The following is a 144,179-nucleotide window of genomic DNA, read 5'->3' as shown; positions in this document are numbered from 1 at the left end:
AGAATACCGTTTTCTATTGGCAAATTAATGCACAAGTGACAAATCTCTAGTTTTTATCTCCTCGCGGCGTGCTTTCTGTGCAGCAAAGGTAAGTTATGTATGACATCATCTAGAGTCTAGATCAATGCTGTCTAGTATTTTTTGACTTCACGTGAATAGCTAGATTACGTGGTAATGGTATAATATTTTATATTCAATGTAAAAAAAAATTAGGCCATTCATTTAGGGGGCCCTCAAGTGGGGGACCGAGGGGACTTTCGAATTTGGACCGCCCCTTTCCCCACCCTAGCTACGCCGCTGCTTAAATTTCTAATGTATTTTTTAAAGAATAAAAGCATAGTTGTGGGTTATTATAAAAAAAATATTAACCTTAAGAAGTATATTGGCGCAGAACTTCATTCTGGTTTCATCAGCTTTAGTTGCATTTTCCCCCAAAAACGTCTCAGAGGTCAGCAACTCTCATAAACTAGCCAGTCCGGACATTATGTGAACCTTTTGGGACTAAAAGATACTTTGATGTGATGGTGAGATTATCTCAATAGCCTGGTCCTGACAAGAGGTAATGAACAGACTCGTATAAGATAAGCCTATGACATAATCACAAAACGAATCAATATTTCGACGCCAAAAATGTTTTTTTTTGTTTTGTCTTTATCTAAATTGTGTAACTAAACTCTCAAACTAGAAATACATAAACAGCAAGATGAATCTACAAAAGCATATTACTTTTTACACTGACTTTATTCTACCCTCTTAGATTAAAGAACAATAAACAATTCCTATTCCGCTAAGGGAGGTAACTCACGAAAGCCTTACGTTGCATCTATTCAATCAGCGGTTAGTATCCGGTGCTATATAAAGCTCAGTAAGCACATTTTCACTTTCTGTGATCTGGATACTATGAACGGACATAAAGAGGACATTGAAAAATATTTTTTGATTTCATGTGGATGGTTGGCAACCATTACTCTATGGAGTTTATTTCAACGGAACCTCTTATTATCAAGAAATTAAAGGTGCCCTTAGGAAAGAAATAAAAAGGACATATGCATTTGCATGCATCATAATAAAATGTTTATTATATACTAGATGTCTAGTCTAGTTGTACTGATGACACTTTCACCTGTAACAGTAGTATCTGCAATGGAATACCTTTTGAAAATGTACTAATACATTTAAGATGACTCGATTAGGCACACTCTGTCCTCGAAAATGGGACATATCCTCTTATTCTTTAACTCTATCCCACGAGTAGTTTGCCACGCTGCTGGCATTAATATCAACTCAATATTTATAATAATTAAATTACCGTCTTCTGTTTTCTTTTAAAAGATGAGTGGTAGGCCTAGTTAGTCACTTTAATTAAAAATTCAGTCTCCAAATGGGTATTGACCCCGAATCTATCAGTTCACCAGCCAAGAATTTTACCTCTCGGCCACATTATTTTACTTCCATTGCGCCATAGTTATTTCTGGCCTTATTGGGGTATATTTAAACCAAAACAAACTAACAAATAATTTGAGACTTAACATTTTAATAATCAATTTGGATAAAACACATTCAGAAATGTGAATGGCTAAATACACTGTACTTCTTGTATTCTTATTTCGTGTAGAAACAGACATCACTGTCTTTCCCATTTCCCAGAAATCCCATTGAATTAGATAGTCAACACTTTGCCGGTGCTTTTTCAGAAACGCTAAATCGGCTGAAAACCGTGCAGGATTTTCGTGTCTTCAGCGTTAAGAATCTATCTTCTTCTGAGTGTTAGATGGCGTTGAATTATTCAAGAGTGAATCTGACGTCACGAACGATGTGTGTTTGTGGGTGCTGTGAGAGTGCGTGTTTTTTTATTATTGTTTTTTCTTAATGTCACGTGATCGGGAGTTTAAGGGACACTTCAAACCAAAGCAAGAAATGGGATTTCTGGAGGAAGTCAACGCTTTTACCGTTAAAGTTGTCACTTCTTTTGGTGTATTTCTAGAACTTGGAACTTTTTTTTTATGCTTCACTTGCTGATGTTCTTCCAGGTGGTGTGTTTGGGAGGTTCGAAGTCAACGGATTAACTCTCTTTGTTTCACAGGCTGCAGTGTTTGGGTTAAATCTTAGTGGTGGCTTTGTCTCCTTGTTATCATGTTACGATATCATGTCGTTTGTAAAGAGTAAAATGTGATTAGAATTTCGGATTATATGCGGATTTCTGGATTTCTCAGTGATTATAAATAGTTTCGGATTTCATTTTTTTTGCGGGGGGGGGGGGGAGTTCATATATTGATGACTTTAGAAAAAATGGCGTTGACTGTTGGGTGATATCTTCTGAAATTTACAATCTTGTTGTGATATTACAAAAATTACGATAAAAATAAATTTTCCTGCTTTTTTAGAGACTTATTATTGTATGTATGTGTCGTCTCTTAATCATTGACTCACTGAATTTGATTCTTTCTGGCTTCTTGTCTTTCACTGAATTTCTCTCTCGTTCATATAGAACTAGAAACTTGCCCTTTACAATGTTCTATCCTCAATTTTCACCATTTACCATATTCACCATTGAACGATATTAATTTTCGATCTTATTCTGACCTATTATTATACGCCTAAATCGTGGAGTACGCCTCTAGGTTGCCACAGAAGTTTGTAAATGAGATAGCATATTTTGTTCACACATTGGCTTCTAGTAGCTTGGACTTTCTACATTAAAAAGTAAGTAATGGAGGGGAGATAATTAAAAATGAAAAATTACTCAGTTCCGCTACTAGAACTTATGGGCTGAAAATGTATAAATAGCAGAGACAAGTTTATACCAGAGTCCATTCAGTCCATAAGTTTCATGTTTTAAAGTCTCTACTTTTGTGAATCTTTTATTGAATTTGAATCATAAAGTGTATTATGCATTGATATATAGATCTAGTGTGTGAGCAATCGTTTCTTGATTCACTCTTGGAGGATTAAATTATTTCCATTTTGAATGCAGGATTTTTATGATATGTCTTCACTTCAACACTGATCTTTGAGGGAAGAGCGCAGAATATATTTGGCTTCACTATCAGTAGCTTCTCGAGCAGCCTTCCATCAGCTGAAGAACACCTGTGGATCTAGGGAAATAAGCTTGACCACCAAGATCAGGCTCTTTCACACCATTGTGAATCCAATACAACTTTATGGAGCAGAGACCTGGAGAACAAAGCAGCAGCCCATTGAAGTAGATATATTATCTTACATATTACAGACGCTGGAGATGGATAGGTCACACGTTTCGCAACCCTGCATCCAACAGAACATTGCAAGTTATAACCTGGAACCCCCACGGAAAGAGCATAAGGGGACGGCCCAGGAATACATGGCACCACGATTTGGAAGCAGATGCCATGTAGATGGGCAAGAAGTGTGGACCGTTTTAGAGACTCGCCCAGAACCGAGACCCCTGGAGGAAGCTATTTACCAGAATTTATTTTGGAAATATATTTGTAATGACGACAAAGAGCGACGAGGAAACTACTACCAACCCTAAAAAAATTGCTTACTTGTTCTGTTAGTTCTAAATACTAAACGTCAATTTGAATAGAAAATTGTGTAAGTTCCCCTACAGTCTAGAAAAATCATTGCTCGCATCGTTCTACGCGTGATATAAAGACGTAGGGGCGAAGAGATTGAAAACGAGGGTAGACCTAAAGGCAATAGTGATCAGTAACAATGTGTTTTAGTTTGAATCAGTCAGTTGTTTGAATGTGTCTTTCGTTTGAATGTTTCTTTCGTTTGAATGTGTCTTTCGTTTGAATGTTTCATTTGTTTGAATGTGTCTTTCATTTGAATGTTTCATTTGTTTGAATGTGTCTTTCGTTTGAATGTGTCTTTCGTTTGAATGTTTCATTTGTTTGAATGTGTCTTTCGTTTGAATGTGTCTTTCGTTTAAATGTTTCATTTGTTTGAATGTGTCTTTCGTTTGAATATTTCATTTGTTTAAATGTGTCTTTCGTTTGAATGTTTCATTTGTTTGAATGTGTCTTTCGTTTGAATGTGTCTTTCGTTTGAATGTTTCTTTCGTTTGAATGTGTCTTTCGTTTGAATGTGTCTTTCGTTTGAATGTTTCATTTGTTTGAATGTGTCTTTCGTTTGAATGTTTCATGTGTTTGAATGTGTCTTTCGTTTGAATGTTTCATTTGTTTGAATGTGTCTTTCGTTTGAATGTTTCTTTCGTTTGAATGTGTCTTTCGTTTGAATGTTTCATTTGTTTGAATGTGTCTTTCGTTTGAATGTGTCTTTCGTTTGAATGTTTCATTTGTTTGAATGTGTCTTTCATTTGAATGTTTCATTTGTTTGAATGTGTCTTTCGTTTGAATGTTTGTTTCGTTTGAATGTGTCTTTCGTTTGAATGTTTCATTTGTTTGAATGTGTCTTTCGTTTGAATGTTTCATTTGTTTGAATGTGTCTTTCGTTTGAATGTTTCATTTGTTTGAATGTGTCTTTCGTTTGAATGTTTCATTTGTTTGAATGTGTCTTTCGTTTGAATGTGTCTTTCGTTTGAATGTTTCATTTGTTTGAATGTGTCTTTCGTTTGAATGTTTCATTTGTTTGAATGTGTCTTTCGTTTGAATGTTTCATTTGTTTGAATGTGTCTTTCGTTTGAATGTTTCTTTCGTTTGAATGTGTCTTTCGTTTGAATGTTTCATTTGTTTGAATGTGTCTTTCGTTTGAATGTTTCTTTCGTTTGAATGTTTCATTTGTTTGAATGTGTCTTTCGTTTGAATGTTTCATGTGTTTGAATGTGTCTTTCGTTTGAATGTTTCATTTGTTTGAATGTGTCTTTCGTTTGAATGTTTCTTTCGTTTGAATGTGTCTTTCGTTTGAATGTTTCATTTGTTTGAATGTGTCTTTCGTTTGAATGTGTCTTTCGTTTGAATGTTTCATTTGTTTGAATGTGTCTTTCATTTGAATGTTTCATTTGTTTGAATGTGTCTTTCGTTTGAATGTTTGTTTCGTTTGAATGTGTCTTTCGTTTGAATGTTTCATTTGTTTGAATGTGTCTTTCGTTTGAATGTTTCATGTGTTTGAATGTGTCTTTCGTTTGAATGTTTCATTTGTTTGAATGTGTCTTTCGTTTGAATGTTTCTTTCGTTTGAATGTGTCTTTCGTTTGAATGTTTCATTTGTTTGAATGTGTCTTTCGTTTGAATGTGTCTTTCGTTTGAATGTTTCATTTGTTTGAATGTGTCTTTCATTTGAATGTTTCATTTGTTTGAATGTGTCTTTCGTTTGAATGTTTGTTTCGTTTGAATGTGTCTTTCGTTTGAATGTTTCATTTGTTTGAATGTGTCTTTCGTTTGAATGTTTCATTTGTTTGAATTTGTCTTTCGTTTGAATGTTTCATTTGTTTGAATGTGTCTTTCGTTTGAATGTTTCATTTGTTTGAATGTGTCTTTCGTTTGAATGTGTCTTTCGTTTGAATGTTTCATTTGTTTGAATGTGTCTTTCGTTTGAATGTTTCATTTGTTTGAATGTGTCTTTCGTTTGAATGTTTCATTTGTTTGAATGTGTCTTTCGTTTGAATGTTTCATTTGTTTGAATGTGTCTTTCGTTTGAATGTTTCTTTCGTTTGAATGTGTCTTTCGTTTGAATGTTTCATTTGTTTGAATGTGTCTTTCGTTTGAATGTGTCTTTCGTTTGAATGTGTCTTTCGTTTGAATGTGTCTTTCGTTTGAATGTTTCATTTGTTTGAATGTGTCTTTCGTTTGAATGTTTCATTTGTTTGAATGTGTCTTTCGTTTGAATGTTTCTTTCGTTTGAATGTGTCTTTCGTTTGAATGTTTCATTTGTTTGAATGTGTCTTTCGTTTGAATGTTTCATTTGTTTGAATGTGTCTTTTGTTGGAGGGTGTCATTTTTTTAAAATGTGTCTTTTGTTTGAATGTGCCATTTTTTAAATTATGCTATCGAATGAAAGTTAGATACCTACTTAACTAAAGCGACATCTTGTAACAAATCGTAATGAACTGAAAGAAAATCTAGTTCTTCAAAAGTCGGGCAGAGGTGTATACAAAACAAAGATAATTAGTAGCAATGCGACATCAAAAGATTGAACAAAAAAAAGCGCACACGATTGCGGAGAGTTTGATTCTGTCAGCGGCTTTAAAAATATGTGATTTGGGCAGACAAATCAGGCTGTGTCGGGGGTCCGCTAATATCGTATGGCTTGTAAACGGTCCATAAACGGAAAAAGTTTGAGAACCTCTGCTGTATTTTTATGCTCTTAAAACGTAAACTGTAATCTTTAAAACTGAACAAAGAGGAGACTACTGTGGTTACAATTTTATCGGGAAAATATTATTAAAGGTAAAATGGAAAAAAAAATATAAATAAATTTTCTAGGCTATATATTAGTTTTGACCTTTATAGTTTCTACCACCAAAAGCTTAAAAAAAAAAAAAAAAAAAAAAAAAAATGCACGTAGAAAGTATGCTTTTTCCCCGGATATTTTGAGGATCCCTGTCCATTGCCGGTCTTTCCGTCTCATTAAATAGATCTCAAATTACTTTCGAGTCACTAAGTCTGTCTTAGAATGCCTCAAATCAACTGGCTGAAATGACTTGTTCTCTTTAAAAGCTACATCATCTCTGCATTGACCACATCTCCATAGTTGGCTGCTCCTGGGTTATGAAATAAAAATAAATAAATCCAAAGACTACATCTCTGTTTTCTCAATGTTACTCTACACGACCCATCCCCCTCCTCCTCGGTCCTATACTTCTTTCACAAAAATACAAACAGGAGTTACCCCAAGACATACAAGCAAGTGGTCTCCCCTTTAAAAAAAAAAAATCCCACTTCCCACACCATAGGGAGGTGAAAAAAATTCAATCGGAATCCAGGGGAGGGAAATCACTTGGTGAAGATACTTCTTGTGTTATTGGCATTCTGGGAATTATTATCCATCGTCCGATACCGTGATTGGTGAACATAAATTTCAATATTGAGATCGTAGTCGGTCATTCTTTTTCTAGGACGGAATCGATACTGAGACTTGTTCATTTCCGTCGGCTGATACTTTGTTTAAACAGCATTTTCTATGTGTACGCGTGTGTCCAGAAAGAAAAAACACAGATTAGACAAACAGAAATAAAAGATGTATAAATTTGAAGTTTATTGAGTGCAGCCGATGGTATATAAGACACGCCTATAAATCGTTCTATTAGTAATTCTCACGATTTATTTTAAAGAGGTTACGTTATTGATTTTTAAGATCCAGTTCAGATTATTCTAGCAATAAAAGACAGCAACATAGACAAAAGAAAACATTAAAAATACGTTATGAGACTTATAGAGTGATTGTTTTTTCTCTTGAAAATTAATGAATGTTATATTTTAAAAAAAAACATGGAATATTTTTACCACCTCCCTTTCTCCTAGAGAAAAAATCCTGGTTAAGCGAATGTATAGATCTAGTTCACTTTATAATATTCCACTGATATTTTGGTCTAGACTTAGAAGACGATGCGCAAAATTTACCGGAATATTAATTTATGAAACTCTTCAGTCAGAAAAGCCTTGCATTCGGAAATTCCCAAAAGCGATACTCATTTCAAGAAAGTTATAGTCCTTACAAAACCAATGTGGGATAAAGACCTAGATATACATCTTTAGCCAAATTTAAATTTATTTCATTTTTTTACTTGAAAAATGATTAGAGTCAAACTAGAGTTCTCCTTTGTAGCCAACAAGATAATTCTTTTCTCAACTTTTAAATTTCTAGAAGCGTTCTAAACGTTAGAGCCGTTTTTAAGATTAGCGTCCAGGCCCCCCTCCATAAAGTTATGACTTGACTAGAGGTAATCTTAAAAAAAAAGAAGTAAAAGCGCTATGGAGAAAGGTGGATGAGCTGTAAGGGATCCTTTAAAAAAAACTTAAGAAAGTAAAAAGAGGAAGATTGGGAGAGAATTTCAAATAAATAATTTAACTAAACAATGTCAAGGACGCTTTGTTAAAAGATCAGTGTTGCCAACTAAATAATCCAAATTACTTTATGCTACAAGCAACAACAAAAAATTTGAAATTTAATTTTCTTGTACTCAGGAAATTCACACAAAAAATTTAAATACATAGTTTACCCACGTTTCCTATATTTTGTACTCTAGAAACACCAAAACAGCTAGCTTTTTATCATCTGCGATCTGTAGAAGTTGTATATAGTTCATATAGTTAATATAGTTCACAGCGAGATCACTCTTATCTCTTAGGTATTTCTGTATCTCTAGATTTCCCTCCCTCCATCTCTCTTTGTCTATTTCTAACTTTGTCTTTCTCTCTCTCTAAATATATATATTGAATAATTTTATATTCGGTTAAAATTTAAACTTAAAAATGAAGACGCACACAAGCAGACACATACTAAATGATAAATAAATATCAGACATTTGAAAGAAATCAATACAATTATTGTTCTATCAGTGATGCTCTACCTTCTTCAGCCCACGGGCCAATTCAATAATTCTACACATTCTTATCACGTGACACATCATTGCAAAAGTAGAAATGAAATACAGCAGACACCATTTTGATAAGGAACGCGTTTTATCCACCATTTCTTCGTAAGTAGTTAGTCAGGTTTGGATGTTTTAAGTTGTTTTCATGAAACCAACTAAATGTCCGTCTGCGTCCCAAATTCTCTATGCCGGAACTTGGAATCGAGAAGTTCATATGTGTAAGGTCTACCTATGGCCTTTATATCGCAAGGTCTGTAAGGGGTACTATTATTTTATGACAGGTTTCGCCAGTTTTATAACTTAAAACGATTATTGGTTCATATAAACATCGGATCCCAAGGAGATTTATTAAGTTTCTGAAGGCAACACAGCGTAAAAACTAATTGCCTGCATTGCTCAAAATTTGTCAAAATGAAATTCTGCTTTTGAAAGTTAATCAGTTTAAGGTCTGTCGGTGCACTTGACTCATCAACTGCAAATGGAATATTTCAAGTTCAATTTTCAAATTAAAAAAAAATCTTTCATCGAAACATTTTAGACCCCCAGAATTGAAATTCTTCTTGCTTTAAGAAGAGTTATTTAGAATATCAAAGTATGAAATCTGTCAAAGAAAGGGGTTATAACTCTATTTATTTTTACAAATCTTGTATTAACTCCCTCTGTCTAATTATTTTTATAAAGAAAAAGGAAAATAATTCGTACAGTATTTAGATATACGACTGTAAATGCGGAGTGATTCCCCTTTTTTAGCATTTGTTACATTTTAAAATTAAAATTTGTATCAGACAGACAAAGTGAGTTGATACAAAATTTGTAAAAAAAAAAAATAATAATAATTAGCGTCTGAGTGAAAAAAAATTGTTACATGATTTCGGGGCTGCTGAGAGTTAGTATGTGTGACTATTTAGCAAAGAACAGGGAGCGTGATTGGTCGCTCCTGGTAACAGGCAATCATGAAGCTGTTTTTCAGTTTGCTTTCTTAGATCAAAGAAAGATTTCCTTGCACTAAGAAAAGAAAATGATAGAAAGACTTTGAGCCCCTTCAAGTTGTCTGCAGTCATTTGTATAAAACAGTTGTGTTTTTTTTTGTTACTTTATATGCTCTTTAGGAGGTGCGGTGGTTGAGCGGCATAGCGCTTGGCTTCTGAACCGGGGTCCGGGGCTCCAATCCTGGGATTTCTTATTTCGGCGCCTCTGAGTCCACCCAGCTCTAATGGGTACCTGACATTTGATGAGGAAAAGTAAAGGTGGTTGGTCGTTGTGCCACAGAAATAGATGACTTTTACATCATCTGCCCTATAGTCAATAAACTGAAAGGGGAACTTTACTTTAGATGTTTCTTTAGAATGGAAGATTATTAACTCCTAGCTTCAACTCCCCGCAGGCGTGACGTCCGTGACCCCTTTATGTCGAAGGTCCCGCCGCAGGACGGCTTGAGGATGGCGGGAAGGTTTCGAATCCAGGATCATGGAGACGAAAGGCCAGAGCACATGCTACACGAACATGTGGCATGTGAAAGTCATCCAGTTCTAGTGTATGAAAAAGGATTTGGGTAATTGACTTAGTATAAATTAGAGAACTGAAGTTATACGTCTTGGAAATATCAAAATGACATTAATGTGACAACAACAATAAAAATAATTGACAAAAGAGTAAACTTATGACAGGGAACAAAAATGAAATATAATTTTCTGACACTCTGAAGATTTTTAATTGTAGGATAGCATCTAGCGCTGACGACACCGCTAACCTTTCAGTTCAAAGGCTAAATAATCATTGCTCTATTCCTACGACAGATTTTCATAAAACCAAATTGAAGTTTTCTATTTCTACGACTGATTTTCATAAAACCATATTGAAGTTTTCTATTTCTACGACTGATTTTCATAAAACCATATTGAAGTTTTCTATTTCTACGACAGATTTTCATAAAACCAAATTGAAGTTTTCTATTTCTACGACTGATTTTCATAAAACCATATTGAAGTTTTCTATTTCTACGACAGATTTTCATAAAACCAAATTGAAGTTTTCTATTTCTACGACTGATTTTCATAAAACCATATTGAAGTTTTCTATTTCTACGACTGATTTTCATAAAACCATATTGAAGTTTTCTATTTCTACGACTGATTTTCATAAAACCATATTGAAGTTTTCTATTTCTACGACTGATTTTCATAAAACCATATTGAAGTTTTCTATTTCTACGACTGATTTTCATAAAACCATATTGAAGTTTTCTATTTCTACGACTGATTTTCATAAAACCATATTGAAGTTTTCTATTTCTACGACTGATTTTCATAAAACCATATTGAAGTTTTCTATTTCTACGACTGATTTTCATAAAACCATATTGAAGTTTTCTATTTCTACGACTGATTTTCATAAAACCATATTGAAGTTTTCTATTTCTACGACTGATTTTCATAAAACCATATTGAAGTTTTCTATTTCTACGACTGATTTTCATAAAACCATATTGAAGTTTTCTATTTCTACGACTGATTTTCATAAAACCATATTGAAGTTTTCTATTTCTACGACTGATTTTCATAAAACCATATTGAAGTTTTCTATTTCTACGACTGATTTTCATAAAACCATATTGAAGTTTTCTATTTCTACGACTGATTTTCATAAAACCATATTGAAGTTTTCTATTTCTATGACTGATTTTCATAAAACCATATTGAAGTTTTCTATTTCTACGACTGATTTTCATAAAACCATATTGAAGTTTTCTATTTCTATGACTGATTTTCATAAAACCATATTGAAGTTTTCTATTTCTACGACTGATTTTCATAAAACCATATTGAAGTTTTCTATTTCTACGACTGATTTTCATAAAACCATATTGAAGTTTTCTATTTCTACGACTGATTTTCATAAAACCATATTGAAGTTTTCTATTTCTACGACTGATTTTCATAAAACCAAATTGAAGTTTTAAATTTACTTTCTCTTAACTTTAAACCATCACAAACTTATATAAACATCCATAAAGTTTACACATTCAAGATCGTTGGACTTCAGCCTATTGACCTTTAGTCCATTGAACTTTAATCCATTGACCTTATCTGATAATTGGAGACGTCTAAGAAACATGGCTTGAACGGGATCGTGACGTCAGAAGTCAAATCCTGTCTGGCGCTATTCTTAAGTATGTTTCCTATATGAAAGTTCATATGATTCCTAAGTAAATGCAAGAAAAAATTACTCCAGCAGACGTGGCAGACTTTTCCAGAAGGATTCCAAGCGTGCGATTTCTTCCTTACAAATCAAAGAATATTTCAGCAACATTTCAGTTTTACCTTTACGCCTGATTGGATAGAAAAACCTCTTGGCCTAAATAATGTGTGTGTCAACTAAGTCATCGAGACTTTTAAGTTAACAAAAAATACTTTCACAAAGATTTTACTTGCAATACTTAAGTAGAAGAAATAACTCTTCGACGAGCAGAGAGTTTGTGCATTAGAGCATGACTCGATGGTCATCAAGTTATTTAACAACGTCTTGCGAAATATTTGAATTTTTTTTACCTTCTTTGTTATGACTATGTTCAACAGAAAACAACAACAAAAAAAATCCAAAAAAAAAACAGCCACAAACTTTTGTTTCTTTTTCATTACTAAATATTTCGCCCACTGAATAAATAGCTTAAAAAGAAAACCAGAAAACTCAAGAAGTTATTTACGTGTGTCTTTATTTCCAATCACTGTTTCCAAAATCGACATTAAGAACTAATTTTTAAAAAATACAACTATCTCAGAAGGTTGAGTAAGTAAGTTTAGTTTTTTCTGATGCCCTTTTTGTCAGAACTCTTTTAGTTGTCATGGTTACTTTCAAATTCAATTTTTTTTCCACATTTTAAATGTATTCGATTATGTGACCCCTCCCCCTTTTCTCTATCTTCTCCCTAGTCCTCCCCCCTGTCTCCATGTTCACAAGTAATCACGCAATGATAGATTCGACTACGGTAAAATCTGAAAATGATATGGCTTCCCCGTAAATGGTAGCGACAGAACATTGCCGTAATGGACAAACTATTGCCCGGTCTGGTCGCAAGTGTTTCGGACAATGTCATCCGCTAGAGGGCAGGAAAAGACCAAACAGAAACAACAACAAAAGATGGTTTTGACACTCTGGAGATAATCGTTAGGACTGATCGTGTGCGTGTTGATCAATGTTATTCTTGGGATTTACTGGACCAGTGTACTGTGTTTCTTTTTTTCAATTAGCGGTCATTGATAATAGTTGTGTTTACACTTCCGGTCAGATTTGATTGGACAGTTTTACCTCGTTGTGTTTCTTGAACTGTTTACTAATGAATGTAACTGAATGTAAGGAGAAAGCAATGTTACTCGCTGTCAGGGTGACAAGAAAAAAATGCACATGAGAAGGAGATTTTTTTTAAAAGCCATTATAGAATAGAGCCTACGACATTCGCGTTATTTGTGCGATGCTTTATCAACTTTGCGAAATTTCAGCTTGAAATAAATGATTCGATTTTCTAAAACACTATTTCATGTCTAGATAGAAATCTATATGGTGCCGATGATAGAATCTATATATTCTATTCTTACATACATTTTAATATGTTAAGGTTTTATTTTTTTGTTTTTTTTTTATTTTCAACAATCTATGTTTATTTTTTTTTTATTCACCAACTTCCGGCTTCTCTTTGAACTACTTTTAAAGTATTTCAATAAAACCATCCAAATGTTCACTAGTGTTGCATGTCAACAAAACTTGGCTGGGTAGTTTGGTGAAACTTCCATTTTCATTGTCCAGCTTTTGACCAACATTTTTATTCCATGATGAAAGTGTAAGCTAATATCTATCTATCTATCTATCTATCTCTCTATCTATCTATCTATCTCTCTATCTATCTATCTATCTATCTATCTATCTATCTATCTATCTATCTATCTATCTATATATCTATCTATCTATCTATCTATCTATCTATCTATCTATCTATATATCTATCTATCTATCTATCTATCTATCTATCTATCTATCTATCTATCTATCTATCTATATATCTATCTATCTATCTATCTATCTATCTATCTTTCTAACTATCTATCTATCCGTCTGTCTGTCTGTTTGCTGTATCTATCAATTTATATATCGATTCTATACATCTGTCCATCTATCGCCAATGGCTTTCTCTGACATGAACTGTTCGAATTTGATTCGAGAGTGAATCATTCCAAGTCTTAAGTTTTTATTTATCTTCACTTCTTGATAATTTTGTGTATTCTTTTTTTTTTAAATCATACACTTTACTCTTCTATCTACTGAGGTCCGTCAACATAAACCACTACACATTAATACAAATAAAAAAGCATTGTGTTTTTTAATTGTTCATTGGATCTGGTGTTCATCTCTGCAAAGCTGAGTGTTTGTTATTGTTTGTTGACTTTGTATGTGATGACTATTATTATTAAAAAAAAACATGTTCTGTAGATTTTGGAATGGATGTTAATAAATGCCAAAAATTATCTTTACCTTTAGACAATCCATTGATATTCATCATAATAAATATGTATACATGTATTTAGTATCAAATTAAATTTTACAACTATAGCATTTTGTAAGATTAAAAGATAATTTTACATTTCATGGGAGGCAATTATTATGTTGCCGAGAGCTAGGTTTGTAAATGTAACCATTGTTTCCGCTGCGACTACTTACCGGTGCACTGATGCGTGTCCAATGTATTTATGTGATAATGACCGAAAGATCTAGTGAATGGCAATGTTTTAAGTTTAACTAATCATCCATTAGAAAATATTTACTAGCGATAGAAGCTGAATGAACAGACGCATTTTAAGTTTCTCTAATGTATAAAGATTGTGTTTCTTTTCCCATTCGTCATGTGGAAGAAGGGCGCAACATATTTTAACGCGGCAAAAAATGATAAACACATGGCCTGTTGGATCAATACTCCAAGAGTTGGGTTTAAAACCTTAGCACGTGTTTGACACATTCAAATAGCCGAACTTCTTAAACACCATGTCGTTACTGCTGAGGACGTTGGCCACAGTGGACGTGGAGCGAGCTGTGTTCAGCTATGTGAAGTCTTGCCTTTTCAAAGTCAGCTGCTTTCTCGGGATCTTGTTTTTCTTGGGGATCAATAACACTATGATACAGTGTGTCCAGTTCAATGGAGACTCCAGCCAGAAACAGAAGACGATATCAGGCTCATTTGTGTACCCACCAGGTAGGTCATCAAGTTACTCTTTAGCTATCAATAAGTAGGTCGTCAAGTTACTCTTTAGCTACCACCAGGTAGGTCATCAAGTTACTCTTTAGCTATCAATAAGTAGGTCATCAAGTTACTCTTTAGCTATCAATAAGTAGGTCGTCAAGTTACTCTTTAGCTACCACCAGGTAGGTCATCAAGTTACTCTTTAGCTATCAATAAGTAGGTCGTCAAGTTACTCTTTAGCTACCACCAAGTAGGTCGTCAAGTTACTCTTTAGCTACCACCAGGTAGGTCGTCAAGTTACTCTTTAGCTACCACCAGGTAGGTCGTCAAGTTACTCTTTAGCTACCACCAAATAGGTCGTCAAGTTACTCTTTAGCTATCAATAAGTAGGTCGTCAAGTTACTCTTTATCTACCACCAAGTAGGTCGTCAAGTTACTCTTTAGCTATCACCAGGTAGGTCGTCAAGTTACTCTTTAGCTACCACCAGGTAGGTCGTCAAGTTACTCTTTAGCTATCACCAGGTAGGTCGTCAAGTTACTCTTTAGCTACCACCAGGTAGGTCGTCAAGTTACTCTTTAGCTACCACTAAGTAGGTCGTCAAGTTACTCTTTAGCTACCACCAAGTAGGTCGTCAAGTTACTCTTTAGCTACCACTAAGTAGGTCGTCAAGTTACTCTTTAGCTACCACCAGGTAGGTCGTCAAGTTACTCTTTAGCTACCACCAAGTAGGTCGTCAAGTTACTCTTTAGCTACCACTAAGTAGGTCGTCAAGTTACTCTTTAGCTACCACCAGGTAGGTCGTCAAGTTACTCTTTAGCTACCACCAAGTAGGTCGTCAAGTTACTCTTTAGCTACCACCAAATAGGTCGTCAAGTTACTCTTTAGCTACCACCAAATAGGTCGTCAAGTTACTCTTCAGCTACCACCAAGTAGGTCGTCAAGTTACTCTTTAGCTACCACCAAATAGGTCGTCAAGTTACTCTTCAGCTACCACTAAGTAGGTCGTCAAGTTACTCTTTATCTACCACCAAGTAGGTCGTCAAGTTACTCTTCAGCTACAACTAAGTAGGTCGTCAAGTTACTCTTTAGCTACCACCAAGTAGGTCGTCAAGTTACTCTTTAGCTACCACCAAGTAGGTCGTCAAGTTACTCTTTAGCTACCACCAAATAGGTCGTCAAGTTACTCTTTAGCTATCACCAGGTAGGTCGTCAAGTTACTCTTTAGCTACCATAAAGTAGGTCGTCAAGTTACTCTTTAGCTACCACCAGGTAGGTCGTCAAGTTAGTCTTTAGCTACCATAAAGTAGGTCGTCAAGTTACTCTTTAGCTATCACCAGGTAGGTCGTCAAGTTACTCTTTAGCTACCATAAAGTAGGTCGTCAAGTTACTCTTTAGCTACCATAAAGTAGGTCGTCAAGTTACTCTTTAACTATCAATAAGTAGGTCGTCAAGTTACTCTTTAGCTACCACCAAGTAGGTCATCAAGTTACTCTTTAGCTACCATAAAGTAGGTCGTCAAGTTACTCTTTAACTATCAATAAGTAGGTCGTCAAGTTACTCTTTAGCTACCACCAAGTAGGTCATCAAGTTACTCTTTAGCTATCAATAAGTAGGTCGTCAAGTTACTCTTTAGCTACCACCAAGTAGGTCATCAAGTTACTCTTTAGCTACCACCAAGTAGGTCATCAAGTTACTCTTTAGCTATCAATAAGTAGGTCGTCAAGTTACTCTTTAGCTATCAATAAGTAGGTCGTCAAGTTACTCTTTAGCTATCAATAAGTAGGTCGTCAAGTTACTCTTTAGCTACCACCAAGTAGGTCGTCAAGTTACTCTTTAGCTACCACCAAATAGGTCGTCAAGTTACTCTTTAGCTATCACTAAGTAGGTCGACAATTTACTCTTTAGCTACAACCAAATAGGTCGTCAATTTACTCTTTAGCTACCACTAAGTAGGTCGTCAAGTTACTCTTTAGCTACCACCAAGTAGGTCGTCAAGTTACTCTTTAGCTACCACCAGGTAGGTCGTCAAGTTACTCTTTAGCTATCACCAGGTAGGTCGTCAAGTTACTCTTTAGCTACCACTAAGTAGGTCGACAATTTACTCTTTAACTACCACCAAGTAGGTCGTCAAGTTACTCTTTAGCTACCACCAGGTAGGTCGTCAAGTTACTCTTTAGCTACCACCAAGTAGGTCGTCAAGTTACTCTTTAGCTACCACCAAGTAGGTCGTCAAGTTACTCTTTAGCTACCACCAGGTAGGTCATCAAGTTACTCTTTAGCTACCACCAGGTAGGTCGTCAAGTTACTCTTTAGCTACCACCAAGTAGGTCGTCAAGTTACTCTTTAGCTACCACCAGGTAGGTCGTCAAGTTACTCTTTAGCTACCACCAGGTAGGTCGTCAAGTTACTCTTTAGCTACCACCAAGTAGGTCGTCAAGTTACTCTTTATCTACCACCAAGTAGGTCGTCAAGTTACTCTTTAGCTACCACCAAGTAGGTCGTCAAGTTACTCTTTAGCTACCACCAGGTAGGTCGTCAAGTTACTCTTTAGCTACCACCAAGTAGGTCGTCAAGTTACTCTTTATCTACCACCAGGTAGGTCGTCAAGTTACTCTTTAGCTACCACCAGGTAGGTCGTCAAGTTACTCTTTAGCTACCACCAGGTAGGTCGTCAAGTTACTCTTTAGCTACCACCAGGTAGGTCGTCAAGTTACTCTTTAGCTACCACCAAGTAGGTCGTCAAGTTACTCTTTAGCTACCACCAGGTAGGTCGTCAAGTTACTCTTTAGCTACCACCAGGTAGGTCGTCAAGTTACTCTTTAGCTACCACCAAATAGGTCGTCAAGTTACTCTTTAGCTACCACCAGGTAGGTCGTCAAGTTACTCTTTAACTATCACCAGGTAGGTCGTCAAGTTACTCTTTAGCTATCACCATGTAGGTCGTCAAGTTACTCTTTAACTATCACCAGGTAGGTCGTCAAGTTACTCTTTAACTATCACCAGGTAGGTCGTCAAGTTACTCTTTAGCTACCACCAAGTAGGTCGTCAAGTTACTCTTTAGCTACCACCAGGTAGGTCGTCAAGTTACTCTTTAACTATCACCAGGTAGGTCGTCAAGTTACTCTTTAGCTATCACCAGGTAGGTCGTCAAGTTACTCTTTAACTATCACCAGGTAGGTCGTCAAGTTACTCTTTAACTATCACCAGGTAGGTCGTCAAGTTACTCTTTAGCTACCACCAGGTAGGTCGTCAAGTTACTCTTTAGCTACCACCAGGTAGGTCGTCAAGTTACTCTTTAGCTACCACCAAGTAGGTCGTCAAGTTACTCTTTAGCTACCACCAAGTAGGTCGTCAAGTTACTCTTTAGCTATCACCAGGTAGGTCGTCAAGTTACTCTTTAACTATCACCAGGTAGGTCGTCAAGTTACTCTTTAACTATCACCAGGTAGGTCGTCAAGTTACTCTTTAACTATCACCAGGTAGGTCGTCAAATTACTCTTTAGCTATCACCAGGTAGGTCGTCAAGTTACTCTTTAGCTACCACCAAGTAGGTCGTCAAGTTACTCTTTAGCTACCACTAAGTAGGTCGTCAAGTTACTCTTTAGCTACCACCAAGTAGGTCGTCAAGTTACTCTTTAGCTACCACCAAGTAGGTCGTCAAGTTACTCTTTAGCTATCACCAGGTAGGTCGTCAAGTTACTCTTTAGCTATCACCAGGTAGGTCGTCAAGTTACTCTTTAGCTACCACTAAGTAGGTCGACAATTTACTCTTTAGCTACCACCAAGTAGGTCGTCAAGTTACTCTTTAGCTACCACCAGGTAGGTCGTCAAGTTACTCTTTAACTACCACCAAGTAGGTCGTCAAGTTACTCTTTAGCTACCACCAAGTAGGTCGTCAAGTTACTCTTTAGCTACCACCAGGTAGGTCGTCAAGTTACTCTTTAACTACCACCAAGTAGGTCGTCAAGTTACTCTTTAGCTACCACCAGGTAGGTCGTCAAGTTACTCTTTAACTACCACCAAGTAGGTCGTCAAGTTACTCTTTAGCTACCACCAAGTAGGTTGTCAAGTTACTCTTTAGCTATCATCAAGTAGGTCGTCAAGTTACTCTTTAGCTATCACCAGGTAGGTCGTCAAGTTACTCTTTAGCTATCACCAGGTAGGTCGTCAAGTTACTCTTTAGCTACCACTAAGTAGTTTGTCAAGTTACTCTTTAGCTACCACCAAGTAGGTCGTCAAGTTACTCTTTAGCTACCACCAGGTAGGTCGTCAAGTTACTCTTTAACTACCACCAAGTAGGTCGTCAAGTTACTCTTTAGCTACCACCAGGTAGGTCGTCAAGTTACTCTTTAGCTACCACCAGGTAGGTCGTCAAGTTACTCTTTAACTACCACTAAGTAGTTTGTCAAGTTACTCTTTAACTACCACCAGGTAGGTCGTCAAGTTACTCTTTAACTACCACCAAGTAGTTTGTCAAGTTACTCTTTAACTACCACCAAGTAGGTCGTCAAGTTACTCTTTAGCTACCACCAGGTAGGTCGTCAAGTTACTCTTTAACTACCACCAAGTAGGTCGTCAAGTTACTCTTTAACTACCACCAAGTAGGTCGTCAAGTTACTCTTTAGCTACCACCAGGTAGGTCGTCAAGTTACTCTTTAACTACCACCAAGTAGGTCGTCAAGTTACTCTTTAACTACCACCAAGTAGGTCGTGAAGTTACTCTTCAGCTACCACCAAGTAGTTTGTCAAGTTACTCTTCAGCTACCACCAAGTAGGTCGTCAAGTTACTCTTTAGCTACCACCAAGTAGGTCGTCAAGTTACTCTTTAGCTACCACCAAGTAGGTTGTCAAGTTACTCTTTAGCTACCACTAAGTAGTTTGTCAAGTTACTCTTTAACTACCACCAAGTAGGTCGTGAAGTTACTCTTTAGCTACCACCAAGTAGGTCGTCAAGTTACTCTTTAGCTATCACCAAGTAGGTTGTCAAGTTACTCTTTAGCTATCATCAAGTAGGTCGTCAAGTTACTCTTTAGATATCACCAGGTAGGTCGTCAAGTTACTCTTTAGCTATCACCAGGTAGGTCGTCAAGTTACTCTTTAGCTACCACCAGGTAGGTCGTCAAGTTACTCTTTAGCTATCACCAGGTAGGTCGTCAAGTTACTCTTTAGCTACCACCAAGTAGGTCGTCAAGTTACTCTTTAGCTACCACCAGGTAGGTCGTCAAGTTACTCTTTAGCTACCATAAAGTAGGTCGTCAAGTTACTCTTTAGCTACCACCAGGTAGGTCGTCAAGTTACTCTTTAGCTACCACCAGGTAGGTCGTCAAGTTACTCTTTAGCTACCACCAAGTAGGTCGTCAAGTTACTCTTTAGCTACCACCAAGTAGGTCGTCAAGTTACTCTTTAGCTACCACCAAGTAGGTCGTCAAGTTACTCTTTAACTACCACCAAGTAGGTCGTCAAGTTAGTCTTTAGCTACCACCAAGTAGGTCGTCAAGTTAGTCTTTAGCTACCACCAAGTAGGTCGTCAAGTTACTCTTTAGCTACCACCAGGTAGGTCATCAAGTTACTCTTTAGCTATCACCAAGTAGGTCGTCAAGTTACTCTTTAGCTACCATCAAGTAGGTCGTCAAGTTACTCTTTAGCTATCACCAGGTAGGTTGTCAAGTTACTCTTTAGCTATCACCAGGTAGGTCGTCAAGTTACTCTTTAGCTACCACCAGGTAGGTCGTCAAGTTACTCTTTAGCTATCACCAGGTAGGTCGTCAAGTTACTCTTTAGCTACCACCAAGTAGGTCGTCAAGTTACTCTTTAGCTACCACCAGGTAGGTCGTCAAGTTACTCTTTAGCTACCATAAAGTAGGTCGTCAAGTTACTCTTTAGCTACCACCAGGTAGGTCGTCAAGTTACTCTTTAGCTACCACCAGGTAGGTCGTCAAGTTACTCTTTAGCTACCACCAAGTAGGTCGTCAAGTTACTCTTTAACTATTACCAAGTAGGTCGTCAAGTTACTCTTTAGCTATCACCAAGTAGGTCGTCAAGTTACTCTTTAGCTACCACCAGGTAGGTCGTCAAGTTACTCTTTAGCTACCACCAAGTAGGTCGTCAAGTTACTCTTTAGCTACCACCAAGTAGGTCGTCAAGTTACTCTTTAGCTACCACCAAGTAGGTCGTCAAGTTACTCTTTAGCTACCACCAAGTAGGTCGTCAAGTTACTCTTTAGCTACCACCAAGTAGGTCGTCAAGTTACTCTTTAACTACCACCAAGTAGGTCGTCAAGTTACTCTTTAGCTACTACCAAGTAGGTCGTCAAGTTACTCTTTAGCTACCACCAAGTAGGTCGTCAAGTTACTCTTTAGCTACTACCAAGTAGGTCGTCAAGTTACTCTTTAGCTACCACCAAGTAGGTCATCAAGTTACTCTTTAACTACCACCAAGTAGGTCGTCAAGTTACTCTTTAGCTACCATAAAGTAGGTCGTCAAGTTACTCTTTAGCTACCACCAAGTAGGTCGTCAAGTTACTCTTTAGCTACCATAAAGTAGGTCGTCAAGTTACTCTTTAACTACCACCAAGTAGGTCGTCAAGTTACTCTTTAACTACCACTAAGTAGGTCGTCAAGTTACTCTTTAGCTACCACTAAGTAGGTCGTCAAGTTACTCTTTAGCTATCACCAGGTAGGTCGTCAAGTTACTCTTTAGCTACCACCTAGTAGGTCGTGAAGTTACTCTTTAGCTACCACTAAGTAGGTCGTCAAGTTACTCTTTAGCTATCACCAGGTAGGTCGTCAAGTTACTCTTTAGCTACCACCTAGTAGGTCGTGAAGTTACTCTTTAGCTACCACTAAGTAGGTCGTCAAGTTACTCTTTAGCTATCACCAGGTAGGTCGTCAAGTTACTCTTTAGCTACCACCTAGTAGGTCGTGAAGTTACTCTTTAGCTACCACTAAGTAGGTCGTCAAGTTACTCTTTAGCTATCACCAGGTAGGTCGTCAAGTTACTCTTTAGCTACCACCTAGTAGGTCGTGAAGTTACTCTTTAGCTACCACTAAGTAGGTCGTCAAGTTACTCTTTAACTACCACCAAGTAGGTCGTCAAGTTACTCTTTAACTACCACCAAGTAGGTCGTCAAGTTACTCTTTAGCTACCACCAAGTAGGTCGTCAAGTTACTCTTTAGCTACCACCAAGTAGGTCGTCAAGTTACTCTTTAGCTATCACCAGGTAGGTCGTCAAGTTACTCTTTAGCTACCACCAAGTAGGTCGTCAAGTTACTCTTTAACTATCACCAGGTAGGTCGTCAAGTTACTCTTTAGCTACCACCAAGTAGGTCGTCAAGTTACTCTTTAGCTACCACCAAGTAGGTCGTCAAGTTACTCTTTAGCTACCACCAAGTAGGTTGTCAAGTTACTCTTTAGCTATCACCAAGTAGGTCGTCAAGTTACTCTTTAGCTACCACCAAGTAGGTCGTCAAGTTACTCTTTAGCTATCACCAAGTAGGTCGTCAAGTTACTCTTTAGCTACCACCAGGTAGGTCGTCAAGTTACTCTTTAACTATCACCAGGTAGGTCGTCAAGTTACTCTTTAGCTATCACCAGGTATGTCGTCAAGTTACTCTTTAACTATCACCAGGTAGGTCGTCAAGTTACTCTTTAGCTATCACCAGGTAGGTCGTCAAGTTACTCTTTAGCTATCACCAGGTAGGTCGTCAAGTTACTCTTTAACTATCACCAGGTAGGTCGTCAAGTTACTCTTTAGCTACCACCAAGTAGGTCGTCAAGTTACTCTTTAGCTACCACCAAGTAGGTCGTCAAGTTACTCTTTAACTACCACCAGGTAGGTCGTCAAGTTACTCTTTAGCTTTCACCAAGTAGGTCGTCAAGTTACTCTTTAGCTACCACCAGGTAGGTCGTCAAGTTACTCTTTAGCTATCACCAGGTAGGTCGTCAAGTTACTCTTTAGCTATCACCTAGTAGGTCGTGAAGTTACTCTTTAGCTACCACGAGTCACTATTTTATGTGTTCCAAAAACGAACAATTAATAACTTAAAACATGCATCCATTGAATGGTTTGAGGTCCTCATGATTCGCAAAGACCTTCCTTCAGGGAACAGTGCCAGGAAAATAAGAATAGGAAAAAAAGGCGTTGGGAAGACAACATCAAAGAATAGACACATGACATTGAAAGAGAATGGCGAAAGACCGTCGACAGATCATTTGTGGTGCCCAAACGGTTCAACAGACTAAGGAATTGGTCAAAGTAAAGATAACGCAGCATCATTTATTAATAGAAGGGAAAGAAAGCTAAACAGATCAGGTTTGATAAGGACTCTGAAACGGCCGTGCTGCTTAGCATCGACCAGGTCTCAACAGGCTGATAACTGATATTATCCAGGTCCCCAAAATTACACTCTGTCAAGTGAGTAGTGTTATCTGGAACTGTATCGTCACCCAGGGTCATGTGCCTACGCGAACATTTTAGTACTGCTGTACTCATTTCGGAGGTCATCACCCCCATGGTTCTCGTGCTAAAATTAGATAGTGTCTTAATAAAAAGAAAAATAAATGTGGATTGGATTAGATTTTTCAGAGCATTTATTGAAACAAACACAAGAAAACAAAATTAGCTTAAACATTTGAACCAAAAGTGCAATAACCGTGCATATTTGACATTAGAGCCAGACTTTTATTGCTAAAAAAAAATAAATTATTCTACAACTAGATTTACTTTAGAACTAAATGATATTTTTAGGCCATATTTTTACGTTAGTAAATTTACTTTAGAACCAGACATATATTTTAAAGCAAGACATTACTTCAGGACTTTTCTTTTACTAAAAACTTGTCTTGTACATTTTTATTTGAAACAAACATTTACTTTAAAACAGACTTTTAATTTACTAAATTAGATATTACAATAAGATCCAGACTTTTACTTTATAACCAGACTTTACTTTAGAACCAGACTTTACTTTAGAAAACAAGACATTTACTTTAAAACCAGACATTTTGGTTTTCTTACAACACAACACCAAGATCTACTCAGAACTACGTGCAACCGACATTGATAAGTCAGTGCGCAACGTAATGTGTAAGTACCAATATTAGCCCACATGGACTGACCACGAGTTTGTTTATCGTAAACTCCCATTATAAACTCTTTTTTTATGTCTTTGTAGCTATCTTTGATATATCTGGGGTACAAAATATAAAAAGTGTGGATAAGATATGTATTTAAAAAATTACATGATACTTTATTTGCAATTTTAGCAGTGCAAAATCGAATCAAATTTCTAAACTTTAATGTAATCTCTAAACAATATGGAGGAAGTAGCAGCTACGACTCTTTAGTTTTAACAATGATCTTTCAGTGTAATCCCTCGCATGCTTTATCTATTTATTTCTCTCCCAAGCTTTCTCTTTTCATTTTTTTACTCTTTCTTTAGGTTTCCTTAGATTGATCTTGATCATTACATTTTTCCAAATCACTTTCTCTTCTTTTTCTATGTAACTGCTTTATTTTTAATATTCCTCAGTACATTATAATTTTGGAAAATAGCTTTAGGAGTGTACAGTTAATTATATTTTAAAAATTTATTTTTTTAAAGCAAGAAAAACTATAAATGAAATAAATGAAATATAAATGAAAAAAATCTAATATTTTTTTCTATACAGTGCACGCATCGATACACAAACGGCAACATGTCTCTGGTTATATAGAGTCTGAGTGTGTAATTTGATTCCGGAAACTAGCTTGAAAAAAAAAACTCCAAATATATCTCAGAAAGCCGAAGATTACAAAGCACAGTCTAGAAAATATTTCAGTCTTAAATTAAATTGAATGCCAAGAAAGAACGAATGTATTTTTAGATCGTATTTCTGCTGAACTTATGTTCCAAGTGAATCAGATTTCAAGCCTTGTCATCATAAAATCTAAAGTGAATAGGAATACAAAAGTAAAGATAAGTATACAAGAAAGCAAAATGTTGAAAGATAGTATCCAATATTTATACATGTTATTAAGGTGTACATTTGACATACAATGTACTACATTTGTATATATATATATATATATATATATTAAGGTATCAATGTATAATGGTGTCAAGGTTTAAGAGAGATGGGGTGGTGGAGCATTAAGATACTCAGTGTTGCTCCTGTTGTTATTGTTGGTTTTTGTTGTTGATGTTGTTGCTGTTTTTGTTGCTGATGTTGTTGTTGTCGTTGTTATTGTAGCTGTTATTGCTACCGATGATGTTGCTACTGCTGTTGTTGCTACTGCTGTTGTTGCTTCTGCTGTTGTTGCTGCTGTTGATGTTGCTACTGTAAGTGTTCTATCGTTGTTGCTATTTATGCTTTTATTGCTGCTGTTATTATTGTTGTTGAATTTGGAATTTTTTTTTCTCTTGTAAAAGTTGATTTCAATTCTCGTCTTAATTATCACCTACCCATTCCCCTCCCAGATTTATCAGCAGATGTGACGGAAAGACAAAAGTCGCTGACAGTATTCCGAGTTCAAGAGACAAAACATTTCGAGATCAAACTAAAAAAATGTCACTAAAAATTCCATCGGATGTAGTCTCCCACACTTGTTCTTAAGGGAAATTAGACTTGAGAAGGTTGTGCAAACTATAGTAGCAAGACAAGGCACTGTACCATTCTGATTTATGCATCTACATATATTTTACAGGGTTTGATATCAAGTCACTTCGTCTGTCTGGTCAAAATCTTTTACACGTTAGTTCTCCAACTTCCCAGTCTCGGATCAAGTTGAAACTTTGCATAATTATTTACTGTTGATAACAAATTATGAAGCAGTAAAAAAAAAAAAAAAAAAAAAAATAAATGTAATTAATTAATTTTCTTTTACTTGGAAAATGTACTACATCAGAGACGGGCGACCTGTGACAATAATCACACTAATGTACGAATTAGGTGGTTCGTTAACAAAGTGTAAACTTCAAACAGATATGTAAAACCTTCTGGTAACTTGAAAGGCTCTGTGGCAAAACACGCTGGCCTACAATCATTGAAAGGCTCAGTGGCAAAACACGCTGGCCTACAATCATTGAAAGGCTCAGTGGCAAAACACGCTGGCCTACAATCATTGAAAGGCTCAGTGGCAAAACACGCTGGCCTACAATCATTGAAAGGCTCTGTGGCAAAACACGCTGGCCTACACTCATTGAAAGGCTCTGTAGCAAAACACGCTGGCCTACAATCATTGAAAGGCTCATTGGCAAAACACGCTGGCCTACAATCAGGGCCGGTCCTAACAATTGCGGGGCCCTATGCGAAACTGATTGCGCGGGGCCAAGTCTGGGTGGGAATAAGGATAATAAGTGAAAATTAAGATTTTGTATTAGAACAAAAATCGACTTTGAATTATATTTATTCTTTACTAAGTACTAAATTGCTATCAAATTAACTTTACTCTACGAACCTTGCAACCTATGGTATATTTATATGCCAGTGACTATCAAAGTAAATAAAGTATTGGAACTTCCGATTAAGGTGAACATTCGCCCGATTATTACATTCTATTACATGAAAGCTAACAATGCCTTTTTCTTTTAACGCGCGTAGGATTGTGTGTTTTCCGCAATGAATGACTCACAAATGACAATTTTATCTATTTTCATGAGATTTTTATGAGCTTTCATGAGATTTGAATAAATTCAGGAGATTTCCAGGAATTTTTCGTATATATTTTGCAATTTAATAATTACACCTAGAATTAGCGCGGGGCCTATGAAAGCGCGGGGCCCACTGCGACCGCATAGGTTGCAGTGGCCTAAGACCGGCCCTGCCTACAATCCTGGAGGCTTGAGTTCGAATACCAACTCGAGCAGACCTTTTTACTTTTTAATTTAGTATTGAATATGCAGCACGATTGATCACATGATTAATTCAAAACAATTGATGCAATTTCACTCACTATGAGAGTAGTTTAAAAACCAACAGCATTCTTTTTATTTGACTTGTTACTTTATGTATTTATTTATACGTGTGATTACATTAACCATTGTGGTACGGCAGAAATCAGTACAATTTTTTTTTTAAATTAAGTTTAAGTTGTCGTGCCACACAAAAATCTTCAAGCTAACTTTGTTATTATTGAGTGATGCAGCAAGGTCAAGCTGACCGGTAAGAACTGGCTAGTACTAGAGCAAGAACAAGGGAGATAATGGGATCAGTAATAAAAAGTACTTACAACTCCAATATTGAGCAGACTTTGCCCAAAGGTGCATTTGAAAGTGTTTTACTGTGTACATGTATCTACTAGTTAGTGTATACTTTGAGTCTTGTCGTTGAAGCACACATACCCCCCTCCTTCTCCCGCTCCTTGTAAACATGTATAAGTCATTATGGGTTATTGTTTAGAGTTCAGTGATACAGTCTCTTGACAAATCTTGAGTTGTATTTCTTGCAAAGCATACCCTTGCATTCGAATGAAATCATGTAGGCTTTGTGATTATTCGTCTGTTATTCCACTTACACCGACATCAGGTCTAGTCCGTGCGGAATATATTTATTTCTGTAGCTCGAACAAAGAATAATGGTCTAAACGTGTGTCTACTTTGAAGGAAATTGAAATAAGAGAATTGCGGGCGAAATAAAAAAAATAATGATACAGAAAAGTACAAGAATATAACTCGCATGAAAAGACCGTTATAAAAATCAATACATGTCTTTTCTATGTTATTTCTCTTTCAGGTTACACTGCTACTGTGGATGATGTGGCAAAGCTTCACTCTGATCTCTTCTCCAATTATAAACGAGTTATCCCGCCTGTCTACCAGCAGAACCATGCAGTTCAAGTTCGATTGTCTCTCTTTCTTTTAATGATACATGATTTGGTAAGAAAATACGAACGTTTAAGCTTAGAGAGTAAGTAACCATGGAAGCAATCTGTGGGAATAAAGGGATAATGACGACTGACCTCGAAGACACATTCATAGCCTTAAGCATTCCTAAGAGGATCCTTATTAAGTGTAGAAGGGCAGTACTGCTTCAGACCAGACACATCATCAGAAAATTTCTGCAATTCAATTTGTTTCCCTTTAACGAAGCTCGACCCTGAAGGTGCCATAGAAATCAAATGAATTTTATTCCATAATAATAATAATAATGACAGCATGTCTAGGTTTGTCAGAAACACCTACCGAAGTCGGCAAAATCAGGTTGTAAAACTAATCCATCAGCACTTAAATTAGAAGCATACCCTGGTGGAAAAAAGCGCCTCCTTATTAGCAAAAACTGACCTCGCAGATATCTGTGAGATCATGATATTCCTAAGAAATTCTTTTTATATTCAGAAAGCGGAACCACAACATCATCAGGGAATTGCTTACTAAATTTAGTTTCTTTTTTTATAAACCTCAATCCCTGCACCACCTTTGCATATTTTTTTAAAACAATTCTTTCTGTTAGCTTGTAAACTCTTCATGGGTGCAAAAAGTGGGACATTGGACACTAGTCCGAGATTAGTGTGCGCAGTGGCTGAGTGGTTAAGCGCTTGGCTTCCGAACCTGGAAATGTTTAATTTCGGTATTTTTAAGGTGTCCCTTAGTCCACCTAACTCTAGTAGGTACCTGAGTTTAGTTGGGGAAAGTAAAGGCGGTTGGTCGTTGTGCTGGCTACATGACACCCTGCTTGTTAGCCGTTAGCCGAAGAAACAGATGACCAAAACATCATCTGCCCATTGCAAGGTCTGAAAGGGAAACTTTACTTACTTAACTTACTTACCGGAAGTTACCGAGATTTGGAAAAAGAGTCTAACGATTTTCCTAGAAATTTGACAGTTCATGTGTATTGTCAATTAAAGGCACGCCAAAGAAAGAAATGATTAATGACACATAAGTTTAACAACTAAACAACAAATAAAGTAGACAATTCAACCATCAGCATGCAAAGTTCTCCCTAGAAAATCGCAGGAATCCACCATGTCTCTTGATCGTCTCTAGATCTCTCTCTTGTGTTCAACGTGTGTTTTCTCGTAGTAGCAAGTTATAGCAATATATTTCGGGGAGGGGGGGGGGAATACTAACACACAGCGATAACTCTGGTTTGACCTCTAAAAGGTATCTACTAAATATTTGTAAAATACTACTCATTAATTTATCAAGAGATCTCTAAAATCGTCTTACAGATCCCCATGAAAATTTCATAGACAGATTCCTTTTACCTCCTAGACACTCACTAAGAACGGTCTTTAACAGGTTCGCAGCCTGAGGACAGCTATTCGCGAAAAACCGCTAGCTTTCTATCAAACCTTTGTATTTTATTTTTGCTGTTTTCCCAAAAGGCTGCAGTCTACATAGAAAGCAACAACAAAAATATCACGAATTTCGTATTTTTATAGATGTTTTTTTTTTTTCTTTTTCCCCTAAGTCTACTTATTTTATTATTACGTCATTTCCACTTCCTTTTAGACGCGGTCTAAATAAAAAAAAATTACATTAATAAGATAAATGTAGAGTGTATTTCTTTTTTTTTTTCAAGAGAGATAAAGAGAGAGAGAGATAAAGTAATTGTACTTTTTAACACTGTCAAAAAAAATCCTAATAGCATTAAAACGATAAATCTAGATCTATTCAAAAGCCGTGAGATAACGATCACAGTTATTAAAACCAAATGGATATTTCTTTTTATTTAGAGAACAAAATACCAAAATAAATGTAGAAAGGGTAACGGGAGTGTCACCTTCATATGTATAAATGATAACAGTACAATTTATCAATACATAATATCAACATTAGATCTCTATCTCTAACTAGATCCAGTATTCTAGTTTACACTATCTTTTAATCATAAAAAAAAAACACCTTCATACTCAGTAGATTTAGTCGCATAACCAAAATCCACTTTATAACTGGGAATGGGGGTATTGACTCGGGGTAAAAAATTGTTGCTTTTTTCTTAATTACTTAAACATTAGTTATTGAGAGCAACGTAATCGCTCGTACAAAAAATCATAAGAAGAACGGTTCATTTTTAAAGAATCGTTTAAATAAATAAATAAATAATAGTAATAGTAATAATCCTATAGAATACGTAAACAGGAGGATCATACAGCAACTGTTAGCTAAATAACTGATATCTCAAATGTAGGGTTAGGGTTCAGAAATAGCCAAGTAACGTGTTTTAAATATAAGAGTGTGTCAAGAAACAGCCATTGCTATCAAGTTAATTTGTTTCAACATTAAGAATTTAAGTATCAGCTGTAGACAAAACGAAATTTAAACAAATCTGTACATGAATTGGACCTATTGAATTTACTTTTTTTTTTTTTGTTTACAAAAAAAGCATGCAGGTAGAAAATAATTATGAAAGCATGTGTCAAGCAAGAGAGACACAAACTATTTGACTATTTTTCAAATCATTTTTTTCAAATTTTGTACTCTTTATTTCTCTCACTTCTAATACATGGGTCAAGTTAAAACTCTACATCTTTATTCATTGCAACTAACAAAACATGAATGAATAATGAAAAAAATTAACAAGTCAACTAATTAATTAATGGTAATAAATTAATTTAGTTTGATATAGAAACTGGTGAAATAAATCTTACAGTATTAAGATATATGGCTATAAATGTACAGTTCTTTCCCTTATATAAGCTTTGCAGTTTTTTTAAGCATTTATATACTATGCTTGTTGTATCTTATAAACAGGACATGAAGAATCAGGTGTTGACCACTAGTGGTTGGTTAAATGTTGTAAGTATTTTTACATATTATGAGATTGACATACTCAGACAAACAAGCCGCCACGTAAACTGTAATCTACCTGCTATAGAAAACACAATATAATTACAAATAACTTAATTTAAAAATTTTATTATTAAATATTAGAATAAAAAGTGTTGTATATTACTTTCTAATAAATCAGGCTTGTACTTGTAAGTTGTAACAGGTTAAATTTTCGAATTTTTTCGTCCGCCGCAAGTGGGAGAATTATTGTAAGGAAGAGAGTCAGTGAGTGCCCTTGCGTTTATGTATGTATTGTAACGGGTTCTTTTCTCAAGTTATATTAGATCTACATTTCAATGAGTTATCTAAAAACTGCAAGTAAAGTTGTTTAATAAGTTTAATCATTTTTTAATTAGACTTATGGACCAACTAGATAGATAGATAGATAGATAGATAGATAGATAGATAGATAGATAGATAGATAGATAGATAGATAGATAAATAGATAGATAGATAGATAGACAGACAGACAGACAGATAGATAGATAGATAGATAGATAGATAGATAGATAGATAGATAGATAGATAGACAGACAGACAGACAGACAGATAGATAGATAGATAGATAGATAGATAGATAGATAGATAGATAGATAGATAGATAGATAGATAGATAGATAGATAGATAGATTCCGAATATTAATTTCACTTGGCTACGCAGCCCCATCTAAGACCTACATGTTTTGCCACATCCAGCGCAAAAATAACCATTGTCCTCCCGTGGTCGATTTAGATTTTAGATACTTTTTTCGCCGTCTACGTCTATCCTCGGCAGTGAATTTTCTTTTGGTCTCAAATGTGTATTCCGCGGCCTTTGTGAGTGATCTCCAGCTGTCTCGTTACGAAGGTGATCACTTCTATGTCAGTTAAAGGAAGTTTGTGCCTAAAACGGTGTATAAAGCGTTTCCGTGGGGCACCTCTGTTACGCCTACATTTCACTCACCCAAAAATAGGCTGCATTCGGCATACGTTTGATTCCCATACGGGATACGTGCCTTGCCCAGGGTAACTGGCGGACTTGAAAGCAGGTTGTGTAGTGGGGAGGCGATAAAAAGTGGGCAGTTCCAACGTAAAAGGTACCATGTGTGAGAGCGGAAAGCTGTGAAAGAGCTTTAAAATAAAGGCGGAGAGTGTTGCTGATCAAAATAAACTCTATAACAAGTGTTAAATGCTAGTGTAAATATACAAGAGCGTTCGTCGACTTTAGAAGAAAGCTCATTTGAATGTCATCTTCTATTTTCACTACAGAACTGGGAGGATGAGTTCCTACGGTGGAACAAAAGTGACTACGGTGGATTGGAAGAAATCATCGTCAGTCAGAGTGCTGTTTGGTTGCCAGATATTTTGGTGGAAAACACGTAAGAATGTATTTATTTAAAGTCTGGATACGTCACGTCTAGTCATGTGACAGGCTCAATGCGAATTGATTGATTTACATGTTTCGGAGTTACTTCAAAATTAAAGATTATTACCTCCTAGCCCTAACCTACCGCATGAGGGAAGGGAATTTCGGAGGGCGAGGTTCAAATCCGGAACCATCCAGACGACAGTCCAGAACGCATACCATATGACCAGGCAGCTATCCTAATATAAGAACTAAAAGAATTCTGAGCCTAACAGTTTTCATAACAAAGTTATACGAGTGTGTTTGAAAAGAACATCATACTTCTTTACAACAATCATACCATTACGTTCGCTAATTAAATTTAAGATAATAAAAACAAACAAATTTTGTAAGTAATTTTGTAATGTAAATATCTTCAAATAATTTTTTTTTAAATATTTTTTTTTTATTAAGAAAACTTTAAAAATAAAATTAAAGAAAAAATGGAAAAAAAACGTTTATAAAAAACTTACGAAACACAAAAGGTTTATTATGGTGAGTTATTATTTCTCGATTTATCTGACAAGATGTTTATGATGTAATAATGTTGTGACATTAGCCTAATAATCATTAGGTCTATAATAGGATAATTGGGTAAAAGAAAATGTTGTTACTACCAATGGTTTTGTCTTTTTTTTTCTCTGACAGAGCTCAGAATTTCGCAGAGATCGGTAGTGAGTCCAGTCTGGTCAGTGTCAAGGACAACGGTCACATCTCTTGGGAGCCTGGTATTCTGACAAAGACAATCTGTGAGGTCAACATTGGGAAATACCCTTTCGACTACCAGAAGTGTGAGATTAAGTTCTTGACCTGGATGCACACCAATAAGACTTTGGATGTCCAGGTGAGCTTCTGGTCATTTTTTTCTGCTTATATGGACCCTTATATGGTTTCGTCATAGACCCATGGGGGTCTAAATAGACCACTTTTTGAATCACTGATGTACATTTACGTAAATAATTAAATTATGTATTTTTAATGTCAGGTAGACAATAAATCTTTTTAGGTGAGCTAAACAAATTCAGACAGACAGACGGACGCACTGAGTGAGTTGATAAAAGCTTTATACAAATATCATTCAGCGTGAACGATATTTTACGTTTTTGTCCAAAGTGTTTTCCATGTTAGTGACTTGATTAGATGAGACTAAAATAGGACACTAAAGACTCTTTGATGATCACACAGAAAAAAACTACTGGTTGTCTAGCCAGGAAAAAAACACATCATTTGGTCAAAGTCTCAGACTTAGTTCGTGGAGATCAAACGAAGTTTTTTGAATGAACTAAAAAGGTTATGAAACCAAAACTATAAATGAAAATTTGTAATATATTTCGTTCAAAAATATTTTCTTTGTCATGTTACCATATTGAAAATATATTCTTATAATTATGATTCTTATAATAAGGGTTTTAACTAGCTAATTTAGCTGAAAATCTCACAGGCTTAGATAATATTTGTCCTGGTTGCATATGCAGACATAGCGTCATGAAAATGTATGTGCTATTTTTCAAAGTATTTCACATGATGTAAACTTTATTATGACTTAATTTTTCAATCGAATTAAGTTAAGTTAATCGAGTTAAGCTACGAGCTAATTTATTTGATTAGTTTTGTATGGAGAAATATAATTGTCGGTACGAGTTTCATGTATATAACAACATATTTATTGTAACTAAGTTCAATATAACAAGACAAGCTCTAAACTGAAACCCCCATAGGAAAGAGGAAGAGGGTACGGCCCAGGGATACATGGCGCCGCGATTTGGAAGCAGATGCCAAGCAGATGGGCAAGACGTGGGGACAGTTGGAGAGACTCACCCAGAACCGAGAAGCCTGGAGGAAGCTAGTTGGTGACCTATGCCCCAGAAGTGACCACAGGCAGAGATGGGATGATGAACTTTAAAATTGGGCATACCATTGACTAGAAAGACTTTTTAAAAAATGTTCTCTCTCTCTCTCTCTCTCTCTCTATGTCTCTCGTTTTTGTTTCTGTTTGTATTGAAGATTTTCATACATAACAGAAAGACTATAAATAGCTCGTGTTTCGGTGTATCCTGTGCACAGATGAAAGGAAGTGTCGATGAACTTTGTTTTTTTAAATGTACATGAGAATTGTTGTGAAAGAAACTTCTGGCGCCTGAATTTATTCAAGAATTACTCGAAGTCAGCAGTTCACTAAGAAATTGAACAATTTGGCAATTCTTTCTTTTGAGCGTGATCTATGTAGGAAACAGAATTTTGATGATATACTTTTATGACTTCGCTAAACGCAAGGCTCGTAAAGTAAAGTTAATTTGATCATTATTTTGTACTTAGTAAAGAATGAATCTATTTTCTAAAACAAAATCTTAATTTTCACTTATTATCCTTATCCCTAACCCGACTGGGCCTCGCGCTATCCGTTTCGAATATGCCCCGTAATTGTTAGGCCCGGCCCTGCTTCAACAATGTCGTTTCATCATTTGTGTGATGGTTTTGTGTATGACTATATAGAGTTGGTTGATCTGTCTCTTTTCAGCCAGGGTCTGACTTTGTTAGTCTCGACGCCACCATCTCTAATGGAGAGTGGGACATCAAGTCAGCTATAGCTAGACCCTACTTCTATCCCTCTACTTACAAGATAGGAACTGGTAAGAGTACTGTTTACATCTTTTATCTTAGGATAATATTGTGCCGCTTGCCTTCTTCTTGAAAAATGCCTAAAATCACAGAGAAAGCAATTAGAACTGGTTGATTATCGTATTTTCTTTTATAGATTTTTTATATTTTCTTATGCATAGGTGGTTTGAGGTATAGTATAAGCTTGGTATTAAAATTATAATTAGCCAAGATAAAAAAAGCCGTTGCTTATTGAGCTACCCATGTGACATCTTTGACTCTTCGTCAACCGTTGGTCACGAATTCAAGCTAAGAACTTGTGTGCTCTAAAAACTTTTGAGTCTAGAATAGAACTCTTAGGTTAAACAGGATCATAAAAAAATATGACGTATCAAATAAGTTAAGTCATGGGCGTAGCCAGGGGATGGTATTGGGGGTTCAAACCCCCCCCCCCCTCCCGAAATGAATTTAGTGACTGATGTTTTGCTTTCATTTTGTTTATTTTAGGTGAGATTTTAAGACTAAACTATCACTTGCCCTAGCACAGCAAACGAGGTTTTGAGTTTAAAACCCCCTACCAGGAGTTTTTGAGTTTAAAACCCCCCTACCAGGGGTTTTCGCAGTTTAATTCCCCTCTTCTATAACACAAAACAAAAAAAATGCAAACGACAATCCCCCGAATTTCACGAACACAGTTAAGGAAGATTTTGATTTTTAAATCCCCTCCAAAATTTACGATAAACCCCCTCTTCAATATGAAAAAAGAAAATTACACACTAAAAATTCTATGAGCGTAGCCAAAGGGGTTTTGAGTTAACCCCCACCCCCTCTTCAGTAGGGTTTGAAGCTAAAAAATACTTCTTCAATATAAAAGAAAAAGCAAATTACGCACTCAAAATGTTATGAGCGTAGCTAAATGGGTTTTGAGTCACTTTTAAGTTTAACCCCCCCCCCCTTTTCAGCGGGGTTTTAAGGTAAAAAATACCTCTTGAATATTAAAAACAAAGCAAATTATACACTCAAAATTCTATGAGTGTAGTCAAGGGGGTTTTGAGTTTAAACTCCCCTCCAATGGAGTTTGAAGCTTAAAAATATCTCTTCAATATAAAAAAAAGCAAATTACACACTCTAAAATCTATGAGCGTAGCCAAAGAGGTTTTGAGTTTAAACCCCCGCTATCGGGGTTTGTAGCTAAAAAATACATCTTCAATGTAAAAAAAAAAGAACCAGCAAATTACGCACTCAAAATACTATGAGCGTTGCCAAAAGGGATTTTGAGTTTAAACCCCCATTCAGAGGGTTTTGATGCTAAAAAATACCTTTTCAATATAAAAAAAGCAAATTACACACTAAAATTATTCGAGCCTAGCCAATCCAATTGGGGGTTTTGAGTTTAAACCCCTCTCCTACAGATGGCTTTTTTAAAAGTTTAAAACCCCTCCAGATGGTTTTGAGTTTAAGATCCCCCTACAGAGCATTTTGAGGTGGAAAACTTATATCTTCAATATTATTCTAAAGCAAACTACAGTTACTAAATTCTATTACCGTAGTAGCTAAATGGGGTTTTGAATTTTAAAATAAAAAACTCTAGAGATTTTTTATTTTTAAACCCCCAACAGATGATTTTGACGATAAAACTTCCCTTTTCGATATAAAATCTAATGCAAACTACAGTCACCTAATTCCAAGAGCGTATTCAAGAAAGGTTATATATTTCTACCAGTGGCGGGGCTCCATTAATAGGGTTCAGTGAATAGTCATATGTGCCGAAATTGAAAAACACAAAATGTGGCTCAACAAAGATGGCTAAGACAGATTTTAGGAGTCACTTTTAGAGATCGGGTTTAAATCAAGTAAATCCTATGCTTTGCCCCGCGCTGGTGGAGCTTCTAGCGCTCCCCCAGACACCCTTTCTGGTAATGGCGAGCAGTCTACAATTTTTCCACTAACTCCAGGAAGAACCTATTCTAGGGCACAACCTCTTCTGAAAGAATGTAGAGTCAGAATGTAATAAAGATTATGTACACACACACACATACATACATATAGATATTTGTTTGCGGGGGGGGGGGAAGGAGAAAAAATCCCCCCAAACCTCCTCCCCCCCCCCCGAAAAAAAATGCTGGCTACGCTCATGAGTTAAGTTATCAAGAATAAAAAGCAAAAAAAAAAACAAGAAAAAGCATTTAACGTGTTTTTGTATATGAACCCAATAAAACCCAAACGAAACCAATAAAACCTAGATATTTCTTCCCAGCTCACACTGGGGTGAAGTTTATCATTGAGCTCATGAGGAAAAGAACATTCTACGTGCTCAACACCATCATCCCAGTGGTCATGCTGTCCCTCCTCAACGTCCTGGTGTTCCTGCTGCCCGCCAGCTCCGGGGAGAAGATGGCCCTGGCTGTGACGGTCCTGCTCTCCTTCACAGTCTACCTCAGCATCATCAGTGAGGTCATGCCAAAAACATCGGAGAGTATATCTATTCTGGGTAAGTCACTTCTTAGGGAAAACAAAACCAGTGCTTTTAATATGCACTCAGGTTATGAATATTGTGAGGTTGAGGTATTAGTCGAATATAAGGCCATTCTCAGATACCAGAACCTCACATCTAATGTGTCAGATAAATCTTATACATTATATTTGTTTCGTTCGTCAGTCCGCTGCCTTGATCGTATTATGTGTGTCTCAATCCACTGCTTTGATCCCATTATTTGTGTTTCAATCCACTGCTTTGATCCCATTATTTGTGTCTCAATCCACTGCTTTGATCCCATTATTTGTGTCTCAATCCACTGCCTTGATCTCATTATTTGTGTCTCAATCCACTGCTTTGATCCCATTATTTGTGTCTCAATCCACTGCTTTGATCCCATTATTTGTGTCTCAATCCACTGCCTTGATCTCATTATTTGTGTCTCAATCCACTGCTTTGATCCCATTATTTGTGTCTCAATCCACTGCTTTGATCCCATTATTTGTGTCTTAATCCACTGCCTTGATCTCATTATTTGTGTCTCAATCCACCGCCATGATCTTATTTTTTGTGTCTCAATCCTCCGCCATGATCTCATTATTTGTGTCTCAATCCATTGCCTTGATCCCATTATTTGTGTCTCAATCCACTGCTTTGATCCCATTATTTGTGTCTCAATCCACTGCCTTGATCTCATTATTTGTGTCTCAATCCACTGCCTTGATCTCATTATTTGTGTCTCAATCCACTGCCTTGATCTCATTATTTGTGTCTCAATCCATTGCCTTGATCTCATTATTTGTGTTTCAATCCACTGCCTTGATCGTATTATTTGTGTCTCAATTCACTGCCTTGATCTCATTATTTGTGTCTCAATCCACTGCCTTGATCTCATTATGTGTGTCTCAATTCACTGCCTTGATCTCATTATGTGTGTCTCAATTCACTGCCTTGATCGTATTATTTGTGTCTCAATTCACTGCTTTGATCTCATTATTTGTGTCTCAATCCACTGCTTTGATCCCATTATTTGTGTCTCAATCCACTGCCTTGATCTCATTATTTGTGTCTCAATCCACTGCTTTGATCCCATTATTTGTGTCTCAATCCACTGCCTTGATCTCATTATTTGTGTCTCAATCCACTGCTTTGATCTCATTATTTGTGTCTCAATTCACTGCCTTGATCTCATTATGTGTGTCTCAATTCACTGCTTTGATCTCATTATTTGTGTTTCAATTCACTGCTTTGATCTCATTATTTGTGTCTCAATCCACTGCCTTGATCTCATTATTTGTGTCTCAATCCACTGCCTTGATCTCATTATGTGTGTCTCAATTCACTGCCTTGATCTCATTATGTGTGTCTCAATTCACTGCCTTGATCTCATTATGTGTGTCTCAATTCACTGCCTTGATCTCATTATGTGTGTCTCAATTCACTGCCTTGATCTCATTATTTGTGTCTCAATTCACTGCCTTGATCTCATTATGTGTGTCTCAATTCACTGCTTTGATCTCATTATTTGTGTTTCAATTCACTGCTTTGATCTCATTATTTGTGTCTCAATCCACTGCCTTGATCTCATTATTTGTGTTTCAATCCACTGCCTTGATCTCATTATGTGTGTCTCAATTCACTGCCTTGATCTCATTATGTGTGTCTCAATTCACTGCCTTGATCGTATTATTTGTGTCTCAATTCACTGCTTTGATCTCATTATTTGTGTCTCAATCCACTGCCTTGATCTCATTATGTGTGTCTCAATTCACTGCCTTGATCGTATTATTTGTGTCTCAATTCACTGCCTTGATCTCATTATTTGTGTTTCAATCCACTGCTTTGATCTCATTATTTGTGTCTCAATCCACTGCCTTGATCTCATTATGTGTGTCTCAATTCACTGCTTTGATCTCATTATTTGTGTTTCAATTCACTGCTTTGATCTCATTATTTGTGTCTCAATCCACTGCCTTGATCTCATTATTTGTGTCTCAATCCACTGCCTTGATCTCATTATGTGTGTCTCAATTCACTGCCTTGATCTCATTATGTGTGTCTCAATTCACTGCCTTGATCTCATTATGTGTGTCTCAATTCACTGCCTTGATCTCATTATGTGTGTCTCAATTCACTGCCTTGATCTCATTATTTGTGTCTCAATTCACTGCCTTGATCTCATTATGTGTGTCTCAATTCACTGCTTTGATCTCATTATTTGTGTTTCAATTCACTGCTTTGATCTCATTATTTGTGTCTCAATCCACTGCCTTGATCTCATTATTTGTGTTTCAATCCACTGCCTTGATCTCATTATGTGTGTCTCAATTCACTGCCTTGATCTCATTATGTGTGTCTCAATTCACTGCCTTGATCGTATTATTTGTGTCTCAATTCACTGCTTTGATCTCATTATTTGTGTCTCAATCCACTGCCTTGATCTCATTATGTGTGTCTCAATTCACTGCCTTGATCGTATTATTTGTGTCTCAATTCACTGCCTTGATCTCATTATTTGTGTTTCAATCCACTGCTTTGATCTCATTATTTGTGTCTCAATCCACTGCCTTGATCTCATTATTTGTGTCTCAATCCACTGCCTTGATCTCATTATTTGTGTCTCAATCCACTGCCTTGATCTCATTATGTGTGTCTCAATTCACTGCCTTGATCTCATTATGTGTGTCTCAATTCACTGCCTTGATCGTATTATTTGTGTTTCAATTCACTGCTTTGATCTCATTATTTGTGTCTCAATCCACCGCCATGATCTCATTATTTGTGTCTCAATCCACTGCCTTGATCTCATTATTTGTGTCTCAATCCACTGCCTTGATCTCATTATTTGTGTCTCAATCCACTGCCTTGATCTCATTATTTGTGTCTCAATTCACTGCCTTGATCGTATTATTTGTGTTTCAATTCACTGCTTTGATCTCATTATTTGTGTCTCAATCCACTGCCTTGATCTCATTATTTGTGTCTCAATCCACTGCCTTGATCTCATTATTTGTGTCTCAATCCACTGCCTTGATCTCATTATTTGTGTCTCAATCCACTGCCTTGATCTCATTATTTGTGTTTCAATTCACTGCTTTGATCTCATTATTTGTGTCTCAATCCACTGCTTTTTATCTGAGCCATTAGTTTTGAGCTCATAATCTATATATGTCCACAGTTTGAGTTTTTTACTAATGCTCGTAATCTTAATTATGCTTTTTCATCTGATTGTCAGCCCTGTTTTTAAAGTACAATCACCTGTTCCTACGTTCTCTTAGCAGTCAGTCATTATGCTTGCTAATATAAAAATAATCTAAGCCATTTATCCACGTAACGGCTTCTAAATTGAGCAAACAGAAGCTATTTAAAGTTGATAAAACATTATGATAACAGTCTGTTTATATTAAATCGTGTTGGGCTGTAAATAATGCACAATGCACTCTAACCGCTAGACATACTTGCTTATGTCTCATGTCAGTGAGACTAATTCTGTTCCAACCGCTTCTATTACGTATGAAACGTTACAGGACATCGACACTTGTAACTTATTGTGTCTGGATTGGAAAACAGATCCAGTTTAGTTCTAGACAGATTGGATCTTGGTTCTAGACTGCATAGTGAACAATATTCTCAATTTTGTTCGTACTTTTATTCATTTACACTCAAGCCGTTTTTATTCTACTATTTTTGACAATTTAGAGACCCGAGAGTAACATATTTTGCAAGTCCGAAGGGGAAAATCAATTGTCAATGATGAAAAAGTTAAGGTAAAAAAAAAAAAAAAAAAAAAAAAAAAGTTAAAACTGAATAGCGCAAATTCTGAGGTTTCCTTATTTAAAAAAAAAAATAAAAAAAATAATTATTTTAAATATTTATAAAGTGAAGTTGTAAAGTAGCAATTAACGATTTTGTTTTTTTAGCTTTATATTCTAAGTAGCTTAGTGTGACACTTGGAAGCGCATTCATCTTGTTTTCTGTTTTTGTTTTTCAGCCGTATATTTAACAACACTTTTGTCTCTCAGCACTATGTCCGTGTTGTCATCAGGAGTCGTTATGAATATGATCCATCAAGACTCAGACAAGCCGGTGCCGACATTTCTGAGGTGTCTCGTCTGCTGCCGCTTAAGGCAAATACGAAGACAAATGAAAAAAGGGAAGATCCGCCGGCGGATGGCCAGCTTCAGGGTTGGTGGGAGAGGAGGGGACGTCCGGGGATTCAGCAGCCACCACAACGACGCTTACTCGGACACCAGCCACGTCTGGAGCAACGGGGAGGGGGGCAGCAAGAAAAGGGGCGTCTACGACAACGAAGGAATGCAAATGTTCACCGCAAATTACTCCAGGGGCGGCCATCAGAACAGTGCCGTGGGGGAGACCAAGATTGATGACAGAAGTGTGGAGGACGAGACGGCGGTGAGGGGTGCTGAACACGTCTCGCTGTTTGAGCACAAAGCAGAGGAGAACTTTGATGACTGGTCGTACATCACGTGGGTGGACGTGGGCAGTGCCGTGGACACTTTACTTTTCTGGACATTCCTGGGCATTACTGTCATGTCCACTACCATTGTCTTGGTACTTTTCTCTTTTCAGTAGCAGCTGACACCTTGTAAATAGAGTTGAACTATGTCTCTTTCTCAGTGAGAGAAAGTACTTAAGACTTCGTCTGAGACCGAGCGAAATATTATGCAAAAGATACATTTACAACTAAACAAAAGTTTCAAAGGAGATGTGAGGTGTCCAACTAGAGACCTATTTTTTTAAATAACTTTCATATAGCCCATCTTTCACGATTATAGCAAGCTCAGTGCGCTGGGGTCCAATCTCTTTTGTGGACCAGTGGGAAGAACGGGTATTAAGGCCCTCAGCTAACACAACTTTTCTCGAGTTGGGACTCGAACCCATTTGTTAGGTGGCCAAGCCGTAGCCAAGCACTTTTTTAACTCAGCCACAGTTCAACAATTAGCGATGATTGGATAGTACCACTCTGTTATAAAAATAATTACTTCTAGACATTTATCGTATACATTTTTATTCCAAATAAATATACTGTATGGAACTATGGAACTATCATATCACATATGTTAATCCAATGACTTGCACTTTCATTACTATTTATGTAATAAGTATATTAATTAATTATTAAATTTTTGTTTAACAGTATATTTGTAAAAATTAAGATCTGTAAAAAAAAATACTTAAGCTACTTAATAATGTGATTGGCCAGTTTGACTTTGTAAATGCTTTCTGTATTAACTTTATTTTGATGTGTTTTCTTTTTAGTTGTGCTTTTATAAACTTTGACTTATTGTTATTGTTCACTCTGTTAGTAATTTGTATCATGTTATTGAAATGATTGTGAATGCTTCATTCAAACATCGAAATGTCACACCTAACTTGTAGATTTAGTTTTAATATGCTGAGAATTTCAAATAAATACAGAATAGCCATATTCATTGCAGCCTGTAGCCTCGGAAAATAATCCACTGTAAGTCAAAGTTGAATATGTTATCGATAGTAAATATGTGTGTTATAATAGTATGTCTGTGCTCAACATATTTCGCTAGAACAATAATGTGATGGCATTGATTGAAATTGAATTGTAGTTTAGTCTGTCTGGATTTAAACGTGTTGTTGATTCCTTCCAGGAGGAGTGCCATGGTTAGAGTGCTGATCAGCACACTAATACACTAATACACTAATACAGCACACTAATACACTAATACAGCACATTTATACAGCACACTAATACAGTGCACTAATACAGCACACTAATACACTAATACAGCACACTAGTACAGCACACTAATACACTACACTAATACAGCACACTAATACAGTGCACTAATACAGCACACTAATACACTTATACAGCACACTAATACACTTATACAGCACACTTATACAGCACACTAATACAGCACACATATACAGCACACTAATACAGCACACTAATACACTACACTAATACACTACACTAATACAGCACACTAATACAGCACACTTATACAGCACACTAATACAGCACACATATACAGCACACTAATACAGAACACTAATACACTACACTAATACACTACACTAATACAGCACACTTATACAGCACACTAATACAGCACACTTATACAGCACATTAATACAGCACACTAATACAGGAGGTGAAAAGGATTTTGTATTGACAAATTTCACTACTTCATATCTTAAGTTGTAAGAAGACAAAAAAAAAGTTGAATCACGTGAGAATACAGAAATCTTATCTATAAATAGATATTTTTTTAATTGCATTGAACGTGTATGTCTCCATTAAGGAATCAAAAACCTTAATGTCCATGCTATGTATTTGTTTCGTTTTATTGGCTTGTTCTATTTTCTATTACATATTTTTTAAAATACTTTATCACTTCTGCTGACTTAGGCCTACTGTCTAATTCAAGTAGTATTGGTTTGTTCTTCTATTTTTTAATGCTTTTTTTTTCCTCCTTCAGTAGTAAAATAAGGGCGTGATGGCCGAGTAAAGCGCTAGGCTTCCGAGAGCCGAGGAGTCTCAAGTTACAATCCTAGTGAAGACTGGAATTTCGAACTTGGGATTTTTTGGACGCCCTTGAGGGCCTAAGTCCACCCAACCCTAATGGATACCTGACTTACGTTGGGAAATAAAAGGCGATTGGTCGTTGTGCTGGCCATATGAAACCCTTGTTACCCTAATGGATACCTGACTTACGTTGGGAAATAAAAGGCGACTGGTCGTTGTGCTGGTCATATGACACCCTTGTTACCCTAATGGATACCTGACTTACGTTGGGAAATAAAAAGGCGATTGGTCGTTGTGCTGGCCATATGACACCCTTGTTACCAGTCAGCCATAGCATTAGATGAGCTTTACATTATCTGCCTCCATAGATCGCAAGGTCTGAAAGGGGCACTTTTCATTATTTTCAATTTCCCTTGTAAAACAACTGTTTCTTTGGCGCTCTATTTCCGTAAGACTTTTTATTAGAGGTAAAGGACTCTATCCAGATGAGGCTCATTCTCATCAAACGAATCTTATTAGAGACAGTCTTGTACTCGAGTCTAACTAGATACCTTCATGTCAAAAATACTTTGTTGCCAATTAACATTGATGCTATGATGATGATGTGTGATGAGATGATGTCTAGGTGTCTAGCTACATGAAAAAAAAAGTAAAATTGTAAAGACCCAATGGACATTGTTTTGTTTTTGTGTATAATTTAAAACGTATTTTGTCTTGTACCGATTCAAACATGTTTATTAATGCAAAGTTTTTGGTGCATTTAATTCAGATGAAGAACAAACACATAACTAGGTATTTAAAAGGTTGAAGAGCAATGTTATGTTTATTTCAAGTTATTTCTATTACAACTTTAAATCTTTGAAGGTGGAAAAGAAATTTTTTAAAACCCTAATCCAGTAACTGTAGATTTAAGACGCCCCTGGACGTGGGGACCCCTCTATTAATATAGACTAATGTCACGGCGGCTGAGTGATTAAGCGCGGGACTTCCGAACCTGGGATTTTGAATTTCTGGATTTTCAGGGCGCCCCTGAGTCCGCCCAACTCTAATGGGTACCTGACTTTAGTTGGGGAAAGTAAAGTGGGTTGGTCGTTGTGCTGGCAACATGACATCCTGCTTGTTACGATTGGCCAAAAAAAAAAAAGGATGACATTAACATCACCTGCTGATCGTATTTCGATCGCCCCAATTCTCCAGCTTGAACAAAAAGATGCTATTTATTCTTCGGAGAATTTGTGGAGAAATAACACATTGTTTAATACAGTGAGTCATTGTAATTCTAAATGCCGTCATTGATATCTCAACCTTTTTTATATGATTTTAACACAGGCGAACACGATAGATGCTACAGTCCCCATACTTTTTTATGTTTTTAGAATTTTGATATTCAGTATTTAACTCCTTTCCTTTCTTATATGTCATAAAATGGACTCGGAGTTTAATCTAAGAACCATAGACATATATATATAGACTGGACGATAAAGAACAAATTATTATCGGAAATATTTGGGAAAAGATAAGTTTGTAGATCCACATCACAAACCTATATATATTTGCCTATGTCTATGATTATAAAACAAAGACAAAATATTGGGAAATTGGCAGTTTTGCACTTTTCAAAACTAAAGATCAAAGGTATATATTGGCTGAAATGTTAGTCCTAGAATTTATAGCTCAATCGCCGCCATTTTTTTTTCACATAGATAGAGTACATAAAACATATTGACTTCCCCCAAATAAAAATAACTTCCTACTTCCAGTCTATATTTATTTATGTCTATGCTAAGAACGCAGAAAAGATGGAATCGTCTCAAAACACCATACATGGAACTATACTAATGGAACACCAGCTTCGAGTTTTTTACAAAGCCAAAGAGAGTCGAAGTGCCGTCGCGCATCATTTTCGCGCATGGTGCAATGTGGAGAAATCCATGATGATGCCAAAGAAGAGATTTACTCAGTCAGTCCCTTGCAATGGGTGTAAAACTTTCGTACGCTCTATTTGATTAGATGTGTAAAAACTTCATCCATTTTCTGACTATCTGATATAATAGATAAAATTTTCTCGAATAAGAGATCGTCACAAAAGTTATTTTTTTCGACCACCCTATAAAATGCCACATTTTTTCAAAAAAATAGAATCTAAATTCCGAAAATACAATCTTTCAGTGTTTCTGTGTTTGGTTTATTTACACTAAATCTGGATGAAGACCTGTCTACCGTTCCGCTAAATGCGTATTTGTTACGATATACTAAATTGCACGAAATAAAAATAAAAATAGGAGGCCTAATACAGTTTTGACACTCCAAGCTACGCATTTCTAATCGTTTTTTTATTATTATTATCGAAAGGACTAGGCTATAGGCATACACGTCTCGTGGGAAACAAATAAAAAGTTCATCTCGGTAATACAATTGTAGCCTAAATAAAATGACCAAAAAAAAAAAAAAACTATAGCCTAATCTAAAATGTAATAGATCTAGAGCTAGATTTTCTTGGACGAATGAATTAAAATAAGTATAAATAATATGTCATATGAATCTGATAGATCTAAAACAAATACTGATAGAGTCAATTAATTATTAGAATTACTTGACTACCAACTGGGTATTTTTATTGCCAAAATACAATGTTTTTTATTTGCATTTATTAAAAACAACAACCAAAAATTAAGCGTTCTACGCAACTAGATCTAATATTAATAATATAGATTCTAGTTCTAGATCCAGAAAGCTACTTCTCTAATTCAGTTTTCTAGTTTAATTCTAGTTAGATCTAGATGTCTCGACCAGTAGATCTAAATCTAGCCAGAGTTTTTGTCATGGAATAGATCTATAAACCTGCAGCCGCCTACTGATCACGATATGACAGATACTATTGATGAGATACTCTCTCTACTTCTTTTATTACTATTATTACTGTCTTAGTGTCTATATAATATCTAGATCTAGTAATAGATCACAGTAAAACTCAATGTGTACTTCCGACTTTAGCTCAACAAATCTACTCCAAAGTATACTAGTAAAGTCACACAGTGTAAAGGATCATTATATATTCAAATAAAAAATGTATAGGCCTAAATGAATCGAATAATCAGTCACTAATTTGACTAATCTAAATTGTTATTTTTTAAATGGCAAGTGCTATTGATGACTTCTGACTTGTACACGAGTTGCAGACATTCTAGCTTTTATTTTGATGACATGTTACGATATATCAATGATATTTAGATAAACGCAAGTACCTAGAGGAACAGAGAGAAGGACCATTTAATATAAGGCAAAGGAGTAAGATGTTTATAATCCATCAAACTCACAGAGGACTTCTGTCATTTGTGACGGCATTTCATGCATTTACAGAAGCTACAAACTATGCTACAAAAATGATAGGCTTGTCTTTGATTCCTAAGACTTATGAGGAATGCTATCTTTCCAGAGGCTATTCAGCCCCAGCTGTGACCTACATATTATGCCACACTCAGCACAGGCATAACCATTGTCCACCTGTGGTAGAATCAGTTTTTTTTTTTTTTTGCAGTCTACCCTCGGCAATTAATTTTCATTGGTGTATACCACACCTTTGTAAGTGACCTCCAGCTGTCTCGTTCTGAAGCTGTATGCAACCAGGTGCTCTCTTATTCTATGTCAGTTAAAGTAAGTTGGCGCGTAAGCTTGTCTTTAAAGCATTTCTGTGGTACCTCTTTACATGTATATGACATGTTAGGCAAATGGTTTAGCCTATCGGAATGCCATTTCGGAAAGTATAGGTGCTTAAAATGAAACTCCAAATATCTGGACTTCCAGTTACCAAGAAAATAAGCTTAGGTTTCAAAGAGACGACACTGGCACTTCAGCTAAGACGATCAGTAAAATTAATAGCAACTTTAATTGCAGTCCACCAAACAAGATAAAAAAAAAAAAAGTGTGGCTTCAATAGCAGTGATGATATTTAGTTTACTTTTATCTCATTTACTAGTATTACTATTTCATTGACTAAGGTTTTTTATTGTCAAATAGGCATAAGTACATGTACTAGTTCCTGCAATTTGATGAAAAATAATAATTAAATTGTGTATAGTCTATATACAAATGTTTATAAGAGATCACAGCTTAGCTTAATTTACTTAATATTTTAAAACTATGATTTTGTGTTCTGACTCTACTCTAAATAAATTATATTTTATTTTAAAAATGCAAAGTTGGAAATTCTGTTCTGATGAAAAAAAATTTATTAAACTAAAGTAGATGTTTATGGTTCTTTTGTATTTATTTTTAAATTATTTATTCATTAAAAATTAATTGCTCATTAACATTTACTTGAAGTAAAGATCAAAAACACAAATTCAAAACATGATCAGCTCTCAATTCATGCAGATCACAGCCCATCACTTAAATGTATTTACTGTCAATTCTACAGACTATTCATTTCAAAATGTTGCTTTAAATTGTTATATGACACAATCAAAGTACTGGTACCTCACATTGATGAAGGCCTAAAGCAGCTGAAATAATGACAAATTTTCATTCACTAACTTGTACTGTCATTTATTATCAGATGTGTTAAAACTAATGACCTGTATATATAATTGATTAAGAAGGAGCATCAACAAATCTTGAACAATAATTGTCTACAGAAAAACTTTATTCTTATCCAAACAATATACATTTACAATGTATTTAAACAAGTTAATTTATACAAATCTGTATGGCCTAAAGATTATAGCGTATTTTGAGCATTGTGTGAATACCAAGTTACATTATTACATGAAAATAGTGTACTCATTTTTTAAATATTCTGGGTAATAAAAATTAAAAACTAATATGATACAATAAAATTGAAGCATTAGTCAAATTTAAAAAAAATTTCACTCAAGATCTACGTGAACTCTATGATTGAAAAAAAATCATTTTGAAATTAATTTTAAAAAAATAATAATTATGGTATGGTTCTTTAGTCAATGGAATGATAGCAACAATTTGAATTATTTAACAATTTCATGATTATCCATTCATCTCAATATACTTATAACTGAAAAATAATTCATAAGGTTTAGATACAACCATTTGAAATAATGATTATAATTTTTTTCTTAATTTGCTTTTTAATTCAAATCTAATATAAACAAGATTTCCTCTGTCAAGAAACTTATGATGGAACAACATGCATATTCTTCTCAGTAAGTTTTGCAAAGGGAATTAAGAATATATGATGTTGCTTTTTTTTGCCAACATTTTAAACCTTCGCACCAGGTTTTAGTTTTAAGGAGAATGCACCATATTTTATATGTTTACTTTTGTTAGATTCTTATTTTAATTTTAAAAGAGTAAAATTTCCCTTACATATCTTGCAATCTATGGGGCAGATGATATAAAGTTTATCAGTTTCTGTGCCCCATGGTCAGCGAGGGTGTCATGTACCCAGCACAACAACCAACCACCTTTTGAAAAAAAAATCCCATTTCAGACCTCACAATCTATAGGGCAGATGATATTAAGGTCATTTGATTCTTTGGCCAGTGCATCATGTGGCTAGCACAACAACCAACCATCTTTACTTTCCAAAACAAAAGTCAGCTACCCATTAGAGTTAGGTGGACTCAGGGGCACCCAAAAATCTAAAAAATTTAAATGTGAGTCTTCACAGAGATTCAAACCCATGACTTAACCATTCAGCCATGGATCCCCAAACTGCCTTTATTTATTCCTTACTATTGCCATGTAGCCTTTTGAATTCTGAAATTGAAAATCCCAGTCTTAATCGAACCCAGGAACCCTCAGTTCAGAAGCCAAGTGCTTTACCACTCATTCACTGCACTCACTATTGTTTTAATGGGGCTCAGATTAATAGTTTTCAAGTACAATATCAAACAGATTTAAAGAAATACTAAATCCAAACCTGTTGGCTGAATGACAGGATATACATAAATATGTATAGAGCTTACAGTATAATAAATATATCTTAAATTAAAATTGGTCCAAGACTTTTATTTTGCAACATGATGGGATTTTCCTTTCTGGTGGTGCTATGCAGGAGTCCAAGAATCTCATCTTTTCTCATAACAGAAAGTTATCTAGTTATAAAAATAAATAAAAGGATTTTTAAAAAATAAAAATATGTGTGACATATGTGTTGACCATGCTAAACGTATATATGTTATTAAGTATAATTATATAATTTTGCCATTCTAAAAATAGTCTGCACCTAAAAGGAGCTACTGTGTTAATGTGTAGACATGGCCCTGACCTTAATAGTTATGAATTATTACTAACGGTGAAGGCAGATATTCAGTTAATTTGATGGACATTGCCTCATCTAAAAGCAAATATAACATATATTTTGATTTACATTTTCATGGAAAACTAGTTTTTCAAAAATACAAGTACTTCAGCTTATGAGAAAAGTGCATTGGGAAAAATTGCAGTACCTTACCTTTAAGAGGTGCAACCAATCATTGACTTGTCAGGAATGCATGCCTTTTTCTTGCATTTCCAAACATAACTGTAATTATACAATTAGGCATAATGGCTAATTTCTTTTGAAAACATTAAAATTAAAAAATAATATTATTAAATTGAATACATTGTTGTATCAAACATACAAATTATCAGACATAATTTTGCCTCATTTCATCTAACAGTTTATTGTAAAGGAATGGCCTGCACAACAGCCAAGTATATTAGGCATTCATGAAAGATGAATTTGCTTAAGAGTGTTATAAAAAAAAAACTAGAGAAAAATGTTACATTCCATCCCTGATATTTGGATGTTGCTTGACCATGAAAATCACACTTCATAAAACATCTTTTAGATAACTAAAATAAAAATTGTATAGTAATACTTACAATAAATATTGAATGGATGCCAATATTATTAATGTCTGCCCAGAGAGTAGAAATAGTATAAGTATGATCCTTGAGCCATTCTGGTACATCATCAGAACTGGTTGGCATGGTTCTACTTGTTAATAACTGAAACATTACAAACATTTTTTTTAATTTATAATTTATCACAGACTAGAATAGAAATGTTGCCAGGAAAAATACCAATGGTTAGAATGCACCTGATGATACTTTTGTAGCCTTAAAATGCACCAAAACTTCATTCATTAAATCTGATAAGAAACATATATGTATCACACAAGTCCAAGTTGATCAGAGTGTCATAGCAAATAATTAACTAGATATGTGAGTTTTATATTAAAGTGCTGAATTTCAGGGGATGGATCCAACTTGACACCACATCATTTATTATTTCATGAACTCATGGGTCTGGGCATGGCATGGAATGGGAACTATTATTAAATGTATGGGGTGTAGGCGAGGCATGGATTATAAATTGTCTTGTATAGATTAGATTGGGTAAAACTTCCCATCGAAGGTAACTGATAGATCTGGATCAATTATAAATTTATGGGATCTAGGCCTGCATAAATTTTATCTTTTATTTATATATTTTATGTACATAAATAACTAGTCTAGAATGTATAATTATATCTTAATAATAATTTTTGTAGATGTCATATAATATCTAAAATATAAGTATAGATCAGTAGATTTAGAATTTTAGCTAGTAAATATTTTTATATTCCAAATCTAAACTGGATCTATATATATATTGTATATCTATCTAGAATTTAGATCAGTAGATTTAGTATTTTAGCTAGTAAAATACTTTTATATTCTAAATCTAAACTGGATCTAGATCTAATTATTCTAGAAGCTTAGATCTAGAAGACTAGTTGTCAGGATTTGACTACACTATGGCTAAGGCTAATGCACTAGCTAAGTAGGCCTACTAGATAGATCAAGAGACAGAGTACTAATAGTAATAGACTCTTGCCTCGTTGGGCCTCTCAAATCAGCTACAGACTTTAGAGACAATTTAGGAAGGTGAATTTTGATCCAATTTTAAGATCTAACTACAAACTACAAGTTAGAGTCTAGCTAGAGATGCTAGAACTAGTCTAGAAGGCTGATCAATTAAAAATAAAATCAATCATTTCTAAAGTTTGTAAAATTATATTTTATAGATCTAATCTATCTATTTATAATATAGAAATCTGTCTACTATTTTAATATTTAAAATGATATGGCTGATGATATTAATTATTTTAATTGAGAGATTGACATACAAAGAAACAAAATAATTAGATCTTATACTAACTCATAGACTCTACTTATACTGTATTGTATTAAACCTTCGAGTTAACATTCCACTATCTTGACTTGACTACATTGACTAAAAAGGGCACTATCACTGTGACTATGATTATTTATAAATCTAGAATACTAGTCTAGATTATTATCCTATGATTATTTATAGATCTAGAATACTAGTCTAGATTATTATCTATGATGATGATGATAATCAACTGGTAGAGCTATAAGTATAATCAGTATAAACTATAACTATAGTGTATAATATAATCACTGCACTCGTTTCATTCACTGTCTGTATCAATAATCGTGTGATGTGAAAGTGAAGTCTAGATTTAGATTAGATAGAATTGATAGATTATAAATCTACTTTCTACTATTAAAAAGTATTATTATTATAGATCTACATCTACTAATATTTGTAATAATATTAGTACAGGTACTAGATCTACAGGCAATACACTATTGACTATAGTGACTATACTAAAATACAGTATAACTATAATACAGTGTATTTTAATACAGCATACATACACTTAACACTATACAGCTGTAGACGATCGATAGTGACGATAGATCTAGAGTTCTAGACGTAGACTAGATCTATAAACATTCATATTGATCTCATGTATGGTCTAGATCTAGAGAAAATAGATTGGAAATCATGACTTTATTAGATCTATTGAGTTGTTGTTTTTTTAAATATCTTTAAATAGATCTAGAACCATAGTCTAAGTCTGGGTGTTGTAGCTCTAGATTATTCTAGATATAAGAGATCTATAGATAAGTTCGGTTTTTAAAAAATGCGCATTCGAAATTTAAAATACCCAGATTTAAGTATTAATATACCCATATTGGTAGGGCCGCGTTAATCATTTATTAGATCTATTAAAGCATGTCTATATAACAGATATTATTATTTTAAAAATATATTATTATATAAAAGATAGAGTTGTGAATATTTACTAAAAAAATTAAAATAATGATTTTTTTACTTTTGCCAATTAACACTCTGGCTGGCAAAAAGAATGACTCCTCAAAACTGTGAAAATACGATAACTGCATGAGTTGGTTTGGAATTGTATTTTGTAAGACTAACTTAAAAAAAAAATTATCCTTCAAGAGAATAAACGAAAAAAGGTTTGTCAGAAGAAAAGCTGGCTGGACTACGCAAATAATGGACCAGCCTCTCTCTCTTGATATCTTGTTAAGAACATTGGTGACCGGGAAAAGTGGAGGATTTGGTTACGCGGGACAGATGATAATGATTTCATGTACATAAAAAAAAAATCAGATTTTGTGTAAAATACCCAAATGTGAAAGTACTGAAAACAGCTATTTTAATGGGGTGGCCTTAAAAAAATAACTTTTGTGACGATCCCTTATTCAGGAAAATTTTATAAATCACAAAACATTGTGAGAAAATGGATGAAGTTTTTAGAGATCTAATAAAATAAAGCGTAGGAAATTTTTACTCTCATTGAAGGTCAGTCCAAGTGACTGGAGGAGTAAATTTCTTCTTTTGCATCCTCCTGAATTTCTCCATATTGCACCATGCGCGAAAAAAAAATGCGCGACGGCACTCCCCTAGTAAAAACTAGGAGCTGTTGTTCCATTAGTATAGTTCCATGCACCATACGTGCAATGTATTACAAAGCTCGGTGTTAATGGGAAATTCTGTTTAAAAGTGTGTGTACCAAGTGACCCAAACGTGTCTTGGTTGATTATCAATATTCTAGATCAGGCATGTCAAACTCGTTAAGGTGTATGGGCCGCATAAAAAACTTACTATGGCATGAGGGGCTGCAGCCAAAAATCAGTTGCAAAACAGCTTACTAGTTTTATGTAAATTAGAAACAATAGAATAGAATACAATATTTAATGGCATACTTGTACCTTAGTTAGCTAAATGTGTAGTACAATTTGGTAATTAAAAATTACTATGATTGCGCATTTGTCTCATTATCCTGATGCTTGACATCTTTCTGGGATACAAGTTTATTAATATCGGGTGGAAGTTTGTTTGCCACTGACACTATCATCACTGACGACAAATTTTGATCAGATAATCTCGAACGTTGAGGTGATTTGTAGCTTTTATTATAGACTTATTACGTCAATGAGAATAATTCAAAATTTATTTTGTTCTTTAATTGTTCACGCGAGCTGATTGACATGTCATTTATTCTAACTGCCACAGTGTTCCTAGTTAACGCTATTACTTTGAATACTTTCACCTTTTCTGGACAAATTACTTCGGCAGCTTTAACGATAATAAGGCTGGTCTTCGAGTCCGAAGATTAGTGAGGAGTGCAGTATTTTCCGTGGCTGCGCAGCCCCAGCTGTGACCTAGATATTTTGCCACATCCAGGGCAAGCATAACCATTGTCCGCAGGTGGTCGATTTAGATTTTCTTTTCGCCGTCTGCGTTTGTCCTCGGCAGTGGATTTTCTTTTGGTCTCAAATGTGTATCCCGCAACCTTCGTGAGTGACTCAGCTGTCTCGCTCTGAGGCCGCATGCAACCAGGTGCTCTCTTCTATGTCAGCCAAGGAAAGTTGGCGCCTAAGCTGGTCTTTGAAGCGTTTCCGTGGGGCGCCTCTGTTACGTCGACCACCTTTTAGCTCACCAAAAAAGACTGCCTTAAGCATACGTTCGTCTCCCATACGGGATACGTGCCCTACCCAGCGTAACTGCCGGACCATAAAAAGTCCCTCTATACTGTCCATACCGGCGTTAGCAAGGACATCGCTGTTTGTAGTGCGGTCTTGCCACAGTTAACGATACACTCCTTTCACTAAGTGATTTGCTATGGCTTGCAATTAAGTTTGACAAAATGTAGCTGGCTTTCACTACAGGCTCAATCTCATCGTTCAGTTTAACAAATACTATTTTTCAATTCAAGTAGCTTGTCATCTTTTATTTTCCAGTGTAATAGTTTAACATTATTTTGATAATTTTTTAGGGCCGCATGCAAAGGGGATGCGGCCCCCGAACGCCGTGTGTGACATGCCTGTTCTAGATAGAAGAAACAACGAACAAAATAAAATAAATTTCAAACTACATTGAAGCTCTGGACTTCTGTTCCCGTTTCTATTTGAGAGTTGTCTCCCCCGGAACTAGAGTATAAGTTTCGCCTGAGTTCCGTTTGGTTGATGTGTTTCTTCAAGTCTGACCTACATTTTGTTATCAATTCATTGGGATTTAAAATGTGTCCTGGTTTATTTATTTCTTAAGATGTGAGGGTGGGAAGGGTTAGAAAATTGTAATCATTTTTAGCAGCCCCCAAAAGGTGAAAAGACGCTATTAGTTTTGTGTGGAATGTCTGTCCGTCTATCTGTCACGTTTAGATCTCGTAAACTAGAAAAGATAGTGAAAATCCGACAGCATAGTATTTTAGACCATTCAAAGTTCTGATGCAACTTCTACTTGTTTCTTTTCTGAAAGCGAAAAATCTAATTGTAACCTTGTTTTTATATAGTATTACAACACTGAAAACAAAATGTGACAATGGCATGTCTACATTAAAACCATCATCTGCCTTCATACGATAGTTTTGTTTTGAGCGGCCAAAGATAACAAAATGTGTTTCGTTGCCATTCTTCTTCTTCTTCTAGCCAGCTTTTTGCTGCTGAGCTGTCAGCTCTTTTGCAGACTGTGCCAAGGAAAAATAGTGAGCTGTTCTCTTCAGTTGTTCAGCACTGCCGTACAGGGTGTTGGTTATGTTGGGCTGGAGTGGTAGTAGGGTCTGCCTAAGGTGGATTAGGAAAAGGCATTCAAAAAGGATATGGTTTACGGTTTCATAAGGGTGAGCGCAGTGTCTACAAATGGGAATTGTGCGGGATTTATTTTATTGAGGTGGTAATTTAACAGAGGTGTGTGTCCTGTCCTTAGTTGGAAGATAGTAGATTGCTCTTTGCGGGGGAGAAAGTTATTACTGTCCAGTTTGTTAGGCATGTTCATTTCTTTGTACATGGCTCTACCTGTGTTTCCTGATGCCCATTGGTTGAGCCACTCCTCTTTGTGGTTGTTGATTAACATTGACCTTAGGGTGAGGTAGTTAATAGGTCTATCTGGTTGTTCCATAGATGGGTTCCAAAGGACTGTCAATGCCGGGGATGAGCTCCCACTTTCCAAGAAATGCTCTTATGGATTGCGTCTCTAAATGCCTCTGACAGTCAAATCCAGCTCCTGGCCTTCACGTGTGATTTTCCCAAAAATCCGACGGAACCTGTTCTATCAAACTGACAGGAGAATGCATGAAAGGCGGAACACTGGCGCCTCAAAACCAGTTTAGCCTGAATAATGCAACCCATCTAGGAGAAAAAAAAACTCGGACTCCAAACCTCCACTTTGTGGCGATACTCCCCCGTGTGGATATCGGGGCTTGGAAATGACCAAGAGTAATAATAATCCCACTGCCTTTCCACCTGCATTTCGTTTTGTTGCCATAGATATTTAGATTTTAAAATTTTTCTGTGTTTTCACAACTAGTAGTGGAGTAATTGTCTCTCAATCTTAGAAACTCGCAAGAATTTTCAGTTAGTGGATATTTATAGTTTAAAATTGAAGAGCGGGAAGATGAAAAGGTGACCATGGGGGTATTTGGAAGATGAAAGTCTATAGTCTAAACCAAAGAGGTGTTCCTGGACAGTACTGGACACTAAGGTTTAGCAGAGGGGGTATGTTGAAAAGTTTACCACATGGGTACTTGGAGATTAAAAGTTTACCACAGGGCTACTCAGAGATTAAAAGTTTACCACATGGGTACTTGGAGATTAAAAGTTTACCACAGGGGTACTCAGAGATTAAAAGTTTACCACATGGGTACTTGGAGATTAAATGTTTACCACAGGGGTACTCAGAGATTAAAAGTTTACCACATGGGTACTTGGATATCAAAAGTTTACCACATGGGTACTTGGAGATTAAAAGTTTACCACATTGGTACTTGGAGATTAAAAGTTTACCACATGGTTACTTGGATATCAAAAGTTTATCACATGGGTACTTGGAGATTAAAAGTTTACCACAGGGGTACTCAGAGATTAAAAGTTTAAAAGTTTTAGCAGAGGGGGTATGTTGAAAAGTTTACCACATGGGTACTTGGAGATTAAAAGTTTACCACATGGGTACTTGGAGATTAAAAGTTTATCACATCGGTACTTTGAGATTAAAAGTTTACCACATGGGTACTTGGAGATTAAAAGTTTATCACATCGGTACTTTGAGATTAAAAGTTTACCACATGGGTACTTGGAGTACATTGACAAAGAAAAGGTTAAGAAACGATGGTATAGACTATTGCGCAGCTTATACACTGCGTTTTATTAATTAGTCCAAATTGAATTCACTTTAAGTTTTAGTCCATATCAGTTTCTTTTATTTACACAGTTTTTATTCAGACAAATCATGGCTGGATGAGACTTTGAGCAATAATAAACAAGCTGCTGCCTGTATAAAAGAAGGAATGTTTTCAGTCCTATCGTGTTCAAAACCTTTTTTTTTTTTTGTCATATGTTAGTCCGTCCAACAAGCACGAGTCTTATTGTTATCGGAAATTACATCATAGTAAACTACAGAATACAATTTATACTTATACTGGATATCTCAATACTGTGTCTGCCATTAGGACGCCAACGCTACATATTCTAGTTCCAGTCATTTGAGTCGCGAAATGAGTTTACACTACATGAATAAACAGCCAGAATGTCCCTAATAGAATTGTTTGAATTGCAATCTCTTGTCATCTCTGGCTATAAATGGTAATAGGAATGCTAATTGGAACATTGATTTGCGATCTAGAGGAAGCGAAATGGCTTCCGGCATGTCTCGTTTTAAGACGAGGTGAATTCGTGCACATATAGATTTAGATATATCTCATCAGCTTTTTTAGGTGATTTATTTAAAACAATAGCAAATAACAATACAATAACACATCAATAAGCCTTGCATAGTACTTCTAACATTTTCAAATAGGTTTTTTTTTTCTTTTTTTTTTAAATTAATCAGTAGCAGATTACATTGCCCAAAAACAAAACAAGACAAAACAGTAAGTTTCATGTTCTCATGATTAGTTTCAGAGCCAGATATGTATGTTATCGTATACTATACTTTCATGACTAAAGCAATTAATAAAGGGATGCACTATTTAAATATGGTGACATCGTATGTTACATAATATATATATATATATATATATATATATATATATATATATATATATATAGGCCCTATATATATATATATATATATATATATATATATATATATATATATATATATACTATATATATATATTGGCCTTATATATATATACATAGAAAGACAGAGAGAGAGAGATCAAAAGAGGGTGTGTAGATTGATATATAGAGATAGAGAGAGACTTGTAAATATAGACCTAAATATAGATGTCTAATGAAATGAAGGTTTTAGAGAATGACGTTCAGAATAGTAAATCATTAAGATGCATGACGCGTAGGACGTTATCATCTTCTATTTGGAAGTAACGTCTGCATTTTATAAGAAGACAGCAGTGTATTATTGTCACTGGTAAGAAATGAAACAAACTTCTGACCAGAACAAAAACAAATTAAAAAAAAAGATATTTTAATCCAAAACAATACATTCATTAAAATGATCTACCAATGAGACTTAGAAATAGAGAAAAAGAAAGTAACTTCTAAGTTCATGATTCTCTGCCCTTGTATTCACCTGTTTCCTGAATTTTTTTTCTTCTTATTTTTTTCTTTTATTCCCGGAAAAAAAAAAAGTCAGTCCCCAGTATTACGTATGTAATTGAGTTGCCAGAGTTGCTATGGAGATGACAAAAGTTTGCATGCCGTCCACACGTAGAGCCCACCATGTTGACCAGTTCTAATGATGTCAACTCAATTTGAATTTGAAATCATGGCACGTGCGTGTGACCTTCCCATTATTCCACATAATATTTCGCCCCGTATCATATTAATTAACCCTTGACCCTCTGACGGAGCGTAGGCGGAAAGATCGTTCATATTATTTCAATAGCTCAGCATAGACCAAGTCCGCGCAAGTGCAAAAAGACCAACATGATGGAAGACATCACTGCTACTTGGTTGAAGCTATCTATATAGTACATTTGTCATTTTGTTGTATTGTTAGAGCGAGATCTATGCACTTTAACATTAGGGCCTTTGTTTGTCTTTGGAAGAAGCCTCGAGCGCCAATATGTGTTGTTTGTAGGAACCATTATGGATAGGAATGCAGGGGGAGGGGTGCGGACGAAGCGGGACCAAACAACTTTAGGCCTACTCGTTTGAAAGCCCTTTCTTTTTATAGAGAGGGGGATAGTTTGGTACCTAGTCACTGCTAGGCGATGGCGCCGGGTCGGGGCGCCGGTTCTCGTCCCCCGTTTCACCCTAATTTCCTCCTCTTCTTCTCTTAACTTAGAGCTGCTCTTATTCTATGTTCCATGTCCTGGAGTCTACAACGCACTTTTGTTCTCATGGTAAGAAGAGGAGTCTTTAGAAGTAGGCCTACTTGGAATAGGGAACAGCGTCTCTTACTTGAATATTTAAAACGTTTGTCCTTTTATTTGTTAGTAATCATTCATCCAATCCTGATTATTTCTAGTTCCAATGAAATACATTATTTGTCCCCTTGCCTCGCTCACTGCCCCTAGTCCAAGAAAAAATTGTTTTACTGTATAATATAATTGTTCATAATAATGGATTATCCTATACTCCTATAACTATATTAACAACCAAAGCCTATATATTTTTGTATGATTCTCTATAATTCACGTTGTTTTCAACATAATCGGATGTATGGATAATCGATAACGGGACAGTGTACTTTTAAATCAGTTACAAATGCTCCAGTTTTAATGGCTAGTATTATCTACTGTTACCGTAATAAACAGGTATATGGCCTGTCAAGTCACGTGGCTATATGTTAATGCGTTACTGTAGCAAGAAGTTTTAAAGCTGCTCCCTTTTCACATGTTATGCTTTACTATTTTAGTAATATCAAATAAGTTCAAAGCCATGAAATCGAGATGCTATAGAAGGTCCTAGGTATCCCTCTGCAAATACCGCATCACACATTAGGACATTTGAAAGAGGATCAGAATGGCAATGCTGATGCAGAAAATGCAAACTTATACTGTATGGCCATATCACAAAGTCCAGAGGACCTTCCTGCAGTGAACAGAACCAGGGATAATAAGAAGATGCAGAATGAGAAAGGGGTGGGAATACAACATCAAAGAATTCATGGGGCTATCATTGAAAGAGATTCTAGTCAAGGCAAAAGATAAGAATGGAGAAAGACTGTCAATGGATCATGTGTGGTGCCCCAACTGAGTAATGGATAGTTTAAGGTGATACAGCATTCCTTTGAAATTAATTTAGGTTGCAGCTTGTGCAGTACAATATGTAACCTACTAGCCACGCCTTCTTTCATGTAGAAATACAATGTCAGGTTAACCCAGTAACCTAGTCACTGCTAGGCGATGGCGCCGGGTCGGGGCGCCGGTTCTCGTCCCCCGTTTCACCCTAATTTCCTCCTCTTCTTCTCTTAACTTAGAGCTGCTCTTATTCTATGTTCCATGTCCTGGAGTCTACAACGCACTTTTGTTCTCATGGTAAGAAGAGGAGTCTTTAGAAGTAGGCCTACTTGGAATAGGGAACAGCGTCTCTTACTTGAATATTTAAAACGTTTGTCCTTTTATTTGTTAGTAATCATTCATCCAATCCTGATTATTTCTAGTTCCAATGAAATACATTATTTGTCCCCTTGCCTCGCTCACTGCCCCTAGTCCAAGAAAAAATTGTTTTACTGTATAATATAATTGTTCATAATAATGGATTATCCTATACTCCTATAACTATATTAACAACCAAAGCCTATATATTTTTGTATGATTCTCTATAATTCACGTTGTTTTCAACATAATCGGATGTATGGATAATCGATAACGGGACAGTGTACTTTTAAATCAGTTACAAATGCTCCAGTTTTAATGGCTAGTATTATCTACTGTTACCGTAATAAACAGGTATATGGCCTGTCAAGTCACGTGGCTATATGTTAATGCGTTACTGTAGCAAGAAGTTTTAAAGCTGCTCCCTTTTCACATGTTATGCTTTACTATTTTAGTAATATCAAATAAGTTCAAAGCCATGAAATCGAGATGCTATAGAAGGTCCTAGGTATCCCTCTGCAAATACCGCATCACACATTAGGACATTTGAAAGAGGATCAGAATGGCAATGCTGATGCAGAAAATGCAAACTTATACTGTATGGCCATATCACAAAGTCCAGAGGACCTTCCTGCAGTGAACAGAACCAGGGATAATAAGAAGATGCAGAATGAGAAAGGGGTGGGAATACAACATCAAAGAATTCATGGGGCTATCATTGAAAGAGATTCTAGTCAAGGCAAAAGATAAGAATGGAGAAAGACTGTCAATGGATCATGTGTGGTGCCCCAACTGAGTAATGGATAGTTTAAGGTGATACAGCATTCCTTTGAAATTAATTTAGGTTGCAGCTTGTGCAGTACAATATGTAACCTACTAGCCACGCCTTCTTTCATGTAGAAATACAATGTCAGGTTAACCCACGCATGTGTTCAGTTTTCAATACAATATCAAACTAAAAACTTAACAAATTAAGAAAATGTATGAAAGACTACCCATCTATCTAATGACATCCAGACTGCCCCTGTTGAGTTTTGCCAAGTAAATATATAAAATGACAAACCTTTATATCACCGCCATTACACTTTTCATGTTGAACATAAACTAAACATTACTTTAAGACGTTCATCAAACTAGAAATCAACACAAAAGAGTTTGATAAGATTTGTTGTCTTTTTTTTTAATGAATGAATGATTACATTAATAGGACATATTATTATATCACATCTAGAGGCTTTAGACCCAAGAGAAGTAAACAATTTTGTAGAACTTGCTTGGCACATTCAAAGGTAAACAACCGAGCCTAGGACATATAAAAACAGTGGTTTTATTTTTTTCTTTTACACAATTTATTGAAATATAATCACAGAAATCATTTTTTTCCGCCCCCTTTTAAAATTATTCTTTGAATAGTCTAGTTAATAATGTGATATTTTGAGATTTATTTTTTGTCATGTTTTAGTTACATTTTAACTCATTCAAACATTAGAATACTAATTACTCCCCTTTCCCTTTGATATTCAACATGTCCATAGACTAAATAAATGAAAGTTAACATGACTCTCTAGCCAACAGATTATGTAGCCAGGACATCATCTCCTAACCAAAGGTAATTGTTGCACTTAGATATCTTTAAATTCTGAATCAAAATCACAGATTGTAATGGAAGACTATCAGTTATCACATCTCTAAAGCTAAAGAACTAGCTAATCTATTAAAAAATAATGATTACAATTTAATACAAGGCAGCTGAATGCTCCAAAAATAAATTCTTGATATTTACATGAAACAAAACTTCAAGATAAATAGGAAAAAAAAAATAAACAAAATACGAATGAAGGCATCTACCTACCTGAGCTAGGTCCTGTGGTTCACCTTTCACTGGACATGATGTGTAGGCTGCATTGATGAAATGACTGAGATAGATGTGGATTAAACAAAACAATAAATTAGTATCATAGACAAAAACAAAAACAGAGGTCAAAGCTATGAATACAGTTCGTAATTTAATACATGTGAGACAGACTAAACCAGAATATATAAGACAAGAAAAAAAAAACTATGTAAGGAAGAACAATTGTTTGTTTTTTTCTAGCTCCCATTGTATGAGTTTAAATGTCAGCAGAACTTACCACAGTTTAAACAAATACTGAACCACATGATGAGGCTCCAAACTGTCTAGAGAATATTCAAATACCTCAGGATATCTGAAAAGTTGGACTCATGTAAATTATTGTTTATTGAGTTTTTTTTTATTTTAAATAATTCATTATTTATTTTGTTCTGTTCCTTTAATTTTACTTTCGATGTCGTTAACTTTGTTGCATGTTCATGTACTACTACATAGTAACAGTGCTACCTGGCTAGATGTAAGACAATGTTCATGCACTACTACATAGTAACAGTGCTACCTGGCTAGATGTAAGACAATGTTCATGCACTACTACATAGTAACAGTGCTACCTGGCTAGATGTAAGACAATGTTCATGCACTACTACATAGTAACAGTGCTACCTGGCTAGATGTAAGACAATGTTCATGCACTACTACATAGTAACAGTGCTACCTGGCTAGATGTAAGACAATGTTCATGCACTACTACATAGTAACAGTGCTACCTGGCTAGATGTAAGACAATGTTCATGCACTACTACATAGTAACAGTGCTACCTGGCTAGATGTAAGACAATGTTCATGCACTACTACATAGTAACAATGCTACCTGGCTAGATGTAAGACAATGTTCATGCACTACTACATAGTAACAGTGCTACCTGGCTAGATGTAAGACAATGTTCATGCACTACTACATAGTAACAGTGCTACCTGGCTAGATGTAAGACAATGTTCATGCACTACTACATAGTAACAGTGCTACCTGGCAAGATGTAAGACAATGTTCATGCACTACTACATAGTAACAATGCTACCTGGCTAGATGTAAGACAATGTTCATGAGTGCATCATCTTTAACAATACAGCTAATGTCAATGTCATCTGACGGCTGTACTCCACAGTTTGTCATCATGCTGAAAAATAAAATTATGTTATGATAAATAATTATTTATCTTCACATTTAGATGGCTACTAAAATTTATCAAAGGCACTCAGAGCAGAACTCAATCATTTTAATGACAATTTTAATTGACTAGACTAGAGTAAAATTATTATGAGATACATTAACCATTTTATAGACTAGAAAATGTGAAATACGTAAAACAAAATTAAATTGAAAGATGATATAGAATAATATAGATGATGACAAAAAAAATAGAGTCAAACTAGACAATTGATATATTGGTAAATTAAAGACATATGAAAATACTTAATATGTAAAAAATATGAAAAGAAAAAAATAAATGTTTTCTAATACACTAGAACTAATCACCTGTTGAGCCGTGCATGACAATATTGTACAAACACTCCAGAGTCTGCCTTTAAGTTTAACATCCTCTCCCAGGAAAAGGTGTAGTCAGCAACTCTGTTAGCTTTCAGATCCTGGGATATAAATTGAGTCATAACTGTCAGATTTAGAATTGTCTAACATTGTGCAACAATGACATTGTGTGCTGACCAATGAAATTCTTTATGTAATAAAGTGAAGTATAACCAATTGATTAGTATCCAGTATCTTCAGCTCCTCTGAGTGACATCTTCCAGATTTATTTAGGCCTGCCCACTTTCCTCATTCCTATTGGATTCCAGACTAGTGCCTGCCTTACAAGACTGGTATTGGTTTTAGCAAGGCGAGTCCCAGCCACCTCTATTTTCACATTTTAATGCCTAGGGTTATGGTTTCTGCTTGGTTCTCTCCCAAAAATGGACAGTAGATCTTTTAGGCCCACCTAAATCCTAGTATCCAGCATAGGCAAATATCGTCAAAGGTTGGATTTTTCTTTTCATATTTATTTCTGTGACACTTCAAAACAGGGACAAAATCAGATTTTGTGCAGATAGATATAATATATACTTAAATTAAGAGACAATCACACATTATAAGTATATATATAGTAACTACAGTATTTGTATATGAATATATTTTTCTATTATGTAAATTTGTATGTATTTGTATGTAAGTTTTTTCTAGAAACAAGCCAGTAAAATTTGAAAGCAAAGAAAAGAATGGACACGTGACAGCAATTTTAGGGCTCTTTTCAAGGCCAATTAAACTAGAGTTAAAAAATGTTCACCTGAAGAATGATTGAAGCCACACCTATAACGTCAGCTGTTTTTTCCATGTCATCTTGTGAGGCTCTAGTGGCTAGCAAAATGAATTATAAACAAAAAAAATCTGTAATTTCATAAACCAACAAAAAAAGATTGCACCAAGTTTTATGATAGAAAGTTTTTTTTTCTAAGATTTACTAGTAGATAGTAAATATAAAATTAGACTATTTCTGAAGACAGACAAAAACAAGGAAGTCATGTGAGTGCAACAAACAACCCATAACAATTGCTTTACCCAAGAAATTTAAGAATACTGGAGATCAAGAAATTTAAGATTTAAAAATTCCAACCCTCAACTCAAGACCCTCTCTTCAGCATCCAACAAAAATTGATAACTTAGACATCACACCCCATTTGTATATGGTATATATAATGTTTTTATTAAAATGTTTGTTAAAATGTTTCACGTTTCTGATGTTCCTTCAGAGTTGAAGATAATTTACTTCCTAGTCAAAACCTCCAGCAGGATGACAGGGATGGCAGCGGGCAGGGTATGAACGCGGGACCATAGTCATTAATATGTGTAATGCACAATTGTAAGACAAAGTTCCCAAACGATATCTTCTTCTTATATAATACAGATGTTACTTCAAAAAAGAAGATGATTACGTCCTACGCGTCATGCATTTAGCCATGCATATTAACCAATGACTTAAACTCTGCCAAGTCGCTGGTTTTCCTGGCTAGCTCAGGCAACCCATTCCATGCTCTAATAGCACTAGGGAAGAAGGAGTATTTGTACAAATTTGTCCTAGCATATGGGACGAGGAATGTGCCTTTATCTTTGTGTCTTTCAGAGTATTTTATTAAATTTTGTATTTGAAGATTATGGTTCAGTGTTTTATGTATAATTGCTACTTTACTTTTGAGTCTTCTGTCCTAAAGGCTTTCTAAATTTAGTGATTTTACTAAAGGTGTTACTCTAGTCAAATGTGAATATTCATTTGTTATGAATCTCACTGCTCTATTTTGTGTCTGTTCCAGTTTCTTAATGTTTTCTTGAGTTGAGGGGTCCCAAATGGAGGATGCATATTCTATTATTGGCCTAACCAAGATTAAATAACATTTTAGTTTTATGTTCTTTGATAATAAAGATATTGTTATTATTATAAATAAGTACAAAATAGTTCTACATAAAAAGGGATATAAGATTCCAGAAACTGAACAGAAGACAAAGTTAAGCTCACAATAGTTTCCTCTGCTCTACATGCATTGAGAAATATATTGGCACTTCAAATAAGGAATCTCAACTCACAAGTTTTTTTAAGCATTGTGTCCCTAACCCTTGTTCTGGCCTCATCAAGAACATCTCTTAGGAATACAACATTTCCTTCACGTGTGCTCATACCATTCACTCGACCAAACCGAACGTGAATGTCATCAATTGAACTGTGGAGTATATGATGTATATAAGGGACCAAGACAAAGAATTTCTATTTTCTAATTGAATCTTAAGCTAAACCAATATTGAAATAGTTAATAAAATGTTTTATGTAGAATTGTAAAAAAAACAATATATGCTTGATTTTAAACATTAGCAAATGGGAGACAAAAACTACTTTCAGAAAATGGAGAAAACTAATTCATTACATTATCAAGATTTGTTTCTGCTGAACTACTGGCTCTTCTATAGTCTGTTATATCTCCCCAAACTACTTTCAAGACCATTGGTTGATGCAGCCAAAAGGGTCTGTCTTAAACATTTACAGGGAGACTAGTTCTAGCTCATAAGGGCAGTCCATGCAAAAGAAAATAGTATAGTTTTCATAAGGGCAGTCCATGCAAGAAAAAAAAAGGTCAAACCTGTTGGCCCAAGGAACTCCCAGTTTTTGTAAAATGCTGACTAACTTAATAAAATGTGCTTTTTGACCTTGTTCAACCTGCAGATGACAAAGTGAGGCAAGGAGTTAGGAAATGTTTTTCACATTCATTTTATTAGAAAAAAAGTAAACTATAAATACTTAGTAGCTAGAATGTATGAAACTGTAAGAAAATCTGACAGTATTCACACCTATGTTTGAACACAAATAATGTTGTGTAGAGCAATGTTCTTGTGATTTAACAAGTTCAAGAAAAAAACAACTGAGAATTGTTTTATTTTTACATTTCTATCATCAAAAGTAAATAGTTAATTGTTATTAATAACAATACTAGATTATCTTTTCTGATCTAAGGGGATCAACTATTGGAATTGCATGTTTATAATTTTTTAAGATTAAATTTATTTTTTTAAAGCCTAAATAATATGTTAGGATATTCTGAATCAATGAAATCAAAAACTAAATTTATTTCAGGAAAACTTACTTATTAACAATTGAAAATTTTCCAGATCACCTTGACACTCATGTACTGTAAGCTTGTTTCTCTTGTCAGACAAGATTATTATTAGATCAAAAGTGAAAAAAAAATAATTTTAAAGCACTTACTACATAGTGAACATGGTCGAATGAAAACTTTTCCTGCCTGTCCAGAGCTGAGGCAATATCTCTGATGAAGTGAAATATAGCGATTTTGTTTCAGACAAATAAAACATAGATATTAAGGACAAAAAAGTCTGTATCATGGATCTTTTAGAACTAGATAGATATTAAATTAGCCACTAGAACAGACCTGGATAGATATTGAATGAACCCCTAGAACTGACCTGGTTAAGTACAAAGAGGAACCATCACTTTTCACTACTGTAGCTCGTCCAACTCCTTTAATTTCTGTCTCTACATAGCCAACACCATCAGAACTGAAATCAAAACAGAAATACCAATAAAAATACACTGTTTCATTAACACTGTTTCAAAAACACTGTTGTTTTTTTAATTCATTTTTTAAAAAAAGCTTGCTTAACAATGATTAATGAATGAACTGATATTTTGAAAATTTATTATTAGAGCAAAAAGTTAATTGTAATAATAGTATTAGACATTAAGAATATAATAAACTATAGATCACTAAAGTAATGATGTGATACAAGAAAGAATAAATTTTTTCTTTGACTTGAATCAATAATGGAAACTCTAAGACTTATAATATTTTTCACTGAAATTGTTTAGTCAAGTTATCAAAGTCCAAATTTTTTTTTTATATGTAGAACTAAACAGTATTGAAATATTGTACATTTAAAGTTTTCAAGATGCTCGAAAGAAGTTCTATTTTATATGAATTGACTAAATTTACCATACTCATAAAGCAGAAGATCTTTCTGCGACAAACGCTCCAGGATTTCCTGGGTTCTGTTGTGGTACTCTGATTCTGAGAGTATATGCGTGAAGTGCACTCCTAGTCGCTGATAAAAGAAATATTAAAAAAAAACGTGTTTAGAACTGAATTAAGTCTTGTATTAGGGAAAGGATTACTTTTATGATTAGTACTTGGGCTAGGGTAAAGTTTTATGGTTTGTACTTATGCTTGGATAAGTTTAGGATTTGTACCTAGGATTTCTCATTTGTGAGTATTTTATTATTAATCACACTTGATACTTTTAATTCTCTAATGATCTACTAGTTTTGAGTTTCTGTTTTTATGTCTAACATTTTTAGCTCTGTCACAATATACTGAGTTGAAAAGGTCAATGATATCAATTTTATACAAAGCATGGGGACATAGGAATGTAAGATTGTAAGATGCACACCTGGTACATTTTATTAAGTTCTTGAAGACTTAAATCCCTGATCATCCTCCAAATTGTCATCATATGTTCATCTCCTGTTGTGTATATATTAGAAAAAACAACTAAATAGAGTAAAATACATTTTTTTTTCTAATTACATAGTCCATGGCTTTGAATCTAAGAAACACAGGATAGCATCCTAAGTGGACACTCAGAATAAGTATTTTTGTTACGAGAAATTCATTGTAACTTAATATCATTTGTTTGTTTTTTTAAATCATGCATCTTAAAATCCATTAGTAAATGTGTTGAAAGATACCTTATTAATCCTGTAGCCTCAAAAAGAAAATTTAATTACTATTTTTAATTTTATTTATTAAAAGGCTAAGACAATGCCAAAACTAAAGAACGATAAGTCTGATCAGTCATCCCAACAAGATAATGCTAAGAATAATTCTAAATAGACTCAAGAGGAACAGGCAGGCTTCGGAGCAAGTAGAAGCACTGTGGAACAAATATTTAACATCAGACTGTTTAAAAATGCCTTCAACACCAAAAGAAACTGGTACACAACTTCATAGACTTCAAAACAAAACTTTTGACTGGGTTTAGCATGATGGTATGTGGCAAGTGATGAGGGAGTTCAACATTGATAAAAAAAAAAATTATTGATGTCATCAATATCAAATGAGCTATAGCTCAGTACATCTGAACAACCAATTTTGAAGAAAGACATCCATAGGAGTGCAGCAAGGATACATTTTCTCTCCAGCTCTTTTTAACATATTTCTGGAGCATATTATTATGGAAACACCAGAAAAATTTACTCATAGCTTGATCATAAACAGGCGACCTATTTCCAATCTCAAGTTTGCAGATAATAATTGATAATACAGACCCCATTGGAGAAAATGCAGACCAGGTACAAGATCTTATTTCAAAGCTAGAGGAAGCAGTTAGAACAGTTGGCAGAAAAAAAAAGCAAAATACTAGTTTGAGGTGGAGATATAATGATATGTTGCATACAGTTGACTGCCAAACATTAGAAGTTGACTCATTTTATTACCTAAAGTCAAACATAACAAAGAGATGGAGAATCAATAAAAAGAGATAAAATCCTTATTTAAGCTTGGCATCCACTGTCATAAACAAACTGCAGAAAATCTGGATGAGTCATATCAGCTTCCAAGTAAAATTAAAGCTGCATTCTTCTTTAGTGGTCTCTGTACAACTATATGGTTGTGAAATTTGGACACTAAGGCTGAATTCAAGCCTTTGAGAGTAAATGCTACAGAAAAATGCTGGCTATTAGATACCAGGAAAAAAAAAATACAAATGAATTTGTACTTATTCAAGTCAACAATCTGGCTGGCAAAAAGGAGGAACTCCTCAATACTGCTGAGGTTATTTGGTTATATTGTAAAACATAGCTCACTGTCGAAAGTCAATCTTCAAGTTAAGGTGTAGGAATCACGAAGAAAGGGTCGTCCAAAGAAAAGCTGGCTGGACAAGGTAAAAGAATGGACCAGCCTCTATCTTGATATCATGCTAAGAACAGCTGCTGACCAGGAAAAGTGGTGGGATTTGGTTACGCGAACTGTTACAGCACCCCTACGACAAAAGTCAAAGAACAGATGATGATGATAAAGACAAGGAATGTTTTATTGATCATATATGGAAATATGTTTTGATTATATAGACACTGTTTTAATTAAAAATAAAAATGGAGAGACAGAGCTGTAAGCCCTATAGCAAGGTTTTACCTTTTTCTAGCTTAGAAAACAGAGCCATTCCTTCCTGATATGTGGGAGACATGGACTCTGAATTTGTGCCACACTCTGCTGCTACAGCTTGATTTATTTTGACATAGACCTGAGAGAAAGATAACACGCCTAAGACAATAATATCCTAGAGTATTTACATTTGAAAAGGTATAAATTAGGTTTTTAATCAGTAATTTATTCACTTTTGTCTTCTTAACACTGTATATAATATACAAGTTTATCTACTCATTAAATAAAAACATTAATTTAATTTCATTACTTTGTTTTGATAATCTAAGAAGCTATCTATATATTTAGGAGTCAGACAACTTACATTAAACAGTTCTAACAAAGGATCCTGTTTTAAAAGCTCAACATCACCAAACCTCATCAGACCCAATGAAACTAAACCTGCAGGAAAGAAAAAAAGACAAATAGTCATAAGACTAATACTAAGACTGCTTTATTTATCCTTATGGAAATTTGTTGTGATTACAAGGACTCTTTTCTCATATAAAGACAACACAACAGAAACATACACATAAATAGAGCAGACACAACATAAAGAGTTCATTCAGGGACTACACACAGGCATCTTGGTCCTTTTCATGTTTCCTGATCAATGAGTGGCGTTGATATAGTCTGACAGAGTGAGGTACGAACGAGTTTTTGTACTGCTCTGTTCTTGTTTTGATTGACAGCAGTCGCCCACTTCACGACGACCTGACATAGTTCTGATGGAGAGGGTGGCCATTGTCTTCCAAGATTGTTTTGATTTTTCTTAGACACTTTTGTTCAAAAAGTTCCTTTAAATGTGGTAATGTTGTGAGTGTAATTTTTGATGCCCTTTTTAGAATGTTTTCTAGATGGCGCAACAGTTTAGATGAAGCGTTGCCTTGCCAACAAGTTATTCCGTATGTTAGCAAATTTTGCATAGATGCACCTAAAAAGTATCTAAGATCTTCTTATTTAGTTTAAAGTTATTGAGTTTGTATAGAAAAAAAAGTCACTGGGCTGTTTTCTTTGTCAGAATTATTAAATAAGATACCCAGTAATGTAAAGTGCAATGTGGCCTTGTAAAATGTTTTATATATTATGAATGTTTCTCCAGAATTGAAGATAATCTACTTCCTAGTCCAAACCTCACTCAGGATGATAGGGTATGGCAGTGGACAGAGTATGAACCCAGGACCATCAAGATGACTTAATGACAGCATAATGCGCCTACTGCACAACTAGGCAGCCTGGTGGAGATAGCAGCTGTAGTTCTTAATGTTAAGTTTTTGTCTCAAATGGCAGAAACAGACAAATCAGCAAATCAAGTTTTTTATATTTAATGTATTTATACTTCAAAAAAAACTTTTAATTACCTTTCAATGAAAAAACATGTTTTTTAAAAATACTTTAATTAAGAGCTAGAAAGAATTGTGTACTTCAATGTTCCAGAAGTTTAAGTTTTTTTTTATACTTTACAAAGATAAACAGTTTGTTAATACTCAAAGATTTTAAATAAGCTAAGAATATAGTTACCAAATTGTGTGCCCCAGTCCCCAATCCAGTTTATTCTTTTCACTCTATGACCAGCTGCTTCATAGAAGTTAGAAATCACATTTCCAATTATTGTCGACCTCAAGTGGCCAACATGAAATGGCTTGGCCACATTTGGTGAACTGAAAAAAAGATTTTTTGAAAAGGTTAACAATAACTTGAATAAATTGCTTGGTTTTAGTTTTTCATTTCAATGAAATGGCAAATGCTTGAGAAAATAAAATGTGACACCATCAAAAACAAAATCTGGTAAATAAACATGCCCCTGTATGGAAGCTTTGTAACACTAAGTTAAACTGCTAAGTTTCTTGTAAGAGCACTATGGAAATGATGGCTATCTTGTCCTGAAGAAAATAACAGCTCATCTCAGCTAAATTTGTCACTGCCCGGGATACACATGGTCGTGTACAGAAAGCTTTTTTTTTTTTTTTGCTATTTTTCAAGACAACTCCATTTTTCTTAATTGCTCCTCACTAATGTTAACTCTTGGTGGGATTAATTTTTAATTTAGATCTAATCAATTAATAACCACAAGTCTGAAAATATAGAAACGTTTAAATATTTTGGAAGAATGATGCAACAACGACCTAATGTCAGAAGTAAAGGAATGACATAACTAGCAGCAGGCAACAGATCTTTCTATAGTACACAAAACATACTTAAAAGCCAACTTATATCTAAGAAAACAAAGAAAACCATTTACAAAAAAATCATCAGACCTGTAGTCATATATGCAAGCGAAAGCTGGATGCTGACAAAAACACATAAAATTTGCTTAATACTTGGGAAGGAAAAATCTTCAGAAAAATTTATGGTGCCATACATGAGGAAACCAGATGGAGGATTCGCAACAACCAAGAAATATATGAAGACCTCTCCATAGTGAAGGAAATAAAAAGAAATATATTACATTGGGCAGGTCACCTCGAAAGAATGTCAGAGAACAGTGGAGCAAAGATAGTTCACTGACAAAAACCAAAGACAGATTAATTTTTAAATTACATCTCATCATATTTCTCTAGTATTTTTCTTATCATATCTTTTAAATTGCGCAAGATAATTACATCCCACCTGTATTCATGTCTTAATCTAGTCATCTAGTAGTGCACATTAAAAAAAAAAAAATATTAAAAGAAAGGTGATTGGGATGATTTTGTTGGCCACATCTTACATTGGCCAAACATGGCTTAACAACTATTTTTATACACTGTATAAAATAATGGGCTTGTAACATTTTTATATTTGCATTTCATTTTTTTTTTTAATTAATTCACAAACAGGTGAAAAATCCCAGATATTTTTGTCTATACCAGGGAGGCCAATTTTTAAAGGGTTGTATCCTTTAATTATCAAATATAGATTTTAATTTAAACACATAACTATTCACCTGAATTCAACACAAACATGTTTCTGACTACCATTGGTCCTGCCCATGTATCCATAATTAATGTGATTGACCTTCACATCTTGTAAGACTGCCTAAAATATATAAAAATATATTTAAAATTACCTACACTAATAAAACAAATACAAGTCACATACGTTCATGCATTTTTCTTGACTTTTGAAAAAATAAATTTAGTCTTTTGAAAAAATCTCTATAAAATGATTTAAGGGAAAAGTCTGCTTGTAAAATAGTCTTTTTTTTTTTTTGCAACACACACACACACACTGAATTTTAAGGTGCACAAATTTGGAACCACTTAGTTATTTCTTGTAGAGATTCTAATTATTAGAGTGTCATTGAGTAAATCAAATTTCATAATAAATTGAATATAATGACTGTTACGCAATCAAATATCAAATTGTTAACATCTTTTTGCACAATTATTTCTTTTACATGCCAACACAAGAATCAGTTTTAAAAAATTAACCAATTAGTTAATTGACTATTGGTAATTAATTATTTTGTTTAGTATCTTGAACAAGGGAAAGAAATTTTACTTGACTGATAAAGTGGTATAAGTTGAATTAGTTCCCTTTATTGTTTGTAGCAAGAAAAGTTTGTAAAACCTATTTTCATAAACAGCTTTCTAGCCCAGTGGTTACCGTATTGTCTTGAGGAGGCCTTAGCCATCCATTTTGAATTCAGATAGCTCAATGTTTTTAATAATTTTTTTATAAATACATTTAAAAAGCTATCACCCATATATCCCCCTTCTTTCTCCCCACTACCCCATTTCAACTGGTCCAGACAAATAATAGGATCATAGCATATTGAGAAAGCGAAAAGCATGAAATTGCACTAAATAAAAGCAATTTCTAAAAAGATTTCTAATCGCACAATTATTGTTGGTCTACATCTATTACAAATTTAATTACATAACTGATCCAAACTAATTTATACAACTACATTTAATAAAAGTTTTGCATGCTGTATACCTGAGCAAGCTTTGCAGGTTCAGTTTTAAAGTGTATCAGATCATGATCTATTTTCACATCTAAATTACCATCAGTCTGTATCTGAAAAAAAAAAAAAAAAGAAATATATATAAATAAATGTATTTATTTTTATAAATATATTAAAATATACATTTTTTTTTTATTTATTTATATAATTATATATATATTTATTTATGATTGACATTAAATTTACAAAAACAACAATTTAATCATTAAATACTTAGTGAACAAATAATATTACTAATTCTAAAAATCTATTATTACTTACTTGATCTAAATTGACAATATGTCCTCGTAAACATTTAGTCAGCTGTGACAGACTAACAGTGAACTGAGAATCTCTGTGTAATAAAAAAAAACAAATACTACCTGTCAAGTAAATCATATTGAAGAAATTGCTTGACCACATTCATGCTTAACTTACTTTTGGCTAATAGTGTTGGCACTGTGACTAGGAGGCGGGGTGGCTGAGTAGTAAAGTGCTTGGCTTCCAAACAGGGGGTCCCTGGTTCGAATCTTTGTGAAGATTGGGATTTTTAATTTCTGGATCTTTGGGCACCTCTGAGTCAACCCAGCTATAATGGGAATCTAACATTAGTTGGGGAAAAAGTAAAGGTAGTAGGTCATTGTGCTGACCACATGACACCCTCCTTAACTGTGGGCCACAGAAACAGATTTACTCTAAAAGGTGTATAAATGTAAGCATGTTAAAATTTGAATACAGCTTTATTTATTCTTACCATACAAGCATATATATAACATCTGGTATCTTTAACACACATCTTACAAGTTAGGCTAGTAATCTCACAATGCTGAACCAAATAACAGATTTCAACATTTTGAGGCTAAACAATGAGAAGAAATGACTTGCCTAACAAGGATACATTCTATAGTACAGAGGATAAGATTCCAAGTTTTGATTGAGTCTTCAAGGAAAATATCCAAAGTATTAAAGAAAGTGGGATTAAATATGTTAGCAAATATTAAGAATAACAAGAGCCAGAAACAAAAATAAATTGCACCCAACAGGATTGAAGCACATTACTGGGATGAATTTCCAAACAGTAAAGAACTATCTGAAAATATTGACATCAGCAAAACTAAACAAACAAGGTTACCAATACAGTTTGTGTGGAAACACAAACTCAAAAACGACCCTGTAGTGGTCCACGCAGGCAGGTAAAAAGGCAGGTTTCAATATTTTCAGAAAGAATATCAGAATGAAATTCTATCAAAGGCAAATAACAGAAAAGAATGGAGAAAGAAGGTTGACAGATCTTGTGTGGTGCCCCAACGGTCCGGCAGACCAAGGGATAGGTGAAAGTGAAGGTGAAGTTAGATGTGAACCTGGCCTAACTGATGTCATATAATGATTATCTAATTGATCTAATTGTTTTGTAAAGGGTCAATCTCTTATTCAAAGCCTCAAGGAAAAAAAAAAAAAAAAAAAAAAAAAAGTCCATGCTGCAGTTCACGCAATAATATGAAATATGAAAAACTACTTCTTAATTGTTGTTTTAAATTATTTTCCACTTATATGCATATTAAATAGATTTTTTCACTTCAAAAATAAAAGTAAACATTTTTTGTAAATATATTAATTAAGTATGGCAGAACTTACTTAACTTAGCAATGCATTTTTGTAAAAAAAAAAAATTTTTAACAAAAATTCTATAACCGTTTGCATAAATGTGTTAAAAATATGATAATTAGTCACCTCCCTTACTAAGTAGCCTCCCATGTTCGCTAATATTAATAGTGTATAGTATAGTTGTATAAATGGTGTATTTTTATGAAAAACTGCTTGCAAGATTGATTTTCAAAATTAAATTCTTTGCTTTCAGAAAAGAAAAAAGTAGCTGTTGCATCAGAACTTTGAAAGGTCTAAAATATCACGACGTCAGATTTTCAATATCTTTTCTAGTTTACAAGATCTAAACAGGATGGAGGGAATGACAGACCACACAAAACTAATAGCGTCTATTATCCTTTCGGGAGGGCCGCTAAAATACTATATTTAGTTATTATGAAACATTAGCACCAAAAACAAAGCACATTTGAAGTTTATTTTATTTCTTACACATTAATCTAATGTATCAAATTAGACTGATTTGAACTAGCCACATTAAGTTAAAAGTCAGAAAGGATGGCTAAGAAAATATGTTCATATTGAGATTTGAAAGTAGGTAGAATTTAATTTGTCACAAAATTTTAAAGTGTGTTTTGTGACCATACAGATGTCAGGTATCTTATTAGAACAGGATGTACCCTTGTGCATTGTCAAATCTGAAATGATAATTCTGATTTTCTACTTGTGTTTAAAAGTAAGCAAAATATTTCTTTTTAAATACTTATATTTGAAAGAACTGCACATGTACAGCCATATCTCTCAATACTTAAGATTTTTCTATAGCAAACAAAATGTATTAAATATCACTAATTAATTAATTGGCTAAATGTTTTTATTGATTCATGTTTTGTTAGGGACAATCAATTATTTTGAAAAGTTTCAACTCAATTTGAGAATGGGAATGGGAGAAAAAACATGTACAAAATTTGTACCACACCACATAGAGACAGATGGAGTTGTCATAAGCTTTGTAAAAATCTCTTTACTCCTGCAGTCAATTTAGTTTTGAAATAAGCTAACAGAGTAACATTTCAAGCTATTTATTATTATTTCTAAAAAGTTGATCTACAATATATACCTTATCTTTTCCTTCCTGACTGGTGCAACTTTCACGAGACTTTGAATTGCTGCTTCAATTTCTTGAAGTCCGCCATGCTGGTAGTTACTCAAGATAGTCCTTGCTAGCTTCATGTTTTGAAAGAATAAGAACAAAAGAAAGATAAATGTATTGAGTCTGAATGAAAAATAAGTAATTTACATGCTGTCATTTTTTCTTCTATTATAAGCAGTGGTGTGACACAAAGTAAAAAAAGAAAAAGAATTCAAGAAAATGAAAAAAAAAATTCCAAAAGTGGGATAGGGAAAAAAGTTCAGAAAGTCTTCATACTAAAATGCTAATGAAAAGCTCTGTTAACAGGCTGTGATGGAATGTAAACATAATGGTGTGAGAAGCAATATCAAATACCACATCACAGTGACAAACTTAAATGCTTGTGTTTAAAGTGCCCGAGTTGAAATATTTTCTGCATCTAGTTATTTCTCCTGAATCTCTCCTCCTTTGGTCCAGCCAGTACATGGACACAAGTTTGTCACTGTGATAAGTTGTTTTGATGCTGCTTCTTGTGTTGGCGTTCTGTAGACCCATCTCACAACAGCCAGCCTGCTAACATGAGCATTAGGAATTGATACAACTGGACAAGGTGTCACCAGTAGAGCAGTGAGATAGATCATCCTTGTTCAAAACATTAAGTGTTACTCTGATATGTGATATTAATAACAGTTTGTTTGTTTTCAGTTTGTTATGAATATAAGAAATAAAAATTATTATTTTTCGAATAGGCCTACACTTACACTAACAATAGTAGGACTGTCTCATTCGTTATTACACTATAACTATTAAGAGTTCTAGATCTTGTAAAAATGTTTTGTTTTACATGTTTTCGGATGTTCCTTCAGAGTTGAAGATAATTACTTCCTAGTCCAAACCTCTCGCAGGACGACGTGGGATGGGAGCGGCCAGGGTTTGAACCCGGAACAATCGATAAATCTGAATGACAGCCCAGCAGGCAAACCGCACGACCAGGCAGCCAACCTTATTATGATTATCTATTTATACTATACACACAAAACATTATATAGACTATAGTAAGTATAGATCTATTGACTATAGACTAACAACTAGATCTACTTAAAGGGAAACTCCAATGGTTTTTCAAATTTGAGTTATTGACATATTTAAATTCTGCGTAAAAAGTTGTAATAGTAAACATTTTACCATTTTGTATTTAAATGCTTAGAAACATTTATATTTAATAAATTAGTCAATAAATTCTTGACATCTAAAAAAAACAGGGTTCTTTGAGATTTTGTTTTTAGCTCAGTCAAACGTCACGTCACTTCCCTCAACAATACTGAAAGAGAAACTACATTTAACCAATCATATCGCTTCATTCTTACAGCAGCTGCTAGGCTTAGTGACAGCCTAGTCCAGAGCTATGGTACAGTTATATATATAGAGAGAGATCTAAAAGCAACTCGAGAAAAAAAGTAACATTTTCATCTAAGCCTGTCCTAAAAAGTAAATAGATTGTGTCTCTGACTGATTCTAACAAACTGGTCAGTGTAAGGCTGGTCTAGACTACATGTAGTTGGTCATAACAAGACAACCAAGCGATAGTGTTTGTGTGTAGAGTGGTCAGGCGAGAAAATACACACTGCCGTGGTTAGTCATGCATGTAAATCTACTTTCAACACGCATTTTTATTTTTGCTTACTAAAGATGTACATATAACTGCATAGACGAAGATATATTTCTTTTACGAGAATGTAAACTTTACCATATGGTCTCCCATTATACAATAAGTCAATAGATTAAATTAATAGGTTAGTGTGACGTCACATAGAAACCCAGTGAAAATCTAATCGTTTTGGATGCGCAGGAAAATTACACCAGAAAAACATCAATTACTAAGTTATTGTTGCAAATTAAAAAACAAGAATAATACATTCATTATCTGTAAATCAAAACACATATTATATAAAAAATTGTCAAAACCATATTCAATGGATACCAGCTCACATACAACTAGCAGGAAATGAGAAGGCTGACACACTCGCCAAGAGTGGGAGAACAAACTCACAAGTAAACTCTGCACTCTATCCAGAAGAAATGAAGAAATTAATTGTAGATAAAATAAATGAGAAATGGACGAGCTCCCATCCAAATCACAAGAAAGATGATGCTTACTATAAGCTATCCCGACAAGACCAATGTCTAATCTTTCGACTCAGGACCGGACACAACAGAATGCGACAACACATGTTCCGGAAGCTCAAAATTGGAACCAGTGAAATCTGCCCATGTGGAGTATCACCAGAAAATGCCGACCACGTCCTCCAAAACTGCTCTCTCTACCAAGAGGCCTGTATAAGACATTGGCCCCAAATCACCCCAATAGAAAGAAAACTATATGGAGAGCTCCCTGATTTGGAAACCACTGCGCAGTTCATCTCATGTATTGGTTTAGTCATATGAACACTCCAACATAACAATGAGAACGATGAAGAAGAAGAAGAAAGTCAAAACCATTGGAGTTTCCCTTTAAATCTACTAGATTGACTAGATCTAGATCTATCTATATTTCTATCAATCAATAGGTGAATAGTTGCAGATTACAGTGTTACAGCATAACTATACTTATACTATTAGTTTAACTAGTTACAGTCTATATATTATAATATACAATAATACATATATATATATATGGATTAAATGGATATGGATTATGGTAATGTGGTAAAAGTTTAATAGTCTAAAGAGTCTGACTAATTATAAATTCACTAGTTGACCCACAGCGTAGCATACGCCGCTATTTTGCAGGGTCGGCCTTAGGCCACTGCAACTTATGCGACCGCAATGGGCCCCACACTTCCATAGGACCTGCACTAATTATAGGTGTAAATTATTAAATTAAACCATTTTATAACTTCAGATTTCCTGCGGCCTCCTGATTTACCAGGAGTTCCTGGAAATCTCCTGAAATTGCCAAAATTTATGAAAAAGTCCTGGAAATCTCAGGAAATTATCCTGAAATATATCATTCAGTATGGAAAATGCCAATCCTACGCAAGAAAAAAAAAAGGCATTTTATGCAATACCCGTAATTGTGGAATCTAGTGAAAGAAGCTTCTTGCGCCTCAAACTAATGAAGAATTACTTGAGGTCAACAATTATCACTAAAAGATAGATTGGAATATTTGGCAATTCTTGCTATTGAGCGTGATCTATGTAGGAAACAGAATTCTTATGCTTATGATATACTGTATGACTTCGCTGCACACAAGGCTCGTGTAGTAATTCTGTGCGTAGTAAAGAATGAATAAAATGCAAAGACGAATATATTTTCTAATATACAAACTCTTAATTTTCCTTTATTATCCGTGTCCCTACCCAAGCTTGGCCCGTGAAATCCCTTTCGCATTGGGCCCCACAACGTTAAGTCCGGCCCTGCTATTTAGTGACTGGTGAATACAGAGAAGTTTACTTGTAAGTTCTTTTTCCATGACTTTTTGGTCACAATGGTTAAGTCCGGCCCTGCTATTTAGTAACGGGTGAATACTACTATTTCATCCCCCCCCCCTCCTTTTTCAGCAAGTCCATCCGACTTGCTGAAATAAAAGTGATCTTTCCATTACTTGGTGTCCAAACTCTTGAGCCATAAAGAGAATTATATAATAAATATTATAGACAATATAGATATAAATATAATATTTTATAGACTCTATACTCAATATTATACTTATATATAAGAGGTCTAGTAATGTAGTTAACTTAATATAATATACTTATAATATAGTAACAGTATAGTAGTAGTATATATATCTATATTATATAGGCTAGAGACTAGGGCAATAGCAGAAAATCTGATATTACTAATTAGTGATATCTATTCTAATAAGTCAAAAAAAGAGATAAGTCTAATTCATAATTCAATACAATTAATTAATTTAATAATTAAAGTGAATTTAATTAATTAATTAAATGCATTAAGTTTTAACTATGATTAACTTTGAAACTGATTACTGATTTAAGTGATTTACATTACGGATGATTACGGTTACCTGATTTAGATTACCTTTTTGGCTATTAGATTCTTGTATAATGATGCCATTTGATCGATTTATTTAATGTAGATTCTAGATAGAGTCTAGATCTAGATATCTAGAGATAGATTCTAGATTAGATTTATAGATCTAGACTCTAGATTAGATCTATCACCTACATTCAAACATTATGATCTTGCGATATCACCTCAGAAAGCGTTTGTTTCGTTCCTTAGTAATTATGAAAGTAGAAGTTAAATATGATGTACTTCCGTTAAAATCAGGCCCTATATAAGTAATTGAAGTAAAAGGCCCTTTCTTCAAATTGCTCTTTTTTCAAAATTTCCTATAACTATTTATGGGGCTCGGGGCCCTAAGCTATAGTTATAGCTTATATGTTGCCTATAGGTAAATCCAGCACTGGTTTGAATAGTAAATTAGATCTATATTTAGCTAAATTTGTTATCTAAATACAGAGATCAATCTAGAATGAAGTTTAATTAGATCTATAGGCCTATAATCTATGTAGGCCTAAAAAAAACGAATATAAATACAGTTTATTAACGGATTAGCCAATAATCTACTGCGTTTTGAATTACACTTAGAACGTTTTATTTATTTATTTATTTTGTGTTTATAATTTAAAAAAAATATGGAATAACCACTACCGATCCAGAACTTTTGAGAATTATATCGTCAAGTAAACCCTAACCCATATGTATAAGCGTACACACACGCGGCATATATATGTAGCTACAGATCATAGACTATATATATATAGGACTGCCAACACTAAGGGTAACTAAGCATAAACTTATTTTACGACAGATAAAGTAGTAGTTTATTTCTGCATAAAAATTGGACGCCCCCTTCCCCTCAACTGAAAGAGTTTGGGTGGGTAGGGCAGTAGATGCAATCGCCCCGTTCCACGCTAATCGACTAAAACACCAGAAGGCATAATATAAAGATTGGTTAAAATATCATTAAGTAGCTTAAATTATATAGATGTGTAACTAATTTTGTTAACAAACTGTGATATCTGCACAAAATTGGATCACCCTCCCCTCTCGAAGGTATTCTTCGGGGGAGGGGGGCCTAATCTAAAAATTGGTTAAAATATAAGCAATTAGTCTAATAATAAGTCTTGCCTTCGAGTCCGAAGATTAATGACGAATGTAGTATTTCCCTTGGCTACGCAGGACCCAGCTGCGACCTACATATTTTACAACATCTAGCGCAGGCATAATCATTGTTCGCCAGTGGTCGATTTAGATTTTCTTTTCGCCGTCTACGTCTGCCCTCGGCAGCGGATTTTCTTTTGGTCTCAAATGCGTATCCCGCGGCCTCTGTAAGTGACCTTCCAATGTCTCGTTCTGAATACGCCTACAATCAGGTGCTCTTTTCTATGTCATTTACAGAAATTAAGTTTTGTGCTTTTCACTTACCAAAAATAAAAAACTGCTTTTGGCATACGTTTGTTCCCCATATGGGATACGTACCCTGCCCAGGGTAACTGGCGGACTATAAGCAGTGAGAAAAAGAGGAAACCGTGCTCATATTCTTTTTGACTGCTCCAGACTTGCCGATATCCATCTCGACAGGTCTGGGAAACCTAAAATTCTAATTCTGTATGGTGACATGTGTGCACTACGCAAAACAGCAGAGTTTCTGTCCAGGGTTTTTGCAAGAAATGATTTGAGCCTCTCACGCCCTCACTCAAATGGAGTTTGATGATGATGATGATGTTAGTTACAGCAGGTATTAGCACCTAAGCTGGTATTTCAAGCGTTTCAGTTGTACATCTCTGTTACGTCGACCACCTTTCGGCTCACAAAAAAAAAAAGACTGCTTTTGGCATACGTTCGTACCCCATACAGGGCCACCACTGCTACGTCGACCACCGTTCATCTCACACAAAAAAAGACTGCTTTTGGCATACGTTCGTACCCCATAAGGCATACTTGCCCTGCCAAACGTAACTGTCGGACCATAAGAAGTCCCTCTATAGTTAGCAGAACACTTTGCTTTTTTTTTTTTTTTTTTTTTTTTAAATTATAGCTTTTATGCTTAAAGGAAACCAAAAATCCTTGACCTGTATGGTGACATGTATGGGAGAAGGTTTTACGTGCTTTAGGCGCTCAGTAAACTCAATTCGAACCTCGAGTTCCCTTCATAGATAGGCAAGCCAAGCCAAGTTCAAACCTACTTAGCCTCTCGACCACGTTTCCCTTGCCTCCCAGTAGTTCAGACCTCTCGAAACACTTATTAAGTTCCGCGGAAACTGATCATTGATCAAGATTGACTAGTCCTACAAAAGTAACAATATAAAGTGCATATTTGATTTTAAAACAGATTTTAAAGACAATTCCTGAAGCTGATCGATACTTTTGTAAGGGTGATTTTGCCCTTTTATTAATATGACAGCTTTAAAGACGATAGTCAAAATAGTCAAAGACTCCTATCTTATAAAAACAGACGTTACTTAAAAAAAGAAGATGATTACTGCACGGCCAGGCAGCCATCCATGTCTGTTCAAGATATAAAGAGTCTAGACCTCCAGACCAAATTTAATCATTAGATTTTTATGATTAGAAAAACTATAACGGTCAAACCAGAGTTTTTACCTTGTGCCCATTATAAGCTAGTAGGCCTATTTTTCTTTGCCAAAGATATATATAGACTCTCAAAATTCTAAGAAAAATTGTAACGCTTTATGTAAACCATATATTTTTAACAGTTACGAAGAATAGTTAAGGTCTTATATAGGAAAATCGTAATTTGACACACAAACACACTCGTAGGCTATCTGAAACTTAAGCTTGCTTTTGAATTTTACCTTAAGGGGAGTTATCCCTAGAGAAAATTGAGTTTTAGGTCTAGGATATCGATTTTTAACTAATAACATGATTAAGTAGATCAATCATTTTTCTTTACATTACAATCATTTTTATTGCTTAAATCTGTGTCTAAAACATGTTTTTTTTAATGTTTTTGTAAGGGCTATGAGACAAAATCTTAATAAAATTTATACTTTAAACTCATTTTTCTCAAAATGTTAGTTTTTGCACATGTCATTGTGCTTTACTAGGAATTTCTCCTAAACTACTTGATAGATTTTGATGATATTTGAAACACTTCTTAAGGACATCATTAACTTTACTCGTACAATGATTTGTTTTCAATATTTTATTTACTTTTTTTTTTAAAGTATTTTTTAATTAATATTTATCCTGTTTTTTTAGGTCTAAAAAATACTAAAAATTCAAAAATTTGTAAAAAATTTAACATACTTAAATCTTTAATTCATAAGTTGTACCAATTTAGAGGATCCTTTTTCTTATATTTTAATTCAATTTCATGTATTTCTGATCAATAGTTTTTACAAAATTCAGAGTTTTAATTTGTATACAATAAACAATATGGCCGCCGTTACCATGGCAACCATCATTCAAAAAACTTTTTTTTTAGCATTATTTATTTTAGAATATCATTATATGTTACCATAACAATTAAATTTCAAAAGCCTAGCTTCAGAAATAACAAAAATAAGATTTTCAGGGATACCTCCCCTTAAGAGACTCGTGACCTTAAAATTAACCTTTAATAACGCTCATTTCTATTTTTAGATTGACCACGGAATACCCTTTCCCCTTTGTCTTTTAAGAAGGATCATGGGACTGTTATTTACAAATGGACGATACCTAGTATAAACTGTTTATGTGCATTTCAAAGTGATTTTATATTTGTGCGATTGATTAAGAGTCCTGATCTCTCTGAAATCATTTACTTTTTTTCCTAACTGTATTTCAAATTGTATGTAGATCCATATTGCTAAGCAAATCAAAGGGCAAGAAAAAGTGTCGACGATTGAATGCCCTTCCTAGCCTAAAGAAAACTTCCTTGTTACTCACATTACTGTTTGTTATTGTTATTATTTTGATTTCTAACTCCCGTACGTTAAATTTTGAGTTTGTTCACTAACATTGATTCCTTAAAAAAACAAAACTGAGTTGAGTGATAAGACTGAGATGGCCACAGCAGAATGCTTCTTGGATTATTCAATTAAAAAGGATATGCATTTCAGTGACATTAATGAAGCTTGTGCTAAACACAGACATTGCTTTGCTCATCCGAAAAGTTTTCTTAAGAACATTTTAAATTTAAGTAGCAGTTTAGCTTGTAGTTTATGCCTCAGCCAAATATCCCTGCATTTTTGAGTGGTGATCAGGCCATTATATAGATCTACAGTTTTAGATTTAATTAAACATATGAACTGTGAATTTTGTCAGAAAATTAACATCTAATAGGCTACTTAGATAAATACTTTTAAATAGATATCTGCAATATATAGATCTAGATCTATATCTCTACTTTTTGCTTGGAATTTGAAAGAAGTATTCAGATCTATTAAGGTGTATTAGCAACAAAGGCTATATTAATACTTTTAAAAATATTTGACTGCAAGACAACTCTATAGAAGATCAGTTTAACTTCTCTTCATTTAGATTAAACTAGATATATGAGCTTATACAAATCAGCAGCAAAAAATATAGTTGTCTTTTCCTAATCAGCTGCTGAGGCTAATTGAAATATTGCCTCATATTACAAGTATTGAAAATAAATAATTTCACCATATCGCTGGTCAAAATCAGATTTGGTTATCTAAAATTTAGTTTGGCAACCATTAAATCTCTAGAGCTCAATTTCATTATCAAAGATCAAATTTCATATTTGACAAGAAATGAAGCTACTGGAGAATTCAAATTTTGAAGCTGTTAATTCAGCATTGTCTATGGACATAGAAAACAGCAACACACATCTTGATTTCCGGTAAGTTGATTAATTACTAACTATTAAATTTTAGTGATCTATCTCCATAAAAATTACCATAACAATATAAATATATATATATATATATATATTTAATTTTTTTTAAAGGAATTGTAGTTTTACTCTTTATATTTTTTTACTTTATCAATGTTATTCTAGTCTTTACTAAATCTTTTTGAATGCATTGCATATCTTTAGCTACCCTGCAATGCCACTGATCCCAAATTGTATTGGCACTTGTCATTCTTTTGGATGTACATGTACATCATTAGTGTGTAGAGAGGGGAACTTCTTTGTAGTTAACATTGTTCCACCATAGCAAATTCCTTTATAAATAGGAATTCATCTCATTTCTGCAACTGAATGAGAAACACTCATACATATATAATATAATATATATATATTGTAGTGATATTGTTTTCTTTTGTTTTATGTTTTGGGTTTTCCTTCAGAATTGAAGAGATATTACATCCTAGCCCAAACCTCCCACAAGATTTTAGCAGATAGAGAACCAAAAAAAGCATGGAATTAGGACAAAATATATGTATATAATAGTAATATTTATATATATATATATATATATATATAGTACATCCTCAGTCAGGCAGAGATTCAATTTTACCATTTAATTCAGTATTTTATCAAGTTAAAAAACAAAAATTATGCAAACTTTAAATGGCATACTTGAAGTGAATAATTAGTATTGTTCTCCTCTGTTATTTTTGTTTAAAATGCCATATATAATACTATGTGTACAAGAAAGTTAAATTTTAAGTAGAGATCTTTATTAAAAAGTCTATTGTTGGTTGGTTGTAACTTATGATGTGAGTAAAAATTTGTTTGAATATAATTTAACAATATAATAATATATTTTTTTTTATGATTCATTTAGTATTGAGAGCTACTCATGCAAAATGGCAGGCAATGACAAACGTCTTTACAAGACATTGAATGAAGAAAATCGTGAGGCACCAGGAGGGCTACAAGCCTTATCACCACCTCAAGCCCATGGCTATACATACAGCACATCCAGCCCTAATGAGTTTGTCTTATATTCTTATTTTCAATTATAGTTGAAGTTTAACTTTAATATACTATACTCAAAAATTAACAGACAAAACCAATAAGTGGTTGGTAGATTCACAATAAAATGCAATGGTGTAACTTATTCAACTTAAGTAAAATATACTTTGTTGGTTGCATTTTTTAGAAATAGTCCTCCCTTTAATATAAAGTTTTTTACTTTAAAAACAATATTTTTGTTACTATGTATTGGGTTTGTAGTTGAGAACTCAGCTAGTTTATTTTCTTTTATTTGAATCCAATACTTTTTGTCTATAAAGTGACATTTAATTGATTTAGCTGATTTTTTTGTTTGTTTCTGTAGTGCCAACAATTTACTTGTGGGCAGTCTTGAAGAAGGGGGAACGATTTGTGACACGATTTCTACCAAGACCCTCTTCTACCTAATTTCAACTCTGAATGCATCTTTCAACCCTGACTATGATTTCAGTACAGCCAAAAGTTCAGAGTTCAGCCGTGAGACAAGTCTTGATGTAAGACATTATATACTCTAAATAGTTTATATGTCATTTGTATGCTCCAGCCTCCTTTAAGGAACTATCATTTTCATTTATCTTTCCATTATATTTAAAAAAAAACGTTGTTTGACTATTCTGCAATGTAGACTTACTTAGACTTAGGTCCTCCTGCACCGTTTGACGCATTGTGCGGCAAGCTATCTCCACAAAGATCTGTCACTGGCAATATCTGAAGCCTCCTCCCACCTGGTGTCCACTGTTCTGAGGTCTTCCATGAAAGTGTGGCGCCAAGTTATACGAGGACGGCCATGTTTGCGCTTTCCTCGTATTGGCCTCCATGTCATCACAATTCTTGGTATGGGTAGTTCATTTTGTCGGAGAACATGTCACACAAACCTCATGCGACGCTCTGTCACAACCACACTAAGTGTCCGACTCCCAGTTCAGCATAGGATTTTCTTTGTTTGAGACCCAATCTGTATGACTGACTCCCAAAATCCGTGTCAGCCATTTTTGTTGAGCCACATTTAGTCTTTTCTCAATTTTGACAGATGACTTCCATGTCTCACATGCATATGTTGCTGTTGGGATGACGATTGTGTTGAGAAGGTGTATTTTTGTCTCAAGTCCAATGGTTTGGCTTGTCCAAATAGGCTGCAGCCTTTGGAAAAGGCTCCCTGCCTTTCCTATTCGGCACGCTACATCATGGTAGGCATCCCAATCGTTTGTTATGATGCTTGTCCAACTCTTCAAGCTTTGACTCACCAAGTCTGGCGGGGGCACCCTTTGCCTTATTATCCCACTCATGAAATTTTTTGTCTTATCCAAGTTTATGCGGAGGCCAATTTTGGGTGCCTCTCTATCTAGGCTCTCCGTCATTTCTTGTATACAATTATTTGTAGTCCCAAGTAGTGCAACGTCATCGGCGAAGTCCAAGTCTGTCATTTGATTTTGTTCACACCATGAAATACCAAAGGCAGTCTGATTCATTGCTCTCCTCATTATGTAGTCGATGGCTAGGAGGAAGAGGAAGGATGATAAGATTTACCCGTCTCACACCTGTCTTGATGCTAAAAAACGTGGTTGTTCTTCTTCTGTTTTAATGCAGCAACTAGATTGACTGTATAGGTGTCATAGAATCTGGATGAATTATTCTGGGATGGGTATTCTAACTATTTTCCATAGTTATTCTCTGTGGACACTATCTAACGATTTCTTAAAGTCTACGAAACTGATCGTTAGCCGTTGTTGGTACTCGAGACTTTGTTCTATGATATTTTGTAGAACAAAGATCTGCTCTGCACATGATCTGCCTCTTCGGAAGCCTGCTTTCTCTTCACTTAGCCTCTCATCTACAGACTGTTGAAGCCGTCTCAACAGAACAGTGCTGAAAATTTGCCTGGAACAGAGAGGAGAGTTATGCGCTCCAGTTGTTGCAGTCTGCCAAGTTGCCCTTTTTTGAAAGCTTTACAATCACTTTAGAATCTCTCCAACAGAGATTTAAGAGATCAGTCATTCTGTTAACAATGCACTGCCACCCAGGTTTTGCAATGTACCTTCTTCAAACCTATTTAGGACTCCATGAAAAAAAAAATATCCTCACTTTAGAAAGTAAAGACTGAATTGAAAACAGGTTGATAACCACTGTACTAAACTTAATGTAACCCATATACTTTCTGTTATGTTCTCATTGCATCTTGAGCTTACATTATGTTTGTGAATGGCACTTCATAAATTAAACTATTATGTATATTTAGTAGAATATAAATACTTGCACCCTATATATGGAATCTTTTAGTGCCAATAATTACAAGGAAAAAAAAACTTATGTGTACTATTTTATGTTGCCATTACAAACAATTAAATTAAAACAGGTATACACATTTAGATAAATGTTAACCTGTTAAATGCTAAATGCTAACATGTAGCCTGTACACATTTAAATAAATGCTAACTTATAACATACAAAAACTGATGACTGACATTTAAGACTTTTTGCAATCCAAAAAAAAGCTCTTTATCATGAATTCTATATTTACAAATACATAGATCATTCAACTGTTTACATTTTATAAATCAAGTGCTAAATATCTTTACTAGATAACATTTTTTAGTTTCTTCAAACTAATGTTCCTGGGAACATGTCTGCAGTCTAATAATACTGGTAAAACAATCAAAATTAATAATCCCTAGAGAGGACTCTTTCTCTGTATTTTGGTTGTATTATTTAGGATAGACATACTACTGTAGGCTTTAGGGTGGTCAACAATAATTTTGTAAGTTCAGGCATCATAGAATTATCATTTACTGGCTGATGACAGATACTATCAATTTTGTATTTCATTTGGCTTTGATGGAAAGTTAATGAATTTCATTTTATTAAGCAGTTTACACCACATTTACAAAAGTCCCTTGTTAACATTATTTTGATAACTTTAAAAATTACTGATACTGATTTCAAAATTGCTTGTAGACATTTTCCATTCAAGATTGAAATTCTCTAATGTGATTTACATTGCAGTTCATTAAAGTAGATAATTTTGTTTTGGTTTACATGTTTGGGATGTTCCTTTAAAAATGAAGGTTGTTGCATCCTACCTTAAACCTCCCACAGAACATTTAGGAAGGCGGCAGGCAGGGTTCGAACCAGGAACCATCAAGACAATAATCCGAAGCACTTACTACACCACCAGGCTGCCATCCATTACACTGTTTAATTTAATAACTATTAACATTTTTTATTTAAAATGGGATCTTGTAATATTTTTTAAATTGTCTTTTTTTTTTTTAAATTTTTATAGCTTGTATTAATGTCCTACATGATGTATACGCTAATGTTCAATCGCATACAAATATAATTATAATTGTATACATTTTGATTCATAATGTTATAAATATGACAAGATAATTTTTTTTTTTTTCAGTGGGTTGAACAGAATATTAACTCTTCACTTTTTGCTGCTGCTGGAGATAGATTCGGTGCTTTCAGGCAACAACTGTGGTCTGCTGTTGATGAGGAAATATGTTTAAAGGATTGCTATATCTATAGGTAAAAATCTTTCTTTTAAGTGCAAAACTAATGTAATAGCTTTAAGTTTGGATTAGCTTTATCAATGTTTTAAAATAGGTATGACATAATTTAGCATGATCAATATGTTTTTGATGTTAAAAGATTGTAATGAAGCTGTTTATATTTAACTGGAACTGATTCCAATAAAGATGTTGCCTTGTTTGCAGCTACAATCCAGATCTTTCATCTGATCCATTTAGTGAAGATGGCTGCATCTGGTCCTTTAACTATTTCTTCTACAATGTCAAACTGAAGAGAATTGTTTTCTTTTCCTGCAGGGCCACAAGGTAAATAGACTTCATTAGTCATTATAGTGAAGATGTGCTCATCACTTCATTAGTCCTTATAGTGAAGATGTGCTCATCATTAGGTTTTCAGCTTTTTCCTGACGATAACTTTTTTTTTTGTTTTTTTCAGTTCAGGGTTAGGGTTAAGAAAAGATGCTGATCTGTTTGTGTTGTCTGTCTGAGAAGTATTTCAAAAGCAAAAGGAGCTATAGAAAATCTAATTTTAACTTTATCATGCTTACAATTTATGCCATAGCTACTTCTGATCTTCTAAAAGGTTGCTTTTTGAAAATTAACAATGTACATATGCATGATTTTTTTTTAAAAGATTTTTAATAGGGCATGTAAGTGAGATCATTCTTAATTTTAACTGGTAGACATATTATTATGGTGGTTCAAAAGAGTTTGCAGAGACGCCAGTAAATTTGTGTTACATACTTTTCTTTTATACCACCTTTTTTGTCCAACAAAAGTTGTTAGGCGGAAACAATTGATATTGGAGTTTTAGTTAGAAATTTGTAATTGTTATAATGTCTTGAAGAATGTATGCTCTTCCTAGAACATTTCCAATCAACATTGAATGTCAAATATTTTAGTTTGTTAGGTTTTTTTTTAGTGCCTCTTCTGATGAAAACAATATTTTTAGAAAAATTACATCCCGATACAAATATGTTGTTTTTTTGTTTGTGTTTTAGTTTGCTAAATCACTTCTTTGTACCAACAGAACATACTTTCATTTTTGAGGAATTTTTACCTTTGGTCAGTTTGAAATGAAATATTTCAATAAAATCCTTTAAGTGATTTAGCAAAGCTTACTGTCTACTTGTGTAGCAGATTTGAAAATACACATTTTGTTGATGTAGACTTAAAACTGATTCTCCCCAGAAATGATCTGGCTGACTATGAGAATGGTGTGGACATGAGTATGGACACCACTGATGAACTTATGTTCACAACGTAAGTAGTTGTATATTTTTGGTTTTTTTTTGTTTTGTTTCTCAGTAAAGCATTAATCATTATATCATTTAAAGTTAACTTCAAATTCTGATATTTCTATCACCGCTTCTTTGTAATTATAAGTTGGATAAAATTGTTCATTATGTGCACACTCTCTGGCTGCTAAGTGAAAATATTTACTCGCTTAATATATTTTTCATTTTATCAACATTTCAGAGATGGAAGTCCATAAGTCATCACTGTTATATCATGAAAAAAAAAAAGAATTGAAAAAATAAATAAATAAACAAGCCCACTTTATCATTTCCAATATACAATCTGCATCAAGAAAAATGACAAGTACTTTATATGACTTATATTTTAATTCATTTATAACTGCACTTGTTTGTTAATGTGTTCAATGTCAATGAAATAAAAAGACATTGAAACTGCTCTATGCTATAATTTAGTTTTTCTTTACTAAGCTTTTCCTGTTCAAAAAATATTTTTTTTGGAAATGTTATTTCAGAAATTATTTTTTTTTTCCCACTTTGACAATGTAAATATAATTTGAGTTCAAAGTTTTTTTGATGACAGCCTCATTGCTACAAGATGATTAGCTTTGTAGCAATTTAGAGGAAAAACTGAACTGATTTTGTCATCTATTTGTTGGTTTCTGAGTTTTAAGGATTATCAAAATTTTTACCTGCATATCCAACAATAGCAATTTGATTTATATGTTTTAATGGTCAGTGAGTTGTAAAAAAAAAAAAGGTTATCAGGTTAGTCTATCTTATTTTTTCTAAAAGATCTTTTTTTTTTTAATTTTATGATGCTTTATTGGAATTGGGATGATTAGCATTTATGCTAGATCATCAAGCCCTCAATAACAGACATCTACTTCTGTTACTGTGTTGTGTTAGGTTGTAAGACCTGCATGCACATGCCACTTTCTATACATCTAAGCCTTTTAGGGCCATACAAGTCTGAGACATCAATCTAAGAACAAGTTATTTCATACACAGATCAGAAATAGTATTGCACTAAATGCTATAAAGATTGAAAAGAATATTTTTCAGAAGAGCTGAGCACATTGAATTACAATGATACAATTGCAGTTTTCAATGATGCTATGACAGGACTTAATACTAAAATAAGACACTTTCTATAATACTAAGACAGTTTTCAATGATATATATGATGGGACTGTGTTTGTTATTGATTTAATGACTAGTGTTAGTAGTTTAGCCCATGCATGGCAGCTAGGCCTAGTGGCCTTATAAATAATGTTTGAAAAGTGTAGAAAAGTTTTCAACTATACATTATACCTTCTACTAATTAATAGTAAATTATAATGAAATAAAAAAAAAAATTGGGGTACTGCATTTATAATTTTTCCTTGTCTGGTTTTTTATGATTACTTTCCATATTATTTCCATAATTAAAGAAATGTGGGATGACAATCAGTTTGGTAGATTTTATTTTGTATTTGACCTGCAGTTGGTTCCAAATAAGTGGCTTTATATACCATGACATACCTGCTACTTAGAATAGTCATTTGGTTGAGCAGGATTGGGAACAATTTCTTAGTATGCCTCATAATCAAAACTGTACGTTCTGGCAGAGGAAAACATAATAGAGGAATGTCTTAGCAGCTGAATTTTCTAACAGAAATGGTTTTCTTTGCCCTGATTTTTTTTTTTTCTTTGGTTGTCAGTTTATTTTATACAATTCATATTTTTTTGTTAAATTAATAAGAATAATACTCCTTTCAGACATGGTTATCTTTTCCTCTTCTGTGGCTGATGGTTAACTAGGGTGTCATGTGGGCAGCACAATGACTCTACTTCACCAATATGTCAGCTATCCATTAGAGTTGGGTGTCATGAAGATTCCAAAGCTCAAAATGGAGAGCCACCATGCTCCCTTTCTTAAAATTGACAAATATAATTTTCTAAAAGTCTATCACCAGTAAAATTTCTCTTTTTAATGAAGTCTTTGAATTTTCTGTCTTTCCATTGACTTATGTACTAGATATTAATGGAAATTATTTTCTAACTAAAGAAGTGTATAAACCCTAAGCCCTTACATTGTACTTACTAACATTGTTCAAGTACATAACAATGAATACTCTCTGTCCATAACTCTCATTATCATAGTGTTGTTTTGTTTTCTCAGATTTAATTTCTGTTGGACATAGTCTATTGCGTGTCTAGCCATTTGTATGGTTACCATGTGGGATACATTTTTACCACTGGTATATACATTATTTTTGCTTCACAAATTAGAGAAGAGAGTGTTTGTTTGTTTCATAGAATTCTATTTTCCAAATTAATTTTTGTTTTCATTTTCAACACACTCTTTATAGTAATATTTGGCTATTTGTTCAAATTAAAATTTTTTTGCCATTTTTGTCTAATTTGAGATTGTAATTATGTATATATTTTGTGTGTCCACGCTATACTAAAAAACTATTCTTACTGTATTAGCTTGTTATTATCCTTTTTCTCCTTGTATAAAACACGTGCATGCCATTTTTTGTTCCTTTTTTTTCAAAGATTTAATCTGTTCAATAGTTTATTCATTTATTACTATTATATACTTCTACCTATAATTTGTGTGGCAGTATTGCACATATTATATGTTATATATATTGATCTTTTGTTTAAGTTTATAGAAAATATTTTTTGTTGTAATGATTTATGCTTGTGAGAATATTCAGTATTTAAACTCTCATTTTCCATTTGCTGCCATAGGATGGTGAGAACTGTACAAAGCCCATTGATTTGAACCATTTGTTAACTCTTAGCTCACTGGACACAAAATCTAGTTTTGAAGTGTTCATTAAAGTTTGTTTTTATTTTGGAAAACTTGTTACAGAAACAAGAATTGGTTAACTATCTGATGTGAACATAAAATTCTGTTAAGACTATTTTTCTTTTCCAGTTAAGTTGGGAATTTTTTTTTGTACTAAAATGTAAATAAAATATTTGAGATGGATGTGTTTTTTGTTTTTGGACTTTATGAATAGTAACTGCCAAAAGTTTTGATTGATTTCTGATTTACTGATTGATTTCATAAATCATTTGTTGCAAGTACTGGCATTTGGAGGGATGGTGGTCAGTTATAAGACTCTTTGATATCGATTCCATTGGCGGTTTGTCTTCCCCCCCCCCCCCCTCATTATGTCACACAAGTTCAGCATACATTTTCTCAGGTTGTCAACCTAAACAGGGGTTTATTTCTGCTTATCAAATTTGTGTTGTTTTGTTTTACATGGTGTTGGTCGATCATGTTGATGGTTCTGGGTAGTGTCTTGATGGGCAGATTTGAGAACTTCCTTTAATTGCAGATTTACACATCATGGCTGCCTGGTCTTGCAGTAGGCACACTGGTAGGCACACTGGACTGTCGTTTGGTTGTCTCAATTGTCCAAGTGTTCATACCCTGCCCGCTGTCATCTTCCTTCAGGCGGGTTTGGACTAGGAAGTAGATTATCTTCAACTCTGAAGGAACATCCGAAACATTTACTAACAAATGTAAGAATTAGATTTGATATTTATATAGTTACAATACAGATGGCTTGTCAGTAGTGAAATTTGGGTTCTTTTAATATGGTTGGGTCTTCAGCTTGAGTTTGCTTTACACGCAATTTGTTCTCTGGTTACTTTTTTCTAGAAATAGTTGGAGCACTTAACACACACACACACACACACCATGGTAACACAATGTTTACTCAGTTTATTATTGTACAGAGTTGTCCTTTATTTACAATTCTCTCCTGCAGTATTTAGAATGTGTTTCTGTTCTATGGACTATCAAGCAAGTGTGTGTTTATGACGTGGTTAATGGTGTCATTGCCTGCATAAGGATATACAAATAAAAGTTAAAAAACAACAACTGCATCGTCTGCATGAAATATACTTTGTGCTGGCCAGACGCTGTTATTGTAAGCATTGGTCAAGAGAGAAATGGGCTACTCATCTGTGGATTGTTATGCCTGTACAAAAATTGTTTTGAGATGTACACTCAATCTATTTACATTGTGTCGATGGGTCACCTTAGTTTTATAAGATAAGGTATAAGACTTAATTCTACTATATACTATTATCTTATATCATCGCTGTTGTATAAACTATACAAAACTACTACATTTTGTTCTCAGTCTTAAACACTACGAGTAGATATAGGTCAAGGGTGAAATACATTATTTATAGCTGCTGTGGTTCATGCATTTCTGAAGGAGGCTAGTGGAAGTTCCTTTTCACACAAGAAAAAGAATCGACCTCTCTCCACATAGCAAGGGATGGACACCATGCTAGCAACACCACCGACAGTTGTGATGGCCAGGCAGTCGTTGTCTTGATTAGGTTGAAATGGTTCTCCAGCCGCCCATGAAAAGTATGTGACCTGTCAGTGAAGAATAAACAATTATAAGTAAATCCAATAATATGGATAACTGATAAATACAATTCCGTTATTTTAAGAGAAAGTATTATAATGTCACGTGGGCCTAAGACTTGGATTTCGGTCTTCCCGCGCCACTCGGTGTATTGGGCGGGCAGTGTTCACAGAGCTCGGTCACCACTTAGGAGGCGAATGCCTTTGCTGGAAATGATTTCTCTATTGGATATCTCTGTATATTATACTTGGGATCTTTCTTAGACATCGCAGCCGAGCCACGTATAGTCTCTTTTCAACCTGTTTGCATGATTTCCACATCTCGCAAGCGTAGGTGGCCATTGGGAGTTGTTTTATTGAGGATGTACATCTTGGTGACCAGATTAATTGATTTGTTTGTTAAGATAGGCGTAGCTATAAAACTATAATGGACGTTCAGCTTTTAGTTAACGTATCTAACTATTCAAATACAACTGAAGACATCTGTCTTATTTAACACTAAATTGCACATACATCCATCTTAATAGCTTCCTTACATTAGAGCCACTATTCTGCCAAACCCATTCGTTTCTTCCTGATCTTCGTTTGCCAGCGATGATCACAAGCCAATCATCGACAACAAAAGGAGCTGGAAAAGAAATGGCAATACATTACACATGGGTTTCTTGAAAATGACTTCATTTAATTTGTTCTTTCCTTGTCACTTTTTATATGTCGAGGGGGGTGGGGGTGGAAGTAGATAGTCTGGTGCTAAACTGTCCCCAAAAATATTACCTCGGTATATTGGAAACTAACTCGTTCAATGCAACAGTCTCCGAGATCAGGGGTGAGGAGTCATCATAGGCCACTAGGAACTAGCCCAGTCTGAAAAAGCGCCAAGCCCTTCCATACTGAGGTGGGGTGGGTGTTAGAAAATCCGGCCAGCCCACATTGGAATTTGGCGGTCACATAATAGGAATATAAAGGAATTAACTGTATAAGTCTGACTCTCCAGGTAGTGTGTGTGTGTGGGGTGATACTTCGAGTGACCCAAACCACAATGATCTCGTCCCTCTGATTCCAATCATCAATCATTTCCTTGCTCGTTACCTTTCTCTTGAATGTGTCTACTGGCCAACTGATTTACATTCTAAGCGGTCAAACCTACACATTGTATACCGGTATATCACACCATTACAACGATGACGTTCTAGAATAGGCCATGTAAATCTATTAGAGTACCACTTACCTATGTAAATCTATTAGAGTACCACTTACCTATGTAAATCTATTAAAGTACCACTTACCTATGTAAATCTATTAGAGTACCACTTACCTATGTAAATCTAATAGAGTACCACTTACCTATGTAAATCTATTAGAGTACCACTTACCTATGTAAATCTATTAGAGTACCACTTACCTATGTAAATCTATTAGAGTACCACTTACCTATTTCCATTTCTATAACGTTGAATTCAGCTTGGTCTCCAATCTCTGTCAAATAAAGCTGTTTAGACTCGCACACTGCCTGTTAAAGATAGACGCTTATATAAGAGATGATTAGAAGAAGACTAGCAGTTAATTCGCATATTAATACAAAGTTTCAGGTTTCAAAGGTTGTCATGGCCAGGGGTGTCAATGGGGTTAAGCTCCCATTGTCTATAAAGTACTCCTAATGGCATGCGTCTCAAATAGCCTCTGACAACTAAGTCCAGCACCTGGCCTGCTCGTGTGGTTTAGATATTAAGCCCGGCGAAACTGCTCTTACTAACAGGTGAAGGGGTGAAGGCGGATACCTGGCACCACAAAACCGGGAGCTCGTCAGCCTAGTAAGGCAGTTCATCTAGGAGAGGGGTACTCTGACTTCAAACCCCCGCTGCCTTGCGGTACTGAGGCTTCAGGAGACAACCTCGAGGAGAAATCAGGAGTGAAGCCCCTTAGGCGTTGGGAGTATCAGCTACGAAATTCCCTCCGGCAGCTTCTGCAACTGAGTTGGTGCCAAATGTAATGCGATGCGTTCCTTTGGATCACATCAGCAAGGTCGAGAGAGGGATCATGACGCATGGGCCACCCATGACCCCTTTATCCAAGGCCCAGGAATGCGCCCCGGAGAGAAAACTCTGGTGCTGCTGCAAAGCGGCTAAAACAACACGGGAGACAACAGTTACGGGTTATAAGTCCAACTTGGCGCATCCATTGCCTTTCGAGACAAAAGGAGCCATATACAAAGTTTCATTAATTAACAAAAAAATATATATAATATGAAGCCTCTAATCTTTCACCGAGGCAAAGGTGAAGTAATACCCAACAGTTTTGGAAAGCTAGTTGTCGTTTGTTTTTCGTGGTCCACGTTTAATGGCGGTGTTATGTAGCCGACACAAAGACCACAGGTCCAACCGCATTTACTTTCGTCAACTAATGTCGAGTAGCCATGAAGTCTCATACCTGGACTGGGGGCCTTGATTTGGAAACCGAGTGATAAAATGTAGAACTGCGTGAAAAACAAATCGCAAAGTAATTTAATTGTGCATCCAATAGAGTAGTTACCATTAATTTAGGATTGATCGATTGTTTAGAAACAGTGATGGTCTTGTTGTTACGTTAACAGTTTTATTCGAATTTCACAAATCTGGGCCAAACTACCCCAATCTTTGTCCTCGGCTAATGGGTCGTCCTATATTTATGTAAATCCATAAATATATTAACATGTCTGATATTTTTCATGATTATATAGACCCTACTGGAAGGATTTTATTAGTCATCTGGGCCTACCCTTCGACAAAGCACAGTATGTGACGAATATATTTTTAATCCAGTTTTTTTTAGTAATAATTAAAAGTAAAGTCCTCCCTTACAGACATAACAATCTAAAGGCAGGTGATGCAAAGGTCATCATAACCGTCATCAACGGTTAAGGAGGATGTCATGTGGCAAGCGCAATGACCAACCGCCTTTACTTTTCCCCAACTAATGTCAGGTAGGCCTACCAATTAAAGCTGAATAAACTCAGAGGCGCCATAAAGATCCTAAAATTAAAAATCAGGATTTGAACCCTCAGTTCGGGAGCCAGGCGCTTTACCACTCAGTCACCGCGCCTCTTTTTAAAAGTAGACACGTACTTTTGTTTCAATTCCAAGACATTCCTACTCATAGCTTAGCCTCTCTAAATTGCCTATGTTGGCATTTCTTTATCAAAGCTCATCGCATAGAATCGTCTTAGTCATGTCAGTGTTTACACGTGTACGATCCATGATGGTTGTACGCATGCTACACATCTTCAGTGATATATGGGAGACATAGACATTTGATTTAATTTTCGAAACATGCAACAAATTAAGATATTTGTCTAAGATAGGTGCGGGGAGTTCTTTTTGAAGACCTTCTGAAGTATTGTTAAAGCCAGAGAAAGTTTCAGTGGTATGAGCTATAGATGGGAAACGAAACGAACCCGAACCAAACAACAAACCTAATTCGAACCTCACGACCGAACCGAACCCGAACTTTAAAACTGATCGGTACGAACCGAACGAACTGTCCTTACCTTGACCGAACTGATCCAAGATTTTGCAATATTTTTTAGTAAATAATAGCTATAATTTTAACATTTCAATGCATGATAGTTCGTATCAAATCTCTCTCATTACTGCTATTTTTTTTTCAAATAAGTTTGATGTTATAGAGGGAAAAGTCTAATGCTTCCTCCATATTGAAATTATTTTCTGCTAGAAATTTCTAGAAAAATTGATTCTGCAGTTCTAAATCTGTGCACGAAAATTATCATAAACCTTAGAAAAAAACCTAGCCTATTTAAACGTCCTTTATTTTGTACACCGAATACACCAATAAAAACTTGCTATTTATAGTTTTTATTCAGGTATGAAAATGTCCATTAATACTGTTGTGAAACCGAGGTGGGTTTTTCTACGAATAATAAAGTAGTCATTACATAATACAATGTCACATAAAGCGCGTGCTCTACTGTGGTTTCAAACTAAGATAATAGTCTCACAATGACTGGAACTAGTAAACTTGGGAGCAATTGATCTTTTTACCTGGGCTTTGTAACTATCTGTGTTCTCGGAGCCTTTGAACAGGAAGTAACTTGAAGTTAAGGATGTGAAATAACTGGCCAGGTCTTGAGCTGGGAGAGACAGTCTTCGATTTGTATATACATACAATAAAATATCATTTTTTAAAATTATTTATTTACACACACACACAAATAGTTTTAGCTCTTTTAAAAAACTTGTATATACATACAATACAATATCATTTTTTAAATTATTTGTTTACACACACACACACACAAATAGATTTAGCTTCTTTAAAGAAAACTTTATGTATACGTCTATTAACTATATATTATAACAATAAAAACAATGCTTGTCTTGAGACGAAAGATTAAGAATGCGTCCAATTTAATGTTATTTTGAGTCCTAGTTGTAAACTATATTTAGGCGTTATATAATATGATCTTATTTCATAATCACATTTAAATAACTTGGTTACCAAGGACGCCAAGACAGTACAAGACTGGAGAAGCACTTTGATATAAATTGGTGTTTGGTATTTAAGTTTGATATAGGGTAGAAGATCTAAAAGTCATCTGTTTTTATTGCGACGTTTAACGAGAGTGTTATGTGACCAGCACAACGACCAACCGCTTTTACTTTCACCAACTTATGTCAGGTACCCATTAGAGTTGTGTGGACTCAGGGGCGTCTTAAAAATCCGAAATTTAAAAACCATATCTTCACTCAGATTCGAATTTGAGACCACTCGGAAGGCAAGTTCTTTACCCCTCAGCCACCACGCGACCCTCCCTACCTCCCCCAAAATATAGTGAATGAAATACAAGATAGGACACGAATATTGTTTAAAAATCTTAACTTAAGGAATAGTACATTTTGTAGGTTAATTGGTTAGGCTATCTATTTGTAATCGTAAAGTTAAGGTGAGAGTCGCTCATTATAGGCCTACATAACTGTAATCAGAGATTACTACTCCCCAACCTATATTAGTATAACAAGGCTTTTCTTCAAGTCCGAAAATTTAATGAGGAGTAGGCCTACTGTATTTCCCAGCTGCGACCTAGCTAATTTGCCGCATCCAGCGCAGACATAACCGTTGTCCGGCGGTGGTCTAATTATATTATCTTTTCGCAGTCTATGTGTGTCATCGGTAGTGGATTTTCTTTTGGTCTCGAATTTATATCTCACGGCCTTTTAGGAAACCTCCAGCTGTCTTGTTCGGAACCCGCCCGCTGCCAGGTGCTTTCTTCGGTCAGTTAAAGCAAGAGGCACCTAAGCTGGTCTTTAAAGCGTTTCCGTTTCCTGTGCGGTCTTGCCATCGTATGTCCACGATGGAGCGCAGACATCTTTGGTGAAAATTTTCAAAAAGTCAAAGCTGCTTTCTGTATAGTATCCATGTTGACAGAACCATTGCTTGGCCAACACTTATTTTTATAGGCAGACGGAGTAATGTATTCCGCCATACTCTCGCTTTGAGGCGTCCAAAAACACTACCGGCCCTGACCAGACGGTTATCCCCTTCCCTGTGCATGTAGACAGTGTAATAAAACCAAACTTCCAACTCTGGCAGACTCTGGCTAAGTAAGGGAGTTTTCAGCAATCAGAAAATCTTAATGTTTAGTAGATGGAATTTTTTGTTTTACTTTCGGGTAACTAGTACCTTGTTAAAACGTCTCATTTCAAATACACTCACTCTCTTTCACACGCACACACATGCACGAACACATGTCAACCTACCTGGCTCGGAACTTGTTTTGTTTTCTGTTTGGATACATTTAAAACAATGTGTGAACGAGAGAAAGTTACAATATTTCTTTCATCTAATTTCAAATATTAATTCAATACTTGCTCTCGGAGATAGAGGGTATGTATTTTATTTACATTTAAATTATATATCTATCGGTCAAAACAAATGACTTTTTGCTAATTCAGAGTCATGTTTCCTATCATTTTGACTGCATACAGCAAGTAGCAACCCAACTCACCCTGGGTTTCCAAGAGAGCGAGTTTGTTCTCCAAAGCAGATAATGTTGCATTGACAGTCTCTAGTTGGTTAGACAGGACTTCTACAGTAGCAACCAAAGTCAGTCTTGTAACTTAGATGACAAAACAAAGTGTAGATGTTCATTTTATTTTTAAATTGACTTTATAACTTTAAAAAAAAGGAATTTCTCAATTGTCAAGAACAGAAATTGGAAAGTTATTACAATAAGGACAGATCAACAAAAAGAATGTGCTAGAATCGTTCTTAGTTGAACAAGACCACAATTTCTTTTTTTTAAATTACCGGTAAGTCAAAGATAGTTCTTTTTTGGAATTTTCGCTATGAAAAGCTGACCGCACACAACGCAGGAGGAGGGTTGGTTGTGGCTGCTTTTGCTCTAAGTGGTTTTTTGTTCGTTCTTGCTGACGGTTGTTTTATTTGCCTCGTAGATCGAAGCACCGCCATTCACAGCTCTACCCCATAAGAAATAATTGTTGATCCCATTTTTTGTCACCCCATCTCAAACACATGCGCGCGTACACACGCACACACACACACAGGCACACACAAAAAATCCAATTTTTAGGACTTAACGCGCCGCCATGAGCAGGGGGTTCTTGTCAGTTGGCGCCTTTAACGCCCATTAATTAATCAAACTAATTACAAACTGTTGCAAGATTTATTTACTTTATGGGATAGGAGTACTACTCTTGGTACTATTACTACCATCTCGTTATAAAAAAAAAGGTTATCGCGTGCATCCAACAAATATGTCAGTGACCTACATTTTTATTTTTAATAACCCGTGAGTATTTGTATTCATTTCTGACATTTACATATTTCTCTGTCAATCTAATGGCAGACCATGAAGGGAGAGAAATAGATGTTTGATCTTTTTTTTTTTTTTTTGTTCTGGTGTGTAATAAAAAGTAAAGGCATCAGGGACTACGAGTCTCGCACTGAATGAAATGCTGAGGGTGACAGAAAACAAAGAAAACATTTGTGACGCTTTCCCAACCCCCGACCATGCGGTTCAACTGATTTTGCTGAGAGATCAGTTATGACGTGGCTTCATTGACCTCGACGATATTTTGATGTGGCCCGTGACCCGAGTGTGGGATATATGGCCCCCACATGCCTGACTGGTCTACCCGCATCAACCTGTTTCGTTGTTCTGTTGTATTTCACAACCTATTGCATCGATCTGCTTAAATGCTTGAAATATTTCAATGATTGCTTTATTTCTGCTATTTAATACGAAAGTAAAGTACCCTTCCAGACCTAGCAATCAATAGGGCAGATCCGTTTCTATGACTGCCTTTACTTTTCCTGACTGTTGAGTTGGGTGGCGTCCTAAAAATCCCGAATTTTAAATTTCTCCCTTCACAGCGATTCGAATCAGAGTCCCCTCGGTTTGGAAGCCAAGCGCTTAACCACTCAGCAAACACGCCCATGCTGTTTACATAGTAAAAAAAAAAGTAAAGATCCCGTTTCAGATTTTACGATCTATTGAGCATAATGTAAAATGAGCTATAAGTTCTAAAATAAATAGATTATAGGTGGCCACCAGTCAAATGCAACAAAAATGTAATTAAATGAATGAACACTTTGACCTAGTTACCTGGCTCGGTCTCTGTTTCGTTGTCGGCGCTTTCAACTAGAACAAGAAAAAAAAATAATGTGAAGTTTCAATCAGGAGTTCTGGTATACGCCTACATTATTTCTCGGCACACCATTCCTCACATGTGGTCCATAGAAAAATATAGGTGTAATTAATGATTCTAGTAAATGGACCACTTTTGTTTACAAAATAATTAATTACCAATAATTAATTGACTAATTGATTAATTTTTTTTATCGATTTGTGTTTTGTTCTGTATAAAATGGATTGAAGTTTCAACTTCATCCGAGAATGGGTGTGGGAGAAATAACGTATACAATTATCTAAGGGGACAAAGCCCTGATTATTTAGCCATACATGTGATTACTGAATACTGAAGAACTTATTTCCCTTGTTGGTATCCGAAAAAGTTAATAACTCATAATTAATTGATGAATTGGTTGATTTTGTTATTGATTCATGTATTGTCTCTACCAAAGAATAATTGTACAACGTGCGAAAGGATGGGAGACGGAAGAAAAAAAACGTATACAAGCATCCGTCCAGATAGACAAAGTCGAGTTTATGCTTTGTACAATGTTTGGGCTTTACCTTTGTTATTCTCCAACTCGTTTCCAGCTTCCAGCTCTGTTGAATAAAATGCAAGGGGAATATATAACAGCTGATACTATAGACTAGACAAGTGAATAGAAAAAGTAACAGAAACAATATAGCTTTATAATCCTAAAATATTTTGTTCAAAACAAAAACTGAACAATCCCAGATTTGTTTAAAGAGGTGTGCACGGATCAGCCATTGCACTTAAAATGCACAACCTTCTGTACTTCTGGATTCAATAACTTTATTTTAATTTTCTTTTAGAAATTTTATATTTAGTTTTGTTTTCAGATTTATTTCTCTCCAATAGCGAGAACCTCCGTAACCAATACCACTACAAGACTGTTCAAAGATTATATTATCTTTAGTCTTACCCGTGTTCTTGTAACTGGATACTCTCTCTTCCAGCTCAATAATGGTCAGATTAAATTGTGCCAGTTGGTATGTTAAGATTTCAATAGTCTCGGACATTTTCCTTATTGTTGCTGAGAAAATAAAATTTGTTGATAGAAAAGTAGTCAAGTTAATTTAGTTTATATCTACGAACTATGCATTCATTTGTTGGTATATGTGTTCAACTATTTTTTGTCTGTGTATAATTCAAACATACCCACCTTGGTCACTTTCTGTTTCATTGGTCTCGTTTTCCACTTTCGAAGTCACTAAAGATTGGTCAAGAAAATGTTTAAAGAAGCTAGAATTGTATTCTGTCACATGACATACTTATAGCAAGGAAGATCTCTGTATGTTAATTGATAGTGCGTGAAATATAAAATCAACATTAGCTAAATCCAGAGCCGGATATACCTTTGGGCACCATAAGCTATAGCTTAGGGCACCAAGAAATATTTAGCACTGATTTTTAAAGGGTTCCAAAAGGCCCCATATCTTAAATAGCTTTGGGCCATTTCACGTCTAAATATGGCACTGGATCTTTTAGCAACAATGTATGGGCAAGTGATAGACACGCTTGTATTATGTTGTGTGAATGTTTGACACTGCAAGTTTGTATTATGTTGTATGCTGTTACGTCATCTCATTGTGTATTTTTTTTTATTTTTACACATTGTGACAAATACACATGAGGACATTGTGTTCTACTATAAGAAGTAATCGGAATATGCAGAAAATAGATCAATCCTAACCCAAAGTTTGTATGACAAGAGAATCATGGACCCAACGTATTGACCAATCAATGTGTAAATATAGCAAGTAAAATGTTGACCCAAAGGATGTCGATCCTTGCCTTTTCTAATGTATTTATGGCAAGGAAAATAAGGTTCCAATGCTATGGCCTATCCCAGTGTATGTTTAGTATCCAATGATACATTGGTCTGACATGTACTTTATTATAAAAAAAAAAAGGAAAACAGGCTTATCCAGACATGCCTGCCCAACACTATCTACACCAGTTGTTTAATGGTTAAAACGTAAAGTGAATGATAACGGAAAAGTTATGAAAAAGTCAGCAGTGCAGAACCAACTTATTTTTCCCGCGGGACCAAGCAATAAGTTAATTAAGTGAAATGTTAAAGACAATGACTCTTATTCTCACCTGTGTTAGTAATTGGTTTCGTTTCATTCACTTCTGCGAGATCTGCATTAGCGTAACAAGAGCAAAAAAGTTATTACATTAGTAAATTATATGCAGTTATTTAAAAGGTTTAAAAGTTATTGAGTCCGCAAGAGCTAGTGACTTTTATTTGGCAATGTAATTGTTGTGTTTAAATAATAAGCTAGATGACTGTATGAAAAAAAAGTAAATGTACTTTTTTCAGACATTGCGACCTATGGGACAGTGGGCGAGTGTGGCCAGCACAATGACCAAACGTCTTTACTTCTCCAATGGATGTCAGGTACCCATAAGAGTGGTGTTGAACTCGAGACAACAAGTTTCAGGAGCCAAGTGGATTACTTCTCTCTTACGATGCCCCGTTGGGAGTCTGCGTATGTAATAGCCTACCAATTTCTTATTAATGCTATTAGATGGCTGGCCTTTTTTTTTTTTTTTTTTTTTTTTTTTTTTACAAATATCACCCTTATACAAACAAATACTTTTTAAAAAAAGGAAATGAAATTGAACAAATATTACTGTCAGTAGTATCAGCTTCAAGAGCTACAAGTTTCTCTTCAAGAACAATAACTGTTGAATTCATTATTTCCACCAAAGTTGTCAGCTCTTCGATTCTTGATAGAAGGGCTTCTGTGTCAGCTGGGTGTTAGAAATAAAAAAAAACGTACTCAGATCTAAAGTAAAGTTCTAAATAATTTTCAAACAGGATTTTATTTGAAATAAAATGAACGTTAACAAATAGCAATTAGATCACTACCACATAATTGTATTAATAGTGACCTAAATGCCTGTTATTGTATTGGCACGCGGTTGACATTGGAAATGTATGCTTTATATAGGCCAGTGTTTCCCAAACTGTGTTCAATGGACTAATAGATCAATTAACAAGTAGGCCACCGCGTATGCCATCTCTAAAAACAAATAAACAAAGTGCTCCGTAAATAACTTAGAATGTGCAGTGTTCCGTTAAGTAAAAATTTAGTGAAAAACTGATATAAGCCAACCCTAACGATTCTCATGCAACTATTAGAGCATTACTAATTAAAAAATAATTATAAGAATGCACTTGAATTTGATGTTGTACTGTAAACCTTCTATGTTTATAATAATGGTAGGGCTAAATTTGGGGAAATTCGCTTTATCCCAGTTATAGAGAGGTTGGCCGTGGCAATCAGGAGATTGTGGAGGGGGTGGGGAGATCCTGGTGCACGTGGATGGTAGTAAGGGACGGGTACATGATTTTTGATTGAGTGAAGCGAATTTGGAGTTAAGAGTTGGAGTTGGAGTTAAAGAGAGCGCGTGTGGAGGTTAGAGGTGGTCTTTTACTGTGTGACTCGTTCTTTACAGAAAGAGAGAGAGAGAGCATAGTATCTCAAAGATGTTCGTGTCAATTGTTGGCAAAAAAACTGAACTTGGGCTTGGAGAGGATCACCAATGATTCAAACTAGACAACGAGCCTTCACAACCACCCGAGGCAACACCTATAGAGAGGAGGGGTTTGTGACAGGATGTAGATAAAAGTTCGCAAACCATTAGGCAAAATGTGTAGAAGATAAAATGTTACTAGATGCCTTTTCGCTCTGAAATAAAGGAAATAATTTATTCTAGGCCCAAATCTTATGTGAAAAATGCCCCCCCCCCCAAGCTAATTGTTTAAAGTCATAATTTAAATTTTAAAGAAAACTTAAATGGACCCCGCCCCCTTCCGGACAACGGCTTTGTCTGCATTAAGTGTGGGAAAATATTTAGTTCACAGCATGAGCATGTGAAACACTGCACTCATTCTTAATCTTCGGAATCGAAGACATTGCCATTCAATATACTTAAAAAGGGGGGACTACAAATATCAAATATTCATCTGAAACCAATAAACAAAGCTGCAGTCATCAATTTCTAGGGATGTCTTGAAATCTGTAATATTCTTGTTAATCACTGTCCAAATAAAAAGAGGGGGTGGAGAAGTGATAAAAACATAGAGATCCTTCCACAAAATACATAGGTTAATATTTAAAAAAAAACATGAGCTCACCTTTATTAGAGTCTGTTACATTGGAAGTTGTATCAGCTATGGAGGACATAAGAGAACTTAAGGACATTTGAAATAATAACAACAAAAGAATCACAGTAACAAACATGTATCGATTAGGCCTAATTTATGTGGAGAGAGTTGGGAATTTTCATAATTAGCGGATAAATATAGGTAACTAGCTTCTTTTTTTTTTTCTGGTGCAAAAAATAGAGAACTCTTGTTAGCCTTTGGAGTTTAAAATGTCTGGACATGGAGATCTTTTAACACTATAAAAATGTATCCAAAAATGAACGATACCCAGATATTACCATTAGCACACTAGAGAAAAGGCAGAGTTATTTCCAACCATAAGGCATATTTTAACCCCATTCCCTAGACCAATAAGCCTTTCTATATAAAGTTTTTGAGATTCAAATCAATTGATTTTTAAATGCTATTGCATTATATACCACAATATGGTTGAAGTTGTTATGGCTATGAAAAGAGGCGCTTTCTTGATGTACAACTCTTGTGAACAACTCACCGATGGAGATGAAGGTGAATTAATTATAATATTACATTGTGTCAAACGTGGAGAGTGGTTAAAAAATGAAAATGTCTATTAAGATAAAACAGAAATCGACTTACGCAAAGCTCCATTGACTCTCTCTTCTAGCTGTAAAACTGTGAAGTTGACAGCATCAAGTCTTGCGATTAGGATCTTGACTGTTGTCAGAAACTGAACCAACTGAATTTCTTTCAAGAAAATAAAACATTTATGAAGTTGTGGCTATGCTTGAGAAATGGATTAAAACATTTCGATGAATATAATGCATTTAATTTTTAGTTTGTCTTTTTATTAGCGGCCCCCGCAAGGGGAAAAGCCGCTATTAGGTTTGTGCAAAATGTCCGTCTGTCCGTCTGTCACTCAGATCTTGAAAACTAGAAGAGATATCAAAAATATTATTTCACCATGCGATGCGGCTTGAAAAGTTTAGGTGCAACGGCTACTTTTGGTTTCCTAAATGCTAACCATTTAGTTTATAAAATTAATTATGCAAGCGATTTTTTTCATAAAAATACACCACTTCTAAAACAATTACGTAATTTATGGGTTATACAAAGAAAGACAATTGTTTGTGTATTTTCAGTATTACTAATCCAAATATATGCATAAAATGTACAAGGCCGCTTATTTTTTGTGCGTTTTGTTTGTTGGTCGGTCTATCCGTCACGTTTATATAAAAACAAAACAACAACAACACTAAACGCTATTGAAAATCTGATTTAACCTTCAATGTTCCTTCCAAAACATTGCAATAGTTTTAAGTATCTATAATAGATTGTTCATGCTTTCATGGGAAGACCACCTTGGAACTCTGACAAAGAAAACAGCCCAGCGACTCTTTTTTCTATACAAACTCAACAGTTTTAAATTAGACTGTACAAAATCTGCTAACATACGGCTCATCTAAACTGTTGCAACGTCTAGAAAACATCATTAAAAAAGCATCAAAAATTACACTCACAGCATTACCACATTTAAAGGAACTTTTTGAACAAACGTGCCTAAGAAAAATCGAAAAAATCTTGGAAGACAACGGCCACCCGCTCCATCAGAACTACGCCAGGTCGTCGCGAAGTGGGCGACTGCTGTCAATCAAAACAAGAACGGATCGGTACAAAAACTCGTTCGTACCTCACTCGGTCAGACTCTATCACCGCCACTCATTGATCAGGGAACATGAAATGCACCAAGATACCTGTGTGTAGTCGCTGAATGAAGTCTTTATGTTGTCTGTTGTATTTATGTATATTTTTCTGTTGCGTTGTCTTTATATGAGAAACGAGTCCTTGTAATCACAACAAATTTCCGTAAGGATCAATAAAGCAGTCTTAGTCTTAGTCTTAATCTCAGTCCAGATGTTTTTGTGAAAAACAAATCAATGCCAATGAATGTTTGTTTGCTCTTCTAACTTATAATGCATGTAATTTCCTTCCTATGAACAATAAAGAACTATGAAGTTGTTTCGGATTATGTCAAATGATTATTTGAAATAGCATCATTGACTTACACTACCCTTATATTCTTGGACAATATGTCACTATAGTTTAATTATCGATATCCAATTGTTCCGTATTTTCAACTTAAAACAAATTTATGTCAAGTAATTTTTTTTTCAAAAATATCGACAATAAGTTGTTCAGGATTTTAAAATAAGAAAGTAATTTACTAGAAACGATTATTGAAAAACACTTTTTAGACTTACTTTACATTGAATTTTCTTGCTGAAATATAACAGAAGTTTTTTTTATCTGTAAAGAATGTTCCGGATTTGGTTTTGAAAAAAAAAAACAACTAAAATACTTACATTTTCTTACAAATCGTCGCCAAAATTGTTCCGAATTTTATATGAAAAATCTACTAACACAAATAACTGTTTGAAATCCCTCTTCTAATAAATAAAACAAATAATCTTCTTCTCATTTACAAATATCAGTTGTTCCGATTTTTATGAAAAACATTCTAACTCTATTTATGTAAAATTGCACTTCTGTTGTACATTACATTTAATTTTCTAGCTAAACGTTTAAAATCTAATTATCGTTAATATTATGTTCCGATTTCTAAGGAAAACAACTTCCTAACATCAAAATATGGTATATGGTTGAAGATAGTTTACCTCCTAGTCCAAACCTCCCGCAGGACGACGGGGGATGGAAGAGGGCATGGTTTGAACCAGAGACCATCGATAAATCCGAACGACAGTCCAGCGCGCAAACTTCACGACCAGGCAGGGTTATATCCTCCGTCGTCCAGCGAAAAGTTAATTATTTTTAAATCCGAACATCCGAAACATGTAAAACGGAACAAAAAACATATTTTTACAGAAGCTAATAAATCTTTGAAACATTATTACTTATTGAATATCGTCTTGAATATTCCTTGCGAATATGTGGATCCGACAGTGATCTGACTCCGACGAGGGCCGCCTCTGAGTTTGTAATCTTGTTTTTTTTTTAAATTGAATGTGTCAAGAGTTATTCAAAGATTGCAAAAGAAAAACTGAGACACTTCGACCCCAGTTCCAACTGTGATCACCGTATCGACTATAGATTTAACATTTTCAATTACTCATCCCTGAATTGATGTAACATTGTTTTCTGGCCACATTGCATCGATCGATTATTTTTAAACTCTAAATCTAGATGAGCTTTACCACCCTTCCAATACTACAAGAACTAGAGAAATGGACAGTCTAGGAGAAAAAAAAAGAACAAGGACATTGTCTTTTTTTAATAAAGAAAGCAGGACAAACAAAATTCTACAATTTTCCACCCAAGGCAAGAGCCATTGGTCAGTGGTAGCGCTCCAGGCGAAGCGTTTCTTTTTCTTTTGTTGCCCAGAGGTCCTTGATCGGGGTTGCTACTTTTCTTACTTCATGTATTGAACACAACAGACTGGCTGGACTATAAAATTTTCCTCATAAAATATTATAGTAAATAGTTCCACGAAAAATCGTTCACTGAAAAATCGTTCACAATTCATTCATCCGACATTTTATATTCACCCGACAAATTGTTCACCAACTACTGGTTCACAGACAACTGGTTCACAGTCAATTAGTTCACAGACAACTTGTTTACAGATAAATTGTTCATGGGAATGGTTCACACGACAAATCGTTCACCTACAAATCGTTCACTGCATAGTAACATATTGTTAATATTCTTGTCTAGTATTTAATTCGTTCACATCAAAAGTACATACAGGGGATGTTCCTCTTTATTGAAATTATTTTGGTTGCTTAGAAAATTGACATTGTATTCTTCAGTGCTAAGAAGTGTACACAAATGTTCATATACCTTTTACAACAAACAGCTTATCGACCTTTCTCTGATTGTGGACACCTGATACCTCAAAAAGCTTCTATTTATAGTTTTTTCGCCATGTATTAAAATCGCCAATAATTTTGTCCGATTGTTTGCTAATTGTGTGAGGTGATTGTTAATTTTAGAGAAGAAATAACGAATGTTATTTTTAGAGTATACTAGGTTTTAATAAATTGAATAATTTTATTTTTTCGATGTTTATTTTTTATTTTTCTATTTCATTTGGGACCACCAAATTCACTTCGCATAGTACCTCCAATTATCTAAGGCCGGCCCTGACGTGATAGAAGCTAAAAGTTACTATTGCCTACCTGTAATTGTTATTGTTGTTTCGGGTTCCAATGGTGTACTTGTAGTGGTTTCCAGAAACTCTTCAATGAAAAATGTCGTCTCGTCTAAGGCCTCAGTTAGTTCTTCTGGGGTCAGTGTGGTCACATCATAATAGGTGTCAGTTGCTTCTTCTAAGGCTGTGGTGGTGTCATCTGCTACAACTGGTGTGGTTTCCTCTACCACCACTGTCGTTTCACCAGATGCTATTGTAGTTTCGTCAACAGCTTCTTCAGTAGTTTCATCAGCTGCTGTTGTGGTTTCACTAACTGTAGTTTCACCAGCTGCTGTTGTGGTTTCACTAACTGTAGTTTCACCAGCTGGTGTTACGATTTCACCTGCTTCTGTTGCAACTTCACCAGCTGCTTTTGTGGTTTCCCCAGCCGCAACTGTGGTTTTATCTACTGCTGCTGTGGTTTTCCCATCTATTGCTGCAGTTATGCCAGCTGTGGTTGTCTGGGCAGCACCAGCGGCTGGGGATGTCGCAACTTGGGGTGTTACCGTGGTTCTAGCGGTAGTTCTTCTCCATGGATAGGGCCTTCTCCTTGTCGGTGGAACCCTCCTGGCCGCAGTTGTAGTCGCCACTGCTTCTATAGTGGTAGCCGCTGTGGTTCCTTCAGTTAAAAGTGATGAGGTCTGATTAGCCAGTGTAGCCAATTGCTCCAACAGCGCTCTCTCTTTCTCAGCAGCTGAAAAAAAAACAACTTTTTAAATAAAAGTTAGAAAACAAATCCATGAATTAAATTTCAGATGGAAATAAGGGAACGTAGAATTTTTGGTTTTATATTTATTTCATAAAATCAGTCAATCAGTCAGACAAAACGTATTTAAGAACTAAATATTGGCTGATAATTTGTCTTCTCTTTATGCCAATGTATCTCAGGACTCAGTTTTGGGGTAACTCCATGTGGCCTATTTCATGGCTTTCACTCGTCTGGGTATTTCATATCTCTCTGGGTATTTCATATGTCACAGTGGTCTGGGTATTTCATGTCACTGTGATCTGGGTATTTCATGGATCAAATTGTCTTATAAAAACAATACAAGAACTGACCTTGGGTGGTGACATTGTCCAAGCGTCTTTCAAGTGAAACTAATGTCTTATCAAAACCCTCGAGCTTGTTTACCAGCGTCTGGACAATATTCAACAGTCTATTTTGTGTGGGATCTGCACAGAAAAGCTAATTGTTTTTTTTAAATGTATTAAACAATTTGTTATAAATAATTTTGCAATGACGATTGTTATTAAACATTTAATTAAGTAACATTTCATTGAAAGAAATAAGAAATTCTTTACTTTGTATTTTGTAATACTTTACTTAAGGTTCAAAACTTTCTGCTTTAGTGTATATAACATTGAATATAAATAGCAAAACTACTTACATTGATTGTATAACTAAACATATATTAGGTGTCAGAATTAATGTATCACTAGAATGGTACTTTTATGGTGGGTGAACAGAAATAGTGACACAAAAAAAAACTTTTTTTTTAGTTTTGCACACATGCGTTAGCTGTAGTATTATTAATGCTCTAAAGAGCTCTAATTTAAAAAAAAAGATAACCCCTTTAACATGTAAAAATCTTTACTATGCGCTTGGTTCACAGTCCCATTCAAAATAAACAGACATTGTAGAATGTATTTGTGTGCTTCTTCAAACAATAATGCCATGTAAAGGGGGAAAAATACACATTTCTAATCCAAAATACACAAACTATTTATTGTCTCCTGTCTGGGTTAAACTTGTTTGCATTTAGTGTATATAGTCACAAGCTTAACGACACTGAGTGCACTGTGATATAAAGTCAAGCCTTTACTTACTCAAAATAGTTGGAGCCGGCGGCGTAGACAACTGGGTTTCGCTTTTTAGGGACACTAACTCTCCAAACTCACCAAGTACCTGCGCCTCGCATATGTAGAGGCCAAGGTCTTCAGCTCTCGGCCAGGGCCAGATGACTTTTAAAAAGCTTATACCCTCAGCCTAGAGAGAGTTAAAGTAAAAGTACTGACACCAGCAGAGTACAATAATATAGTACAATAACTAAGAACAATAACATATTTCAATAGCACAGTACAATAACAGTTAGGTAACATAGTAAAATAACGGTACAGTAACATAGTATAAAAACTGCATAATAACATAGTACAATAACAGTTAAATAACATGGCACAATAACATTAAAATAACAGTACATTAACAGTTAATAGCATAGTACAATAACATAGTACAATAACATAATACAATAACAGTAAAATAACATGGTACAATAACAGCTAAATAACACAGTACAATTACATGGTACAATAATAGTAACATAACATAGTACAATAGCATAGTACAATAAGGATGGCTGCCTGGTCGTGCGGTTTGCGCGCTGGACTGTCGTTCAGATTTATCGATGGTCGAGGGTTCAAACCCTGCCCGCTCCCATCCCCCGTCGTCCTGCGGGAGGTTTGGACTATGAAGTAATTATCTTCAATTCTGAAGGAACATCAGAAAAATGTAAAACATTTTTAAAACAATAACAGTGAAATATGACGAAAGATTGTTTGCAAAATGTTTTACATTTCGGATGTTTCTTCAGAGTTGAAGATAATCTACTCCATCCTAGTCCAAACTTCCCTCCGAACGACGGCAGCGGGCAGGTATAAACCCAGAACCATCGAGACCACCGAAAGACAGTCCAGCGTGCATACCTCACGACCAAGGAGGGGGAGAGAAAAAAAAAGGAAAAAGAAAGAAAGAGAGAGAGAGATGGAGGGAGGGAGAGAGAGAGTATATTGAAAGAGTAAATGATCATGTAAATAACCTCAATTGCTAGTTCACCAAACACGTTCAGTCGAGGTGAACGAATCAACTGTTTGGCCAATCTAGGTGCCAGAGAGTTGATGGTAGCCACTGGTTCTTGAGGTGCTTTTGCTTTTCCAGGACGTTTTCTAAGAAATGAAATAAGAAAAGCATTTAAAATACTTTAAAATAAAAAGACAACGTATAAAGTGACTGTTTTTCTCTTAATAACTAATAAGATAATTTTTATTGATCCAATCAAATGGAAATTCAGTTTGACAACAATTGACAACCTCAGCCAAACTTCTGTAACAATAACATTATAGATGCAAATACGAACAACATTCACACACGAAACACATACACACTCACAACCAGCGCTTTATGAATTAGACTTCTATGTACTTCTCCATGATGACAGGTGATCTTGTAACACTCTGACCAACAGTGGGAATGAATGTTACAGTAAAAAAAACAAAGGAAAACTTTTTCCCGCCCAATTCCCCCTTCTACAGAGAAAGAGTCCTGGTTCAGCGAATGTTTATATCTACTAAGTTTTATAAATAATCCGATGATTGGCTTTTAAATCTGGACTTAGAAGACGATGCGAACAATTTTCCTGAACATTAATTTATTAAACTCTTGGATCAAAAATACCTTACATTCGGAACGCGATTGTCCTTTCAAAATCGATGCTGAATCTAGATCTAGACAGCGTTCTCTAGCAAAGTTTAAATTTTTATTTTCATTTTTTACTTTGAAAAATTATAGAGTTTTCCTTGTGTGGTCAAAATGCTAGTAATTCTTTCCTCAACTGTTTAATTTCTAGGAAAATCGTTAGAGCCGTTTTTGAGATCGTGTTCAGGTTCCGCACATGAAGTTGTGACTTGAATTGTAAAAAAAAAGTATCTTGATAAGTAGAGGTTTATTAAATATTGTGTAATAATAAGAAAATGTCTTTGAATCGATTTGAAAAATATTGTGATTTATTGATAAAGCTAATTCAGAAGTGTATTTTGTTCTGACAAAGTGGCCCATAGTGAAGGTTAAACTATGATTATAGAGCTCATTGACAATTGGGGGTCTTTTGGTCAGAAATGTCTAAATTTCTAGTTTCAAATACCAATTAGAATTGGATGAACCAAGAGTTGCATTCAAGTTCCAGACTATATATTTCAGTGCTCATTAAGACTCCAGACCCTCAGTTTGAATGTCGAGTTTTTATCACTCGGCCATCACTCTCACGTTTGGATATACTGAATGTCCTAAATTTGTTTGTAAACATTCTAAGCCATGATTCATGTGAATGCCATGCACCCTAGAACTGGTCCAGCTCATAATTTCTACAGAAATCGTGCGCAAAATGTTCCTAAACGTCTATTTTGTTTTTTTTGAACTCTTTACTGAATGTATGCGGAAATTTCTTCTGACGTGCGTTCTAATTATAGATCTCCTGACCAAATTTGTTTTAAAATAATTATATTTTGAAACATTATAACTAGAGTTTTTCCCTGTGTGGCCAGTTAGCTGGTGTTTTTTTTCCTAAAGATAAATATAAGATGTCAAATTTCTTGGAAAATCATTAAAGCCGTTTTCGAGATCCATGCCCTCCACAAGCAGATTTTAAGTTTGAAGTTACACCTATGAAAAGTTTTCAAGCTTATAAGAAGAGTTGTAACAATGTGCAGTGAAATAAATGGTACGGTTTGAAACTCGTAACTTTTAATACTTGAAATTATTTTACTTATGGAAAATTTTAATTTGAGTAAAACGGCAAAATTGTGGTATGCCCCATAGATGATAAAGTCTGAAAAGATAATCTGTTTCTATGACCAACTCTTAACGAGGATGTGATCAGCACAACAAACAGCCGTCGTTACTTTCCCCAAATAATGTCAGGTACGCATTAGAGTTGGATGGACTCGGATGCGTCCTAAAAATCCCGAAATTCATAATCCCACTCTTTCCCAGGATTTGAACCCGAAACCCCTCGGTTCGGAAGCCAATAGCTTTAACTATCAACCACTACCCCCCAAAATTGTGGTGGCAGAAGTTTAAATATCTTTCGACAATAATTAACACGACAATAAGCTGTGAGGTTATAGTATTTGCTAATTTAAGATACCACTGGATGTTGTTCAGCACTGACCTAAATATTGATATGGACAAAACTCTCACTTCTTCAGCCTCTTCTATAGTACACAGGAGATTCAGGGACGGGGTGACTCCTGGTGATATAGTTTGAGGTGTTACCTCGAAGATCAGCTGCGAGTCTGTTGAGGGAAGATACTTTGATGAACATCTATCTATCTATCTATCTATCTATCTATCTATCTATCTATCTATCTATCTATCTATCTATCTATCTATCTATCTACCTAACTACCTACCTAACTACCTATCTATCTATCTATCTATCTATCTATCTATCTATCTATCTATCTATCTATCTATCTATCTATCTATCTATCTATCTATCTATCTTTCTATTGTTGTACAACTAATTTAATATTCAATTATTTGGTATATAAGAGATCTTGTTAACACACCTATATTTATAAGTCCCAATAGCTGTATAATTTTGTAAGTTTTTAGTTTTTTTTTAACAAAAGAAGGATTTAGAGTCTAGAAAGCCGCACACTGTGCTACAAAGAATCATCTCAACTTTGGATAATGTTTGTGTTAATACTAGCAAATATTTGTTTGTAAAGCTAAAAGGCATTGTCTTCTATTCCGATGATTAAGGGTGAGTGCAGTTTTTCCCATTACACTCAGACACAGTTGCGACACATCGACCTACTTGCTTTACTTCATCATTGTCCACGGGGATCTATTTATGTTTTCTTTCTTGGTTTGCTCTTGTGTTCGGCAAAGGTTTTTGTTTGGGTCTCAAATGTTTATTCTGTGATCTTTGTATCACTGGTTGATAGTAATGATGGGACAAATGTTTCTTTGTACGATGATGGAAAGAAAAAATTCCATGCGCCTTGTTTGCACCAAAGTATTATAGCATGTAGATTTAATATTTGAGTTTTTTTGTTTTTTTTTGTTGTTTTTTTTATTTTGGGACATGGAATTTTTCACAATTACTTTTAATCACAGTATTTTGTTCTTTATATACTTTTTTCATTATAAGATTCGGTCTAACTTCTTTACAATACAATAATAAAGTCCTAAAATAAACTGGCAATGCTACTAAATCCCTAGTTTCACCGGCTATTTCAGTAAATTTGTTCTAGTTTTACCGGCTATTTCAGTAAATTTGTTCTAGTTTTACCGGCTATTTCAGTAAATTTGTTCTAGTTTCATAGGCTATTTCAGTAAATTTGTTCTAGTTTTAACGGCTATTTCAGTAAATTAGTTCTAGTTTTACCGGCTATTTCGTAAATTTGTTCTAGTTGAGTTTGTTCTAGTCTCGTTATGTTTTCTTATGATCTGAGGTTCTAGTCTCGTTATGTTTTCTTGTTATGATCTGAGGTTTTAGTCTCGTTATGTTTTCTTATGATCTGAGGTTCTAGTCTCGATATGTTTTCTTGTTGTGATCTGAGGTTTTAGTCTCGTTATGTTTTCTTGTTGTGATCTGAGGTTCTAGTCTCGTTATGTTTTCTTGTTGTGATCTGAGGTTCTAGTCTCGTTATGTTTTCTTGTTGTGATCTGAGGTTCTAGTCTCGTTATGTTTTCTTGTTATGATCTGAGGTTTTAGTCTCGTTATGTTTTCTTGTGATCTGAGGTTTTAGCCTCGATATGTTTTCTTGTTGTGATCTGAGGTTTTAGTCTCGTTATGTTTTCTTGTTGTGATCTGAGGTTTTAGTCTCGTTATGTTTTCTTGTTGTGATCTGAGGTTTTAGTCTCGTTATGTTTTCTTGTTGTGATCTGAGGTTCTAGTCTCGTTATGTTTTCTTGTTATGATCTGAGGTTTTAGTCTCGTTATGTTTTCTTGTGATCTGAGGTTTTAGCCTCGATATGTTTTCTTGTTGTGATCTGAGGTTTTAGTCTCGTTATGTTTTCTTGTTGTGATCTGAGGTTTTAGTCTCGTTATGTTTTCTTGTTGTGATCTGAGGTTCTAGTCTCGTTATGTTTTCTTGTTGTGATCTGAGGTTCTAGTCTCGTTATGTTTTCTTGTGATCTGAGGTTTTAGCCTCGATATGTGTTCTTGTTGTGATCTGAGGTTTGCTCTAGTGTCGTTATGTTTTCTTATGATCTGAGGTTTGTTCTAGTCTCGGTATGTTTTCTTATGATCTGAGGTTTGTTCTAGTCTCGTTATGTTTTCTTATGGTCTGAGGTTGATCAGAAACCCAGATGCACAAAACTAATGCCATGAATGTTTTAACAATGTTTACTCGCTAATTTTGAAGCCCAAAACGAAATCAATCACTTAACTTTCTCATCTCTTTAAAATATTACATAAAGATTGAGTGAATCTCTGCTGATACTTACTTCCAACCGCTAGCAGGGACACAATGACCAAGAGAAACTCCATCTTCCTTGCTAGCCTAGCAGACACAAAAAGATATTTGAAATATAAATCTACATTGACTGTATCTATTTTTTACGTATCTATTTTTATGTATCTATTTTTATGTATCTATTTTTTGCCTACATGCCCGTTTCTTGCCTAATTAGGTATATGTTAAGTTCCCTGCATTGAAGCTAAAATGAATGCAATAGTTTTACATAAAATACATAAACATTCTGAGTCATAAATTCCCCATACTTCCGAACTTTAGTATATCTGTACAACTCAACTCTTTTTCATATACATGTGTATTTTCAGGGCCGGTTTTAGGCCACTGTAACCTATGCGGTCGCAGTGGGCCCCGCGCTTTCATATGCCTGCGCTAATTCTATGTGTAAACATTAAATTGCAAAATCTATACGAAAAATTCCTGGAAATGTCCTGCAAAGTCAATTATTTTTCTAATACAAAATCTTAATTTTCACTTATTATCCTTATTGCCACCCAGACTAAGCCCCGCGCAATCAGTTTCGCATAGGGCCTCGCAATAGTTAGGACCGGCCCTGTGTATTCTATATAGCAACAATAAATTCTTAGCATGAAAAACGAATTTTCTAACCACAATTTCTTAATTTGTTATTATGCAGTCGGAGCATTTCTTGTTTGTTTGTTTAACTTTAAATGTGATATTCTCTGTCTGACTGTATTATGAGCTTATTGTCTCGTTGTGAAATAAAAGTGAGCATGCTTCTTTAAATTAAGTAGCACCACACTAGACAGTATCCCTCAACACATCCAGTATATACTTAACTAAACAACACAGAAAAATGGTTCACATACTATTCAAGTTCTCCTATGCTGATGTGGCGCACATTGGCTTCCAACATTATTTATACTCTGGTGTCGAGAGCAGCAGATGCAGTAGAAAGGTTCTGGGTGTACTATTAATTAGTTTGGTTTGTTCAAATCTGTAACATATAAGAGTGTAGGGAAAGGGGAGGCAATTGTAGGACTTAGGTCATCGGCATTGTCTAGTGACAGTGATGTTGTCTCCAAATTATCCGCCGAATCAGCAGGTCTAGTGAGTCAGACACAATTCTACACGGGTAGCTGTAAGCCTTTGAATACGTCTAGTCTATATATATATATAACAAAAAAGATATGTATGCGCCAACATTTGTTATATGACAATGAAAATTGTATTCCTTAAGCTCACACAAAAATAAAGGCATATAAGTAATCTTTTAGTAAACGCAAAGATTGAATAAGACAGAAAAAGCACTAAACATTTTTAAGTCTCTATCTTGAAATATTTTTTAAAGGGGAGGCAATTGTAGGACTTAGGTCATCGGCATTGTCTAGTGACAGTGATGTTGTCTCCAAATTATCCGCCGAATCAGCAGGTCTAGTGAGTCAGACACAATTCTACACGGGTAGCTGTAAGCCTTTAAATACGTCTAGTCTATATATGTATATCACAAAAGAGATATGTATGCGCCAACATTTGTTATATGACAATGAAAATTGTATTCCTTAAGCTCACACAAAAATAAAGGCATATAAGTAATCTTTTAGTAAACGCAAAGATTGAATAAGACAGAAAAAGCACTAAACATTTTTAAGTCTCTATCTTGAAATATTTTTTAAAATACTTTTAAAAAAAACTTATATAGGGGAAAGAACCGCACATATATTGTTATATAACTAAATATTGCCATATTTATCTCCCTTTTTCTTACTAAAATTAATTAATTATCTCTATTTAATTAACTAATTGATTATTTTTTATATTGATTCATGTATTCATTGTATTGCCTACGACAATGAAAAACTGTTTCAACTTGATCTGAGAATGTGTACTAGACAGACAGACAGGTTGAGTTGACATATGCTTTGTAAAAAGAAAATGTCAGATTGACATAAACAAGGGACTTCACCTTTTCTTGTGAACACATTCTCTAATGCTACACGACATGAGAGAGAGAGAAAGAGAGAGATACAGGAGGCGTGGAGGCTGTGACTAAAGCGCTTGGCTGCCGAGACAGAGGTGTCTCAATTTCGAATTCTGGTGAAAACTCCTTAAGTCCAGCCAACTGTAAAGGTTAGCTCGCATGTGTTGGGAACGTAATGGCATGGCACCACCGATACTGTAGGCTGTATAAGCTTTACATTTAGAGAGATACGCTTTATATTGAGAGAGGTACGCTTTACATTGAGAGAGGTACGCTTTACATTTAGAGAGATACGCTTGACATTATCTGCCCCCATTGATTTAAGGTTTTCAAGGGTACGTCACATTTATAGAGATACTGATTGTGAAACCTATTCTCAAAAGTAAGCAAGCTGAAACAGTCGTAGAGACGCAGAATGTGGGTGGCGCTATCTACAGTCTATTACTCTGGATCTGCCACTAGTGAATGAGTAGCGTCATTAAAAAATAAAAAAGAAATACACATCTTTAACGTTTGTTTTCTATTGAATTAAAAATAGCTTGCTTTCATTGCGTCATTGTTTATTTGTGTTCACAATAATAGACTCCATGATTCAAGTCATTAATCAGAGTAACACTCAATCACGCCACGTGCTGTTTATTTATTAATGACTAGCTATTAATAGCATCCGTTAGTCATTGGTTAGTCCACATGCATCGGCAGCTTTGACATGATACTTAGCATTAACAAATGTTAAATGGTCTCAAAGTGTGGGAATCCTTCATTTCTTAATGTTTCTTTAAAGTGTTAGAATCCTTCATTCTTTAATGTTTCTTTAAAGTGTGAGAATCCTTCATCCCTTAATGTTTCTTTAAAGTGTGAGAATCCTTCATCCTTTAATGTTTCTTTAAAGTGTGAGAATCCTTCATTCTTTAATGTTTCTTTAAAGTGTGAGAATCCTTCATTCCTTAATGTTTCTTTAAAGTGTTAGAATCCTTCATCCCTTAATGTTTCTTTAAAGTGTGAGAATCCTTCATCCCTTAATGTTTCTTTAAAGTGTGAGAATCCTTCATCCTTTAATGTTTCTTTAAAGTGTGAGAATCCTTCATTCCTTAATGTTTCTTTAAAGTGTTAGAATCCTTCATTCTTTAATGTTTCTTTAAAGTGTGAGAATCCTTCATTCCTTAATGTTTCTTTAAAGTGTTAGAATCCTTCATCCCTTAATGTTTCTTTAAAGTGTGAGAATCCTTCATCCCTTAATGTTTCTTTAAAGTGTGAAAATCCTTCATCCCTTAATGTTTCTTTAAATTGTGAGTATCCTTCATCCCTTAATGTTTCTTTAAATTGTGAGTATCCTTCATCCCTTAATGTTTCTTTAAATTGTGAGTATCCTTCATTCCTTAATGTTTCTTTAAAATGTGAGACTTCTTCATTCCTCGATGTTCTCTTATTAGAGTTGGATGAACTGACCATTTTCTCGGTACATGTTTAAAACGTCTTTGTAAGTTTTAGCGTCAACTTTCTCTGGATCCTACTGTCTATAAAACTATATCCTTCCTTTCAAAACTTATCTACAAATGTAAATTTATGTGTCGTCTAAATTTTACCTGCTGATCTACAGGAATTTTATTAGCAGTATGTAAATAAAATATTATCTATATCAAGCAAAAATACAAAATGCACAAACATACTTACTATGACATGGTGCAACTAAAGACAGTTTGGAGCAAAGTATGATTGTAATGTTGAAGCAATAATGAATTTTACCCTTTAAGTAAAAGGGTAAGTAAGTAAGTAAGTAAGTAAGTATCCCTTTCAGACCGTGCGGTCTATTATGCAGATGATGTTAAGGTCATTTGTTTCTATGGCCAACGGTTAACGAGCAGCGTGTCATGTAGCCAGCACAACGACCAACCGCCTTTACTTTCCCCAACTAAAGTCAGGTACCCAGTTGAGTTGGGTGGACTCAGGGGTATTCTAAAAATCCCGAAATTCAAAATCCCAGCCTTCACCGAGATTCGAACTCAGGACCTCAGGTTCGGAAGCCGAGCGCTTAACCACTCAGCCACATTGTCCTCTTAAGTAAAAGGGGGAATTTAGCTAAATTATTTAAGAAATCAAATGCACTCCGCTTACTATAAGAAAAGGATATTGCATACGATAGGAGAAACAATTTCTGGATAGAGGGCGACCTGCTACATCTCCTACACTTATTCCAGTAAGAACTTGTTTAAATATATATTTTTTTTAATCTTTAATTTTTTTTTCTAAAACAGGAAAGTTGTGTTTTATAATAGACTCTGTTTCTTTTCTTTTTCATTACATTCTTAAAGGCCTCCCGGACTCAAGTTTGAGAGCCTATAGCGATCCTAACCAGTCCTCATTCGGGGGTGGGGAGAGATATTTTTTTCATTTAAGAGCAGTGGAGTAACTAAGGGGGGGATGGGGGGAGAATTTTAAAATCCCCCCGGGCCCCCACCTAGGGGGGGCCCCCAAATGTGTGTCCGAAATTTATTTGTAAATACATAAATTAATATATTTGATTGACAAATAGTGTCAACGGGTGTCTTTTTTAAATCAACATTTATGGATTAAATTTATCACAAAGACTAAACCTAGATATTTTAAAAATATTTTTGCCGCAGAGATCAGTTTTCGGAGATGGTCTGATGGTGCCATTTTAAACTCTGTATCCACGAATAAAACTGCATGATATACAGCGAATTCCAGGTATCTAGTTACGTTTACTAATAATAGATCTAAATTGCTAGTATTATATGGCTACACTAATTAACCTTGAAGCAAAATTTACAGAATGGAGTAAAACTAAAAGTTATTCTTAACAATGCTAAAAGTGTCCATTTTTCGGGTTTGGCGTCTATAATTTCAGAATTAAACTTCACACTCGAGTTATTACCCCTTTATTCATCTTCCCTCAATCCAATGGAAACTCTCTCTTTTTATTTACATCTTATGATCTAATCCTTTTGCTTTCGCACTAAACATAAACAAAAAATAATGACGTAACATCATATAATATTAATACATCTTTCCTATTGAAGTTATTATCACACCCTTCCTTTTAAAGTTCTTAATAGTGATATCTACTAGCAGAGCCGGCCCTAGCATTTGCGGGGCCCTATGCGAAACGGATCGGGCTGGGCCTAGTCTGGGTAGGGATAAGCATAATGTCAAAATTATTTTTTTTTAATTAGAAAATAGGCCTACTTTCGTCTTTGCAATGAATTTTTATCAAATGAAAGCTCGCAATGCCACTTTTTATTTATTGGCACCCCAAAACGTCAATTTCGTCTATTCTTCAGGAGATTTGAATAAATTCAAAAAAAGTTCAGGACTTTATCGTATATTTTGCCTTTTCATGAGATTTCATGGAGGCCCTGAAAAATCAGGAGGTCGCGAAAACCCTGTTATTTTATATACGTTATAATTTTTTAATTTAATAATGTACACTTGGAATTAGCGCGGGGCCTATGAAAGCGCGGCGCCCACTGCGACCGGCACTGTCTACTAGGAACTTTAACAATCCGTCCACTTCTGGTTGTCTTGACTGAACAAGTTCTCTAGACGTTGGTCTATAACTGTCTGTTTCATTTGTTGCAACAGTTTGCAGTTCATTGTCTTCATCGATATCATAGTACCCAGAGATTTCTTCATCGAAACTCTTATTCAAAAAGCGTTGATTTCTTCTGTATGTTATTTCATTGTTTGTCTTTATGATGTAAGATCTGGGTGCTGAATGTTTTTTATGACAACTGCTTTCTGCCATGTTTGACCTAGACGAAGTCTCCGACAGAATAATCTTTAGGTAGTCTTGCTTTTGCATCGTATTTCACTTAGCTTTTCAGCTGTCGTTCGTTGAGTAATGTCTCTACATTTTCAGCTACCAATTGTTTCAATAGTTTGTGATCAGTTGGAAAGATTCCCTGAGTCTTCTACTCGTCAGCAGTTGTGATAGTGAATACGGCAGTCCACTTATCGGAGTATTTCTATACTCGAGCATAACGAGATATGGATCTTTCCCACTTTTGTATACCCTGAATCCTTTTGCTTTCGCACAAAACATAAACAACCAACAATGACGTAATGCCATATAATATTAGCACAGAATCTTCTTCATGCAGTGGAAAATTAAGAATTTTTTGCCTATCTGGAATTCTGGTCAAAGCTCCTGTGCCCAATTAATATAGTTCGGAAGAAACTACAAAAGTCTGGACTGCATATACGGGAATCTGCTAAAGAAATTAGTACCCTTTCATGCTTTCTGCAAAATGATGAGAAACTGACAAAAACCCAATCCATCGAAAAAGCAAAAGAAGGTAGTGAATACTATGGATTCCCTGTAATCAAAACAACCATATGAAAGAAAAGACTTGATGGGAAGTTGAGTTCTAATGTAGGACTGTCAATACAACTGCAATTCAAACGTGTTGTGACAGAAGTGCTGGACAGATTTCATATGGAGATGATGGGCAGATTCCAAAGGCTGGAAAGAAAATGGATACCTTTGGGTTTCTTCTTGAACCAAGACACCTGTTAGAAGACACGCTTGTGACAAACTGTGCTACTTTTCCTGTTTGTATGATGAAATAAATGGAAAATCGCTTTTACAATGATGTCATTGATGCACGAGCACTTTTCATCAACAAACAGTAATACAATCACCAATAGACATATTGAGGAAACAGGCTTCATATGGGAATTACGTGTGCTCAGACTTTGCAACCTCCTCCGAATACTGCTAACTCAGGCCACTTCCATTACGACATTAAGTCATGTGAGAGATCATTCTCAAAGCTCAAGTTCATCAAAAAGTATCTCAGGAGCACAATGACGCAAGAAAGGCTTATCATGGTTTTAATGTCAGTCAAGTCACAAATACTAGAAAGTATCGATGTAGTTGATGTTATAGATGTCTTTGCTGCACAGAATGCACGACGTGAAGCGATATCAATTTAGATTTGTCACTTGTGCATTATTTAACTAATAAACAACGGTATTATTCATTAAAAGAGTCTTGATGATTACTTTTTGTTAAGTTTACTGATATACTGAACCAATTTGATTTGGGGCTTATATATTTTTGCGTACATTATCCCATGTCATATGTCGAATGTCAAAATGCAAGGGGCCCCCAAAGAGGTCAATCCCCCCGGGCCCCCAAATCCCTAGTTACGCCCCTGTTTAAGAGGGTAGGGCAGCAGAACGTGAAAAGTTTGAGAGCCACTGCAATAAATTATTGTCTTCAAGTCCTAAGGTTAAAGATGAGTACAGAAGTTTAGTTGGATAGAAAGATGTCACCGTGATCTAGATATACTGCATTCTTATGCAAATGACTTACTTGACTTTTTCCGCTGAACCCCCAAGGCCCAACCACACCTCTCGGTTCTGAGCAGATCTCTAGTCAGTACAGTATCCTCAGTTTCATTGATGACTGACTTCTTCCAGGTTTGCTTAGACCTGCTCTCTTTATCTTTCCCTAGTGCCTGCTTTCAACGTTAGTAATTGGTTTTCGCAGAGTGTGTCCTATCCAGCTCATGTTTCAATCTATCCTGGGCTATGGGTTTTGGCTAGGTTGTCTCCCATAAGTTGACAGTAGATTATAGAAAATAGTTTTGGTGGACACCTAATTCTCAATATCCGGCGAAGGCGACTGTGAAGATCTGGAGTTTTTATATATTTTTTTTACGTGACTTTCTATGTCTCGGAACCGTATATGCAAATATTACTGGCTAAATAATTACAAAACACTAAGCTTCTGTAATAACGAAATCACAATATTTGATAAATCGACTCACTTTATTGTAATTAATTAGCATTCAATGAAATGTGATTTCTTACAAAGTGAGTAAATTGTTATAAGTTTTAAAAAAACATTAGCTAAAAATTATATACAATTATAACATTTGCTTTTCTATGATCCACTGATCTAATTGGTGTAAATGATTAAATCGAAGAGAATATCAAATAATCCAAACATGTATAACAGTAATTATAAAATAAGTAAAAATGAAATAGAAATGATTATGAAGTAAATGTCTAAAGCCTAGGACTAGTGGACAAAGTAGTGGACAAAGTAGTCACAACTTGATATATTAGATTGTGTTTTCTTTAAATGGTGAGAAAGTTTGAACTGCTAGACTAGACAAAGCATAGCTGAAGGATTTTAAGTTCATTCACAACTTTTAGTACTAGGCGACTATTTCCTCAAATGAATTAGTTGAGAATATATAGATCAATCATGTCACTTTATCATTTGTACAGCTATAATATGTTTGACTCGATATAGTTCTGTTTGTCACACATCGGAAGTAATGGATAAACCATGACATTATTGAGTCGTTATCTTCTACCATATCTCGTGTAGGCTTTGAAGGAAGAATGAAAATTTGAAATATCATTCAGGGATTAATTGACAGAAGTCATTGTAATAAACGTAGGCTAAGTACCTAAGTATGAGTAAGTGAAGTGTCCTGTCAAAGTCACAGAGTCAAAGTCAACTGCTGGAGTTACAACACGTTTAATGTGACGTTTCATGTTTTGTCCTGTCGAAGTCACAGAGTCAAAGTCACAGAGTCAAAGTCACAGAGTCAAAGTCACAGAGTCAAAGTCACAGAGTCAAAGTCATAGAGTCAAAGTCACAGAGTTAAAGTCAACTGCTAGAGTTACAACACGTTCAATGTGACGTTTCATGTAGAGAAACATTAACACTAGTCCCCCTTCTGAACTTTGGTGATGATACCAGTTACATCTGATGATTTCAAGAGTCGTATCCTAGTCCTGTCGTAGCGAGATAACTCGTGCGAGTCTGTTGTCTTTCTAAAGTTCATAAAGATGTGTCCCTTCCCAGGCCCTGATAGTTTTTCCTCTTCCATCCTCTTATTAATCATTTCGCAGCTCGTCTGCTCCTTAAATTTGGCGTGAGTGACCGCCCCTGCGGCCCATTCTTTGTTCTCCTCGCCCGAGATTATCTCCCTGTTACCCTTGGTGCTGAACGAGTTCCCGTAGCCGTCCAGGAACACGGACAAGTCCGCAGTGCAAGTGTCCACCGAGCTGGCCGTCTCAATATCACCTGTAAAAGAAGGTGACAAGTCGTCCGAGTAGTTCTCGTAGGCCAACTGGGCAGTTGGTGTCTGGACGGTGCAAGACGAGTTGTCTATCTGCGTCACCGTAGTGCCAGAAGCAGAAGCGGAAATCTCGGAGATGACCACAGAGTCGCCGCCGTCCCGTGAGCACCAATCCGGAGTTGAGAGCGCTTCCACGGCGTTCTCCTTTTGATTGCGAGAGAAATGGACTTCTGGGTAGTGCCTATGAATGCACTGATCTTCATCGGAGCAGTGTCTGTCGGTAGCGTGCTGGTCATCGTTTCTTTTCTGGTCCCATTGTTGAGCAAGGCGATTTGAATCTCTGGACTCTGTGACCATCTTACTATTGAAATGAGAGACTAACGCTTCGTTCTCACTTGCTGAGTTTGTAGCGATAGTGAATTGAAAAGCTGACGGCGGCGTTTCTTGCTTGTTAAACGATGGCACTGGGTGAAGCTTGTTCGTCTTACCTCTGTAATGAACATAACAGCTAAGGTCTTCCGACTCGGATGCGTTGACCTCATTGCTTGTAACTTTTTCTTCGCGGTCCTTCCCCGATGAGTTGCTGGAATGATCAGAACTAACATAGCTGTTAGGGTCTGAGGTCTCTATAAACCACTCCACAAATGATGCAAGAGGAACCTGGGGGAGGCAACTCACTAGCTCACCGATGTGCACGACTGGCTTTGTCAAAGCATTCTCCACTTTGGAAATCTTGGTTGGAGGAGAGTTCTTATCTTTGACGCGGGCACGTTTCAGTGTGTTCAGCTCGATGTTGCTGAAGCTGGTTTGCGTCGATACGATCACATTTTCATTGTAAGGTTTAACTAGTGATGCATCAGTTTCATTGACCACATTTTCATTATAAGGTTTAATCGGCAATGCGTTCGTGTCATTGCCGTCGCTATCATTGTCGTCTTGAAGCGAACATTTTTGTTCCGCGCAAATTAGCATTTTCCCTTCATTAGGTACCTTCTTGGACGTTTTGGGAGCACGATTTTGCAAATTAGAAGAATGCTCTTGATTGGTTGAGTTCTTCACTGATTTCTTATCTAAGCCGACTAAAGAATTGTTATCTGGAGGCTTAACGGATTCTGCTTGTTTGGAACTACTGTGGAACATATCAATATGCAGAATATTAGTTGACGCGTTGTGAACTGGTACTTTATTCTGGTCTTCCACTTTGTCTTTTGTCTTTGGGACCTTAGGAGTTATTTTTTTCTCTTGTTCCTGGCTGTCTTTACGTTTGATCTCTGCCTCCATCGCCATGGACCTTTGCTTATGGAGTTCTTCACGCAGCCTTAGCGCCCTTTTTACTCTCCTGTCTATCTCCTCCACGTTCGCGTTCTTCCAGGAAGGGCGTACAAGACAAAGGCTCTTTAGCTCCGACAATTTAGACGACGACTCGGTGCTAGTTTCGCTAACCGCTTCTACGTGTTTCAAAACTGACGTGGACGGGAACGCAATGTTGTGGGTAGAGTCATCTTGTTGTGGAGCCGAGGCAACTAGAACTACGCTTGGTTCAGTTCCCTTTGCTGGTGAACTATTTCCCTGTTCTGCCAGCGAGGTAATTTGGGATGAGAATAGGTCAGAGTTAAGGCCTCGGAAGAGAAAGATTTCTTTGCGCTCAGACGACACTTGAGTGTTTCCGTTGGTGGAATTACTAGACCACGTGATATCCGCTGATGATCCCAAAGCTAAATGGTCACTGCTGATTTCGTCTTTTATCTGGCCCAGCTTGTTATATAGCAAAGATTTCGCTTGTATTTTTCCTGGCGGAGACTTTGTTACAACTGATTGACAGATGGCTCCAAAGGTCGCTAGAAACGTTTCTTTTTGTTGCTGATCTGTGGAAGGGGTTTGCTGAGAGAGCTGATTGATTTGCGGTTGTCTTGACAAGAAATCCTTTGTAACTATCATCTCGCCATTGATAGGATTGCTTTTGTATGCATACTTTAACCTCATTAACTTGTTCATTTTCATGGCTTTTGACTTGTCTCTCAAGGATTTCGGAGTTTGACTAAATCCTTTGCGCTTGGAATGACAGGTTTTCTTGTTTCCCAAGAGTGGACTTGTTTGAACGCCTACGTTTATAACAGGAAAATAGTTTCCAGTCGGACGGTTATCGTAAAGTGGACTTGTTTGCACATCCACGCTGGCCGTGAGAAACGTCGCGTCTGTCTGTGTAGTGTGGCTTTGCGTCATGGACTGTTGCACTGCAGTTTTTAACGTGGGCTTAGTCATTGAAGTTAAACTCTCGTCTTCAGCACGACTTTCTGTTGAGGGTAGTTCCTCCCCAGCCCATGACTTACTGAGCCCGGGCTCTGACGTCATGCTGTTTGTCGGCTGCTGTGATGATAATAAGACGTGCGAAGGATTTGAATAACTAGCGAGGGTGTTAGAACTACTCTGAGTATTTGATTTATTTAAAGTGCCAAGTGTTTCGGAAGGCTTCACAATTGTGTCCCCCTTTTTAAAAGAATGCTCTTCGAGTGCGATGTTGTTATTCAAACACTTTTCTGGCGTGCGCACTGTTCGTGAGACGCAACTTTTGGAGCGTTTGCTGTCAACTTTATTAACGTTTTTATTTTGTTCATTCTCCACCGACTCGCTAATTTCTCCCTGGCAAATATCTGATGAAGATTTGGACCTTTGATTGGCTATATCATCGGGCTCTACGAGCAGCCATTGTTCAGATTCAAGTGTTTTTGTTGTAGTGTCTTTTCTACATTGCTTCGGCGACTGTTCAGTGTGAAAAAACTGTGGATCTACTTTAGGCGCCGTTACAAAGCGACCTCTACGAGACGGACTGCAGTTGTTTCTGTTCCGATAGGTGATACAATGGCCAGACGGTGTGCTGTCAGTGCTGACAAAAGAATGTTTTCTATAAGGCTCGTGCCGGTGGCTCTTTGTCTTCTTGGACTTGCTACATTTGATGTACTTATTTTTCACGTGCTCCAACTGTCTCGGTCTTTGGTTGAGATCATCCAACGTTTTCAAATCAGGTGCGGCGTTAGCTGGCTCACGGTATTGGCATATCCACTTGTTGGGTTTTAAAACTTGAACGCATTCTTCCTGCTGATCAGAGAATTTGGTTGGCTTAGCAGCAAGGTGAGACAGCATGTTGCCCACAGAAATTAAACTTTTGGATTTTTTGACCAGATGATTGCATTTCTGCCTCTTCATTTTCGTCTTTTCTCTTCTATACTGGTCGGCGTCTTTATTTCTCTGTAGGACATCAAGATACTTTCTCTGTCTAGTATTGCTTTCATATCTTTCTGAGGGAGGTTTACCTCGGAAATGTTCTTGTTCATTCTCTGAACCATTATCCTTTCTTTCGGGGTGAAATATTGATGGTTTTACAGTGTTTAAACTTTGAGTCACGTTTTGAGGACCGACATTTGGATGGATGTTGTCGCCCTGAATCACTGCAGTACGAAGTAAATTGTCCTTGTAGATACGACTTGCAGCATGCCCTGAACTAGGTAAATGCTCTGGCAACCGTCTGACATTGCATCGCGACGTGATCGTCGAAATATTATCGTAAGGCGTGCACGCACCAGAATATCGATGGCTGTCTTGATGTAAATGGTGATTATCAACTGAGGTGTTTTCTTTGGTATTACTATGCCACAACAGAGTGTCTTCACCACTGTTCCTAACACTGTGAAAGGTATTACCCGCCTCGTAATAGAAGTGCTGCTCTTGGTCCGTGAATTTGGCATCACATTTCAATCCCGATTGAAAGTTATCACAAGTTAGATGATTCTCAACAAATATAAACTGCTTTTGTTTTCGTTCTCTGTGGCAATCATAGCACGTGTGAGAATCCCTGTCCATTCGATGGTGCTCCTCTGATGTTGTGTTGGTCATCGGTTTGTTGATTGTTTTGACGTAAATAGGCAGACCTTGTTTCTTGCCCAAGACTCTTTTATTAGCCTCAGGATGATTGCAAAAGCCGTGATCTTCACGTCTGCTTGGGTTCTGTTCGTTATAAAAAACAATGAGTGGCTTGGCGTCCATTGTAATCTCAGACATTTCACGAGAGTGTGTTGCCAATTGTGGTATTAGCTGTTGAGGCACAGGATTTATTTGTTTGGCTTCGGCTTGCTTGGCCAGTTCTGCAAAGCTAATTTGATTTAAGTGGACAGTTGGCATTTTTTTGTCATTTTGGTTTTCAGATGCGTGAGTTTGTTTCTTTTCATTAGAGAAAGCTTTCATTGATCCACGATTGAAAGTCTTCACATTGATTTTGGCCTCGTTCTGAACAGCCGTAGGTTGAATGGTTTTATGTGAAGACGCGAAACTCTGTCTATTGCCCGGTTTGACTAGTGCCAGATTTTCTTCGATAAAGCCAAATTGATTTTTGAAAAATGGTTTATCCAATTTAGTTTGGCAATTATTGGGTGAATCCTTCAGAGTATGATTGAAACAAGATTCTTCAAATATATTCTGCTGTTCTTTCTCAACAGTAATAGTGCATGTGTTTTTGTTTAAATTATTTACTTTTGGAAACCTATCTTCTATCACAGGCCTCGTGAAATTCGCGTTACCATATGATACATATTTACAATTGGCCATATCTACATTTTCAAACGATTTCTGAAAATCTCTGTTGCTATAGACACCATCAAAATTTCCGGCAGCAGGTTTTGAGAAGAAATCGGGTAAATGCGACATGGCGTCATCGTTAATGCTGCTTAGATCGTTGCTGCTCGTCTGCCCGCGTTCTGCTAAGAACTTGGTGTTGTGCCTGCCTATATTTCCTAGAACATTGTATCCCAGACTCACGGACTCCTGGAAAGACTTGAACGTATCGTAACGGTACCGCTTGGGGGAAATGTCAAAGGAATCGGTCTCCTCCGAGTTGTTTCTTCGTAAACCCAAATCGTTTTTTACGCGCCCTTTTTCTGCAACAGACTTTACACTAGGCCCTGGAGAGTCTCTTGACATGGACTGACTGTTCTTCGAGTAACACTCAAATGCTCCTTCACCTTTGAGTGAATTGAGAACTGGAGTTTCAGTCTTTTTGAGATTGAAGTTTTTGCAAATGTGATCAGTTGATATATCTGATAGGGGCAATTTACTTTTTTTATACATTGTCTCTAATTGTTTGTTGGTCATCTTTTTTGGCGGGAACTGGTATGTTCCGTCAAGAAGTGAATTGTCCACCAAAAATGTATTTTCTCTTGTAAGGGCTTTACGTTTCATCCTAAATATGGTAGATGTGCAATTATTGAGGCGACCTTTCTTTGAGCGTCCTTTAGGTCGAGTAGCTTTTTTCTTGGCGTCAAGAGGATTTCTGATTCGTTTGAGCTTAGTGCGTCCTTCTTGGCCGTGTAGAATTGTATTACAGCTGGTCATATTGATCTCCCTGTCGTCTGCCACTTTTGGACAGTCGTCACTTTGTATCACTTCTATAGTTGGACAGTTGGGCTTTTCTGGTGCCTTTTGATTGCCTGCGTGTTCTAGCCTGCCCAACGCTGCAGCGGTCAAGTCTTCGTTGAACTTGAAGCATTTTCCTGTTGAAGGTAAGTCTGATGGTCGTACCGCTGGCGGAAATCCTTGTCCAGGAAGTGGAGTCTTCATCATGACTATCATGTACGTTTTCTTTGGATCGCGGAAAGTTTCGCGCTTGCCTGAGTTACGGAACTTTTTGAAAGATGTTGATCTGTTGACTCTGTTCCTGAAACAAGCAAAATATTTTTAAAAATCTTTTTTTTTTTTAAATAAGTCTTATTTAAGAGGAGAAACTCTGTCCTTACAATTATATTTCTCAATAATGCAGAAGCTATTTCTCTTATTCGATATCAAACAAAATAATTAATTACCAAGAATTAATATACTAATTGGTTAATTTTTTTAAATTGATTCATGTCTTGTTAGGTAAATTAAAAAAATGTTTCAAATTGATTCGAGAATGCGTGTGGGAGAAATAATGGGGACCAAACACTATTTTTTAGCCATCTATGAGAATACTGAAGGTTTGATTTCCTGTTGGTTTCAAGCAAAATACTTTCCACTAATTAATTTACTAATTCGTTCATTTATTTTTTACTGATTCATTTTTTCTTTAGGCCAATGAATAATTGTGCAAAGTTTCAACTTGATCCAAAAATGTGTGTAGGAGAAATAAAGTGAACATTCGTTTTACCCGACAGACAAACAGATAGACAGACAGAGTGAGTTGATATAAGTTTTGTAAAGATGAAAAAAATACTTTTTTTTTAAATTGTAAATGTAGCTAAGATATTTGAAATGTTGATATTTGGCACATCGTCACAATTGAGTCCATGTCGTGCCTTTAATCCTTCGAGGATTCCTTCCACTATTTATTGACTATAGGTCGCGTGATAAGAGTTAGACAAAGTACAACTGAAGTACTGAAAACATTTTATTGTTTCTGTAGGTTCGAACAAGGACGCCATATCTATGGTGGTAGTTTAAGCCTATAAAACAACTATAAGTATAAATTTATAATTCTACATTGTCATATTATAGTCGAGTTGCTTATGGTTTGAATATTGAATGAAACTAAAATACGGTAAATAATAATAACAATAATATATAGTAGTTTAGTGCCCATCGAATTACACAAGAAATAAATACTTTAAAAAATAAAAAAAGCTTATATGAAGTGTAATTGTATGAGTTGGCTTGGATCAGTTATGGAATAAAATTTGTAATAGATTTGTACTAGATCCCGTTGTGAAAATGGGGCTGAATTTTACCGTATTCACTTTTTAAAAGCATTTTTTTTAAAAGGGGGATTAATTCAGCTTATACCACGACTACAGTCTAGTACAGTCTATTGGTCAATTTTTTAAATTGATTCCTGTGTTGTCAGGTAACGTTAATGCTTCCTTAACATAGATTAAGAGATTCAAGTATTAAAGTATGCCAGTAGGGGTGGGAGTGGAGCGCCTAAGACACGCATTTATTTTGACCATCTATGTTGGTTACGAAGAGTTTAAAATAGAAAATCTCTCTTGTCAATATAGGTCATATTCAAATTAGGCCAATCTAATTTTTTTTTAACTTACCGATTTTTCTGATTTTTCTTTAATGGTCTTGCCACTGAAATTAAAACATTTTTTGTATTCTCTATATTTTCGATGAATTTAATTAATTGATAATGAATAAAATCAATAAATAAACAAAATAAAAATGACGATAATAAAGCCTTACTATGAAAACTAGAATTCACAAGTCTTAGACAACAAAATAACATTAATCAGCTCTCTATATGTTTTAGTCCCTCAAATATATCGTCCATATGCATTTACAATATTCTTTTATGTATAAAAGTTGTAATTGCTGCATGTTCTCACTCCATAAAAAATACATTAAAATGTAATAATTTAGCTTAAAATGTAACGAATATGGTGTTTATATTAGAGCTCTACTGCGAGTATCACATACTATTTTGTAAGTACATAGATACATATACCGTTTTCATGAAACTACATAAATTCCACTTTTGAAATGTAACAACAATCCTTCTGTTATTTCCCTTATTATTTGTATATAATATATACAACAGTTATTCAATCTTATCTAACCTTTAGGAGACGATGCAGTTGTGTAGACAGGTATCTTGGTAGTCTCAGCTGTGAAAGGACCAGGAAACAATGCCACATTTGACGAGCAGGTGTCTTGCCTGTGTGCAACAGCAACTTCTGCATTGGTGCTCACATTCACAGCATCCGCAGCCACGCAATCAGTGTCCATACATTCGAAAAGCTCTGGGCTCTTAATGGACTCTTCAGACAAACAAAAATATACAATCAAAAATTCAAAAGCTCAATTCAATTCTGTCCAGCTAAATTTGCGAAAAAAGAGTTAACTTAGAAAGCAATAATTGTTCGTTCATAAGACTTCGATTCGGTTACTAGAACATTGATTGCTTCCTGAAGAGACTTATCTGTAACAAATAAATTACTGGGTTGGCAATCAACTTTGTCGGAATTAGGTCCAGGAGCACCTATCTCAACGGCTATTGAATCTACCGCCCCTCCCGCGGTCCAAGCGCGAGCAACATAATTTACAAATGGATTTAAATATTCATAAGGTGCATAAACACAAGTATATTTTTTGGACTAATTTTGTTCACAAACTGTGATTTCGCACAAAAATTAAACCGCCCCCCTCACACGCACACTCGAAGGGTTAGGCTCGGCGGGAGAGGGCATTAGATGCAATCGCCCCCCCCCCCAAGTCGGCCAACATACCAGTAGGGGTCGAAATTACATAAAAATTGTTTAAAAATAAATAATTAGTACAATAGTATAGTAAATAATTTTGTATACAAAATTGTGTGATTTTTTTATAACAGTTTGTCCGCCCCCCCCCCCTCCCTTCCCTTACGATCCGTCGGTACTTTTACATACCATGTTTAATATCTATCTTGATGACGTCATCCGTCTCGCTAGCCTTTTCAGGCTTACTCTCAGAGCCTTGGCATTGCTCTACCACTACACAAGGCGACACCTAGTGTAAAATAAAACGTAAAAAAACAAGGGTATCTATTGAAATATGCATAAACAGAATAAAGTTAGTTCTAGAATCAACTTCGCTTTAATCAAGAGCGGTCAATTTCAAAGTGAGTCTAAACTAAACTCTGAACGCTGCACTGTATCGAATTCCGGGTGTAGCCACAAAACTGAACTGTATCGAATACCGGGTGTATCGACAAAACTGGGCTCTACCGTTTTACCGACAAAACTGGGCTGTATCAAATTCCTGGTGCATAAGAAAGCTGGCGTGCATGACATTCAGGGTGCGGCAATAAATCAGTGTTGTATCGAACTCCTGGTGTAAGACTAAGAATTCTTTATTGACCCTTATGGAAATGTGTTGTGATTACAGGAGATCTTTTCAATTAAAAACAACAAAATTTCACAAAATAGAATAGACACAAAACAAAGAGGTTCATAAAAAGTCTGGATCTTTTTCACGTGCGCTAGTCAACGAGTAGCGTTGATACAAACGGACAGAGTAAAGAACAAACTGTACTTTTCGGTACTTGGTCTAATACACAAAAGTCGCCCACTTGGCAACGACTTAACGTAGTTTTGATGAGGTGGGGGGAGGGCGGTTGCCTTCTAAAATTGTTTCAACTTTGCTGAGACATCATTATTGAAAAGTTAATGCGCATACATGTCAATATAGAACAAGGCCGGCTTTAAGCATAGGGAAACTAGGCAGCCGCTAAGAGCTGCCAATGGTTGGGACCCTCGTACAGGACTAAAATAAATTAGGGGAAAAAAATGTGATACTTGGATGAGATCTCAAACCTAGTAGAGCACTATTACTATATATTTACTAGTCTAAGTCTATCTTTAGGCCTACTACGGAAATTGCGATATATGGATTTCATTTATTTCTAGATATTTTAAATAAATTGCGAAATTAATTTTTTTTTCGCAGTTTTTTTTCTTTTCCTTTTCTTTTTTTTGCTTTATTTAAGGCCACCAAAGTCACTTCGTCTAGGGCCTCCTTTTATCTAAGGCCGACCCTGTGTAGAAAAAGGGTATAAATATTCATAAAATAGGTAACTAGAGTTCTATGTCATGTAGACTAATTCCTATACACAAGAGAGCAAGAGAGCTTACTTCCGTGACCAGCTCAACTTGTAGTTTGGCTTCTGTTTGCGTCCCGTAGTGTCGTCTATATAAGAAGAGTGTGAGCAGAGTTAGAAGCATCAGTGTGACGACTGAAGACAGGCTGCAACACAACATCATACATCAGAGTTGACACATTGGTAAATGAATTGGGTGAATAAATGGAGTCTCCATCGGTAGTGTAGCATGATACCCATGAGCCCGGGTTCAAGAATATAATAACGGGCTATGGTCCCGTTGTTTGAGTGAGTAACAAAAAGAAATGGAGCTTTCCTGTACCAGCAGGCCTACATATAAACAAAATTTTCTACATTTCAGGCTCTGAGGCTAACGTCGTTTGACATCAAGCTGACGGTGTTGGAGTTCGATACCCGGCTTGAGCCAATTTTTATTTAATTAATATTTTTAAAATTATATTTCTTTTAATTTGAGGTTATATAATTGAGATATTGTCATTTAAAAAAATGTAATTTTTAAAATGTTTGTCTGGTTTTCAATAACACTTCTAGCATGTAATACATAATATATATTTGCTACATTTAATTGTGTGCAGTTCATCTTTTTAGCTTCTTTTTTTCTTTCAAGGCCCCCGGCGCTATAAATCCCTTAGCATCATAGTTATTATGCTACTGGTCTGTAATCCGACTGACTCGCAAGCATATAAAAATGTGGCCATGACCAGGGAGCGCATCAGTCTGATTTTGGTGCTAAGCCCTTGTCTTTCCATATTATTTTAAGTAGACAGTGCAATTCGGGCCAATAGTTCGGGTTTCGTTTCCTCATCTGAGACAATAGCTCCGAGGTATTTATTTACAGTAGTCAGCTTTTCACCTCCAATATTGATGCCCCTTTTAAAGCCCTGTTGGCTATTGGATTAGTTAGGGAATGAAAGAAGCGAAGAAAAAGTGGATAGAGAATAAGTGTCAAGAAATTGAACAGGGACTTAACGGGAATGACAGTAAAAAAAAGCGGACCAACTAGTAAAGGACCTCACTACAATACAAGATAAAAACAATAGAAGCTTAACTGAGGAAAAAGATGTGTTAAAAAGATGGACAGAATACTGTTGCAGAGTTGTATAACTTTGAAATCTCAGGAGATACAGAGATACTAAATGTCCCGGCAGTATCCAACATTGACGACTATCCGATTCTTCGCTCGAAAGTAACAGCAGCAGTAAAAGCCTTAAAAAAGGAAAAATCGGCCGGAGTTGACAACATTCCTAGTGAAGTTCTACAGGCGGGAGGAGAAACCATCGTAAACACAGTCTATACGATTTGCAACAAGTTCTGGCAATTAGGAGAATGGCCCAAACCCTGGACCCAATCACTCATCTTAACCCTTCCAAAGAAAGGCAATTTACAACTTTGTCAAAACTATCGCACCATTAGCCTCATAAGCCATCCCAGCAAAGTACTGTTAAAAATTATATTAAACCGGCTAAAACAGAGAGCAGACAACATCATATCAGACGAACAAGTGGATTTTAGATAAGGTCACAGCACAACAGAACAAATCCTAAATCTCAGAATACTCTGTGAAAAATATCTCCAACACCAAGAGAATCTTTTCCATGTCATTATTGATTTCAAGACAGCTTTCGATTGAGTATGGCACGGAACACTCTGGGCGACAATGGAAAAGTACAACATTAATAAAAATATAATCAAAGTTATCCAGAACCTCTACACTCTACAAGGATGCCACCATTGCCGTGTACTTCAGCAATAATATTGGGGACTTGTACAAAACCACAGTTGGAGTACAAGGCTGCCTACTTTCACCCACACTCTTCAACAGCATTTAGCGTCTGCAACTTTTAAGATAGTTAAAATAACAACTCCTTAATTACATACACAAGCGTGACGACACCAGCGTGCCCTCCAGTCATTGTCGATAGCCATGTCCACGTATCTTGTCCACCTCCACCTTGAGACTCGGTTTCCTCGGCAACCGGCCAATCGAGCCACTCCAGTTGGGAGATGTACTCCAGGTGACTGTGGATGCTACCAATCATGGTGACTAGGCCTGTACAAAGTAGTTGATAAAAGTAACCCCAAAAAATGTTTCTCAAGTATTTCAGACATACGCGTGTATTCTATATAAAATGATTCAGAAAATTGCGGATATTAATTATATGTAATCAGTTAGTCGAGTGAAAGTAAAGAATTAAAGGAGAGGGTTAGGCTTAGTTAGGGCTAGGATTAGTATTTGGTATAAGTAATAGTCTTAGGTTACCTTTATAAAAGACTTTAAAGATGAAGGATGGGATGTCTGGTGGTGGCTTTGTTTGTCTTTGGTAGTTAGGGCAGGGCCGGCCTTAGGCATAGGCTAACTAGGCAGCCACCTATATGACTCTTAAAAATATATAGAGAAAAAATTGCCAAACTTACATCAAATCTCAAACTAGCAGGGCTTACATGGCTCTATGTCTACTGGTCTAGCTCTACGCTCTAGATCATACATAAAGGTTTGTTAATAAATTGTGTTTTTTTTAGTCTTAATTTTATATTATCAGTTTGCATTGATTTTATATTTCTTCTCTTCGACTTCGGCTCAAATTACTTAAGGCCGGCCCTGGTTATGGGCTTTTGTTTGGGAGTTCAACTAGGCGTATAACAGTTATTGCGTGAATATGTTTGTATGTGTGTCTGTTTGTGTGTAAGTGAATTCTTTGCCAGACAAATAAGACAGTTAAAAAGTAAAAACTAAAACATGAAAAAATAATGAAAATTTTGCCATACCATTGAAAAATGTTGATCTAAAGTTGGCTACTAGAGTTAATCGACATTATTAACTAAAAAAAATGAAATAGCTCTATCTAGATAAAATGAACTACGCATACAAAGAGTTGCGATGACATGGAGGCCAATACGAGGAAAGCACAAACAGGGACGTCGTCGTATAACTTGTCGCAACACTTTCATGGAGGACCTCAGAACAGTGGACATCAGGTGGGAGGAAACTTCAGACATTGCCATTGACATATCTTTGTGGAGACAGCTTGCCGCCCAATGCTCCGAACGTCGCGGGAGGACAAAAGTCTAAGTAAGTAAGTCTATCTAGATCTAGAATTCTGACTATACTGCTCTGTAGTAGGCCTAGTTCTCCCGTCCTTTTTATATGCATCAGAGTCCTGGACCCTATATTCCCGTCACATCAAAAAGTTAAACTCCTTCCACCAACGCTGTCTAAGGAGTATTCATAAGGTGCGTTGGTCCGACCACATAGGAGACACAGAAATCTTAAAGCTGTCCAACATGAACAGTAACAATTCGACAGTAAAAAGGTCCAACTTCGATGGGCGGGACATGTAATCCGCATGCCAGACAATCGCCTTTCCAAACGACTTCTGTACGCAGAGTTGTGTGCAGGAAAGCGCTCCCAGGGAGGTCAACACAAGCGCTATAAAGACACTCTCAATAGCTCCTTCAAGGAATGCGATATCGACATTCACAGCTGGGAAACACTAGCTCTCGATCGCTCCTCATGGCGTGAAGCAGTGAATCTCGGAGTCTCAAGATTTGAAGCAAGAAGAGTGGCCTGGGTGAAAGAGCGCTAAACCAACAAAAAGCTGAGACTGACCAAACCTACCCATGCCATGTATGCGGCCGGCTTTTAAAAGCAAGAATTGGACTTTACAGTCACCTTCGAGTTTATAAGAAATGAGAAATGTGCTCATCTTCGATCACGAAGGAGGAGCTATATATCTATATATTGTCAACCTAGATAACCTACATCTATTCTAGATCTTTACTTTGACTAGCGACTAAATTGTAGATCTGTAATGTAGGCCTAAATAATTCTAGACCTAGTTAGAGACTAGATCTAGATCTAGATTGAAATATCTAAACAAAAAAAAAGATCTGACTAGATCTAAAATAATCTAAATTGTATTAATTTTCTTACCATTTAATTGTTTGTGTAAAGTTTGAAAAGTTTGCAGGGGCATACGTTCCGATGTCGACGTAAACACATTAGTCATTAGTCTTCTGACCTAGAATTCACAAGAAATAGAGCTACATCAAGATATCCAGATTCTAGTGCCTAGATCTATCTAGATCTAAATCGAGAGACTAGAGCCACTAGAGGTCTATCTATATAGATCTAGACTCTAGATTTAGATTAGTATCATTATGTCATTATATAAGATCAAGTATCTAGATAACTTAATCTCGATATCACGACTATGTGAAAAAGCAATTAACGGGTAGTAAATTAATCACGAGTAAAAGAATCTGTTTTCTATACGATCACGCTATTAGCCTACTTGTGATGATAACAAGAAAGGAAGTATTCCAGTTCAAAGACTCTGTAAAAGAAGAAATAAATACACAGATCTACATCTATCAGACTTTGCTTTCCTGTGACGTGTTGAGCGCTCATGGCGTTCAACTTAAATGCCTCTTGATGACTGTGTGCAATTGTTGTGTTGAAGATTCAGTTAAAAACAAACACACACTGGCATAACCAGGTAGGCGGGGGCGGTAGGGTGCGATAGCCCCCACCTCTAGAATTTTAGTAGAGAAATCACACTATTAGTATACGAATTCTTTACTTATTTTAATAATATATACTAATTATTTATATTTTAACCAATTTTCTAAAAAACGTATGTCGCCCCCCCCCACCAGTATGTTGGCCGATTTGGTGGGGTGGGGGGGGGGGACTATTGCGTCGATACCGCCCCCCTCCCGACCCTAAACCTTCGAGTGGGGGGGTGCGGTTCAATTCCTTCTGCAGGGTTGGCTGATTCCTGCCCTCCCAACTCAACTTATATTTTAAAGATACTTTAAAACAAGAAAAACATTTACAAAAACACATTTTTTAAAAGACAATACCTCCATATTACAACTAAAAGTAAAATAAAATATTGAAAGAAATATAATTAAAAAAACAATTTTTAGCTTTAACCCGGTTTCGGGTTAATAGTCATCTCCTTTACTCAGTGGCGTCACTAGGGTGGGAGTCACCCGGTGCGGTCAGCTCAGGTATCACCCCCGCCCCCTCCTTTAAAAAATCCTTTTTTGTTTGTTTGTTTGTTGCACTGTTATAAATATAGTTTAAAGCTATCTACGTTATTTGATTGTTCAACAACTATAAAATAAGTGTCTATTAAATTTAAAAATTCATTTTGTTTATTACAATGTATCTACAGTTCACTGGGTTCGCGTAGTCATGTCAGACTCTGCACGCATCCTTAATCTTTGGAGTCGAAGACATTGCCATTAAAATATAGTTCAATTATGCAACAATGCAACCATAACTAAATTACACTGATTTTTTAATTGTTTTTTTTATTTCAAATTTGAAAAAGTATTAGTCATGCAATTAAAGTTAATGTCTTTAACGATTTCATTTTTAATCAAATTCTCCTTTGTGAAAGTGTCGTTTGTTCCTCTGTTCAATGATATAGAGAAAATGTTTAAAGTCTTTCTGGCATATGAATCCTGCAATGTCAACTTTTATTTTCTTCAAGAATAACTTTTGTTGCCTTTAGATCTTCTCAGACACAGTATTTCTGTTTGAATGCCACCTTTTAAAAAATCATCATATTCGCCAATAATTTGAAAATAACATCTACAATACTTTATTGGTTGTTCAAGTAAAGAATTTATCTGTGCTACATCAATGATTGCTTCCAGTAGGAGTTGAAGCTCAGAGTTAAAAAAAAAGATCAATGCACATAAGAATGAATCACTTTTGAGTCCGGCATCGTGTGATTGCTTGCCTGACATTTTCTTCTTGTTTTTAATTTTTATTTCTTCTGAATCACAGTGCTTTTTTTTTACAAAAGCCTTTTTTATATAAAACATTGCGCTAACGTGTTATGCTTTTGTTAAAGAAAAGCTTTAATTAGTCACCACATTGTCAATAGTTTAAAGATAGGCCTAGTGTTGTATATCTCCGATCTTCAAGCGCATATTCCACCACCCCCCCCCCCCCTAAAAAAATCTGTCAAATGAAAGATCTTAAGCTGTGCCTCTAGTGGCAATAAGTTCAGATTCAGACCAAAAAAGTAATTTCAATGGAATCAAAAAATGCTCTGCAAAAAGCTACTTTCTGAAAAACTACGTTGATCAGTTCGATTGAGTGAATGCTGTACACATCTATTAAATAACTATTCTGTTGGTTTCTAATACATTTCCTGTACTCCTGTATTTTCATATCTTTGAGCTCCACATATAAATTCAAGTTCATTTTCAAGACATTTTCAGATATTATGTTGATCAGCTTTTTTTGTCTCCCTTAAAATTGTATAACCTGCAAATCTGATCAGTGTGTGCTATGTTAGGTGTGCTAAATCAGGTGTGTTGTCAAACAAAATACAAAGTTGCTTACAGACTTTTACGTCGTTTGCTAAAACATTCATAAATTTTTTAACATTAGAGATGTACTTTCACTTATAGGTCATATCTACATAACATTTCCATCATCTCAAGGAAATTCTTTATTCAATAAAGACTCGTTGTTAATATAGTCACAAAATGTCAAATATTCTGCTTTTATAGAAACAGTCCGTGCAATATATCCTTCCATTGGTTTTCTTCTTTACATTAATCCTAGCAACGACTTCCTTGTTAATTGTATTTGTAGCCGGATGTCCTTGTTTTCCAATTTCGCAATACAGATGAAT

At 35.4% G+C, this 144,179-nt stretch overlaps 5 protein-coding genes and 1 long non-coding RNA gene across 11 annotated transcripts in view; 2 read left to right on the top strand and 4 right to left on the bottom strand.

Moving 5' to 3' along the window:
• The window catches only part of LOC106067204 (neuronal acetylcholine receptor subunit alpha-10-like), an 85,302-nt gene extending 41,195 nt beyond the window's left edge, over positions 1–44,107 (top strand). Inside the window, exons 1-8 of one of the 2 annotated variants that reach the window (XM_056034279.1) lie at positions 14,306–14,713; positions 27,414–27,556; positions 30,374–30,418; positions 31,700–31,809; positions 32,484–32,679; positions 34,354–34,465; positions 36,691–36,924; positions 40,901–44,107. In XM_056034279.1, coding sequence (XP_055890254.1) covers positions 14,506–14,713; positions 27,414–27,556; positions 30,374–30,418; positions 31,700–31,809; positions 32,484–32,679; positions 34,354–34,465; positions 36,691–36,924; positions 40,901–41,502 — 1,650 coding nt within the window. In that variant the 5' untranslated portion in view covers positions 14,306–14,505 and the 3' untranslated portion in view covers positions 41,503–44,107. Of the gene's footprint in view, positions 1–14,305; positions 14,714–27,413; positions 27,557–30,373; positions 30,419–31,699; positions 31,810–32,483; positions 32,680–34,353; positions 34,466–36,690; positions 36,925–40,900 lie in introns of those variants that run through there. The other variant, XM_056034280.1, reaches the window with a different exon arrangement.
• Positions 44,108–48,030: 3,923 nt separating this feature from the next.
• On the bottom strand, positions 48,031–50,914 carry LOC129927171 (uncharacterized). Its single transcript, XR_008778766.1, has 3 exons — positions 50,282–50,914; positions 49,869–49,937; positions 48,031–49,509 (listed from the first exon to the last, which is right to left on the bottom strand). It is a non-coding gene; the product is annotated as an uncharacterized LOC129927171 (long non-coding RNA).
• A 10,519-nt stretch (positions 50,915–61,433) lies between these two features.
• LOC106056895 (probable arginine--tRNA ligase, mitochondrial) lies at positions 61,434–80,811 on the bottom strand. The gene is made up of 20 exons (XM_056034466.1): positions 80,591–80,811; positions 76,534–76,640; positions 74,094–74,166; positions 73,805–73,885; positions 72,810–72,901; positions 71,405–71,544; positions 70,209–70,285; positions 69,875–69,983; positions 68,133–68,206; positions 67,684–67,787; positions 67,152–67,244; positions 66,934–66,994; positions 66,311–66,387; positions 65,763–65,896; positions 64,471–64,541; positions 63,669–63,778; positions 63,211–63,309; positions 62,412–62,486; positions 62,132–62,195; positions 61,434–61,582 (listed from the first exon to the last, which is right to left on the bottom strand). Exons 1-20 carry the CDS (start codon positions 80,624–80,626, stop codon positions 61,496–61,498), a joined length of 1,764 nt encoding a protein of 587 aa, XP_055890441.1. The 5' UTR covers positions 80,627–80,811; the 3' UTR covers positions 61,434–61,495.
• A 3,403-nt stretch (positions 80,812–84,214) lies between these two features.
• On the top strand, positions 84,215–94,222 carry LOC106056894 (repressor of RNA polymerase III transcription MAF1 homolog). 2 transcript variants are annotated; one of them, XR_008778772.1, is made up of 7 exons: positions 84,215–85,388; positions 86,281–86,430; positions 86,776–86,944; positions 89,854–89,978; positions 90,167–90,286; positions 91,150–91,243; positions 91,460–94,222. XR_008778772.1 is itself a non-coding variant. In XM_056034468.1 (7 exons), the coding sequence occupies exons 1-7, from the start codon at positions 85,300–85,302 to the stop codon at positions 91,473–91,475; spliced, it is 741 nt and encodes a 246-aa protein (XP_055890443.1). In that variant the 5' UTR covers positions 84,216–85,299; the 3' UTR covers positions 91,476–94,222. The 2 variants fall into 2 exon arrangements, 1 of the variants encoding a protein (XP_055890443.1); XM_056034468.1 differs by having other exon boundaries at positions 84,216–85,388; positions 91,172–91,243.
• Positions 92,078–119,826, bottom strand: LOC106056901 (uncharacterized). 2 transcript variants are annotated; one of them, XM_056034465.1, is made up of 22 exons: positions 119,726–119,826; positions 118,867–118,922; positions 116,579–116,702; positions 114,452–114,578; positions 113,463–113,622; positions 112,695–112,808; positions 111,964–112,329; positions 111,625–111,927; positions 108,068–108,175; positions 107,441–107,476; positions 105,931–106,050; positions 105,394–105,435; positions 104,453–104,500; positions 104,213–104,323; positions 103,833–103,868; positions 103,242–103,277; positions 101,622–101,732; positions 101,374–101,397; positions 99,658–99,746; positions 97,055–97,133; positions 96,160–96,251; positions 92,078–95,632 (listed from the first exon to the last, which is right to left on the bottom strand). In XM_056034465.1, the coding sequence occupies exons 2-22, from the start codon at positions 118,907–118,909 to the stop codon at positions 95,450–95,452; spliced, it is 2,352 nt and encodes a 783-aa protein (XP_055890440.1). In that variant the 5' UTR covers positions 118,910–118,922; positions 119,726–119,826; the 3' UTR covers positions 92,078–95,449. The 2 variants fall into 2 exon arrangements, with proteins under 2 accessions (XP_055890440.1, XP_055890439.1); XM_056034464.1 differs by having other exon boundaries at positions 111,625–112,329.
• A 6,987-nt stretch (positions 119,827–126,813) lies between these two features.
• On the bottom strand, positions 126,814–141,937 carry LOC106069376 (uncharacterized). 3 transcript variants are annotated; one of them, XR_008778913.1, is made up of 9 exons: positions 141,813–141,937; positions 141,452–141,539; positions 139,399–139,570; positions 137,534–137,645; positions 136,310–136,409; positions 135,482–135,682; positions 134,963–134,996; positions 127,490–133,605; positions 126,814–127,433 (listed from the first exon to the last, which is right to left on the bottom strand). XR_008778913.1 is itself a non-coding variant. In XM_056035589.1 (9 exons), exons 4-9 carry the CDS (start codon positions 139,557–139,559, stop codon positions 127,545–127,547), a joined length of 6,669 nt encoding a protein of 2,222 aa, XP_055891564.1. In that variant the 5' UTR covers positions 139,560–139,570; positions 139,781–139,899; positions 141,452–141,539; positions 141,813–141,937; the 3' UTR covers positions 126,814–127,544. The 3 variants fall into 3 exon arrangements, 2 of the variants coding, with proteins under 2 accessions (XP_055891564.1, XP_013084485.2); XM_056035589.1 differs by adding an exon at positions 139,781–139,899 and having other exon boundaries at positions 126,814–133,605; XM_013229031.2 differs by having other exon boundaries at positions 126,814–133,605.
• Positions 141,938–144,179: the final 2,242 nt, after the last annotated feature.

Source organism: Biomphalaria glabrata, chromosome 7, assembly GCF_947242115.1.
Source record: "Biomphalaria glabrata chromosome 7, xgBioGlab47.1, whole genome shotgun sequence".
Lineage (NCBI taxonomy): Eukaryota > Metazoa > Mollusca > Gastropoda > Planorbidae > Biomphalaria > Biomphalaria glabrata.
The sequence above is the reverse complement of the archived record's forward strand: the minus strand, read 5'-3'. Positions and strand labels throughout refer to the sequence as shown.

Bases quoted from the DNA above. Each gene is read 5' to 3' on its own strand.
- LOC106056895 (XM_056034466.1), bottom strand. From the start codon at position 80,626: ATGGCATCATTATACAAGAATCTAATAGCCAAAAAG. The intron at 74,167-76,533 runs GTATATATTGTA...TTTATTACACAG, and splicing joins GTCAGGAAGGAAAAGATAAG to AGATTCTCAGTTCACTGTTA. The intron at 69,984-70,208 runs GTAAGTTGTCTG...TCTTTCTCTCAG, and splicing joins CTTTGTTAGAACTGTTTAAT to GTCTATGTCAAAATAAATCA.
- LOC106056894 (XM_056034468.1), top strand. From the start codon at position 85,300: ATGAAGCTACTGGAGAATTCAAATTTTGAAGCTGTTAATTCAGCATTG. The intron at 86,431-86,775 runs GTTTGTCTTATA...TTGTTTCTGTAG, and splicing joins AGCACATCCAGCCCTAATGA to TGCCAACAATTTACTTGTGG. The intron at 86,945-89,853 runs GTAAGACATTAT...TTTTTTTTTCAG, and splicing joins GCCGTGAGACAAGTCTTGAT to TGGGTTGAACAGAATATTAA.
- LOC106069376 (XM_013229031.2), bottom strand. From the start codon at position 141,527: ATGACTAATGTGTTTACGTCGACATCGGAACGTATGCCCCTGCAAACT. The intron at 136,410-137,533 runs GTAAGCTCTCTT...ATTTTACACTAG, and splicing joins AAGTTGAGCTGGTCACGGAA to GTGTCGCCTTGTGTAGTGGT. The intron at 134,997-135,481 runs GTTAGATAAGAT...TTTTAATTTCAG, and splicing joins AACTGCATCGTCTCCTAAAG to TGGCAAGACCATTAAAGAAA.
- LOC106056901 (XM_056034464.1), bottom strand. From the start codon at position 118,909: ATGGAGTTTCTCTTGGTCATTGTGTCCCTGCTAGCGGTTGGAA. The intron at 108,176-111,624 runs GTAGGCAATAGT...TTTTCTTGAAAG, and splicing joins AACAACAATAACAATTACAG to AAATTCAGTTGGTTCAGTTT. The intron at 107,477-108,067 runs GTAAGTCGATTT...TGTCCTCCATAG, and splicing joins GAGAGTCAATGGAGCTTTGC to CTGATACAACTTCCAATGTA.